The 144,179-nt window shown below is 37.5% G+C and overlaps 1 protein-coding gene across 1 annotated transcript; it reads left to right on the plus strand.

The window, feature by feature from the left end:
• Positions 1 to 43,992: 43,992 nt before the first annotated feature.
• Positions 43,993 to 119,540, plus strand: elfn1a (extracellular leucine-rich repeat and fibronectin type III domain containing 1a). Its single transcript, XM_005468814.4, has 3 exons — positions 43,993 to 44,591; positions 93,524 to 93,604; positions 113,621 to 119,540. Exon 3 carries the CDS (start codon positions 113,966 to 113,968, stop codon positions 116,336 to 116,338), a length of 2,373 nt encoding a protein of 790 aa, XP_005468871.1. The 5' UTR covers positions 43,993 to 44,591; positions 93,524 to 93,604; positions 113,621 to 113,965; the 3' UTR covers positions 116,339 to 119,540.
• Positions 119,541 to 144,179: the final 24,639 nt, after the last annotated feature.

Here is a 144,179-nt window from a genome sequence, read left to right on the forward strand (position 1 = left end):
TAAAAGCAGCAGAGGATGACTATAATCTGGGGGGATAGGAGCTGTACATTAATAATTAACGATTACATCACAGGCCAGAGTTTCTGGATTTGAAAGATCACTCTCAAATCAAAGCCAAAAAGAAAGAAAATCTCTGCCTGCAGCCTTATGATTGACCAGGGTCCCATCCACTTTCCATTTATATTTAACTTCTCAATAATAGCGGCTAATACACCAAGCAACTGACCAGACATATATGTAATAAAGCAAAAAAAGCACTTGACAAAACCATTTTTTGGGGCTACTGATTTATTCCTCACTTCCTAATCGAAGGCATCATTTGTATAGTTTGTTCTATGAAAGAAATTAGATTCAAATATTTTTCAAATGAAAAGAAATGGGAGTTTAATTCATTATAGACATTAAACCTTGTCACAGTGAGCTTCTTACTGTGTTCCAGAATTGCACACATGCAGCTATGACTGGAATGTCTTTCGGTCCCTAAATGTTTCTGGTTTCATGCTGTTCCCCACTCCTGAAATCATATCATGCACAGTTAAGACACAAGAAATTTACTTGAAAATGATTAGGAACTAGGAAAAGATTTCCAGGAAATGCTGCATACGGACTGATTCAAGCATCTTTGAAGTGCTAGTGTTCATGTGAAGTACACAAAATTTTGGTTGAAGTACTTCAGAAATTTGAAGCAAATGCTATAATCTCTCCTTCTCTACCTCCTTGTGATTGGCAGAGAGCAGTAAAGGAGACAGAGGGCAGATACTGTGCCTATACAGGTTCAAATCTGTAGCCGCCATTAATGCTTTGGAGGTAATACAAACTCAGCATGGTGAGGAAATTGTTTAATCAAACTGTGGTCTGAGTAGGGTATCTGTCTATTAACATGACATTCAGATGAAAATTTCTAACTCACGTAATATTTGTGGTCATAGGTTACTAATTAGACCTGTTAAAGGAACAGGTACCTAATATTACTTAGCTATCAATGGTACTATTTAAGTTTTAATGTGCTAAACTGATTTTTAATCTGCAGACAATCATAATGTATCACTATTTAAAATTTAAAATGAGTATAACAGATGTTTTTGTCTTTTGATAACTGTTTATACAATGAATGTATGCATAAAAAGACAAACGTCACACTCCCTGCTGTATAACTAAATGCTTTACAAAGTACAATGTCAATGGAACCTGCAAATAGTTTTCTTCCCATGATATGTGCAATACTTCATATTTACCTGTTTTAGCTGATTATATATATTTTAAAAAAATATTTACAAAAAAATATACCACATCACATACTAAAAACTAATCTACTGGTAATGTTACAATAAAATATTTACACCAGGAGAATGGCCCTAAAAAAGCTCATTCAACCATCTTGCCATAAAACTACTGCTAATATTTAATATTTAAAAACAACATAACATGAAAGATATATATAGATGTATCTTACTTTCACAGTTAGTTTGTTTTAATTTTAATTTTTGCATTTATGAACTAGCTTTGTGCCAGAAATGTTTATTTTAATAAAAAAAAAAATTGCTTTCTAAACAAATTATATATTAAATAGTCTTATTTCTGTTTCAAAAAGTGTTTGTGTGAACTACTTCATGAAATATCCATAATGAAAAGAAGGGTAGAATAAATCAGACCAGAGTGAAGGTGGGAACTTTGTGCAATATTAATATTTCCATCATGTTGAAAGTGAAACATCATCCTTTGGTTGAAAGTCACAAGGGGTTACATAACTGGTAACTGTTCAACACCATCAGATTCCTCAGTGTTCAGCTGTGCATGTATGCTCTACTTGTCCTTGTTAGATTACTCTTACAAACACACTCTCAAGTCTTCTGCATTTTTTTTGCAAATGTGTCTTTTTGGAAAGACCCTTCACCTTTTGAGCAAGAAAATGTGAATAATTAGCAGCAAAGAAGGCTTACTTTTAACAAACTGCTCTCATCTCAGGGGTGCTTAACATATTAAGTGCTTCACATTTTCTTTGTTCTCACACATTAAGGCGCTGCATAACGGTCTTCAGTCTTGTATTTGTGAACATTAATCATCACTAATGACCTTCATTAGTACTTAACTTATTCTATCTAAGTCCATGCATGTTTGCTGTGCCAGCTGAGAGCAGACTTGGCCAATTATGTATATATAATAGTTCATACAAGATGGAATTAATGTCACTGAAGTTGGGGATATTGATGGGTTTCAGCAAGACCTTCTAAATAGTTGAGCATATTTGGCTGATGAATTCATTAACGGTAATCAGTTTCAACTGGCTCTTGCCACGTGCATTGAAATGAAACAAAAAAGCCGCGTGCCCTTTAGTGGAGTTAAAATTTTCACGCAAATATATCACCTGATTAATTCAAATAACTTTGTTAATTTGTGCCACTGATTATCTGCCTGGTCTGTGATATAGCACCTCATTAGAACAGAATAGCCAGAAGGCATTCATAGCACCCCAGCTAAGAAATTAAATATTCTAAACAATTAATATTGATATACAGAGGTATGATGTAAGACAACATAATTAAATGTAGAGTTATTAAATATATACTGAAACACACTTCTCATCTAAAAAGATGAGGATGAGAAGAAAAATACAAGGTGATAATTTAATACTTCAGCTGAAGTACTAAAGTGCACTTTACTTTTGTGAAGGACGATGGAAAAACTGCAGAGGAGAAAGTATAAAAAGTATATCCTGTGTTATTTATTTATTTCTAAATTAATTAATTCATTTTAAACAAATGTTAATGAGGAAGAGTTATTTTTTCCCCAACGCCTCAGGAACTGGACTCAGTGGCATCTATTAGTTTGCTACACTGCTGCTTTTGTGGTCCATGGAGTAATACCCCCACACCTTCAAACTCCATTGAAGCCAAGAAACTCAAGGCCACCTAGAAAAGCACTAGGCACACACACACATACACATACACACTATTGTGTACATCTTCCAACTCACAACTGCAGTTAGAAAAAACAAGCTGCTTACAAGAATGTCATCCAGATTCTCCAAGTTCCCATCAAAGAAGCCAGAAGTCATGTGTAGAAAAAACGTGCCTGCTTTAGAATATAGTGGATAAAAATTGACTTATGGGAGTGAGTGATGTTTTCACTTCCACAAACTAATCTTCCACAAATAGTTGTGTAAGTGGTACTTTTGAATAAACAGAATAAACAGTGAAAATTAGTGGAGCTGAGTAAATACCTAAACATGAGCCCTTCCAAATTTGAATTAGTTAATGTACCTACATATTTTCAAAACTGTGAGTTTGTTTTTGTTAAAGCTATCATTAATTAATTGAAAGAATATTGTATTGCTGTTATTATAGCGTGCCCTCTTGTTAGAAACCAATACCCAGAAGGAAGGAAACATGCCTGAAACTCATCATGATTTGCAGATTTGCACATGTTTGAATGATGGAGCAGTGAATAGAACTTTTTTATAACCTTAGTGTCATTTTATATTCATAGTGCAGCCTCATATTTAATCTGCTTCCATTTTTGCTGTCCTCGATTTGGTTGAGACTGTTCTTATTAGTCTCCATTTTCTAAGCATCGGCTCAAAATACCCAAAGGCTATGTATAAATTGTTGTTATTTCTTGTTCTTTTCTGCAAATATTCTTTTAGAACCTCGACAATTATAGCAGTAGTGCTTTGATTTGTGTACACCTAAACAGCAGGCAAATCCAAAGCAGCTCATTTAATTTGGAGCAATACGAAGGCGACTACATATTTAATGACTTCGTCCTTAATTGAACATGCTGTGACATTTCCACTAAAGAGGTAGGAGCTTTAAAATGTGCTGAGGAGTAAAACTCTGAAAGGATAATTTGCTGTGATTAATTTACGCATCTTCTCACAAACAAACAGAAAGCAGAATTATACAAGTTAATGATTTGCATTATATGAGACAGTGTTGGCTGTAAGATCTCCCACACCCAAGTGTTGGAAGGGGTGGCGTTTCATGTTGGATCAAAACATACAAGATGTGCATATTTTACAGAGCTGAGCGTTGTCAACCATGCAGTGTTAAGAGGGGATTCGCATCCTAATAATCCTTGATGTGACAAAGCGATCCCATTTGTGAGTACACATACATCTTCTGCCCAGAGGTGCAGCTACCATGAGATGAGCCTCAAAACAATGAATGTATAAAACAAGACTTGTGGCGACTGTGAGAATGGGTGCTTTTAATTTTCCTCCCCAGATCAGTCTCTGAGCAGCACTGAATTTTTCAGTAGTCTATCAGTATTGCTGCCTAAGAGGAAGCCTGTCAAACAGAGCTCTGTTGTCTGTCATCTGTTCTTGTGTAAGATGGCAGAGCAACTGAGAAAGGTTTTGTCAGCAGACAAAGAAACCTTTTAATCACAGAAGGGGCCTCAAAAGACAGCCAGGGCAGCAGGTTCTAATTGTGTGGCTCTTCATCTAATATTCCTAAAGGTGGAAAACACTATGAACAGATTTTAGGCTGAGCCAGGGAAGTTAAATCTATAATCTACAGTCTCAAGTAGCTTTCTTCATCTCAGGGCAGACCTTGTTTTGGGAGTTGGTTTCAAGTTGTTTTTGACTTGTGTGTTTCACTGCTGCTTTGTGTCATTTCTTATGACTTCTTTCCTTTGTGATGAGAATAAGAATTGGGTCTGGAGTAGCTGGCTGGAACACAGTTAAAAAACAATATTAAAATTAAAAATATTTTTTTAAAAAAGAACAAAAATAGTCCTATTTCTTCTTCACTAAAAGGCATCTGTGTTTAAAAATTGAAAGGCCCTCAGCCTTTTACTAACCTTACGTTTGTGATTTCAATAGCAATAATTTGGCTGGTATTCAGTTTGTTGATGAATACCTGAGACCACTGGGTATTGTTTTTCATTCAGACATAATGGGCACAATATGTTACAGTGACATGGCAATGTCTTTGTAGACAGGCCATCTTAAATTCATTCATCAATCTGGGTCCTTGTGTTTGATGACTGGTTGGCATTTGGTGAAGACTGAGTGCAGGAATGGTGTCTGGTCTGTGATTCTGCTTTGGCATTATTTAGAACAGCAGAAGGCTCAAAGAGACATTGCACACACGTAAGAAAAGGTCACAGAGAAAAATGGAAAACAGCAGCAAATTGCCTCTCCAGCCCATTACTGGTCTTTCTTACCACAATATGTTACCCAGTTTGGCATGCTGGAGGGCCAATGTGAACTATTGGCTCTGACTTAGGACAAGAACAAGTTAATCTGGTCTGGGTGCTTCCCTCTAGTCAACACAATCTATTTTCTTGTTTATTTGACTTACTCAGGTGAAAAAGGAAAAGAAAAAAAAGGAAATTACCTCTTTTAGAATATTTGCAATGTTTAACTTTTGATTATATACTTACCTAAAACCAAGGTGTGAATATACTGATAATGACACTTTGAAGTGTGACATTTAATAATATGAGAAGACTAGTGAGCTGAATTTACTCCAGAAATCCCAAGGCTGTTTTTTCTTCCAGATAAGTTGTTCATTTGTTCCTGTTTGTTTATTTTTGCTTCGAAATAAATGAAAAAGTGTTATAAATGATTCACAAGAAATTGCAGTTGCTGAAGCTAATGTTCTTTTTCATTCATTCCTGAGGTTTGTGACTAACAGTTGTACATCTGGTCTCTGAATGAGGATGTCATATCGTCATGACAGATTGGATAAACCCACAGAGTTCATGAATGACTGTGGTACTGCAAATGATTTGAATTTCACATTCCTGAACTCTCATATTTATCAGAATGAAAAAAGCACTGTAATCAAAGACATTTGCATTTATGCAAAATATGTTTACTGTAGGGCACCGTTTTTGCTTCAACTGACCTGTTCATTGTTTCACTCTTACATAATATTGCTATTCTGTCTCAAAATTGCTCATTTGCATCTGTCCAGCCTGCACAAAGAGATGTAATCCTGACATGTTCTTGAGGTCTGGTCTCCCCATTATAATTGAAATTGGGATATACTCCATTTTATCAGTTTCCTTGCAAATTTAAATTACTGGCCTGTTGTAATCTATAACAACAGTTTCTTTCTATGAAAGTATTAGGATCCTGTGTTTTGTAGAACATTAGCTTTACAGTATGAAATGCAGCTTATGTGTAAGTTCAATGAGGAAAATCTATAATCGCTCATTTGCTTGCTTTCCTGGGTGCTCTACTGCTTGTCCGTTCTTTACATCACTACCACTTTCCCACACTGTCTATCCCAGTACTCACATCATTACTCTAGTAGCTTTCAGACTTTCCTGTTCTCCCTTTCAGACTACCATTCATGCAAACCACTTCCTCCTCATCTTCACTTCACCTGAATCATAGACTCAAGCCTCCAAGCCCCAGTCTTGATCTTCACCACCACCAGAATCTAGACTACTGGAAATTCTGTAGTGCTGAAAACAATTTGTTACTGTAAAATGTATCAAAGTGTGACACAAACCCACTTCTGTAAAAGTTGGGAAACTGTGTAAAAAATGTGATTACAAATTGTAATGTGGAACAATTTCAGAATGTTACTCCAAAGTTCACTGTGCCATCCACAAATACAGCTTAAAGCTCTATCATGCAAATAATTCAACTCAATTCAGCTTTATTTATATCACAACAACTGCTGATTCAAGGCTCTTGGTATTAGAAGGTAAAGACCCTACAATGATACAGAGAAAAAAGACAAAACCCCCAAAATCAGATGACCCTCTATGACCAAGCACTCTGGTGACAGTGGGAAGGAAAAACTCTTTTTTAACTGGAAGAAACCTCCAGCAAAACCAGACTTAGGGACTGTGACTGACCATCTGCTGTGACCACTTGGGGGTAAGGGAGGAAGGCAGGACAAAGACATGCTGTGGAAGAGAGCCAGAGATTCATAATAACTAATGATTAAATGCAGTGTGGTGTGTAAACACATAGAGAGTGAAAAAGGTGAGGGAAGAAGAAATACTCAGAGCATCATCTGAGCAGCCTAGGCCTATTGCAGCGCAACTAAGGAAGGATTCAAGATCACCTGAATCGGATCCAACCCGAATTATATACTTTGTTTTTAACCTAATATTAAAAATATAAAACGTGTTTGTCTCCGGAATTCTAATTTAAAATATTTGGTGCATCATGACACAAAAACATGGCAGAGATGATCAGGACAGTTCAGTAGCTAAAATCCTACATCAGACAAGAAAAGAACTTTTCTATGTTCTATTGTGAATAATTTTTAACATTAAAATTGTAACATCTTATATAGTATCCCAACGTTTTTGGAATTGGGATTATATTTTGATTGGAATATTACTTTAAGACACATTTGCCCACGGGATGGACCAGAAAGCTTAGTATTTATCTATTCAGGGACTACATTATATTTGATTAAATAAAAAGTGTGTGGGTTGCCTGATACTGTACATGTTGTTGGGTTGGGAGAGCTAAGTGATTTTTCACTCCCTTTGTAGAAAATTACATAAAAGGCTGCTACATCATATTCAGCTTTTTAAACTCACACCTGTTGCTGTTATGTGGGTCTGACAAGTTCAAACAACCTCTTTAAAATGTACCATTAAGAAGCATGGTCACGTCCTTGCAAGTACACATGTTAGGTTTTGTCAGTGTCCATTATATTCTCTCAAGCTCTATTTAAGTCATTTCTTTAATTTTAAAATAAGAAAAAAAAATAGATGTTACCACAGAAAATTCTGTTAATATGAGCTGCTGGATTTGAGGCACTGTATCTTAATAGGTAGGTTGATTTAGAACAAGTTTTACTCACTGCTATTACTGTCTACAGTAGGTGTTCTGAAACTTATAGTGACAGAGAAAATGAACATTTTAAATGTTTAATGGCCTGATAAGTTAGTTAACTATCTTTACTGCTCTTATTTTTCATGCATTCAAGTCCCAGTGAGTTCCCAGTCACGCAGACCTAGAGACCTGTCAGCGATCCCTTGACAACCTCCAGTCCATGGATAAAATTCCGTGTTCACTCATCAGTTGGTGACTGGCTGATGGAGCTTCCTGGCAGTGAAGTTGCTCTCTTTGGTGAAATTGGTCACAAAGACATGTAACATGTTGCAATTATATCTGCCTTGGAATTTCCCTGGTTGCCTGCAGATTATCACATTTGCCTGTTGTTTGCATGAAAAGTGCTGACTTGTCTGAGAACACTTTGAAGGCAAAGATTTTCAAATTCACTACTGCTCAGTCAGTTGTTGTTGAGTGTTTAAAGACAAGTTGGTTTCAGTGCAAACTACAGCTGATCGTGGCATTCTGCTACTGACCAAAACAAGAGGTTTTTGGTGCAGAACCCTCTTTGTGACCAGTTTCACACAGGCCAGCAACCCCCAGTAACTACTCACCAACTGGCTGGGAAACACACATTCTTCCTTAGTGGCTGAAGGATGCCAGGGAGGTTAGTGCCTGATGTCTAGGGCTGACTGACTGAGGCCTAAAGCTTTGTAACTTACAATTACTGAAATAGCGCACACTTACATGTTACGAATGTTGCAGTTCATGTTATGAATTGAACTGCATTTATTCTTTAGTAAACACTAACAAATGTGTTATCTGGAAAATCTTTCCAACAGCTTGATGTTAAGTTTCCTATATTGCTAAACTAAATCAGCAACATGTCCTGAGCCATTTAGAGTGAGTACACCGCTTATCATCACTTAAAACTGCATCTGAGAATCAATGCTGACATGTGTGTTTGAGTGTGGGGGGTGAGGGGGTAGTAGCTGATGAGGTTAGGGAGGTGTGTGGGTCTCTGTGGTATTTGCTTCAGTTTACAATCTGTTTGGAAAAGACTCACAGCACAGGCTCAAATGTTCAAGGCTGTGTTTTTTCGAGTGTATCCAGTGTCCAGGGCTCGTCAGGCATACAGCAAAAATCTGCCAGTTTAATGTGCTCACTGAACAGGAACATTGTGTTTGACTGCGGCTGTTCTTATCTGCCCCTTGGTAGTATCCTACTCACATTCTAATTTACTTTCCACTGAAAGGCATTTTTGTTATTAAATTATTCAAATGAAGACTGCCACAGTATATGAAATAAACTTAAAGAGAATGGGCTTAGATTCCACTTTAGGCAATAATGGCTGCTTGCCATTTTCCAAAAAGAGAATCATTTAAACCAATAACCCTCAAACCATGTAGGAGGGGAAAAGCAATAAAGCCTACTCTGTCATGTGGATACCACACAACAAGAAATGATCAATCAAAGTCCTCTATGAAGAACATTTCCCTCTAAGTATCACTGCCAGTTATATTAAGGTATAATTCTGTGATAATTTAATGCAATTCATGTTGCTTTAGATCATTTTTGTATATCGTCTTTGTTAAAAATATATAAAAAGGTAGAAATGTAGGTGGAATCAAAAGGGTGACCTACAGGGTTTAAGTTTATCATAAGAAACTAATTCACTATTTCATTAATCTGACCATAACAAATAACACATGGGAAACAAAGTCCACTACAGCCCCACTTTTTCAGGAGTGTGTTCACTGAAGTGAAGAGCATAGCAGCATTTTTCAGAGCTTTGTAGAAGACATGATTTCAAGCTGAATTTCCACAAGTAATCTTTCAAGAATTTATTAGCTTAAGCTTTGACACTACGAGGAGATATTTTGAGTGGAGTCTTACTTCCACTAGGGGTGGATTAACCATGTGTTGACAATAAATGTGATATTTATTTCATATCATAAATGACTGTGTAAATATTCTTTTTGCATGATTTAGTACAATTATGGTTACAGGCTCTGTTACTAGATCATTGCACTTTGTTTTCTGATTTAGTTAGAGGAAGAAGTTAGAGGTTAATCTCCCTGTTAGCATTTATGATATATTATGGTATTATATTTCAATAAATATCATTATTGTTAAGTTGTTTGACCATGGTAATTGTTTTCTGAAAATCTGATATCTTGGCATCCCTAACTTGGATGTTGTCAGGTACATCATTTGCAGAACTAGACTGATCCATTTAGTTTCAAGCCATATTAAATTGACTAGAAATGTCTGATGTTTGGATGGGACGGCTATGTTAATTTCACTCCTTTGTGGAAAATGACATGAAAGACCATCACATCATATTCACCTCGTTACATTTGTACCTGTTGCTTGCCATTTAGTGCTTCTGAAGTCCAACAGTGTAGAGAGCCAAAAACGTAAAAGAACAACAACAAAGCTGAAATCTGACAGGTCATTGCAACATCTGTGGTATGGCACACACACACACAAAGAAAAAGACTGACAAGAGTGATGATTGTGAAAAAGTAAACTTTTTTGAAATAGTTTAAATTACAGGAAAACTGCATTAGCAGGAAATTTCATTTAGTCAGCTAAAACTACGCAGAAAAACTAAGTCAAGCTATCTTGTAAGACAGTGATCAAATACACTACATAAACACCATATACCATTAAAAAATATCACATGAGGTACAAAGCAAAAGACAAAGAACTCTCCCTTCAAGACATGCCAGCCTAGGTAAGGGTATTGCACCAAGCAGCATTACTCATACGAGTGGCTTCTTCACTCTGTTCAGTCAAGCCGAGACTGAAGAAGTCACATGGATAAATGATGAAATGTTTCTCCCTCTGAAAAAACGACATCCAAATGAACAGAACAAACTTTCTGGCATATATATGTGTAAGTCATTACTCCCCAACAAGACCTTTCATACATTGCTGCACCTCCTTGTGGATGGTGAAGGACATGCATTTTCTTAACTAGATGTAAATAAATAAATAAATAAGTAAATATGTCACTTATTTTTCACAATGCACTATATCTCTTTTATTTTTCAAAAAGTCTTTGATAGTATCTGATTGATCTTCAATGGTTACCTAGGTTCAGTCAGTCCTGAGCACACGGTACACCTCACCTGCCAACACAGCAGCACAAGAAAATCTTTGAAAAGGTGAATTTTAGATTTCTCAATATCAGATGATCTGATACCCTTGCTTAGTCTATAAATATGGTTTCAGTGATAGATGATCAAGATATTTTATAAATCAGGCTTTCATATCAGCCAATGCTGAACTGCTGTCATACTGTTGTATGCCTGCTATCAGATCATCTCTGGCTTTGCTGGTAAGTAACAGTGTAGGTGGGTGTTATTCTAAAGAGCGGGTCCTTGCAGGTATTTTCTTTGCTTGCTGGCTTTACCAGTAAATAGCGGTCTCTGTTTTATCATCATTGTTTATTGTGTAATTCTGCCAGACACTATTGGTGTGTGTAGCTTGATCTCCGTGCATGTTTGATTATTATTTTTCCATTGAGAGATGTTATAATTTTAATTGAGTGGTTAGGTTATCATTAAGGACAACTAATGCACATTTTACAGCATATAACATTTATACATATTTTATTCATATGCATATTGAGAGTGCTACCCAGAACTCTCACACATGCTGTGCTCCCCAACACTGTTTCTATTATTTACATCCAAAGCCAATACATAATGCAAATGTGGGCATATTTTTTGATGTAATGCCGTGAGAAACAAGGGTCTGGAGTAAAACTGGGGTAGTGGATGGGTGTATGAGGCTGGAGTTCTCAGTCTCTTGATGTCTTCTAACATTTGGTAGCAATGAGCTGTTTTGCCATTTAACAAAAATGAAGAATAATTAATAATACAAAAAGATGCACCTGAATGCATTGTGAGACAGGGTATTACACCACAGTCTCCATTAATGTTCTGTGTTGCAGGAAAGTTTACGCACTCTGTCTCAAAAAAAATAAATAAAGAAAAATTAAAAAAAGGTGTTCAGCGTTACCATTAAACCAAATATTACCTATTAACAATCTCCTCTGAATACCTCCAACAAAATGGCTTTGGAATCACCAAATGGCAAATGGCAATAATTTCTGTAACTCATTTTTACAACACTTCATCCCCAGGAAGCTGTAGAAAAATGTTAACTTTGCTCCTGCTGAAAGTGACTTCAGGCCCTGAAGCACTTTAGCAATTAATTAGAGATTTCTAATGATGGAACCACAGTTATGAATAATCATGTCCCAAACCGCCAGAGTTAGCATAACCTTAAGGGAGCTCTACATGCAGGCTTATTGTAAGTATCATTCCTATTCATTTACTTTTTCCAGCCATTACATATTACCCTTTGCTATCTACCGTCTGATAAAATCTGTTTGCATTGGGCTGATCACAGCTCAAGTCAGACATTAAATAAACCAACAGTTTGTTATTATTACCCATTCCCTTTTTCGCATTGAGAGTTTAGTAATTTTATAGAATCTCTGAGTGTTTTTTTTCTATTAACATCACAGGAAGGATTACTGTTGTGGATTAGAAGCACTGAGTCATGTGTGGGTAGAACAGGTAAGCAGAAGCAGAAGTGTTGCTATGGTGTTGGATTTGAAAGTACTCTTTATGTTTCAAGATATCAGACTTGCGTGGGCAAAGTCTGTGCAGTTGTCATCCAGCCGACCTCCAAGCTCAAGTCACATTTCTCTGTGCAGCATTTGATCTCAAATACAATGATAGATGGATAAATCAGAACTGTGTTTGCAGCAATAAAGCTGTGAAAATGAGTCAAAAGCTTGTTTAAAGATACAGCAACATGGAAAAACATCAAATTATTAATACTTCTGCAAGATATTTGAAAGAAAAATAATAACTATAAAAAGTTGCATATGAAGACTGGAGCTGAAACACAAAAAGGAAAATGGCAAAACTAAAAGAGCCACATGTTAGCATTTGTAGAAAAACCAGCAGGTTTCTGCCTTCCAGCTGAAGGAACCTGTTTTAGAAACCTACATTGCCTCTCATTAAATGTTCATAATATAACTATGTCATCCAGTGCAATCATTAACTTTTCAATAGCCAATAGCCAAAACTCATTAAATTTTACTTCAGCTCTACATCTACTCTCCATTGGCAGTAAAACAACACACAAAAAATATAATTTCTGTGCTGACAGAATGATTTTGTTCTGTAAACAGTTGAGAAAAATCCCCCCCAAATCAGATATTTTCCTAAATATTTGCTTTACATAAATTCAAAACTGTAACTATTAAACACCATCTTTCTAAAGCAAAATGACAACTGAATGAGATTAAGAGTTACAAGAATACAGTATAAAAAATATAACATCAACTGTCCACAATATGCTGAACATGTCATCCTTTTGTATAGTTTTCAAATTCTGAAAGCATATCATTGCAGATAAAAATATCTTATCATATCCTGCAGACACTATCACCTGTGAAGAGAACAGCACAACCCCCATAGTTAAGCTCTGGCATGCAAAAGCAAAGCTCCAGTAGACAAACACACATTCCAAAAAAATAATAAAAAACCCACCACACAATGACTTCTACTTCCCTTGTTTTCTTCCTCAGACAGGCATCCCAGTAGGCTGAACATACTGGCTGATATACTGTACAGCATGTGTACAAAAAAGTCCCATCAGTGCAAAAAGTGATCCAGCTCAGTCACAAATTGTTTGCCCTCTCTGCCTCAACATTCTGTGTGCCAGCAAATAACATTTTTAAGAGGCAGTACCTGACAATGAACCCCCCCTCAGGTATCTGGAAACTGTTGTCTTCCCACATAATTCAACAATGCAAAATCTCTTTCAGTACAAGTGAAAAAAATATTCATGTGAGTAGCAAACCATAAACAGGCTATTTAATGATTTATACGAATAAATGGTAATATGTTTAATAACCAAGTATGGAAAAAAAGAGTGGAATATTTTTTTCTTTCTAATTCATCAATGCAGGCTTTTCATTGCAATCAATGTTGGAATGACTCTTAATGCAATTAGTGTAGGCTGCATAAATTGGACACAAGTTAGAATCAAGTCTTTGCTTCACTTTTGGTCAGGTTGGTTAAAAAAATATGAACAATTATGTCTGCAAATATGAAAGTGGTTACACGGCATCATAATACTGTAGTTTCCATCCAGTTCTAATTGATTTGCTGCTGCCAACATATATGATTAGACTTGATCTTCATTCTTCTCTTCCCCTGCATTGTGCTGCTTTTCTTTAAAGTGTGATAGTATCTTGACAGTGTCTAAGTTGGACTGATTTTGCCCTACCTTTTAGCTCCATTCACTGTCCACAGTCACCGCTTCACATATTTGTATGAAACACCAATTGTCCAGGGTCCTGTTGCTGTAAGATTTCCTCTAAAACCCAATTAGAATCTGACACCTCTCTTTGAATATAGCTTTATTATATCACCAAGTGACCTCCTGTAACAGGATTTCATTCACATAAGTACTATTTTGCTGTTATGTTTAGATATTTTGGCATTCTGATTATTTTACCAACATAAATTCAACATAAAGGATGGGCATAGCTTCCACATCTGAAGGCAGAAAGTCCTAAAACCTAAATTTTTCCTAATGACAATTTTCCTTGACAAAATGACCGCACTGCACATGATTCATGTTCTTACCTCAATTATTTATGGTCTCAATCGTTATAAAGTCCTATTTAATGCAACATGATATTCATTTTATAAATTATAGACCCTGACGGAGTAAAATTGAAGCTCAACTAAGATATGCGCCAGAGCTTAGCTACTCTACAAGTCCCTACATTACTGGTTTTTCAGTTAGATCTACCACTAACTCCTGACATGTGTTAAAAAATATAGATGGTGATGGCCAAAATAGTTAAATGGGCCTTCAAAAACCAGTGGGTGATGTTGTGGTTATAACCATTGACCGTTGCCAGTTTTCATTAGCAGAGGCATCTGAAACCAACAACAGTGCTGTTAAAAGCTATGAACTTCTGGTAAACCAGCTGCGCACATCACTGGGGCCCTGTGGTGTTATTTTAAGCATGAAAGCATCCTAATAAACTCTTAAGCACTCACAATGATTAGCTATTGCATAACTGTGCCAGGGTTAAAGCCCAGTTTTAATGTAGTTTGGGTATTACTAGGCTTCGGTCTTGGGCTGTATTCCAAAAGGACAATTTAGGAGAATTACTGGAGGCACTTCAAGATGTCAAGATACCCATTCCATCAATGAAACTTTAAGAAACATTGTGCTGCTGAAGAGAAATACATCTCTCACATGTGGCCTTTGCCAATTTGCCACATGCATATTTTAAATTAACTAACATACAACAGTAGAGCTGACTGACTGCCAGACCACTGCGTGTTGCTTTATTCTGTTTTTCTTTCTGATTAGAAAAAGAACTGTCCACTGTGTGGGCTGATGCACAGAAATTCATAACAACATAATAGCAGCAGCCTTTTGATTTCATTTGAGCACATTTATAAAGAGAACATTTTCACGTTAGGTAGAGGTGGGAAGAATTCATGGTATTCATATGGGTTACTACACTTACATATATACAGCATATTTTGCACATATGCTGTTTAACATCACTGCCATCACTATTATCTGCAGTCTCATTGGAAATCTAAAAAAAGGAAAAAATAAATATCAATAAAGCACTGTGAGCCCTTATGTGTTCCAGAGGATTTTTTGTTTTGTTGTTTATTAAAAATGAATTAAAGTGATGTTCACTTTCGCAGAAAGCCTTGGATACACCAGGCAATTAAATGCATTATCACTTCTGAAAGACTGATTTTTCAAGGTCCTGGCAGGTACTCTCCATGCTTCCATTGAGAAAAAAAATATGTAAAGGAAAAACAAAGTGGCATAAATGCTCAAATGGAGACTTTGAAAATGTTATTTATTTATTTTTTGTTATTATTTATTTTGCCTATTGCCAGCACTGTTCCACAGTACCATAAAAATATATGGAAACAGTTATTGTGTACATAATCACCGTCTTTTTGAGGAGTTTCGAACACTGACTGTGTAAGAAAAATGAATAAAAGCAACCAATGTGCGAGCCGTGCCAAGTAAAGTAGATCCATCCCTGCAAAAACAAACATAATATATTAAATATTACTATTTCAGATGCATAGTCTTTGCCAAAGTAATATACTAAACTTCAAACATCTACAAAAATTGAAAAGAGTAATCTTGGTGATAAACACAACTGCATGGAATTTTAATAGTTTTTCCTTTCATATGATCAGATGGTTGCACCATACCTGTAAGGTTGCTGGCTCTGTCTTATTCTTTATTTGTATCAGACTTTTGATGATATCCATCAAAGCCTCTAACTTTAATACAAAAAGATAATAATTTAGTTATTTTAAAGTTTGGTTACAGCTGGTGGCAGAGTATCCAACCAAAGGTCTGGTAAAGAGATGCAGCTGATATCTATTTTCTGGAGATATTTTGACAACTGATAAATATTTACTCATTTTTGAATCAGACCTTTTCAGGGGACCTTCAGCCTGCACGGTTTTTGTGAAGTGAGTGAGAAAAACTGACTCACAGCAGCTTAAATACTGTGAATCAGATATGCTATGATTACTTGAATTTTCAATACAAAATCTTTATGAATAAAATCCAAAGAACTTGCAAAAAGACGCATGCACTGCAATTCATTCATTGTATTTAAAAGTTCTTCTATATAGTTTCTCTATTCAATCTCTATTTGTGTCTAAATTTACAATTTAAATTCACTCTATGCATAGTACCTATGCTGGGAAATCACATATTCAAACACGCTGTAAATGACTATGAAAAAAAAAGTTTTGTCAGACAAACTTCAATCAAGTCCTCAGTCCAGATACATTTGAAAACAAACAAAACCCCCGGGCAAACCCACAGAGCTAAAGCTACAAGTTTAAAATTTAGTAAGCTGAGAAAGAAAGCAGTGACCAAAAACACAAACACCATAGATATAATAGCATATACAAACAGCAATGACTATACCCTAATAACAGAAAAAATGACTGGACACCCCTAATACCACATCCTCTACAGGGAAAGTTACAAAGTCAATATAATAAGAGAGGCACCTCAATATCAACTATATATATTTAATTTTGTGTAATATACTGGGATATTTATAATTAGAGTGATTTTGCTATATTTTGCTTTATTGCAACATATTGTATTATTTAGTTTAGTTTAGTTAGCTGTTGTTCTTACTGTCTTTTGATCACATAATTTTCTCTAGGATTAATAATTTATTCTGATTCCGATGATTCAGTACAAAAGTCACCATACCTGACCTCCATGCTAGGCTTCTGATTGTGTATTCGGTCCAAAAACGGGGTTATTATACAATTCATCAGCTTAGTTCTCTTGTTAAGTGTTAGGTACAGTAGGAGTGCTGGATTTGCTTGCATTAGTATTTTCTTTGTTTTCCACTGGGAAAGCCCAGCCTGACCTGCTGTACTCTCTGAATATTACGACCTTACCTGATGGACACTGCCTGAGCATAAATATTCAAACTCGGTGCCACCATCTGTGCTGCCACATTAGAAATAGCATTATCATTTTACAAAACAAAAGCTTTAATACCATACACTTGTAGAATTATAATACTCCTTTTCAGCCTCAGAACCACCATGGCATTTTTAAGAGTGCACAATTATTCAAATTCTAGACATGTTTTAAAAGCGCAATTTGCATAATGCAAAAAAGGTAGGGCAGGGATTTACAGAGGTGCATTATTACCAGTGACACTGAGGGTAAACAAATGAAAGCACCAAAAAATACAGATTTTTAACAAAATAAATGTTATATAATATTATATAATGCTAACAAAAATACAACAATGTTCCTTTCCATTTTCTTTGTGTTTTCATTTTAAACAATATTTCACTTTATATGAGTACTTATATGTTCATCACTGATTAGTTCTAATATGGTTATCCTAGCTTATTTCTTACGACTGCCACTGAATAAAATCCTCTGTAGAAAAACTGCATAACCCACCCCCCCCCAAAACAACTGTTTTTTAATTAAAGCCTGTTGCTTAGAAATGCTCAAGCCAGCCTCTAATCTCAAAGCAACATGATGTTGAGAACAAGGATAGATTATGTTCAGGTCAAAATTTAATTCTCTGCGAGGTTCCTATCAAAATCAAAGACCTGAACAATGGACGTCACTTCTTCATGTTGTCGAATTGGATTTTTTCCTCCTAAAATGTAAGGGAAAATGTTGTCTGATGTCTTTACTGAGTAGAGGATGTCAATGAAGCTTTTTATGTGAGCTGCTGTCTAACTGCTTTACTCTGGTCTACTCCATTTACTTAATAGTTTTCACCTTTTTAGTACAAGCTATTTTACCTTTTTACACAAAGTAAAAAGTTAACTTACTGTATCGGAAACTCCTGAAACCTGGAAGAAAACACCATAATGCAGAAGAACAGCATGTGAGAGAGAAATGTCTGCATTTAACAGCTGGTGAAATATTTAGTTTGGTAAATCCAACATTTAACTTTAGTTAAATATTTAGTTTAGAAAAACCTTAATTTGGGATTTACTGAAATATTTAACTTAGGGAACACTCTGCATGATTTCATTAAATATTCATTTTGGAAATGTAACATTTAGTTAAATATTTAGTTTAGGACCAACTTCTGTTACAGCAAAAGATGCATTTTTGCCTGTTTTTAAAACATGTTACAAAATATCATTGAGATGATATGATATGATATAAATATAATGTATTTATTCCACGTATTCTATCCATACAGTTCTTCAGCAGCCACAATATAAAGTTAAGGCTATTCAAAGATCATGACGTAGACATACCACATGTTTTCCTATGGATGAGATGTCATATTAAATATATTCCCCTCATGGAAACAGTTAACATTTAAATAAAATGGAGCTGATGAAATCTTACTTGATGAAATGTAGTTGTCCACATTTCACTGAACCAGCAGACCAGAAAACAAACAAAAAACAAATAGGTTATATCTGTAGAGTGGTTGAATTATAATTCACATATCCATTTTCTTAATTTTACTTAATTTAGGGTCCTAGGTGGGTTGGAACCTATCCCACCAATTAACCTATCATACATGCCTTTGGACAGTGTAAGGAAACCAGAGTCCCTGGAGAGAAACCACACATACACATATAAAGGCCCCAGCTGACCAGTAGATTTAAACCCAGGCTCTTCTTGCTGTGGAGTGCAACCACTCCACCACTCAGCTACCCTTTAAGTTCAAATTAAGAAGATAAAATTACAGACCTTACCTACATACATTATCTAAGAATATTACTTGAGTCTCAGTCTGGGAATACATCTAGTCTGCATACATCTAGTCTTATTTCACACGTTCTAGGTGGGCCGGTGGACATCCAGGCCAAAACTTCCTATTCCATCTGCAGGTCATTGTTACAAATATTATACACTTTAAAAAGCTAATGGAAAGTTAAATTGTTATCAGATGATACGCCATGATTTCAATATTGTTTTTCGTCTAATCCAATCTATCATTTGCTCTCAACACACACTTTTTACTTGCCTGGAACCAAAGTCTGCTGCTTAGACATGATTGGTCAGTGTAACTTAGATTAACAGATCAGAAATAGAAACCGGGAATCCTCTAGTGCCAACAGTGTTGTGCCTGGGCTATAGTTTATATGGGACACATGTACGAGTTGAAACTTAAATCAAATGTCTACTGGCTGTTGAATATCCAAAGAAGTTCTATGACACTGTTACAGTGATGAAGAAATTTACATAAGCATAAGTCAGATTCAAATAGATCAGCTGTAAATGTTGGATAAAATGGTCAATGAAACACCAGACTTCAACAGTTATATGAAATGCATTTCAAGGTGCAAATAAATTACACCATGCTGTCTATGGGGGCATCAAATCAGCAAACATTGCAGTAAACTGAAACCTGAACAGTTTTTTTTTTTTGGCTGAAAGTTGAAAGAAAAACCTTCAAAGAAACTGCCAGGCAGGAAGCAATTTCAAAGTTTCAAAAGCTAAGTGGAACTGAACCTTAAAAAAAACAGGGGTTTAAATATCCAGGAGCCAAATTTAACAGCTTGGGGTCTAAAATCCTAAAGACCTTATGATGGCATTGGAGAAGAGTTCATCAAGGTTGGCAGAACATGTGGTAGGAGAAAAGTGTGTTAGGGTGGTGGGGGTCAGTGGTTAGATCTGAAGATGACCTGAGATGCTGAACTGGGAAGCAGTGCCAGTGTTGTTTTCTAATTATCATTAGAAATACAAATACTGGTATTTATACACTGGAATACTAAATGTTAAAAAAGAAAGAACGAAATCCACAAGTCAGATGAGTTTTTGTTTTTCTCTAAGAAACACAGGAATGTATTGTATCTCCTTTATCCAGAATAAACAAGTCTATTGTTTTAAAAGACACCTTTCATTAACAGATAAGATTAAGTGGTGACGAGGTAGGCTAGGAAGCTTCAGGATCCACTTATAAAAACAAGGTCCAGATCAATCAACCAATCAATTGATATTCAATAAAGCTATTTTTTTTTCATTTAAACATCTGCTTACGAACAGACCTCCAGTTTTGTTTAACTGGTGATTTTAAATGAAACTGAAACGAGAAGGAAGAATGAAACTCTCACAAGAAGGACTCCACTGCTTGATAGCTAACAAAATCCTTCAAAAACATTGTCACTAAAGGTAATGAGCAGCTTCCTTTTCTAGTTCGAGGATTTTCTACTGTTTACTCACTGCAAAATGGAAACTAGCCCAATTCTTGTAGGAATAGTTTTATTTTTGGTGCGCCAATATTTCTCAACATTTATTTAAACCATGAGAACAGTTGCCCATAATTTTAACTCAGCAAGTTTATTTCAGCTGTACTAGTATATTATTTCAGACAAGCATTTGGGCTTTCAACATTGATATCTAGTAGCATCTCGTTTTTAATTCCTCTTGTTCTTTTGGCTGCTCTCATTAGGAGTCACCACAACAAATCATTTGTCTGTTTCTCAACCTGGCAAACTCCTCTGTCACACCCACCCTCTGCATGACCTCCTTCACAACATCGATGAATATTCTTTGTGGTTGTCCTCTGTTCCTCCTGCCTGGAAGCTCCAACAACTTTTATCCTCTGCACATGAGCAAACCATGTCAGCCTTGCCTCTCTAACTTTCTCAAAACTACTCATCCTCTGTTGTCCCTCTGATGTACTCATTTGTAATCCTGTCCATTATAGTCACTCCCAATGAAAATCTGAGCCTCTTCAGTGCTGCCATCTCCAGCTCGGCCTCCTGTTTTTTTGTCAGTGCCACTGTCTCCAAACCATACAACGTAAACCTTCCCTGTCACTCTATCCTGCCATCCTTCTGCCACAAATCACTCCTGACAGTCATCCACACCTACTCCACCCTGTACTCTCTTCTTTACCTCTCCTGTGCATCATCCACTGCTTTGAGTGGTTAACCCCAGGTATTTAACTTATCCACCTTCACTGCCTCCGCTCCCTGCAACTTCACTGTTACATCTGTCTCCCTCTCATTCACACGCATGTATTCTGTCTGTCTTCTACTGACTTTCATTTCTCTTTTCTCCACAGCATATCTCCACATCTCCAAGCTCTCTTCTACCTGCTACCTCCCTACTCTCACTATACATCACAATGTCATCTGCAAGCATCTTAGTCCATGGACACTCCTCCCTGACCTCATCTGTCAGGCTGTTCTGAGAAATCCCAGAGAAGGTGCTCAGAGTCAACACTGGTAAAATCCCACCCCCCACCTGTCACTCCTACTTCATCTCACCGCTTTCTTCATCATGCACCACCCTCACATACTTCTCTGCCGCTCCTGACTTCCTCAGAAAATACCACACTTCCTCTCATGGCACCCTATCATATACTTTCTCTAGATCCACAACGACACAGTGCAACTCCTTCTGACCTTCTCTATACTTCTCCATCAACACTCTCAAATCAAACATCGCCTCTGAAGTGCCCTTTACAGCATGAAGTCATACTGCTGCTCTTGGCTGTCACCACTCTTCTTTACCTAGCTTCAACAGCTCTGTCCCATATTTCATGGTATGGCTCATCAGCTTCATCCCAATAAGGACACTTCTTCTCCATTCCTCAGGCATCCTCCCACTCTCAAGGATTGTGTTAAACAGTCTGGTTGAAAAGTCCACTGTCCTCTTTTCCAGACATCTCCATACCTCCACAGGTATGTCATAAGTACCAACCATCTTTCCTCTCTTCATTGTCTTCATAGCTGCCCTCTCTTCCCCCTTACTACAACTACTTTCCCAGTCACTGCCAACATTTCCCTACCACCCAGAGCCTATCTCCGCTCCTTCCTGAAGTCTGTGCAACAACCTTCTTTCTTCAGCTTCCACCATTTAATCCTTGCCTTTTCCTGTTTCTAATGTATTACTAATAAAGAAATAGTTGGCTCATTCAGCAAATACACTTTTCTCCAATAGATCCCAACCAGGTGAGACAATGAGTCAAAACATACTCCTCCATCTATATAGGTTTTAAACAAGCAAGTCAACAAACAACCTCCAAAAGAGGAGAGCAAAATCTGTGAGTTCCCCCCTGCTTTGCATGGACAAAGCTGTCTGTATAAATATACTCTGTTCCTATAACACACATTTCTAGCTTCATGAAACTATTTGACATTCATTTATATGTTATAGTTATTCAGCCACACATGCACACAAAAGTGCGGCTAAGCCTCGCTCTTCTCTATGCTCCCATGCACTGAAAACCTTAGATAAGTGCTTTCAATAAACGACCTTGCACAAATAAATGTTCAAGACTGGAAGACTTGTTGGAGAGAATGTTCCTGCCCCTGAGCAGGAAAACAGGAGAGAGCCAAATCCAACAAGAGGCTAGTAGAAAAATATGAGATGTGTTTGTGTGAGGTTGTTTTCATGCTCGTTGATGGCAATCGATAAAAGCATCTCCAGAAGGACAAAGACACTGAACAATATGAATTAAAAAAACAAACAAAAAAGAAGATTCTATAAGACCGTAGAACGTCTTTATCTTCATATCATCTTTAAAATGCTTGTTTATGAAAGTAGCTTTTCATTAGTTTAGCTCTCTTTTTCCCGATTCAGCTTCAAAAGGTCATGCACAAACATCGAACTTTTTGTTTTCTTACTGAACATCCGATAAGAAATCTGCAGAATGAGTAGTGACAATCTCATTCTGACACGTGAAACATACTGAAAAATATGCTTATCGCTCTGTAACACAGGGTGAATATTAAATGAGCAGTTTATCTAAATGATGAAGTTAAATGACAACAATATTTTCCGACAGATAAAATTATCATTTCAAATGTCTCTCTATTCAGTAGCCCCCTCACCTTTACGACCTTTCCCATAAAGTGGAAATGTCCTCTGAATTTTAAATCTGCAATATAAAGATGCTTGTTGTGAAAAGGTCAGAAAGCCTCTTTCATTTAGCCTTTGAGACTTTCAGGGACTGTTATCATTACCAAACTTACATTCAGTCCAAACTACTACAGCCTCAACATGCTTTTGATGATGTTAAATTTCTGGGTGTCATTTTAAATATTCATTGAAACTTATGATCTGTTTTGAGTGCTATGAAAATGCCATCTGTGCAATTAAACTTTCATGATATAGGCTATTGATTTTAAAAAACTGGATATAAAACAGACCTGAGCCTTTGAAGAGCACAATCACATCCCATATTTTTCACTCCATCTGCTATGTTGATTTGCCAGCTTTTATACATTGGCTTTATTCGTTTTTTCTTGAATCATATGCATTTGCAATTCCAAACTTTTGCCAAAGTAATATCTTTCTTTAGCACAGAGTGGACAAGCAAGCTTATCTGTTGAGAGCCAATTTTCTTTTAGAACTCATTCACAAAAAAAGAAAAAAAAGAAAGAAGGGAAAAAACATCACTGCCAGCAGCAAATTTTACTAATAATGTAAATTTTGTGTCTAATTGGCAGCTCACCAGCTGTTTCTCATCAAAATAATGAGTCTGTTTTTCCTTTATGAGAAAATTATCTATCTTCTTTAGACACTGAAAGCTTGGCTTCAGTTTCTGTGTATTTCCACTGATGCAGTTTGCCCTGACTACACCACTACGCCCTGAGGTTTCCAGATCTGGCCTGAACTTGCCTATCATTGCCAGCAGCTAAAAAGGCGAGGGAGAGAAAGAGAAAGGGAGAGGGAGACAGAGAGAGACTTTAACTACCAGCAGGCAGCTCATTCACTGCTTAAGACTTACTGATTTATTTCCCGTCTTTGTTGGTTAAGACAACACAGAACCTTTCATAAGTCTTCCTGCTCATCTTCATCCTCCTTAATGGCTCACTGCACAGTTTGATTGTATGCAGATGAGGGAATCTGAGGAACTCTCTTTTTTTTGCACATGCATAACTGCAGGGTCTTAGATCTGCCACTTGAGTGTGACTTATTAATGATTTCTGGGACTTCAACCCTTGCATATGCACTGAGCAATATAAAAGGTTAATAGGTATTTTATTTTCACAGTCTGGAGAAAGGCTGGTCAGATTACAGTTATTGGTGGATATTAAACAAATGCATTTTAAGCAGTCAGCATAAGAAATTGAGTGGCAGCCATTCAGCAGGATGAGCATTGGATCAATAGAATGTCAAGAGAGAAACTACCTACAAGGACAAAAAAATAAATAAATAATCCAAGCAAAAACCAAACAAACAAACAAACAAACTGTCATTTAATGATCTAGATATAGAGCTAAATACTGAAAAAGAGCTCCCATTAAGATTTTTTAAGACAGGTATTGTGGAGAAGGACTCTACTTTAGTAATCATCCTTACCACTATTCACCATATTCCGATTAGTGCTAAATACAAAGTGGGAGAATATGACAAATTTCATTTTCTGCAATTTTCTTATTAAAGACACAGGGCAATTTGAAACGTGGACCTGATGATAGTCAGTGTATTACCTAGTACTTGAAATATTTTAACTTGGACTAGACTGAAGGGCTTACTGACCAACCAACTGACAGACTGGCATTCGTGATTGATGCCCATATTGGCAATGACTACGTAAGCAGGTAAAGAAAAGCTCAAACTATGGAGATTTAGAAACTCAATTACACAAGCATACATGCCTCCACAACATGCACAAAACAGTTTTGACACTTGCCACTGTACATAAACATTAGCGTGAAAACCATAGCACTCCAACTGAGTTTCATTGTGACGTTAGATATATTTCCAAGGCTCCACTTAGAGCATTTATGGGTCATTTTCTTCTACAGCACAAAATATATTGCTAAGTGATTGCATGCAATTATGTAGTATGAAAGATGTGATACTGAAGGTTCACAGCATGCAGTGTCATTGTTCCAGTATACAGTGTGTAGCTTGTTTTTCAGTACTACCTGCATATTGCTAATAAACTTCATGAAGAAAAAAGTACATATATATATATGCTAAGTGAATACCTCAGGCAGCAGAAATCCAAGATAGAGGAGCAAGGAACCACCATTGAAGGTATGTACCACCGGCAGATAGAGGAAGTGGCTGAACAATGCTGGACTGAAAGACAGCACAGAGGAACTAATCATGACCGCACAGGAACACGCTCTGAGCACAAAATCAGTAGAGGCTGGGGTCTATCACACCAGGCAAGACCCCAGGTGCAGGTTGTATAAAGATGCCCCTGAGGCAATCCAGCACATAACAGCAGGGTGTAAGATGCTAGCAGGCAGGGCATACATGGAACACCATAACCAAGTGGACTACATAGTATACAGAAACATCTGTGCCGAGAATGGCCTGGAAGTCATGAGGTCAAAAGAGGAGACACCTCCTAAGGTGCTTGAGAATGACAGAGCTGAGATCCTATGGGACTTCCAGATACAGACAGACAAAATGGTGGCGGCTAACCAACCAGACATAGTGGTGGTAGACAAGGAGAGGAAGATGGCTGTAGTGACCCAGCCTCTACCAGAGGCCTCAAGCTCCCAGGCCTCTGGTAGAGGACCCGAGGTTGAAGGATAGACCGCCACACGTCTTTCCATATATTTCCCAAATATACCCTTTTCGTATAACACACATTTTTAGCTTCATGAAACTATCTGACATTTATTTAAATGGTACAGTTAAAGCTGGAGAAAGAGCAATACTGGAATAGCATTGGGGAGATCTAAGAGCAGACCACAGCAACCTCCTTGAACAGGGTTCAGTAACCATCACAGTTACAGACATCCAAGAATCCAACGGTCTCCAGTATGAAGAGTTGGACAGCACCAGGCCCCGACATGATTCACACCTACTAGCTGAAGAAGCTGACTGCACTCCACAAGTGTCTGGCAGTACAAATGAACCAGTTCCTAGTCAACAAGAGACACCTAGAATAGCTGACCGAAGGCCGGAAAGTCCTAATCCCCAAGCATCCCTCTGAAAAGACCAATAATCTGCCTCAGGACCACATGGAGGCTCCTATCAGGCATCATAGCAGCACAGATGAACAGGCACATGGCTCAGTACATGAGCGGGACCCAGAAAGGAATTGGCAGAGGAGGACCCAACCAGAGGAGCGAAACACCAGATCTTGGTAGATGAGAAGTCGCCCAAGACTGCAAGACCAGACTGACTAACCTGTGCGCCGCCTGGTTGACTACAAGAAAGCCTACGACTCAATGGCCCACACCTGGATCCTGGAATGCCTAGAACTATACAAGATCAACAGGGACTTAAGAGACTTCATCATGAACTCAATGGGAACAACACCAAAGGCCAACTTCAAGCCAACATCCCAAGTCAGCATCAAGTGCGGTATCTACCAAGGAGATGCTCTATTCACACTGCTGTTCTGCATACGCATGAACCCCCTCAGTGAGGTTATCAATATGATGTATACCTTATATACCCCTGCTAGGTATACATCATATACCGTCTTGATCCGCAGATTGTGGTGTTGATCTTATTCTTCCCATTCAGCGGACTCCTCAGGACTTGCCCTACTCTCTGTAGGTATTTGGTAGTTGTGGCTTTCCTAGTGGCCCTTTTATGGTTCCCATTTGCCTGTGGGATTCCCAGGTACCTTTAGCTAACGTTGATTTTTGTGGTACACATTCCGGTAGTGTAGTCCCCTCACTTCTGACTGCCTTCCCTCTCTTTGTTACCATCTGACTACATTTCTCCAGTGCTGTAGATCATAGTGGTATGGATCAGTGAATCTGTCATGTGAAGCTATGTGGCAGGCAGGATTGGACCCAAATGCATGACTCATAAACGGAAGGTGAAACTAAAGGTGGCAGCTTTATTGCTGGGAAAAATTGTCAAAAATATAAACTCACAAAAAACAAACTAAACTTGAAAAATGGAAACTAGAAACAAGAACACTAGGGATAAGAAAACTCTAACACCATGAAATTAGAAATGCAGGGAGACACACACATGAGGTGGTACGACACGACAAAGGGCAAAGGCAAAGGCAAACATAGGGCTTAAATATACAGTGGAGTAAAGAGGGAATGGAAAACAGTGGGAGGGAGACAACTGGGATTAATTAGACATAACGAGACAAGGGAAGCAAAACTAGAAACACTGACATGAGACACAGACTTTCAAAGTAAAACAGGAAATATAACACAGAGATGCGGACCTGACACTGAGACAGAGAGAAGTGACTGACCGGGGAGACAGAGGGAACATGAAGCACAGAGACAAAGGGTAACCAAACGTGAAACACAGGGAGGATACAGAAACAGAAACTCCAAGCTTCTTTAACAATAATCAAGAATTAGAAGTCAAACACAAAACACTGGGTCACACCCAGGACCATGACAGAACCAATGTCTTATTCACTCTTGGCATATAGCTTAATGTCATCCACGTAGTGGAAGTGGCTAAGGATTGCTCTATTCCGTAGTTGGTATCCAAAACCATCCTGAGCCATGCTCATGTATGAAACTATGTGCCTGTTCATCATAGCCTGACAGGAGCTTTCATGTTGTACTGATGAAGGTTATTGGCCGGTAGTTGGATAGAATTGGTCCTTTGTCAGGATCCTTGGGGATCAAGACTTTCTGGTCTTCAGTTAGCCATTTGTGCTGCCAGACACTCATGACATGCAGTTAGGTTCTTTACCCAGTAAGTGTGAATCATATCAGGACCCGGTGCTGTCCAGCTCTTCATATTTGGCACTCTTTCTTGGATGTCTGCAATTGTGATGGTTACTGGAGCCTGTTCAGAGAAGTTGCTATGGTCTGCTCTTAGCTCCACTAGCCAAGTATGTACTCCTTTTGGTTTCTAACTAAGTTGTCCTTTTAATGTTATGATAATTTGACATTATTCTTGCATAATTACATAGCATTTGCAGTAAATTGTACACCATCTCTAAGAGGTAAGTCCTAACAGAAATGAGCAAACTGTCAATACAGCTGTCTTTTATATCTTATGAGTCACAGACTGGAATACAGTGTCTATATTTACATCATTGGGTTTTTAAAAAAATCATAACTGAATATATGTCAGTTAATGACACAAGTGAAGGAGAAAAGATGTGTACAATATGACAAAAGTTTTGCATTTACATCACATTAACAAGAACTCACGTCACAACTCATCAACACATGAAGGCAACCTTGACTAGAACTGCATAATCTCTCCTGCTTGGGCTATTCAAATTCTATTTACATGTACTGAATATTGAGTGTTGAATTCAAGGTGAACTCAACCTCAGTCCAGTCTTAATACACTGATATCTGTAATGCTTCTATTGAATGTTTCCACATTTCAATACTTGTTAATGAATTTTGAAAATTGACTTTTATCTACAGAACTGATAGAGAACTGTTTCTTGCAGTGCAAGTGATCATCATAATTAATTAATGTTTTGCTCAACTGCAAGATGCTGATGTTAGTTTTGATACATTACAATTCTACAGAATTTGCTAGAAGCAGTAAAGTTGTAACTTTATATATTTGTTCTCTTTTTGGAAAAGTTAATCCATCCCACATGCCCCAGTAGTTGACACACAGTAACGTCATAAATACTAATGCAAGCTGCAAACACATTTGCCAGGGGATGCAGCCAACAGTCTGTTTGGAATAATTGTCTTGGCTCTTTTTGTATAGTCAGTTAACTAAATAGCTGTATTTACCTCATATCAGGCCTTACTCAGAGATAATGTCAGTGGTGGTGAAAGTCAGGCTTGCTTTCATGGCACCAGCTTGTTGCCTCTCTGAAGATCCAAAGACATGGGACTAATCAACCACCGAGAAGGTACAAATAATGTTTGTCCTACTTATTAATTTTTTTTCTTTATAATTGATTTAGACAGAATGACAGTTTTACTGTTCACATATTTCTGTTGTTAAACAATGGAAAATACTAATATTGGAAGAATTTAACATTTGACACTCATACTACTGATACTATTGAAAGTATAGTGACAGATATTCAAGTGAAGCTGCCAGGAACTTGCTCATTCACACGCAGACTTTAGAAATCCTTTAATGAGAATTATGCATTTGGTGTGACATAACATAACCGAATTCTCTAAGGCGTCCTCTAAAACTTCCATTTGGACTTTAATTTAATGCCAAAGCTGTTATGGATTTGATGTTCAAAAACAATGAAAGAGGAATGAAAACTTGTAAGGTGACAGAGGAGACTGTATAATTGAAAACAAAATCATAGAGCCCCTGAAGAGACCATAGTAATTTGCATAATAATGAATACGCATCTGTTATTTTGTAGTCCCGTACATGCTGTTTAACTACACTAAGACTTTGAAATTGTTTGTTCCTGGGCTTTGAACCTCTTGCTGTACTGCTGATGACTTTGCGCCAAGCAAAATGACAGAAAAATAATGGAACACCATCTCTTTCACGTCAGAGTTCTCTGTAAATTCATTTGAACACATCTGTTCCCCTGGAGTGTCATCAAGTGATGCAGCTGTAAAATGTGGGAGCATCATCTGTTAATGGGGATGAGCACAAATGGCTAGCACAACCCATCAGCTACCATTTATTTAGAAATAAAATGGACTTATTTGTATACTCAGTCAGCTTTCTCTGCTCAGGGGACAACTGAAATGATATCCTAGCAGTGGAAACAATAAATTGGAAATGTACCTAAATGCTGAATAAAAAACAGTTATCTAATTTATCAATTAAAAAACTCACTTTGCCTGCCCATATGCCTGCCATTAGCAGTCTGTTATTCATCGTGTTGGCGAACAAGTGCTTTTTGCCCTTGACCTGAATGAAATATTCAACAGAGAGCTACATACACACACACACACACACACACACACACACACACACACACAAACTCACACAGACGCTGAACAAATGCAGGTGCTAGCTTAGGATGGGCAAAAAGCAGACATCTTCATCTCCAGTCATCGGAGTTGTCATTGCTCGGCTCCGACCCTCTCCAAGCTGCCTGACGCCTGCATCATTTTAATGGTTTGATTAGCTGGAGCCTCAGAGATATGAGGAAGGATTACTGTGACTGCATCTGTACCACTTGAATCTGGTGGTATCACAGTGTAACATAAGTGTGTGACTGAAGACCCTACAAAGTCAGAAATCTATTAATTTTTAATATTTTTTGTCTTCCCTGGTAATCCAAAGTGGAAAATAAAATTCCAGTTAAATATCTCACTTTAATCACAATTTAGCACATACATGTACAGTCATGGAAACAAGAACATTTTCACAGGAACCTCTTGTACGTCCCACAGTTCAGCAGTTTATAGAACCATTTTTACCAGCAATAACTTGAAGTAACTATTTTCTGTATGACTTCATCAGTTTCTCACGTCATTGTGGAGCAGTTTTGGCCCAATCATATTTACAGTATTGTTTCAATTCATTAAGGTTAGTTAAAATTCATTTATGCACAGCTCTCTCAGCATTTCCCTCAGCATTTCAACCAGGTCGAGGTACCTTAATTCTGTTCTTTTTCAGCCAGTCTCTTGTAAATTTGCTGGTGTACTTAGACTCAATTTCTTCTTGCTTGAGCCAATTTGGGCCAAGCTTTAGCTTTTGGATCGATGGCCTCACATCTGACTCTTGAATACTTTGGTATATAGAGGATCTCCTCCTCCTTGAGCTTTTATATAGGTGGTCACACTTGCTAATCATCAGGTAATCAGGTGCATTTTTAGCACTGCTTACCCTCTTAATTCCTATGGAATTCTCGGTGTTCATATTGTGTACCTGTGAAAGCTATTTTTCACAAGACTGCATTTGTGTGTATATACATATATAATACATGACTGTAAATACAGCTACTTTGAATTAAGGCTTACTAAGCTGTAAATGTATTTGCTCTTAGATGTTAGGCTTTTTAACAAATATACATATGCTGTATTAGTGCTAGAATGTGTAGTTTGAATCGATACATGCTCAGGCTTAATTCCCTCTCGCTATCCGCCAGTTACCTGTTCAATAACAAGGTTTATATAAAATGCCAAAAGGAATGTCTTTAAAATCTCCCTCACTAAATGTTGCATGGATAATGGCTACATTATTGATAATGAAATGTATGTGTAGCTGTGGTTTTTTGGGAGATATGATGTGTTAATTAAAGATTTCATTGCCTCAGGACAGAATGAGGCTAGCTGATTTCCTCCTGTTTCCAGTCTTTGTGTAAGCAACCCTAACTACCTGCTGGTTGCCACTTCATATGTTAACTACAGTTTTGAGAGTGGTGTCAGTCTTCTCTGACTCAAGAAAGCAAATGAGCATGTTTCCTTTTATGTTTACTTTTCATTTGTTATTATGTTTAATGCAGAAAGGTGCTTACATACGCGCCGAGCAAAATACAGTTTTATGTTGTCTTTGCTGAAAGAGCCAGTGGGCTTTTTTGGATGAATGAGTCCATATGCTGCATCCCTCACACATAAGAGCTGCAGGCCGGAAACAAGGCAGAAGCTGTTCTCAGTGGTCCTTACAACATGCTGTCTCTGTCTCTGGGGCTTTTGGGTTTGCATGTGTGAGACCAAACTCATACAGCCTTAAAATCCTTCCTCTGTTTCACATAAAATCCCCCATTTACTTAAGCTACTTTATCTCACTTTAACCTAAATGAATTTGTCCTAATCTGCCCCTAAAACTATAAGTTATAAAAAAAATATGAAAACAGAAGGAAACTTGTCCTAAGTCTTACTTTTGACAAATATGTAACCATTTGACTGTGATGTAACAATCTTTTTGCTGACAGCAGATTATTCATTAGATCATAATAGTAACACCAGCTGCTGCCCTTATACTTGCTGATTTGTGTGTATTTGACACCTTTGTAAGCACTGCATGTGGAAGTATTCATAACTCTTCCTGGCACACTGAATAGAGCAGAATTGGAGCATTTTTTAAAATGTACAGTAATAATTAAAATGCTGCTTTTGCATGCAGAAGAGATTTCATGATTTATTTCTCCTTCCTCATTTCAGGGACCCCCCTGGTGATGTACTCACTCGATTCAACGTGTTTTCCTCTGAGAGCAGCTCTTTTAGAAAGTGATGCGTGATTATCTCCGCTAGTCACAATTCTAATCAAAATAAAGTTCAGACGTACCGTGGCGCCAGCATTTTGGGAGAAGCACAGATGTTTCAGATGGTATGAATCAGGTGGTACTCTCATTCTGCTATGAACAAATGATGTGATTTGCAAAAAGGGAAGAAAAACCTTTAGAATTTTATTGGGAGTACAGTATAAGGCTTTTGAGTGCTTCTATAAGACTTTTAGTGGCAACATAGGAGTATTTGTCCAACTGCTGCAGTGTTTTGATACAGTTCAGTGCATTTTTGCAGGGCTTGAGAGACACCAACATAGCATTCATGTTAGAGCTAGCAGGCATATAGAGTAATCCAGAGTTAAACAGGTGGTCAGGCTTTAATGATATTAACACAGTGGAGCTGTTGTGTGGTAAACACACACACACACACTATCTTCTATTTGAAAGAAAACTTTGGGTGTATGGTAATGCAAAATAAAGTTTAAAGACTAGTTAACTTTATAGATTGACCTAAAGAAAGAGAGTGGGTGTGTTTAATTTTTTGGAGATCATATATCTATTATTGAAAGAACATCAGATCTCTTTAGATAAACACTTTATTAATTATAACTGAAAAATCATTCATGCTAACATCACAAATCAGTAACTGGAACTATCTAAACAGTCTGAGCTGCATAAGGCTCATGCATGGCTTCACTTTGTTCATAATTGTATTTCACTGTAAGCAGTCATATCATATTTGCTCAGGACAGAGAGAAAAAAACGTAGCTGGAGTTCTGGTGCAGGAAAACTCAGTATAATTATTTTACTGAATAATACATTGCTGATTTCTAAAACAAGTTTTGTGAGTTCTGTATTGCATTTTAATTAAGAAGCACCACAGGCCTGAAGACATCTGATTTCTTCAAATTAAAGCAAAGAGCTTTTTTTAAAATAGAGGCTGCACACGGAAATATGAAAATCTATTTCCCAAAAATCCCTCTAGTTTAAAAACTTGGGAACCCACAAGGAAGCAGCAAAAGTTAAAAAATGATCCCCCCCAGTACCCTGCTGGGATAATAAGCTGGCCAAAGAAGGTGATAGAAGCCCCTGAAAATACATGGAGGATTCACCCCAAGTCCAGAACCCTGAGACTGACACCCCTGAGAGTGTCAGTGCCACAGACCATGATGAGACAACAAACATCCACAAGTACATCAGGAAGATGGCCATGACTGACTGCATCCTCAGTGAATACCCCAGGCAGCAAAAACCCAAGAAAGGGGAGCAAGAGAAGGAACCACCACGGAAGGACAGGACCATGTACCATCGGCAGATACAGGAAGTGGCTGATATCCAGAAGTCCTACCAGTGGCTGGACAAAGCTGGACTGAAAGATAGCACAGAGGCACTAATCATGGTAGCACAGGAACAAGCTCTAAGTACAAAATCAGTAAATCCTGGGGTCTATCACACCAGGCAAGACCTCAGGTGCAGGCTGTGTAAAGATGACCCTGGGACAATCCAGCACATAACAGCAGAGTGTAAGATGCTAGCAGGCAGGACATACATGGAACGCCATAACTAAGTGGTCGGCATAGTATACAGAAACATCTGTGCCAAGTATGGCCTGGAAGTCCCGAGGTAAAAATGGGAAACCAGCTACGTTGCTCGCGAATGACCGATCTAAAATCCTGTGGGATTTCCAGATACAGGATACAGGAGCTTGAAGGATAAAAGATCTTCATAGATTAAAGATCTGTGTTCCATTACAGATAAAAGGGGCGAGAAGGGAATTTTTACAGTTCTCCACTTGCTTCAAGGACCTCTGGTCCTCTACCAGAGGCTTGGGAGCTTGAGGCCCTGCACAATATCTTTGCTGTTCCTAGGACTGTGATCTAAGGGAATTTACTATTTACTATTCGTGGTTCCCGTTTGTCTGTGCGATTCTCAGGTACTTGTAGCTGCCCTCAATGTCTGTAATATTGCCTTCTGGTAGTACAATCCCCTCAGTTCTGACTGTCTTCCCTCTCTTGGTTACCATCCAACTACACCTCTCTAGTCTGTATTGCTGTAGATTCTAGTGGAATGGATCAGTGAATCAATGTCTTGTTCACTCTTGGCACACAGCTTGATGTCATCCATGTAGCGGAGGTGGCTGATGATTGGCTGACGAAGCCTGAGTGTTTGTAAGATTAGCCTGCTGCAGTGGGGCTAACTAGTAATGAAGTTATGCATATCTGAATATATATAATGGTGAGATATTTTAACAGCATCCCTGTATTAATATTGTCATGCAATAATAATACAAGCAAAGTTAATACAAATAATGCTTTGTCTAATATGAGTTCATGAATAATTCTTCTTCTAATGACTGGTAATTAATATGTCAAGCTAATAAGCTTATGGGGGATTTTGTGCTTCATCAAAACCTTGGAAATTTCTGCTGAGACTGAAGCCGTATATGACAGTCAACTTAACAGAAATCTGAGTGTGCAGTTGTGTCAGTGTTCATGCATGCCTATGTGTGTGAGTCATGCTTTTATTGCTTTATAGCTACAATAACACCACCTGCAATAATAGCTGAGCATGTTCCTGCTGCGTGTGAGTGCACTTCACTTGCCCTCTTCTCACCTTAACAGAAGCAGTGGTGTTCAAAAGAATGAAGTGCTTTTAGCCCGAGTTTATCAAAACAATCCCTTTCTCTGCACCATCTGTCAGAAATCATGGGTCAGCTCATAACCTTTAACCTTGGGGTTTTTATTCAAGCATGGCAGCCTAGTAATGAAAAGTTTTAAAGGAACTGAAACAAGTATTTCCTCTAAACACTTTCCAACCTCCGCTGATCATACACTTCACAATCTGCTCTGCTTTTTTCATCGTTACGTGAGCTGGGGAATCATTTAGACAACACAGTGTAGGCGGATGTCCTTTTGTCAGTGTGCACAGCATCTGTGTGGGCTGCCTGCTGGGCTCAGCTCTCTTATGGATAGGGCACTGGAAAGCACAAGCTCCCAAGCTGCAGTCAGACAGATGCAGACTGGTGGGCGCCTTATTGCTAACTGCCTGCAGACAGATGCACCAGCACAGGGTACAATGTACCAACACTTAGTTGGAAATCACTGCAAGAGTAATGTGGGTATAATATACATGTGTGCCTCAGTCCACTTCCCTGGCCTCTGACCCACCATCAGTCTGTTTACATCCTATAAAATGAGTCAGATGTTGTGAATGAAAAAACAAGACTGTGTAGGATGAATGTTTTATCAGGATATATGCATATATTGTTGCCATAGCTGTTTTATCTGTTACCTGCTCTTGTATCATTCGGCCACATGTACAGCTGTGGAATGAAGCTTACATATGCTCATCACAGACATGAATTTCATGGTATTTTAGGTTTTTAATGATTTCTTTGGACTGTTCTTTTTTTTTTACCAGGGTGGAATGTTTGTACAGCATAAATCTTTAATGACTTAAAAGTTTCAACTTATTTAGGGTTTTATCTAATCCACACAGGTTCAGAAGTATGCATACTAGCCCAAATATATGCATACATCACCGCTAATATTTGCCTAAATGTCCCTTAACAACTTGCACCTTGGTCAGGCACTTTTGGCAGGCATTATAATGGCTAGATATTTGACCACTCTGCATGGCAGAATTTGTAGAGTTCATTTTTAATTGCTTGGTTTCCTGGCACTGAACTGGCTTTTAAACATAGTGCACAAATTTTTTATATGTTTGAGATTGGGTCTTTGGGTAGGCCATTACAGCAGCTTATTGTTAGCCTGCTTTATTCATTTCAAAACCACTTCTGATGTGTGCTTGCAATCGCTGTCCTGTTGGAACACCCAACTGTGTACAAGTTTCAATTATCTAGCTAAATTTGGAGATCATCCTCCTTCTTCATTATTTGAGCAATATATCAGCACCTCTGCTAGTAAAACAGTCGCAGAGCATGATGCTGTCACTACCATGCTTGACATTTGTTGTAGCGCCTTAGTTTATCTATCTGTCTGTCTCTCTCTATATATACATATCTTTTCTTTTGAGCCTCTATGTATAATGTATAATTTTAACATGGATGAGACAAAATCCAATGTAAATTATACTTAAGCAGCCAATTGTTGTTTTTTTAAAGTCATTCAATATGTATGCTGTACAATTATTCCACCCTCTGAAAATTATGATGACATCCATGCCCATGATGAGTGTATGTAAACATCAGACCACACCTATACTTCTACCAAAGCTGTAAATTCCCTCCATGCAAACCAAAAACGGAGTCTCTGGATGATCAGGATGAGAGTCTGTGTCATTTTTATTAAGAAAACTTCAGTCAGAAAAACTTCAGTCAGACAGTATGCATTTGTGAAGATACGAAGCCAAATGTCCACTATCCAAATCGTAAATAATCCATCCAAAATTTCCTGGTCCCAGATCCAGAATTGGATCAAATACAAAAAGTTAATCACTTCTAATCTGGGCCAAGCCTCACTTGTGGTGAAATTTTCTTGAAAATCTGTAAACAACTTTTTGAGTAATCCTCCTAAAAAACACCAAACAAACAATCAGACAAACTGTGCCAGTCATAAAACCATTTTGGCTGATGGAAAAATGAACTTGGGTTCATCATTGTTTTTGAAAAAATGCTACTATTTGTTTTATTTTTTTTAAATATCTGAGAAAGTTAAAATCAGTTTGGAAAAATACTGCAGCAAGATGTTGGAGTTCATACTGATTAATCGAACAAGCTGTAATACATTTCTGAACTTTGGCTTTGCTCAGAGGTGTATTTACTTCATGTTGGACGGAGCTTTGCTGTCTATGCCTCCCTGTTTTCAGTTTTTATGGAAAGCTGCTCACTGTAGCTTCATATTTATCATACAGATATGATTATCAGTCTTCCCAGCAGGTAAGTGAGCAAATATGCAGTATTTGTCAAAAGTCAAACAAATTCTTAAAAAACATTTTCAACAAGTTGTTTATTAAGATAAGACCTGACATGATGTGTTTTGCTGTTGTAGCTGTCAGCCTCTGAAATATCTCAGCATTTTTAAAAGCAAACATTAGCATTAAAAGGTAAAAAAATGTAAAAATAAAAAAAGGAAAAAAAAACAAAAAACCCAAAACAGGTTTTGATCAAATCCAGTCACAGCCATTCTGCAAGCTGATATTTACAGTATACAAATGAAATATTAATCTCATCTAATAAACAAATAGTTTCCTTGTACCTATATGGCTTAAACATGATGTTTCAGCTAACATTAGGAGGGTTATGTATATATATATATATATATATATATATATATATATATATATATATATATAACTATAGCTCACATAATTACCATTAAGAAATATCATAAAGAACCTGAATGGGCAGCACATCCTTCACGGTCGAGTGGTTTCCACTAAGCTCCATGCCTACTGCTATATTACATGTCTTTACTGTCTAGTTGAGATGTTTCTAAAGACATTTTATATGATGAAAGAAGGGATCAGTTCCACAAGATGAATAATTAACTAGTTATTTTTACCCCTTTAGGCCATGAAGCTGCTGCCAGTCTGTGTGCAGACAGGTGAGAGGATTGCTGACTGTATAAACGATGGCACTGAGTCAGAGGATCTCATGGTTTCACAGGCATCCAGCCAAGCTTGTTAATAAAAGGGCCTAGTAGGGTATTGTACTGAATTTAAAGTTTAAAATTTGAATAATTCAAATACACAGTTATACAGTTTACGTACACCCTTGCTGTTCTTATATATAAAATCACGATAAATATTATACGTGGTACAATCTAATTAAATATTTTTCATTACTCAGGTATTCGCGAAGCTGTCGGCATCAAAGACAAGAAGTGCTCACTGCCTGAATATTTGCTTTGTCAAATCATCATGACATTGAGGTTAAATCAATCTGTCAAAGAACTTCAAATTTCAAGTCATTGTACTTACTGACATTGGAGAAATTGAGCCTGCGAGGCTTAGCAACCCCTGAATCATGCATGTACTACAATTCTCTAAGGTGTGATGTGTGAAATATAGGTATGGTCCTATTTCACTTTTTGCCTCTAAGCTAATGGATGGAGGAGTGGTTGGTTAAAAAAAGTAAATGAAATAAGACCAGAGGAGGCACACAGGCACTTTGCCATTTTTAATTATATATGTTTTGCATTCCTGTCAAAATAACCCCACTGTGCTTTCCCTGAATATATACGCTGGTCACTATTTACGGATCTGGAGCTCCATTTCATTTAGTTGGAGGCTGGGCAGCCAATCCTAGACCTAAACCGAAGTAGCTGAGCTCTGAGAGCTGAAAGTACCCCCATCAGGTATTTTCAGCCTTTCTTCCATCTAAACCATAAATAAAACCTTGTTCATTTCAGAGTCACAGGGTGCAGGCTGCATGTCACAGCTGTCGGAATAGCCGTGTCTCTTTTGTAAGGCTTTTAGTGTAGGTGTAGTGTTTATCCCACTGGTCACGCTGAGGCAGCCACCATGGGGCCTCAGCCCTCCTCTCTGAGTGTTGGCTGAGTTTGCCCACGCTCTGCTCTCCACTGTGTGTTGTCTGCCTCTCCAAGTACCCAAGTTGTCAACTATCTTCGCAGGAAACATACAAGAGGAGGGGTGCCAAGAGGAGCCGTAATTCTCACTAAATTACAGACCAAGCATGACCCTCACTCATTTATTTTTTTCTAGCTCTTCTGGAAATTAGGAGGTAGGATATATCGTTGACTGCTCTATGATGAGTGCAGACACAGGCAAAGCAGAAAGACAATAAACATCCTTAAGGGTAATAACTTGGCTTAAGTAAAATTTCACTATCCCTTGAGAGCTGCCAATAAAAAGATAAGATCTCAAATTGGTCTCCTTGACTTAGTCGACAAGTGATTGATATTCTATCAGAACAGAAGACATCTCTAATGAGCTAAACCTAAACCTGTGGATCTGGATGAAGTGAAAATAAATCCTTTGCTCAGTGAGTCCATTTTCAAATCTGCAATGTAGAGCACATTGTAGAGTACAGTCAGTTGTTTGAGATGAGCAATCTCAATTTGTCTGCACTAACTAAATTAAAAAGAAAATGCAAATGGGACATTAGCTCAGGGCTTTGGTTCTGTGTCCTAACCTGGTCCCACTCAGTGCTCCACCTAGTGATTATGCAAATGATTCTTCAGCGTTAGTTTGCTTTTTGCAATTCTTTGGGCTACATTCCTATCCCCTCTTCCTAGTCTGATTTGACCTAGCCTTGCGAATAAATTTGCCTGCACACGATTGTAGCAGCCACTGCTTTAATATTCTGTGACACTTTGACATCGTTGTAAAATAATATCAATGGAAAAAACTACACTTTTTAAAGCTAAAACTCCAGGCAAGTTTATTTATGGTGTTATGACATTAAAGAAGACAAATTCATTCAGACCGCTGGTCAGACATAACAGGACATGAGAAGGCATCAACTAGACCTTAACTCAGGGTCAGGGTCGAGTGGGGTGTGCGTGTGTCTGTTTGTGTATGTGTGTGTGTGTGTGTGTGTTTGGGGGGTGGGGGTTGTTATTCCCTGCTATCACAGGGCATGAGAGGTGGAATACATTCTATCACAGGGCTAACACAGAGAGACAACCATTCTCACCTGTGTGCAATTTAGAATCGCCTATTAACTTAGCATGCATGTCTTTGGACTATGAGAGGACACCTGGAGAGACATACTCTCAACTCCATCTTGAATCTTGAATCTGGAATTCAAGTGATTTCTTCAGTCTTAAAGGTCAATGTTAGGTATTTGACCATGATCAGCTAACTTACTTCAGACACTTTAGTAGTAATGTTTGATCATTTTCTCTCTTTGTCTTTTCTTTCTGTATTTTTTGCCCATAAACCGAGGTGATAACAGAGAAACCTGCAGCGATAGCACAGACATATTAATGTCGTGCCACATTCATCCACTTCATTTTGATGCCTTTCAAAGATTCAGCACTCCATCTGTTTGCATGTTGCTTGGTGGACAGTAAAGGTTATGTAAGTAGAGCTTTTAAAAGGGAGCAAACATCTCTGAGTGCACCTTCCTATACCTCCCATATAACCTTATCATTGGTGAAGTAGCTGTAGATGTCATACCCACTGCTTAGCCAGTAAGATAGATCTCCTGCACTTCACTGACAGCAGATATTCCATTATATCAACCAGCAGTCACCGTCTCTTCCTCTGAATTATTACCAGCCCTGTCACTTGCCTCAGCACCAAATTGGCTTAGCCAGTAAATGAAAGATTTGAATAATACAGTTCACCTTTTTTTTTCTCCACTCTCACTGCCTGGACTTCATTTACCGACAATATAATCTTTTCATTTTCAGCATCTTTTTTAGATACATAAATAATTTCCTGCCCAGTCAAATACAAAACAAGTCCAACTGTCTGATAGTGAAAGTGCCAATGATTTAATTTAATATAAATTATGCTTTTTAACTTTACCAAATTTTTCATCTCAAGCACAGTAGAGTTGAGAACGGTAACAAGAATGATATCACTGTATTTCCTCAAATGCTAAAATTTCAGGTGCAGTTGTATTTTTGAAAAATCCAGTAGTACGTTTGCATTGTTGCATATTATTAAATACTATTATTTCATATGAATATCATTGGTTTTTAAATACTTTAGATATTTCATATTAAAATTGAAAACTGTATATGTTGAAGTCAAAAATGTACTTGTTGGTGCATACACTCACTAGCCACTTGATTAGGTACACCTTAGAAATAGCTAGAAGGACCCTTTTCCCTTCAGAACTACCTTATTTGTACATTCTTTGTGCCATAGATAAAATTACATATAATTATATAATGTCATATATTTCCCACACCATTACACTATCACCACCAGCTTGGGTGGATGCATGCTTTCATATTGTTCAAATTCTGACCCTACCACCTGTCACATCAGAAATTGAGACTCATCAGACCAGGCAACATTTTTTCCAGTTTTGGTAAACTGTAGCCTCTGTTTCCTCTTTGTAACTGCCAGAAGTGGCACTCAGTGTGCTCTTCTGCGCCTGTTGCCCATCTGCCTCAAGATTTGATGTGTTGTGTGTTCAAACATGCTTTTCTGCATACCTTGGTTATAACAAGTGGTTTGGTTATATAAATTACTGATGTCTTTCTACCAGCTCAAAGCAATCTGGCCATGCTCCTCTGATGCCAACAAGGCATTTTCACCCAGAGAACTGCCTCTCACTGGATATTTTCTCTTTTTCGGATTATTCTTTGTAAACCCTAGAGATTTACTGGAAAGTCCGAGGAAATCAGCATTTTCAAGTACTGACGTCAACAACGTCACAATCATGCAGCATTCAAATTCACTGAAATCACCTACCTTCTCCATTGTGATGGAGAAAGTAGGTGATGGAGAAGTTCAAACTGTATTCAGTTTGAACTTAAGCATGTCGTTTTGACCGTGTTTACATGCTTGAATGACTTGAGGTGCTGCTGTTTTTTGGGCCGATTAAATATTCCAATTAACAAGTAGCAGAACAGGCATACCTAATGGTTTGGCTAAAGAATGTGTATTGCAATATTCAGTTTGCTTAGCTGGACACTGATAGAACAGAAGCAGAATAAGTGCCAGTAATTAAAGAATGTAATAAAACGTATCTCAGAGGATATATAGACTGTCATACAGAGCATAATTCATTGTTGTGCTTCCTTGTATTGAAAAACCAGTCAACCTGAATATACAGTAATGTGCATCATCAGCCTAAAAACCTGTGAACCGGAAAATGCAGTCAAGTCATATGTATTACAACAAAAAGCGCTCAATATTTTCAATAAACCTATTGCCAGTTTTGATTATATAAAAAGTCTGTTGCACACAGTATGCATTTCTACTGAAACATATAAGAAAGGGAGACACTCAAACTCTGGCAGCCTTCATGTCAATAAATTCAATGCTGGTTTGACATGTTGCCATTTGGCTTTGAAATGAGAAACAGACTACCTAATACATACTTACAATCCACTAAATGATTAATGTGTGATGAACAAAGACAGATTCGTCCACTGGGAATCAAAGCTTATACAAGGATGACATGAAAGCATTCGTGCCCTCTAGGTAAATTCAACTGGGAAGGTTATGACATCCCATCAAGCCCACACTATTTGCTGCACTTGAGTCTTCGTGTTGTTGCTGAAATAAACACAACAAAGAGAAAACATAAAGACTTCATATAAAAACCACTGACTGAGGCGTTTCTGATGTACCCTAAGAATTTCTTTGCATGTAAGGCTTCAGAATTGAAGCAGAAACATTAGCATTTGGCAGCATTCACTTTACCTCCTCAAAAGAAGAATAAGACCTTTGGCTTCATCCTGCTCTTCTTTATTCTGCCAGCTGCTGTTCCTGATATCTTTAAACCTTTATTTTTCAATTTAGCGTGGTGTGCAGTGGCAGCACAGGCTCAAAGGCTACAGCGTCTGTATGGGGTCACATATCAGGCGCTCCTCAGGGTTGTGAAGATATTAGGGAGCATGATACAGTGTGTCTGTCATTCTCAGAGCTGCAGCTGCAGTGCTCTGACTTCCTGGGCCAGGCTGTCCATCTCCACATTTCACAGCTCCAACGTGACTGCTGCAATGAGACAAGGAATTGCAGCGTCTGTGCCAAGTCCTAACACAACCACTTGCTCCCTCTCAGAGAAGAGCATCTGCATCCTGGCTGCCACTTCCCGACTTGCTCGGGTCATCCCCCAGACTACGTCATTACAGAGGACATCAGGCTGCACTCTCCATAAATTAAATCTGGGACTGCATTTACACAGGGAGAGACAATCTGGGTTTAACCCTTGATGCACAGATGATGTTTTGCCATAGCTTTTCTAAGCAGGAAAATGTTATGCTTTAAGCTCTTTCTGCAGTTATTTCTTGTGAATGCCATCCTGTATCATATTGTGTGGACACCTGTCCATATGGTTTGGATTGTGTTGTGAAGGTTTTTATATTCAATAATCTATCAATGATATGTATTGATTTACTATCACAGGAGCCGAGGCCTGACCTCTTCACTGAAGTATGAGGCACCAATAGATTTCTTAGCTCCTCCTTCTGCTGCCTTCTTCTTATTAAAACTCCGAAATTCACAGACCTTCTACCAATCCCAGTGGGGTATTTTTCACTACTCTAAGGGAGCTCCGTAATGGTTTTCATTTGGATTAATGTGCCTGACTATTGACATGGGCCACGCCTGTAATCCCATGAATTTCAGAGGACATAGAGACCGAAAACACAAGAGGCGAAGGTGGATATTATTTGTTGTTACCAGGGGGAGTGTATTATACCTACCCAATAGCCTCACCCATAGCCGTATTCCCCGAATGCAAATTTTTAAAAGTATATTCACCAAGTATTATTAAATAGTCATGCTGATAACTTCCTTTGATTATTAAGCTCCCACGCCTGCTGTTTGGAGCAGTGGACCTTTGTGTGAGGAAGAAAATTGTCTCCCTTCAAGCAGTACCAAATTAAACATACCCCTAACCAGACTGTGAAATTGAGCAATTCAAAATCATTTCCAGCGCGTTGGTGCAGCCCATACTCAGAGGAAAAAAGTTTGCTCATAGATAGGACTGCCCAAGCTCTAAAGCCCAGGTGACGTAACTGACACTTTTCCCCCCGACTGTCTTCATTAAGTCGAACGATTCAGTTTTTACTTCACTTCAGTTTCCACTTCAGCCGCAGGAGTTGCCGTAAAACCTTCTAGGCATCTGTGTTGAACCGGCCACCATTTATAGCCTCGCGGTGACAAGCAATCTTATTATGAGATTTAAACTTTGCCTCGGCTAGATTGGAGGATCAACACGCGCTCCTTTCGCAGTTATTCTCCGCAGTTTCCCAACTGATAACATACCTACCCTGCCTACCTACACGGCTCCTTTTATTGTGGTTAAACGCTGGTGTCAGCTCTCGGTGTAATAGAGAGGAAAAAAAGAGAGAGGGAAAAAAAGCCAAACCAGGCTCCGGGTCTCTTCAGCATACATAAAGGCGAGCAATGAGAGGAGCTCAGCCTTGAATTAAATCACTCTCCGCTAAATGGATCTTTGAGACTCACCCTTGGCGCAGGCAGCTGCTGCTTTGCGCGTCTTCAAACCGAAACAGAAATCTGGATTTTTCTTTTTTATTATTTTCATTTTTGTACTATCTGCCAGAAACATCTCCCCTGTCTTTGAATATGTCTTGTGTTCGCGGTGAGATACAGTAAGCAGACAGCTTTGTATCGGGAAGAGGCTCTTGCTCTGCGATCGCTAAGCAGGTAAGCTGTTACACTGTTACACTGTTGCCCGATTTTGCACTTTAATTTCGCAGACTTTACAGAGCTCGCACTGCACTTGACACTTGTGTTTTCTATTAAAGAGCAGCGGTTTTAGTATTTGAGTTTTGTTCGGTTGTTGTGCACATGCCATGTAGATAACATAACTCATATTATTAAGTGAATACAGAGCTTTCAAAATGCACCGTTTAACTTGGAAAGCAGCACGCTACCGTCGGTGCATTTTGCATTTGCTTCTTTAAGATCTTAGCACACTGACGGGCACTGAAACGGGACATGAGGGCACTTTTTGGTCTGGGCTGCGATTTGTGTTGCGAATTACGGCAGCTGCATTAAGTTCCTTGTTTTCTTTCCTCTTCTTCTTCTCCTCTTTTGTAAGTTATTTTCTTCAGTAACTAAAAAAACGCAACCCACACACGCATTTGCTCTGCAAGCATTCAGTCTGCCACAGCTCGAGTCAAAGTAAAGTGGATACTTTGCAACTGTAAACCACCAGTAATACTGTCCGCTGGAGATGTCGCTTCAGCACCACGGACAGCTCCTCCACGACTCTACATAACCACTTTATTTCACACAAAGATACTGCTGTTACTTGACTTTAACTGGGAACACACTGCTGTAGAGAGGGCTAGCTGTTGCTTTGTCAAATGAACACATTAAGCTAACATATATATTGCGCATAGAAAACACACACACACACACACACACACACACACACACACACACACACACACATATGTGCTCTCTCCTGCACCTCTTCTGCTTCCTACATCTCCAGGCCAACACACCCTACACAAAAGTGACAAAATGACATCTAGTCTCAGTAATCTACACGTACAATTCACAAGCCACTATTAAGGGAGGTCATGACATGGTTAATGCAACTTAAAAGACCAATCTTAAATGATTAGTGCATTGCATGACCTGAACATACAGTACTATGTTGTTATTACACAGTCTGGTCCTTAGTGTAGCCCTGTTCAGTCTCACACAGATTAGCTGAGGATTTTGCTGCGTCTCTGCCATCTGTCTGGGAAATGCAATCTATATACTGCATTCTAGACGTGTTTATTTATTTGAATTGCCCAAGGCTTCATAGGGATTGATTTCTCTCTTTTAATTCAGCAAAGACCTAATTTTCAAATAAATTCAGCCAGCTCTGAAGTGTTTTGCACAAATAAGCATCTGTAGTCTGCGGAATAGTGGTTTGAAAATGCAGAAACGATGCCAGGTTTAATATAAACTACGCCTGCGGTCACACAACGACCAAAGAAATTAGAAGCTATAGATATGATTCTGTGGTTTTCCACTGTGGACGTAGGTGTAGGAATGCTGTATCATTCCTCTGCTGGTTAAACAAGGTGCTACAGTCCTAGTGGTATTTAGAGCCTGGGAAGCATTTAAGATATTAAGTTTAAACAATCTGTCCAATGCCACCAAAACTGCGGGCAATGTATTGATTGTCAATGTTTGCTCTCATTCCAATAATTTCATTAAGATGATCAGACCCAGCTTAGCCCTTACCATCAGTGTGAACAAGTGTCTTACTTCTTGAAGATTTTTTTCTATGGCAGGAGTTAGGAGTGTTTCAAAACATCTTAGTTTTGCTGCTGTTGCTAAAGCTATCTCTCGCATTAGCCTTCATATCTCTCTTTTCCTGTCCCCGTCTCCCTTATCTTGATTATGCAGCTGTATGATTGAGTCAGCTATTTTGTATGCAAGTTGCCTTAGCTTGGTTCTTTGTGGAGGAGAGAGAAAGAGAGAGATCGTGCTGAGGATACTGAGAGAGAATTACAGCTTCTCATGGCGATGAGGAGTAGAAAAGACCAGGCTGCCCTGTTCGATAAATTGCTGTTTGAGAGAGAGACAGATATCCTAGGGGGACAGTGGTTTTGGAAATGTGACCAACCTTTCTAAATGGAAATGGCAGTGCGCATTAGTTTCCCACAGCTCTGTACTGTAGATAGCATGAACTAACCATCCAAAAGTCTTTGTTACCAAGTTATCCTGATACAAAACAATTTCATTCATCTGAGAAAGACTGTGAAGCCAACTAGCACTGTACCCTGAATGCACACATAGGGATAGGTGACAAATTTCAGGAAAACTCTGAACCCTTGACCTTTACAGTAAGCGGATCCAGTGCCTTTATTATAACGTAGGGGGCATGCTGCTGGCATGGTAAGATGAAACATTTCTTTCATAGCCCTATTCACAAAGTTCAAGGGGTTACTGAGTAGTTTAATGAGTATAAATAATGAATCATGTATTATTGTCGACACATTCACCAATTTAGTTCCCATCTTTACACCCACGGAAGATTTTGGAAAGACACGTCAGACAGCGCTCTCATTAACTTTATTAAAAGACCAAATGAGGGGATGCTTTTTGAAAGAATGGTGTTTGCTTCCACTAGTAGAGTTGTAGTGAGTCAGAGAGTCAGTGCCAAGGTGCACTGGAGCCCTTTTTGCTTTACATGGTGATGTAACACCTTACTAAAACAATGTATTCTTTCCTATAATTTGTCCCCTTCTGTAAGTACAGTAGTAGTAGCGTTATAGACAATTGTACAAAAAGAAGAGTTTAAAAAAAGTCATTTTTTACTGCTATAGTCTCAGAAAATTCTTATCAATTTGAAACTTTTGCATTATATCATTGGCAGTTATGGCTTCTTGTGTGTTCTGATACTTTCTATGGCAATTTAGGGGCTAAAAGGACATAAAATGTTCTTTTTCCCTTTCCTTTATTGCTGATCCTGCTGATAGTCACGCTATTAAACTGGAAATGTGTCTGTCCCCTGTCTATATGTCTCAGCTTTAAATCCAAATAGTGCAATTTCCAAATAGAAAGATAGAGAAAAACGGCAAAACGTTTCATGTGCCGTGCATTTTTTTTTTTTCACACTGACGTCATGTTCTGAAAAAGTTACCCAGGCTTTGCCAACTGCATGTTCAGGCAGCGATGCTCTGGTTGTATGGTTAACAATGTGTAAAGTGTAATCAAAGGGGCCAGGCAGGGTTTGTAGACAAAGCTGTGAAACATATGGTTCAACAGCATGGCACATTTCAGTTCCACGGCTCTCCACAACCGTTAGGTTCAAACTGAAACTTCCTGTGCTGTGAGTAGTGTTTGCCATTTTCACAAGAGCTGTTGCACCACCTCAATCTGAAGTATCCCGTGTGACACTCAGCTATTTTATAAAAAGGAAGAATGGGCTTGTTTTCCTCTGTGGTGAAGAATGGCAGGATCATGAAATTAGTCACAGAGGGAAAACAAATGAAAGGAAGACAAAAACTGTGTTCAAAGTAATGAACAGGTAAAACCCCACATGCACAGTACAGTCATACTGGATCTAAAAAACAATTTCTGCATTTCTACATCTGACACTGTTATATTAACATTAAATCCTTGTAAATTTTGAGATGGTGCAGTTTAGTATATTTCTATTTGGTAATTGCATTTCTATATACAGAATTATTTTTCAGTGTTATTAGCCATTTTTATGTTAGATTCATATTGAAATCCACACTCAGGGATCAGTGTAGGTATCCAGTATTACTTACTTATATATATATATATATATATATATATATATATGTATATATATATATGGTGCGGTGACTCCCAAGCTAGGCAAGTGGCTCCAGCAGATCCCGGGAACAACATCGGAGATCTCTGTCCAGAAGAGCACAGTCCTGGGAACAGCTAAGATACTGCGCAGGACCCTCAAGCTCCTAGGCCTCTGGTAGAGGACCCGAGCTTGAAGGATAAACTGCCCGCAGGGGCGAGCTGGGTGTTTTATATATATATATATATATTTTTTTTTTTCCAGTGGCAAAACTTTTGAAAGGTTCATGATGGTGAAGGACAAGACCATAAATGACACTGTCAGAGCTATGCCTTAGGACAACAGACATTAAAAGGAAATTGTATTGACAGCAACTTAGCATTTGGGAAACGTTGGCAATTGGTTGAGGATTTTTCAGTGTCTAACGAAGGCTGTAACAAGCAGATAAGGGTGAAAATACAGAAAAAAAACTAAACAAACAAACAAAAAAAACCCTGCTGTCCCTTCAATTGCAGCTGCCCTTGGGCACCTTTTATTTAGCCAGTGCAAAACAAAGATGCACCTTTGTGGAGACAGTATCTCCTAGAAGTCATGCAAAACCATTAGCAAACTTCACCTTGAATCAGCACCTCATGAGTCATTAACTGCACATTCACAGAGCCGTGGCCCAGTCTCATCTCAGGAAAGAATGTATTTGAGTTTACTCAGGGGACGTTACTGAAAGTGGCAGCAATGGCCCTTTGGATTCCAGGCATGTTTCAAGGGAAAAAAAATATGGCAGGTTTAACCATTATCTCTCCTATCTCTTCAACCTTTTATTTTCTTATATGCTGATTACAGTTTAGCAGGAAATGAGATGACTGCTATTTATGGGGATTTTTACATATTCCCTGAAAAACCGATCAGCCCACGGCGCTAAGGATATGTAAATGAAAAGACAGCTGCATACAGGCAAGTAGGAATCAGTTACTGTACCACTGATAGATTGTGGGGATCAACCCAAAGATGTAGGGATTCACTTGAGGGTGTGAATGAGTTATAATTAATTTAGGCGTGCACTAAAATTAATCCATCAGAGAATGCCAGAAACATTTCAGTGTAGTTTCCTCAGCCACCTGCTGGCTGCCTTATGATAGACAAAACCTTTAGTAAACAAGCATCCTGAAATGGCAGAGTGAGGCAAATTGAACATTGCTGTTCACTTTCTGTCTTCTATGCAAAAGAATTAGATCCTAGGATGCAAAACAACGCATATCTGCAGGCACCTGCACTGCTTGAATATCCTGCACATGAGAGCCCGTTAAAAGCGGCACAACATTTCTGTTTGATTTCTAAATGCAGGATTTTGTATGTCAGAGGACATCGCTGATCACTGTCAATTAATGCTTTTTGTAACACCTTGTGACCTTTTATGTTGTAGATAAAGTGCAGGGAGACAGGTTGAGAAATGTTTAAACTTCCACTAAAGTAGAATTTGTAGACACATTGTACACAGACATAGAGGTATCTTTATATATGAGTGGCTGCTGTATCTCAGTGAGGTATGCTACATATTTCCTCTGTGCATTGTGTGCAACACAGCACAAACAAAGAGATTATACATGGCATAAAAATAACTTTATTAATGAAACAGAGTATGTTTTTCTTACTTTTAGACAAAAGGCACATGACAACACAATAATATATACTTTATAGATTTGCTTAGCTATATTTATTTTCAAAAAAGAATGGTAAAGGTAGCTTTGTTTTTTTTTTTTCCATTTCTTGATAATTCAATTTGTCCTAATGCCAGGAAAGAGTGAAAACAAAATATGATCTTGTTACTTTGCAAAAAGGCTTTTGTTTTTGTAATATAGCCTGGCAAAGAGTTGATAAATAAATAGGTGAATGTGACAGTTTAGTGCATATCAAAAACAAGACAAGGATAATATATTGCAGCTTAATGATGGAAAGGATGAATCATAGCACTGTTCTTTGTACAAACCAGCTGCAGATGCACTTGTTTAAACATGTGCTGCTCTTACCTGCTCAGTCAAAGCAAACTAATATGGATAAAATACCAAAGTTCATCAGACTGGGTGTAAATGTACCAACAGGTGTGAATTAACAATGGTGACATGATGGCATATTTTTCCTTTATGGGATGTAGCTGAACACCTGCAGTTGAAATGCTGTTGCAAAGTACAAGATGGATTAGAGTTTAACAACATCTTAAGAATCATAAAAATGACCGGTACTCCATTCACTGGCCATTATTTTAATGACAGACCAAAAAAGGTCCTTGTACGCTACTCCATTACACAGAAAGGGGCATACATGTACAAAGCACACACAAACATAATCTTTGTCACTGGAAAGTCAGGACACCAGTCACATTAATTGCTTCCTCGGGGAAATATAAAAAGCAAGGAGCTGCTCTGTAAAATCTAAGACTTTCTAAGACCACCGAATAAGAAAATATATTTAAGTTTGTGCGCAGTCAGTCAAATTGAAGCCATTTTATACTGCAGACTTGATTTCCTGTGATCTTCTTCAAGCCATACAACTTCTGTTTAGATAATTAAGTTCGATTTCTGTGCAGTTGCAAATAGTGCTCAAAGACGCCTCTGATTAGATCAGTGATTGGTAATGCAGCATGATTAGGGAGTTTGCAGTTTCCTATCAATTATGAAATTTAAACCAACACGCCTTTAAAGATGACAGATGCTCAGTGAATAAAGCCACTCCCACATGCTAACGTGAAAGCAAATGCTGTTCATCAAAAAGTGAGGAAATTCTTAAAAGTTTAATAGTTGCCAAAAGTCACATCATGATAATCAAAACATGGCCCTCCTCTCGATGAATGTTAAGCAACTCTGGTCTGAGCTTGTAAACAGCTTCAGTAGTACACTAATGATGCACTTGAGGTAATTAACCTGTTCAATGGCTTCTACGAGCATGAAACGCTAAATGTGTTGTCTCTTTTTTATTTACTTTTTTAATGTGGACAGCATTTAAATGTGCGGGCCTGGCTCATAAGTATGTTTTTTTTTATTTCAACACTCTTTAATAAAAACATTTAAGTTACCAGTTTATTCCAGCATATACCAGTATATAATGTTTATATTTTTCATTTTTTAAATTCTTTTGCTGATTGAATTACCACATTTTTTTCCAACCCAAGTAATGCAGTTAATTCCTAAGAACATGTCTATCTAAATACATAACAGCAAGGACCTCCTCATGCAGAATATGATAGCAAGGAAAATAAGGTGGGAGTAGTCATTTATAAGTGCTTCATTTTATCATAATAAATTAAAAACAAAACTACTCTAAAAGGAGCCTTTTGGATGCAGGCAGGTCAAAGAGAAAACTGTGCCTCCTTTACAGTTTCTGCAAACTATTGCAAACCTTCAGAAAAGTAATGTAAAAAGAGAATAGAGTTAAAAATAACACACGCAATTGTGCTCCAACTGTCCTTCACATTTCAAAAACAAACTGTGAAGGACCGGCGCTGCTGAGAATCAACTCATAATGTTGTATAATGTCTCCACTTTTTAACTGAAAGCGCCAGTGGTCGAGCTGTTTTCCCTCTGTACCCCCAATTGGCCCTGGCCAGCTGAACAAACATTTCTGTAAGTGAACAATTATCTGAAGTGAAGCCTAGAAGACAAGGAGCAATCAGGTGATCAGCCCAGGACTCATCTACACTTTGATGTTGTGTGAAGGTCATTCCTTATTCTTTCCCCAGCACTACAGCCAAACACACTGGCTGTAGTAGAAATGTCTGATGGATGATTTGAGCAAGTCAATTGCTTCCCATTGAGCCAACCCAGTAAAAGCCATGCTGGGGACATATTGCAATTCTTGTGAGTGCTTGATGAGTGATGGGCAACCCCCACAAACATCCAGCTGGCCCGGATAACAAGGTTATCTTGGTCACGATCAAACAGTGTTATAGGAATTCAAGGACTGTGACTGAACTTCTGACCTGCTAAAATTATTTCTAGTTATTTGGATAACTATTCTTACCACTTCCCTTAAAAGGTCACCGGAAGGGGAAATGTTAATATAAACAAAACAGAAAGCACATAATTTGAGTCACCTATGGCAACCGGCAGTCCTTAAAGGTTTACTGCAAACTAACAAGCACAATTCTCTGTCGTTTAAGAGCGTAGGGCAGATGGACCTCAGACTGATATTATATACACTTTAGAGAAAAATGTAACTTTACCTTGTCAGCCTCTCTCTACAAGACAAATCTAAAAGACATTTGTTTTCTTCTATCAATTTAGAACAAATAAGCTTTTATTGCACTTGCAGTAATAGAAGTACTGAGTTAACTCAAGCAATATTATGGTCACTTCATCGTAGTTTCCTCTGCTCAGGCAAGCAAGCAGTGAAACAGACACTTGTACACACTGAGGGGAGAAACAGAGCAACCACATGTAAGAGCAAAGATGAATAATAATTATGATTAGATAAATAAAATTAGGGAATCAGGTAATTAAATGCAGACCCCCTCGAATGGAGATTTCATTGGTGGGAGTGTAACTCTAACAGTGCAGTGGCTTTAAGGTATTGAATTTGCTTAATCGGAGTGAATAATCAAATAAACAACTATGAAATATGCATATATATAAAAATATTAATGTTCTTTATGTTTTCTTGAAGTTGCTATTTTCAACAAATTACACTCCCACTGCATTTACGTAACAACTGTGGTTACTTTATTTTGCATGGACAATTTACAGTGAATTTAAATACACCCGTATGTAGCTCTACCTTATTGAGCTACTAGATGCCATAAAAGTGTCATTAAAAATTAATGTATCAGTAGTTCTCATTTAGCTGGGTGCTGCTAATTTACTTAAGTAAAGGATCCGAACATTCACCTCTCCAGTGTTTTCCTGCAGATATACTATGAGAGATACACTGTGGCTTCCAAATTTAATTCTCATTCATAATGAAGAATAATTTCACAAAGTGATTGCAAGTGACAATTTCCACTTCCTGCCATAACAGGCTCTTGACTCAGTGTGCGGCTGTTGTAACAGAAGGCTTTTATCTCACAACAATCCCAGCATCTGTTTTTCTATTAAAATTCTGTATTCTTGCCTTTTCAAAGGTGGTAGAAAAAGAAAACTTAAACTTGTTACTTTTTATTTTCGGGACATTTAACAGGCATTTAACAAAGTACTATCTAAAAAAAAAAAAAACCATTGTTTAAGAGAAGCTGAGGTATTCACAAACCATCAGTCCCTAACTTTAGTTCAAAGGGACCAGTTAGTTTTCAGTATCACAAAGGATCTACAAAGACCAACTGCACCAAATGATAAGATGGCTGCTTTAAAGACCAGCTGGGAAGAGCAGGTTTTAAATAATAGGGCCACTGACTCATCAATAATTTCATCAACCATATGTCTAGCTTTTGCAATCTGTGAGTGACCTTGTTGGCTGTACTGTAGAGATCAAAGGTCAGTTCATGAGAAAAATAATTAAGCAAAATGTCTTTGATAGCTACTGATATGCAAAGTGTGCAATATCCCAGATTTCCTCAGATACAGCTACACCTACATCTGCACTTCAAATCCTTTAAGCACTTTTGTCTTGTACATACCATTCATGCTGCAGGCTTGGAAATAGTTTTGCTCACCTGAGCATGTGTCTTGTCATGATTCAAGAGTGCGATATGTTCCAAACAAGCTGTGCAATGTCACGGATCGCTTGGTTCCCTATTAGATCATGCAGTAATTCTTGACAGGCTTGAATAGAGTTAGTTCATTTTTAAACTGTAATCCTGTATAAATCTACAGATTGTCACTGAGAAAGTGAAGATAGGACACCGTTACCATAGAAACTGATTCCAAACTTGGAGCAAACATACTAGCATCTACTTATAAAAATGTGCCAGTATTCACACCATTAGCAGGCCACAGTGTACCATAACACTCATACTGGAGAGCATCGCCGCATACTTGACTTACTGTTCATTGACACTATCATAAGGTTTTAATGTGATGCAAATTATTCAAAGAGCCTGATTTCTACACAGTCATCTCAGTGAAGTCTTGAATAGGCCTTGGTGTAAGTGCTCTAAACAATGACTTCCATAAGGGACCTCAAAACATCTAACATTTTAAATTAATTAAGGCTCATACAGCTTTGTAAAGAATCCCATTTAATCACTTATGTTTTTATCTTTATGGCTAATTAAACAATGCAGTTGTTCTGCTTTACAGAGTAGATTGATTGCAAAGCAACAAATAGAGGCAGAACAGTGGGCTAACTGAACCAAGCCACATCAACGGACCAAAAAAAAAAAAAAAAAAATCTCTATATTCAGTGTGCCCAGAGCAATGAAGTCAGTGTTGTGCTGTGCCAAGATTTTAGAGTGCTGTTACCAAATACTACAGATCATGATTCAGATAGGATGCAAGACCTTTCTTGGCAGCTTCCTTGCTGCTTACAGCAGCAAATCAGAAACATATCAATATTTACCTGGATAACTGCCATGCTCAGAACTCAATTCTCTGAACAACAGCCAGATGAACAACATCTTGTGAATATAAGTTATTTCTCTCAACAGCTAATGAAATCACAGACAAATACCTTGGTAGCATGAACATTTTTGCAAACATACTTTTTTAATGATTATTATCTAGGTCGACAGCTGGCAAGAAAAGTGGTCCATCCCCAGCTGCAGAGCATCAATCTGACGCTCCACCTGTTGTCTTCTCACTCACGCCCTCCATTGCTCATTAAACAGTGCTGCCTTTCAGGCCGAATCAGCTCAGACTGGTGATCACCCACTGTGAGACTAGAACACAGAGAGAGAAAGGATCTGGGTGCCAGATTGTCAGACCTGTGAGGTGTTATTCCTCAAATAAATATGGAGATTATGTGTAAAGCCTGTGTGCCAATTATGCTTTCCCACTTCTTTAGCAAGATCATTTGGAATCTGTGTAAAGCTATGCACAATGAATAAAATGCACAGTTAGGGTCTATAGAGCATGACTGCAGGACATGCAGTTAAAATGAGCCTTTAGTCAACAGCAGTTGACATTAATAGACTGTGTTTCTGTACATCTTCTGTTGGTGTCTGAACAAGCCAATTCACCGGAGCAGTGAGTGTTTTATATGACTGTCCTTTATAGTAGGCTTGCATAATGTGAGCAGGGCTTCACCATTAAGGTGCTTCTCCATATGCAAATTTTAAAAAGATCCAGATTGAGCCCAAGCTCTGGGTTTAGGTCAGTCTGTCAACATGGAACACGTGAAGGAGCTGGGCAGACATCTTAACTGACCCAGCAAAATCTTTTATTGTGTGGTAGGACACTGAACAAGGGATTTTACCACACATTTGGGTATTGCTTATTCAAAAGTGTGCCATGTTTTTCTACTATTGCAGCCCTGAGACATGGTTAGTGGCTTGCCTAGGGTTAACTTTCAGACAAATGTATAACTGAAATATTTACCAAAGTCACAAAATATGTATTTAAGTTCTGTTCTCCATGTTCAAATCGTAGAAAAAAAATTAAATAAGAATGAAGAACTGTTATCATATATGTGATTTTTAAAAATTAAATAGCACTAACAATTTCAGCCAACTGGACTTTCAGAATCAGAATCGTGTTTATTGGCCAAGTATATGTGCAGACACATACAAGGAATTTGGTTCCGGTTGATGGAGGCTGTCAAGCACAGCAATGTAAATCACACGCACACAAACACACACACACACACACACACACACACACACACACACACACACACACACATATATAGATTACACATGCATACACATACATACACAAAGCTGTGTAAACCAACTATAAATAACCAATCTAAACTTATATGCATAGAATACAGAAATGAAGTGGAATGAATACTACAGTATCTTTTGATTGTTCTCATTTTAAAAAGTGACTTTATTGAATGTTTACACTAATCATTAACAAACAATCTTTTAACTTGTGCTAAGTTGGCTGGAGATAAAAATAGACCTAGATTCTGTTCTGAAAAATACAGCTAATGCAGATGTTCTTTAACACTGCATTCTTCCCTGTGGCCAGCAGGGGGAGACTGTAGTTGTAAAAAGAAGTATAAAAACTACGGAAAAATGACCTTTTGCTCACTTGACTTAAAACCTTAGTAAACACCTTCCTGATGAATTTGTAACCCCAATTGTTAGTTTGATGCCTTAACCAACAGAATATGATGTCACGTTTTTTAAAAGACCTAATTTAGTGTAAATTGCAATCAGTCAGGTTTTTCAGTCAGCTTAACCCTCGGTTGTGACATTTAGCTTCAAGAAAAAGAGGAAAAAGAGTGCAATGGGCAAAATGCTGAAGTCAAGGCTTCAATATGACTGATATGCCACCCATGACATACCAGTGGTGACTTCAAGATTGCTGTCTATTTCTTACAGTCTATAGTTAAGTGACACTTTAAATAAGAAATCCACTTATCAGCCCAGAGCTTAGACAACATGAGTAGTGGATTCAGATCCACAGTCAAGTCTTTGCACACATCTGCCAAATGCATTTATAGCTGGTAAAATTCAGCAATTCTGATCAAAAAACTCAAGCACACACTGTTGAATACAAATTATTATCATCAGCCATCTTTTGCTCGGTAATTTGCAGCAGATAAATAATAACAGTGGCGTTTGCTGGGTAGCAATTTCAGTAAAGTGATTTCTGCCTTTCCCTAAGATGTTTTCTATTTAGGAAGGTTTTCAGCTGACAGACTGAACAAAAAGACCATTTGTGTGTTGTAGCAGCACAGCAGAGAGTGTCGAGACAGTTTAAAGCTTCAACACAACATTTCTATAATTTTGTTTTCAATTCAAAATTTAACTTCACTGCTGCATTGATATGGCGATAACATATAGAATGAGCATAAAAATAAAAATGATGGTTTAAATAATTCAAGCTTTTTTGTTGTATTATTAGACAGGAATGCTGGGGGGAAAGGCACTGGAAAGAAACACAGCAAATGGCCCGGTTGCCCAAGACTCCCAAAAATACATCAAATTTGACAACTTTATTGAAACTTGTTAATACTACACATATTAATACATAGATAAGATATGTTCTTCCACACTTTAGGGATTTTATTTTGGTAATACTTGCTGGGTAAAACTATGACCTCCTTTGCTCTTCTTTAAAAACTCCTATTTGATTTCGTCAGTGTGCTTAGGATTGTTATTATGTTGGACTATTCCTCTACTGCAGAGCTTGTAGGGCCTCATCCGGTCATTCAGTAGTTTGGTATATCCACAAGCCTTCACGTCATCTACAGTATAAATATAATCTTCTCAGCGCCTTTTGTTCCTTTGCAGTCCATAATCATCACACTCCCTCCTCTGTCTGCTTCACTGTCCTGGCTAGGTTCATGCCAGCAACTCCAGACTCTGTTTAAGCAGAACAAATTTATCCTGATCTTATCTGAACAAGGAGTATACCCAATATTCAACTGGCTTCTTTTCTTGGATTGTTTTTTGGATGTTGTCCACAAAGGCAAACTCTATACAATGTCAGTTCACCGATTGTCCATTCATTGAACAAGAGGAGCATTGTCCATTGCTTTAATTTAGGAGGCAGTCATTGTGTCTGGGATTAGAGGTATGACTCATTCCATACCTCCTGATTACTGGTGAAACCTTTTTCAATTCCTTCTCCACTTCTTTTTCCATGTGTAGCCTTAATTTAGATAGACACAGCCTATAAGCCCAAAAGTGAATAACCTACCTTATGTCGGCAAAACTTTCTAAAGAGAACATGAATGTTTGCGTCAATGTTAGATAGAAACATAGAAAAAAGTGCATGTCTGAATCTGTGTATGAATGGGTGAATGAGATATGCTGTGTAAAGTGGTTTACTAAATTCGAGCATGGTACTGTAATAGGATGCCACTGAAATTTCTTCCCTTTCAAAGGAATTGGAAGCAATATGATTAAGATTTGGCAATATTTAGGAACCACACCAACTCAGTTCAGTACAATTCAGTTCCATTTATATAACATCACAGCAACAGTCCCCTCCAGGCACTTTATATTGTGAGGTAAAGACCCTACAAATAATTAAACTCACCATGTAAAGACAAATGTACAGAGTGGGGGTCACTGAGCGCTGGATGCACTGTGTGTGAAAGTCAGCAATGGTCTACTGACTCAACAACGAGTTCCAAACCTCCTCTGGCATTAATAGCACAGAAACTGTGTGTTGGAGGCTTCATGGCAGAGCGTGCCCTGTAGTTGTAATGTGTAGTAATGTGTAGTGGCCCAGTACTTTTTGTCACTATAGTGTACATAGTGTTCACAGGTCATTTCATAATTGTACATTACATTTGGTTCAGTGATCTTCAGTGATCACAGGTTTTCTAATCTGCATGTTAGTGGTTGGGGTTAAGAGTGAGGGGTGAGGGAGTGTGCTGGAGGGCAGTTTTCATTTGAAAATGTTTTTATTACCAAGAGGAAATATTGTGCATGTCAACTTTGCAAAGGTAATGCAATTCAGAATTATGTGAAATTTAAGCGATATTGTATAATGATTCCCAGATAGCCAATTGAGCTTTAGCTGAATTTTAAAACATGACAATGTAGTCCAAACGTATACAATTCAATTATATCAAATATATATCTCCCTGCTCCATGAAGTCACCACTCTTCAATATCCCCAGAGTGCTGGATGAACTTCAAAAATCAGTCTGAGAACAAAATCTTTCTAGAGTATTCTGTGTGTTTTATTCGAGGACAAGGCTTCCCTTGAGGGTCAGAGTGCCTATTAGCCCTGGGGGTGTGCCTGAACAGACTTCAATCCTATCTGCTGTGGGCACAGTCCCTCTGTCAACTCCTCAGTGTTGTGCCTCGAGTGTCTCCTCCAGGGAAGTTTTCAAAGAGGTACATCTGTTATGTCACAGTAATGTCAGTGATAACATGATGATCAGCTTGTGTTTCTTTTCTTTTTTTATCTTTGTAAATTATCAAAAGGATTTTGTCAGTTCATTTAGATCTACTAAATCAAACAGGCCACCTATAATAACCAGTGTAACTGTAACAATAATCAGAAGTCTTAATTTAAATCAATAACAAAATCAACTTTTCAAAATTGTTCACGCATATTTGTAATAACACCATTCATTTTGTGATAAATATACTCCTGGAAGTGTGTGTGAGACAACCCCCAAATTAGCATGTAATGCAAAAATTAGGTTTATTATAATTACATTAATCAGAGCATAAAAGAGGCTGAAATTTTAATTAATTTCAGCTTGATAGTCTGTTAAGATATGAGCCTGATTAAAAAAAAAGTAATCCATTTGACCAGCGTATAAACTCACATCAGAGGAAGCAGATATGTCCATGAGGAAAAAGTGCACACTGTAGTGAGCTCTGTACCTTCTTATTAAAGGTTCAGGCTGACGAACTATATCTTTTTCGGTCTAATCTGATTTACACAGCTAAATGCTTCTGTCTACAGTAGTGTCACTGTACTTTTAATTAAAAATGCCACGTCTTTTATTTTCTATAATTCTTGCTGTTGAAGGGTTTTCTGTATTTCCATTTCGCCATGACCTGATTACAAAGATACACGCTGCATCTGATTCTGACTGGAGACACTGAGCATAGCAACCTAGAGAACAGGTGAAGTAATCACTTCACACTGGCTTGTAATTATCAGAAAAATGTAAATAATCACTTTAATTTACACAGCTATTGCCTAATTAAGATTCTAATACCTTCTTAAGATATTACATAAGCAACAGTGCCATAATGAGAGCTATATACAATGTGTGCACCCCATAGCGAATAGGGCTACGTTGCAGAATAAAGTTCAAAGCATACTTATCTCTTTCCACATTAATTACCCCTCTGCATGCGAAATTGGCTTGAGGGAGTCGTGATGCATAGATCTTTTATGTGGACAATGTTCAAAGCAGGGACACTGCAGCTTCTATACAAAGATCATAGCATGTACTCATAGTTTAAAAACTTAAATATAAGTTACCGGCATGTATGTCAAAGCTTTTACAGTTTTTGTGGCTGAATGCATCGGTGACTGGAGGCCAAGAAACAGGAGCTGGGTTCTGCAGGCGATATTGGCTGACGTCCCTGCAGCTCGGACTGCAGCCAGCGTTTCAACTCAGGCAGGACCACAAAAGGCTGAAGGAACCCCTCATAAAAGAGCCCCATTTTGAACTTTCTGTTTTATTGATCGAGTGTGTTTTCTAAGTTTCCTGTGAAAATGAACTCCCTGACACTAAGTGACTTTGACCTTTTGTCCCATCTTTCATTAGAAGCTTTTATTTGTTTGTTTTGGTGTTTCTTTTCTTTTCTTAAGGTGCAAAAACTTGCAGTTTTATCAGAAATCTATTATAAATTATAACAGATGACAGAGAGTCTAAAAACACAGCAAGCTTAGTTATTTATTGTTTTTATTTATCTTTATCAGATATATCAGATATATATACATACATATCTCAGAAGAATTTTTAGTTCTCTTTTGTTGCTTTCTATTTTTCTATATAAAGCCTGCTGTCTGGTTCTGCTGTAACCTGAACTGCCCTGTCATGATTCATTTGCATTTATATGCATCACAAACCATGCAAGCACTAACCACATGGGGCTTCCTGGTGACCCAGTGTTGTAAGACGCATACTATGTAACCAAAATGTCCTCAGTCGGAATCTAGCTGAGGGGTCTTTGTCACATGTCATGTTGGTTCTTTCCCTTTCACTGGTATGTGTCATGGTCTACAGTGAACTGTCAAATAAATGGAAAACAACACAGAATAATACATCATACTAATTAAACAGGAGATTTAATTTAACATAGAAAAATAATGATGGTGATTTAGATCTTTTTTTTTTATTATTCTAATTTGAGTCTGCATGTGCAATAAGCATCGCTTGCCTCCAGTGTGTCTGATAATCCCACTGTATCCAGTAATTACTCTGTGTCAGGATGGAGATTTACATTTTGTAACTGCCACAGTACATATGAATGAGCTCAACTGCTTATATTAAGACAGACAGACAGCAATGGATGACATACAGTATTCAGTATGCAGAAAAAAACTGTAAAATATATAAGATAGATTTAACACCTGGATTTTTGCTTTTTCTGCTTTAAAGTCACAACTTATAAAATGAAAGGAGGGATTGCACTATCTGACTGTAAATATATGCTTTGTTTTTGTGAATAAGTACACACTGTAGTCTGTCGTAATGTTTATTTTTTCATGAGACTTGGAATTTATGCTCATAGTAAAATACAGTATATGCAGCATATTTTATGCTTGGCTCGCACTCTCAGCTCGGTGTTTTCGGTGAATGTCACTGTGCATGTGTGTGACCCACATTCAAAACAATACATTGTAGTTTCAGGATTATTCGGTGCCTCAAAGGAAACATTAAAGACTTTGCGAGTACACATTCACAAATATCTTAAAGTCTGCACATTTTCTTTCATCTTCTTTTGCTACTTTAGTGGCTGGGCTTTTGATGACCGCCAGCCGTGTTGGTTTTAGCAATAGACAAGGATGGGAAAACAGGCTCTTGTGCAATTACATAACAAGTCCTCTCGCAAAACTGGAGGGATGCCAATGGCAGCTTTGAGGGACCAGTTAGACATGAGTTCTCTTCTCTTTTTAATGTGCTCTGGATACAAAGCCATGTGTTATCACACTTCCCCTGCTAGCCTACATACACCCTCCTCCGTTTTTTGGCCTCTGGATTTGGTCTTTATATCCTGCAGTATCTGAGATTCTTCAAAACAACAACATTAGTTTAAATGGGCAAGTGGGAGGATTGCTCACCTTTGTATGCTGTTTTTATTGACTCAGACAGTTGAAAAGCACAGAGTGAGAAACTTGGGAGAGGAAGCAAGTGTCACATTATGTATTATGCAGTTTATGTTGGGAGACTCATTAATACTATGGCAGCGTAATATTGTATTGTACTGCTAAATAGGCCAAGATGATAATTTAGAAAGCACCAGATCAGACCAGAACAATGTTTATCAAAGGCAATTAGAAAAGGACAGCAGCTTTCAGATATTCATGTGAATGAATAGGAAAACAATTATATTATCCATCCATTTTCTTCTGCTTATTCAATTCAGGGTTGAGGGAGGTTAGGGGGCTAATTGAGGATCTCAGTTAACTTAACATGCATGTCTCTGAAGTGTGGAAGGAAGCTGTGGTACCCAGAGGAAACCCATGAAGCATCCAATCTCCACACACATGAACCCATGACCTTCTTGCTATGAGGGGACAGTGTTGACCACGCCACCTTGCCACCTGCAAAAATGATATTAATGTTACCTTAGTAACCTTACATGGTTGGCTGTGATCTTTGTGGAATTTTGCATGTTCTTCTTGTACCCGCTTGGTTTTCCTTCTGTTTGTCTGGTTTCCACCGACAGTCCAAAGGAATTCATGTCAGGCTGATTAAAATGCATGTCCCTACCCAGACCACCCACAACACTGAATTTGATAAGCAGTTAAGAAAATGGAAAGATGAATGAATGAATCAAGATGCCTTAATTATGATAATTCATTTTCTTTCTTTTTTTTCTTGCATGACATACACTTGTGATGAATGAGGCTTTTCTAACACTTAAAAAATTAAATAAGATTTAATCAGATTATGCAAACTCCAAAAGACCAATTTACTTACATGGGGGTAAATGCTGACTTATTGTAGTCTATATATTAGAAAAAACAAGAATTAACAGAAAACACTTTAATGTGCCAATTTGTCAAAAATGTAAAATCAATCAATCAATCAATCAAAATAAATATATACACAATACTGCACAAAAGACTTGAGTTTGAAAGAAACTATGCTGCCCATCTTAATTGTTCAGCACCACCTGGACTCTTCTCAGCAGGTTTTCTTGTAATTTCTTAAAGTAGTCTTCAGCAATAGTTCTTCAGGCTTCTTGAAGATGCGTTGCCAGGGATTTTTAGTCCAGATCTTGCCTGATTAGGCATACCTCAGCTTTTTCTTCCTGTTTCCCATCCTTAAGAATGGCTTCTTGCCAGTGACCCTGGGAAACTGTTATCTTCTGTATTTTTAATAGATTCAACTAAAGAAGCAGAAACAAATTTTTCAGAGTAACAAAGGGCCTAAAAATGGAATTTAAAATTGGCTCTTTCTTTGCTGGTTAAGTGTAGACATAACACTCGTTCATTCCTTGAGAAAAGATGCCTTTGGCAAGAAAAATGGTAACTGGACTGAAAATGGACAATGACCAGAGGAAAACTTTGAAATGCTATTAGCCTGAGGAACTATTGCTCAAGATCACTTTAAAAATTACAAGATGGCCTGACTCCTGGGAAACAAAATACAAAGAAATGAGGGATAGCTCAAGACTTTATTTGCCAATTGGCTAATAGTAATTCATCCATCACATTCATTCATCCATTCATCTTTGCTGTTGTACACTCAGCCACCTCCTCCAGCTCTTCTGGGGAGAACACACAGGTGTTGACAGTCCTTAAGGGGACATAATGTCTTCAGTATGTCCTGGATCTGGCTCGGGGTCTCCTCCTGGCAAGACATGCCCAAAACACTTTACCTGGGAGGTATCCAGGAGCTACCTGGGCAGATTCTCCAACAATCTCAACTGGTTCCTTTCAGTGTGGGGGAGTAGGGGCTCTTCTTTGAAGGCTCCCCAATGACCCCTTTAAGAAGACACCTTTCAGAGGAAGGTAATTTCTGCTGCTTAAAACTTGATCTCTGATTTTAAATTACAAAAGACTTCATTGTGTATTCACATCCCCAAATCTTAGCATTTCAGTACAGTTTATTGTGAAAAATAAAAACATATTGCATAGTTTATGACATGTCTGGATAGGAATTGTTGGTGACACTTCAGAGAAGAGAGGATCCAGACACCTGTGCTTGGCAAACATCCAGAATCCAAAATTTTAATATCAATTTGGAGGTCTTAAAATTGGAGGCAATGGAGGTAAACAAAATAAACAAGGAACAGCAAAAAGGCAAAGTCCAAAAACAGTTTGAAAAGCCAAAAGTACAGGTAGAACCTTACTTCATTAAACAGGATCACACAAGAGCAAAAGATCCAGGAAATGGCCACAAAGGTCATACAAAAAGAAAACAAACCTAGAAATGGCTGTAAAGCTTGACTGCAGCAACTAACAAGACAATCCAGCCACTGAATGAGGAGCAGCAGGGGGTTATACAGAGAGAGGAGACTGACTGAGGGATTGAATTCAGGTAGCGCACAAAAATAGAGAAAAAATAAGCAAAGCCAGGAATTACAATCAACCAGGATGCATTACAGTGGTTATTTTAAACATAAAGCAAATACATAAAGTAACACATAAGTGAATAACAAAACCATGACAAGGAACACCACTAAAAGTCTATATGAAAAAAAGAACGACTATCATGATACATAATAATATGCAGGTCTACTAAAAGTTTCTTCTTTTTTTAAACATCAGTAATTTGTTTTGAGAGCAATCCTGTTGTCACTGATGGATGGACAAATAACTACTGTGAATTTGAAGTTTTGCTTTTTGGTCACATTCATCATCATTAGGTGCCCTGACAAATTAGGTTTTAACTCTTATAAAATATCTGTTTATCTGGACATCTATTAGAACTGCCAAGCACTTTGATTGCTTATAGTGTCACAACCAAGGCCACACAAATGCCCTGCCAGTCCTGGAAGCTGTGAGCTCTCCCATGCACTACTCTGAATTACCTGTCAGCATCGATTACAGAGAGTCTGTGTGGATGGGATCTTGGATTTTCTCTCCCTCAGAATTAAGATAAGCTCCTGGCTGCCTGTTTGAGATGCCCCTTGTTGACCCACCTGTTGAGTGTGATGCGAGATGTGTGTTCCGCCACCGTGGCCATATTATCCTCCAGCCCCACACACATGCACTCACACCAGGCTGGCAGCACTCCCTGTCCTCATCTGTTCATTTCTCCCTATCGCCTATGTTGCTTGTCTCTCCTCTAACCTTTGTTTTCAGTCCTTGTTTTTGTTCTCTCTTCTCTAACCTCTCTTGCTAAGCTATCTGTCTGCTTTTATTCAACCTCATCTCTCTCGCCACACCTCGTTGACAGCAAATTCCAAAGAGAATGCCTCATTTCTGCTGTTATCCAAGCAGAAATGAGGCATTCTGTTCATTTGCTTTGGGAAATAGGAAATACATAAATTTAAATAGGCCATTTCCCAATAGTTAGGGTGCACAATACCATCTACTATGTATTAGGAATGCAACAAATGTCTTGATGTTTAAAGTGATACTCTAGGTTTGCCTTTAATGCATAAAATTATCTTCTCTTGACATTAAGTGCAAGGTTAGAACAATAGACTGTACATAAAAGATGGGCTTGTGGGCAAGAACAGTACCTTAAATCTGCACTGTCTCCAAGCACCAGCTGGGGGCAACACCCCTGATTTTAAATAGAGATCTTAATAGAACTAGGCAGCATGGTGGCACGGTGGTTAGCACTGTTGCTGCACAGCAAGAAGGTCCTGAGTTCAATTCCACCATCATGGGCCGGGGTCTTTCTGTGTGGAGTTTGCATGTTCTCCCCGTGTTTGCGTGGGTTCCTTCCGGGTACTCCGGCTTCCTCCCACCGTCCAAAGACATGCAGCTTGTGGGGATAGGTTAATTGGATAATCCAAATTGTCACTAGGTGTGAATGTGCGAGTGAATGTGAGTGTGACTGGTTGTCTGTCCCTGTGTGTTAGCCCTGCGACAGACTGGCGACCTGTCTAGGGTGTACCCCGCCTCTCGCCCGATGACAGCTGGGATAGGCTCCAGCGCCCCCCGTGACCCTGAAAAGGATAAGCGGAAGCGAATGGATGGATGGAAGTTTTTGAAAAAGTCCCCATCACATTACTTCCTCTTTTCCTCCTTATAGAGAAGCATTATAATCACTTTACCAGAGGTAAATAACAATGCTAACAGTGGTCAGAACAAGTCTGCACTAAACCTTTTTAAAATGGGTTAAAACATTTTAAACAATAATAATAAAAAAAATGTGCTGCAAATGTGTTTTCAATTAATACATGCATAATAGAGTTCTTATTCAGTAAGATTTCAGCTCAGAGCTGTCAAATATTTTTAGAGGACTTTGACCTGCTGACGTTTTGTTTCATTAATGTTATCAGGGGAAAAAGAAAGATTTAATGTCTCTATGTTTAATATACAAAAGAAAGTGACGGGCAGATAAGGTAATAGTAGCAGTGAAGAGAATATTCCTATTCTTAGCACAAGGATTGATTATTTTACTGTTAAAGGATGTAAAGCTCCTTGGGGTCTAGTTCGGACAAACTATTTATGAGTCATCTAAGTGTATTTCCTATTCATTATCAATGACGGCACTCTAGGCTGTGCATCAATATGACACAGCAGATAAGTATTGCTTCTATGGCTTTGAGAGTGACTTTTTCATTATCATGGATTCTGATTATTGTTTCTCAAACCCTATGAAAATGATATGTGACTTTGCAGTGTTCCTAAACCATCACAAAAGGCTTCATCAGGGGAGAGAAGCCAGCCCTTAAACGAACGCCTTCCATAATTTGCTAGCTTCAAGCCTAATGTTAGGTTGATGAGAGTCTCTTGGAAGGGAGTCTGAAATCTAATATAATTTCAGAAGAGGGCTGATTACACTCTAAATGGTGTGCAGACTTTCAATATGTTGGGTTAAGTAGATACCAGGAAAAAGTATTTTTAGGTTTCTTCAGATGGATTTCAATTTTACAAATACTGATAGGACTTTTCACTGCCAGGAGAAATAAGCAGTGACATTGTGTGGTTTCTAAAACTAAAAATACAATATCAGGAAGAACATGCTAGGTTCCAGTGCTGATGAATAAATAATATTTTCATCATTACTGTATGCAACATATAGTCATAATGATAATATATGCATTTAACCTATCTCCATAATGGTATGCGGACATCAAGTGATTCCAATATTTTATTCAGTGTGCCAATACTGTTAACAATTTTTTGAGCACTTAATAGTCGACCTACCGCAGAGCCAATTTGCATGTCATGTTATTGATGCAGAATTTACTTTTGATTTCCAGGCTTCAACAAAATCATGAAAACAGTATGTTTATGATGTTTATAATATGTTGATGAACTTAAACATGAAAAATAATTCAAACTTGACTCAGTTTGGGCCCAAACTAAGAAAAAAAAAGACTTTACCCATCAAATATAATAGAAAAACATCTCCCTGTTTGTTATTATTAGTATATGATTTAGAATTCCTAATGTTGTGATGTTATTGAAGTCAAAACAGGCTATAAGTGATGTGTTGCTCTTTTTATTACGACATTTTGATCTTTGCTCAAATCATGTTTTTTAAATGTGACTCATTTCCTGCTTTTATCAACTTTCCTCAAACACGGCAGGGTAATTGTGTGCACACCGTGCCATTTTGTTATTGTACTTACAGTAGCTAATCCCTTAGGTAATCCCATCGACTTCACTACAGCCACAACCTCCACGGTTGAGCTTTCCTGGACAGCTGTCATCTCCTTCTATTTAACTGTCAAACTGTTCAGACAAATGAGAGTTTATCAGCTAAGTATGACGTGTTCAGTAACTTTTTTATTAGATGTGGACGGCTGACTAACTGTTCTTTTATGAAGATGTGAAGACTTGTGAGGTGCGAAAATAACAGCCCTGTAATTGGATTCATTGGGAGATGATCATTGTCCCCATTAGTACCATTTGTGTACAGTGATGTAGGCTTAATCTTTCATTGCCTTTCATTGCCTCCTCCTCTCCCCTTGGAAATGAACAATTATCTTCTGTAAATTGATTTCTACCACACACCGAATTGCTCATCAAAGACATGCACATAAAAAAACACTCTGTCCAGCATCCCTTTTCTCTCACTTTGTGGTCATGCTGCACACCTGCAAGCACACCACACTTTATCTTTTCCTTTGTGCCAAAACACAACTAGGTCATGAGAAAATTCAAAACATATGATTCTTTTTATGTTTGCTTGCCTCTAATCCCCTTAATAATATTTGTCATGCTCGGTGTGCGCTCGCCATTTTTGAACTTAAGTAGGCTCAAGTGCTACTGGTGGAGAAGAACTCAGTAGCTATCGTTATCAGCTGATAGTCAACACCACCTTGGGCATATCCTATCCTGAGGTTGACACCATTGCTTTGTTGAGCTCACTGATCTAATGCGTCTAAGTTGTCCAGAATATGAGCCAACTGTACAGAGAGGATTTAATATCACAGATCCTGTGCAAAAGAAATCACCTAAATGCTCAACTAGAAAATCAGCTAGAACAGTGGTTTTTTTTATTTGTACATGTATCTGTAGTCTCTGACAGTCAGAGATAACAGTCAGAATAAGAAGTTATTAAGAATAAGAGGAGTTATTTCATAAAATTAATGCCATTCAAAGACATTTACAGCTGATTAACTAAGCACAAAAACAGGAAAACTGTTACCGTTAAAAACTATTGTGTTTCATGTATAAAAATACTTCCATTTTTACAGTCTATGTGACTATATACTGGCCAGGCACTGTCCTCACTGAGGGCTTGGGCAGCAGTCTAGTCAAGTTCATGTTTTTTCTTGTCTTAAGAAGTAAGATTTTTAAAAATGATCCAAAGAAAAAACGATTTTCCTATTTTGTCTCTGAATAATAGAAATGTATTTCTTTGATGTTAGTTACAAAACAAACCAGACACTTAAATTCTGTAGTAAATATCCCCGTGTCTTATAGGCTTGTGTAGAGGATTAGAGCAAAAAGCCAGAACAAAGCAGGGCTAAATCTCTGCATTGTTTTTTCATGATCTTGAACAGCTTGGGATTTCTTTACATGCAGAATGTACACAAACATTGTCCAAACTTGGAAAGAAAGCCAAGCATTATAATAAAGTACTACTACAATGGTTGCAGAGCCCCCATGGAGCGGTGTATAACACCTTTATATGCTGAGCTGGAGGCTGGAGGTATCGTGTAGGTGCATAAGCTTACCAGGTGTTGTTTAAGATGCAGTTTAGACCTCAGTCTCCTCTCTGCTGCTGCCTTCAGGCTGTCCAGCCTCAAATCTACAACACAGCCACTCTGTCTCTCTCTTCATTTATCCTGCCTGCCTCCACAATATCCACCACAGAGAGAGGAGCACTGACTGAGCCTGTTGAGAGGAAAAGGTTCCCTCATTTTTGTACGACTTCCACCTCCTCACAGTGAGTGATTTCTGTGTTTGCAACTTCTGTTGAGCAGCCTATTTCTTTTTTTCCTGGTTTATGTAGTGCACATTTTGAATTTTGCTCAGAAACGGCTAAATGTCTGATCTTGTTTAGGGAGGTAGAGCAAGTTGATAATGAATAACCGAAAGAGACTTACAAATAAGGATCACTGCAAATAAATAAATAAATAAATAGATGAAATGCAATTAAAAAAATAGTGTTTGTATTTTTGGTTTTAATCATTAAAGCAGGGTTGGGGAACTCCAGGCCTCAAGGGCCAGTGTCCTGCAGGTTTTAGTTTTCACCCCGGGTCAACACACCTGAATCACATGATTAGTTTACTACCAGGCCTCTGGAGAACTTCAAGACATGTTTAGCCGTTTAAATCAGCTGTGTTGGATCAAGGAAAAATGAGTTTAGTAGGATTTCACTAAACCAACTCATCTTTATGAGATATGTAATTTTATTTTTAAGTTTATTTTATTTAAAACACATTTGTATGAACATTTCTCATGCAACAGATCTGAAAACCATTAAGCTTAAGAATCTTTCTTCAAGAATACTTTTTGCTCTTGTTTAAAGTGACTGAAATGAGGCAAAGTTAAATACAGCAGCTTTCCCAGCAGTTTTCTACAGAAACACAACCACGTGCACTGTATGCAAAGACACTATAGTATTCTTGTTGAATGGCAAGCTACCATTCAACAGGAGGAAAAGCGGATCATCTACTAACCAGAAAGTCATTGGTTTGATCCCCAGCTCCTCCCATCTGCATGTCAAAGTGTCTTTGGGAAAAGTCCTGAACCCTGAGTCACCCCCAGTGCATCCACTGGGGTGTGAGTGTGTGAATGATAGGTAAGAACTGCTGTGGTACTGAAAACGATTTATGGGTTAATGAGGCTTGTATTTGAGTGCTCAAATAGAGTAACGTTATATAAGTACACTACCAGTCCATTTGCCATTTTTTTCTTATACGTAACTATGCTATAGTTTTACTGGTCCGGCCCACTTTAAAGCTAATTGAGCCGTACAATATGCAGCACTGTTTTAGCTCTCTGAAGCAGAAACACGATGTCACTGACAGCTTCAGCCACTGCGAGTGATACTCCAAAAATGTATTTGCATACCATTTTAAGCTATCATGTTACTGAACCATTCAAAGTCTTTTCTCTTGTTCAGAAGAGTGTAATTTTCAGTACATAGCAAAAAATGTTATCGTCTAATTTTAAAAGTGGATTCACTTTTCTTTGTACTACACGGGCAGATAATCTTTAGAACTAAATCTGTTTGGCTTAGTGACACTTGTAAGAATCTTTCATGGTTATTATTCATGCTATGTGAGTCTTACACTGAGCAGCACTGCTGTTCTGAATCTCTGAGGGAACATATGCCCTTTCATTTGTTGATTTGTAATTTTACAAGGCTTTCAACTTGCATATGTTAAGCCACAGCCTGTATACTGAGAAAACACGCTTGTCCTCTGATGCTTGTTTGGGTCCACGACAGCCTACAGAGTTGACAAGCACCTGAGAGATGTGCTGCACCTTCCTGAGCACTGAGGCATGACTCAATCACAACTCTAAGCACAGGACATCCCTACATGTCCTATCACCCCTCAGCTCCTTCTATATAGAGTGATGTATTTGTGTCAGTTGATAAAGGAAAAGTCAAGTGACATACACCAATCATTTGCTTCCTCACATGTCGGCAGTTCAATTGCCTAATGTAAAAAGAAAGATAGAAAGGACTAAAGTGTAGCTCAGTTTTCTTGGAAAAGAAGGCCTCTTCCTACAGATCAGCTGTTAAACTCACTGAACTGACAGTTGGTTCTTGTCTTCCTCAAAGAAGGTGTAGACTGCTTGGTGTGAAAATGTTCCATTTTTGAAACACTGTTTCTTGTACAATACTCCTCTGAGTATATCTCCTAACGGGTCTGGACAATGTTTTCGTATCTACTAGTTTATAGAGAAGGCTCAAGTGTTCTGACAATTTGTGAATGCACTACAGTCATTGAATACAATCCCAGATGGCACCATATCTGCCGTATAGGTGTGACTACACCTGTCGAATAAGCAAGTTTTTACAGTTTGTGAAATACTGCGAAAGGTGGGGTTTTTGTCACACCTGCCCTGACACTTCCAGCAAGACTGCATGAAGTAATTGCAGGAAATGTTACAAATGATGGTAACAAATGGTAAAGACGATTTTTGCATATTTTAGCATCACTTTAGCATATTAAATATGCTAAAGTGATGGACAGATAATTAATCAGCAACTTTTGAAAACAATGAAACGTTTTCCAAGCCAAATGCTAAACATTTCCTGGCTTCAGTCATTAGAATTATAACTGACAGTTATCTGCCTCTGTCAACCAGTCAAGTTGCACGTCCATTTGTTTGTCTGTCCTTCAACATTTTAACATTTTTGATGTTTACTTAGATTAATGGAAAACTCACCCAGGGTTCAAGATGACTGTGACTTCAGGTAATACTTTGTGTAGTATTTATGACAAAATGACATGCAAATGTCCAAAACTGTTATACGTTCAGGTCAAAGGTCAAGTATAGAGTGAAATCGTAATGTGTGTAATAAAGCCTTGTCTGGAAATTACTCTAGAACAGAAGACGATATTGAGATCGTATTTCACCTTTATTTGTTTCCTACCTGTTACGTCTTTGAAGTTTTCATTACACAAACGGTTGCAAAAGAAATCAAGTTTTTCATTATGCTTTTGACATTTTATGTGCCCAGAAAATAATGGGCCTGATCTTGTGAAAATTAGCACATTAAATAATAATGAAAATAATCAATTACTGCTTTACATTGATGTTGTGAAGCAATAGATTTTAAATTAGTAAATCAGCCCAACAGACAGATATAGAGAGTGCGGTTGTTTTTTTGTTTTACTGATGGAATCATATCCCTCTCTGTGGTGTGTATACAGTCCAAGGGTACAGAAATTAATGGGAGCCAAGGGGCTATTATTAAGCACTCATGATTAGCTTAGTTGGTAAATTTCAGGCTTATTTTCTGATTGCATGAATCGGACGTCATGAAATCAAAGCAACCACATGGGTTGCCATTAGAGATGCAAGATATTTGTGTAAGCAGGAAACCTGCTGGTTTTGACAGCACCTGTGGATCCATTGTTCTAAAGCATCTATTAAGTGCAAGGCTACTGAAAAGTGTGATTAAAAGTTGCCATGGTGATGAAAGTTACATATAGCAACTCTAGCTCTATAATCATGCTGGGCTGTTTAATGGGGCTCTCTGTCACCTATTTCTGAATCTCAGCTTTGTTAAATTTGCATATGCTCATTCAGGCAGGATGATTTAATTCGGCCCCTATGGGAGCTGCTTCAAAACCATACTGCGCTTAGGTTTTTGTGTTAAAGTGCTCCTAATTAGGTCTCTGTCCTGGCACTTACTCATCAACAAAATTATCTCTGAAGTTAGTCCAATGTTTAACTCTCACATAACAGGTCAGCAGAGATTGTCTGCCAATTCTCTTGATGAAATATGTTGTGTCTCAATGGCAAGTAACACTAGATAACTTCCTTACAAGTCTGATATGAGCAATCTAACAACAACCTTTGCTCATACAGCAGCTGATGAGTAACTGGATGCAACTTTCTACCTGTGAATTGGGAATCCAACTGTGTAGGACAACAGGCAGAAAAGACAATACACAATAATGATATCCATCTTAGCTTCTACAAATCCAAGCCAAATCTTATATATGCCACTTGTTGTACTGTATCTGGAATGAATTGGATATATAAAACCAGTTGTTAATATCTAACTCTCCTAATACATTTATTTCTAACACCTTAATGCATTTACACTGTGAAGCGCTCCTTCAGTGAATCAGCACACAAGCTTATGTAACTAAAACAATACAAGAATGTTTCCACTCAGGATAACTATCACATAAAAATAAATTTTCTGCTGCTTTGATCAACTTTCCTGGTAGCAAAGAACTTTCACTTTCATTTAAAGACACATTTTCTAAACCCACAAGTTCTTCTTTTAGAGTTTGTGTGCATTAGGTTATAACTCTTTCTCAGTGGAGGTTATGCCAGTTCTGCCCTTTGTCAAAGATGGAGTTCATAACTTTTATAGACAACATTTTTTTGGTGCAATCAAGAGGTGTAGGATGTCCGGTGTGGTGGGCTCCAGATTTTTTGCAGTTACTGTGCTGGAGTGCTGATCTCCAGCTTGCACTAGGACGGTTTGAAGCCAAGTGCGAAGTGATCTGGGTGAGCACTCGCCATGGTTCATGACGGGAAAAGGTGAATTTCCCCCACAAGTGGACGTCAAGACTGGGGGGAAGGATAGAGCAGGAAGAATGGAGCAGGGAGCATGATAGGCAGATTGGTGCACCATGTGCAGTGATGCACATATTGTACCGATCTGTTGTGGCGAAAAGAGATCTGAGCTGTCCATTTACTGGTTGATCTACTTTCCTGCCCACACGTACGGTCAGGAGCTGTGGGTAGTGACCGAAATAATATGATTGTGGATGCAAGCAGCTCAAAGCTTTTTCTAAAGAATATCTGGGGTAAAAGATTGTTTCTCTTGGCTTCTTTGGGAACGCCTCAGTATCCCCTGAGAAGAGATAGAGGAGGTGATGGGGGAGTTCTGGGCAGTTTTGCTTTGATGCAACCCTGACCATGATAAGCAATAAAAAGTGGATGGATGAATTAATGGTTGGAACTCTTTCTTGTTATGTTACCTTAACATGAGTTTTTGTTAGTTAGTTTGAGCTGTACAAAACAAAACCTGTATTAGTATGGCGATTTCCATAATCCTGGAAAAGTATATCACACGGATAATGAATCTGTAATAAAAGCTATAACAATCCTTCGTAACATAGCCTGTGTTTTTCAGTATTCCCAAAGTCTTCTGAATCAGATGGTTGTGGACATTTTTGCAAACATCTCTTCCCAGTAGAACGATGATGTAAGCACACAGGCTTTTAGCTTGCTGGTGTGCAGCCAGGTAGAATGACATATGGCAAGGAGGCATAGGCAATGTGCTGCAAATCACACTTAGGTGAACACAATCTCTGCCTTGACTTTCAGGTTTCATAAATAATGCAAAGGAAAACATTTGGATTTCCCAGGAGAGAAGACAAATACTTTTAAAACTCTACTTTTAAGTGCACTTGTTTAAAAAAGGAAGGGGATGAAGATATTCTTATCGACTGCAGCTACACGATAGTAGAAGACTAAGTCCAAGCATTTAGTAGAGTAGGCTGAAAATATCACGTTGCTTGTTTAACTTTGACCTCAAAAGTAAAGATCTATTTTAAAACTTGACATAAATCTTATCCAAGCTGGTCTCAAGGTTCAGCAGAGACAGATCAGTGGCTGGTTCAGTGACATTTGTCCAGGTGAGCGCAGTTCAAATAGATTAATGAAGAAACCTAAACTAATTGATCGTGATTTCAGTTTTTTTTTGTTTGTTTGTTTAATTGTATCTACATAGTTAATGTAAATATTAAGTTGTCTATTTTTAAACACTTTATACTCATAAATCAGGAGAAGTCAGCTGAGCTTCAGGTGATACAATAGTTTTATAAACAGTGTTAAAGATGTTTGTATTGGAAGTATTATCAAAAAAGAAGGATTTAGGTCCTAATCAGGACTATATAATTACCCTGTGATGTTTTATTTGTTCAATCAAGGGTTAAGCTTTCTTATTATATCAATGAGGCCTTAAATTTCAGAGTAATAAATAAAGTACAGAATTTAGAAAGACAATTAAAACAGAGATTCATGAAGAAATTCTGATAATGGTGTTTCTCAGGTGTTTCTCAGAGAGATGTCCCTGCTAAAGAGGATGGAACAGCTAAGTATGTGGATATGTGCTAAGGAGACACATTAAATAATAGATGTCTCAAATGCATTAAGTCTGACTTCATGGCGGACAGCAGACTTCAGAGGGCAGTGACACTGAAAGAACCTGAGTAAGACATGTGTAAGGTTACAAACACAGAGTGCACGGTGACAGTAGAGGTGACAAGATCACTATTCATTTAAATGAAAATACTGAGTTCTGATACACTGAAATCACACTTTTACTGTACACACTACTTTTTAAGACTGAGTTTTGTAATACGTATGTCATTTTAATAATATGCAATATTTTTAAAATTAAGACTAATGTATACTATGGTGAGGCAACCACTAACACAGTAGCACTGAAAACAAGTCATGAATAAATGAGAGCAGATGTGAAAAAGAGGGCAAAGACACAAAAGAGGAAAGACAGAGAGAGAGAAATAAAGCTTCTCTACCTCTCACAGCTTGTGGGCTTTTGTTCGATAGCTGGTGGCTGTGAAAAGATAAGGTTTACTAATGGGGTGTTCAGGAGAATGTTTCATTTATTATGATACTTTACTAATGCGACTGTGGAGTAATATCGAGCGGCGGCGCTATTCATGCAAGCCCTGAGAGGTTTACATTGTAGAGCCTGTTAGTGGTGCTTCCAAAACCGTTAACTCTGGCAGCCACAGCCCTGAGAGGCTCTTAGGAAGCTTTAGCATAGCACCTGGAAACATTACGTCCACGGGCGTGACATAGACGCTTTGTTCTTTTTCTCTGCATATATTTTCAGACTATATTACTAAAATATCTGCTTTACCTAACTTTACTTACTAGCATTAGAATGTCACCACACCCACTATGTGTAATGTTTATAAGAGCCTATTTGCACTTTCAGTGCTTTAAAAATTGCTGTTTTTTTTGTTGTTGTTTTTTAATTAAGACACTGGTTTTTCTGAGTTTCACACTTTGGCACTGGTGCTCATGAGAGGAGTGTCACTTCCAATTTTTCAAATGTGGACATTAATTCAGGACTGCTTTGCATTACGTTTTAATGCAAAATATCATTTTTCACTTGCGAAATAAATGTTGTGAAGCTGCATTTTTTTGGAGGAAGTTAGTGGTGCCATTTTTTTTGATTAATGCCACTACAAACTCTTTTGCCTCCTTATGTAGATTCTGTCCAGACCACTGTTTCTCCAGCACCTTCTGACAAAACTACAGTATTTGCTGCCCTTTGGTGAGAGCATATTGGTTTACACTCTAGCTAAAGATTAATCATTGGTCATGAAAAATTAGCAATATATCATGATGACACACACACACAGCCATAGATACACAAGGAACTCCAAGGAGATCACAAAACCAGTCACACACTGCTCCTGCTAGTACACATCAGGAATTTAACACTCAGAAATGCTGCTTCATTTCACTCGACTCTCATCAGGACAGTTTGGGTATTTTTTGATCATATTTGATTTACATCCGATCTATCTATGTTCTACTTCTAATCAATTCAGTGTTAAAGGTGTGCTGGAGCCTTTCCCAGCTGTCACTGGGCAAAAGGGAGGTCTATTGCAGGGCTAACACATGGCCAGTTTAAAATTGCCAATTAACCTAACCCATGCATGTCTTTGGACTATGGGTGGAAGGTGGTGAGTTCATGCAAGCTCCACAGAGAATGACTGCAGTCAGCTAGAGAATTCAAACCCAGAACCTTCTTGCTGTGAGGCAACAGTGCTAATCACTGCACTGGAGTGCTGCCAGATTGACCAGCTATCATAAAAAATAGCTACACATTTTTCTTAACACTATTACATGATTCAAATATGAATCATATATCCTACTCTCAGCATATGAACCCCACTGATTGCAACAAGAAAGTGATTTTAGGGGCTTTTAAACATGAAATGAAAACATGAAATTTAAGATGTGTTAATTTAAAACTCAAGGCCAAGATGGTAAAGATACTGCGCTGTATAGACATGTAATATGTAATACACATTAAGTATTAAATATGTAGTAGTTGGTATGTTGAAAGACTTCTAGATTCGCTCTTGGTTTGAGATGGTATTTGTTATTTTCAGTTACAATCTCTGAAATAAAAGCTTTCCAACTGTTGTTTTCTGGGATATTTCTATTTCAACATTTAATGCACCGAGCAAGCCACCATGCTCTCTACCTAGTTTTGATCTCAAGCCAAAAAGCAAATGAGAAAGAGCAGCATTGTTGCTGCAGTGCTTAGCATTGTGATATATTACCTCATCAGTGAACATTTCTCCTGGCTCTCTCCTGATACTTACGCATTGTATTCGACTTTATTATTTTGTCAAGTTACCATCTCTGATGTTGCTTGTGACAGAGTTTCTGTAGGAGCCATTAAGCAGCACAGATAGTTTATTATGAAGAAACCTTTAAATGCAATGAGATAGAAAATTATCCTTGTAAATAGGGTGGGTAATTTTATTTTATTTTTTTTTAAGAATTTGATAATATTAGATATTATGAGGTGGGGATGGGAAGCTACACTTTTTGCTCTTCTGACAGTTTAAAGATTATATATCACAGAACAGGCTGTGTCAAAATGGAAAGATCAGTAATTTTTAATTCCATAATATAAGGGAGATTAAAAATGAGGTATATCCTAGAAAGTATCTGAGACAATACAATAAAAACATGTGAAACTGAGATACAAAAGCCTACCACACAGCAGATAATCAACAAGAAGGAATGCATGCAGGCATTGGACAAGACCAACCCAGAGGTGCTCTGGAAGCAGAGAAAAAAAGTGAAGCTCAGGAACAGAGCCAGCACAAACAGATGTTGGAAAATGTACCAAAATCCAATAAAAACACAAAAAATTGCCAGAAAAGGTCAACTTAACCAAGTCATGGCTAATTTGTAAGAGGCCTGCATGCAAGATAACAAATTAAGATCAAAAAGACATTTAAAAGGAAGGCAAATGCATTAGCTAAAAAACCACAGTGCAACACAAATGCAGACAAAAGTCAAGAGCTTGACCAATTTGATCAAACTCTGGCCTCTGAGGTCACACATGGAAAGAATATAATATGTAGTTCAACAAGAGGGCTCAAAACAAGCAATCTACAAGGGAAACAATAGAATAGAAAGCACCACAAATAAGCTCAAAGACTATAAATTGCATCTTTCTGCTTTGATTCAGCTCTGACAAACTGCATCTGTAATAGGAAACAGCAAAGGAAGCAAATCAAACCTGGAAATGCAACTTAACGTACTTAACGTGCAGTTCTCTATTGATAACTAGAATCTTATTTTTTAGACTGACAGATGAACTAGCAAGTCTGACTGCTACTGAAAGCCAGTCTGAGATGCTATTGTTCTAAGTCAATTTGTGTCCAAGGTCAAAGTATGCTACAAAAAATCCCACTTCTGTTCCCCTTTCTTACTACCAATCAAGCCCTATTAGATCGTAAACCCTTTTGGGAGGGGAAACAAGATCAAGAAGAGATGAGAGAAGAATTGGAAAAGGGAGGGGAAATGGGTCTGCTTTTGTACTTCAGCATTAGTAATGAGACATTAGCCTTAGCATACATAGAGCCCCAAGATAACCCAAGTAACTAAACCTTTGATTGCAAATTATAGATGTCACAGTTTTATTCACTGTTTTAATACACTTAAAGATATTAAATATCAGAGAATTGAAAGTATACTATGATACCTAAAAATTAATTAGTTTTAGGGATGTCCTATAGTACGTTGTTAATGTATTCTTTCATTCTTTGTTGTTATCTTTTCTATTTTTTAAAACACAAAAACCAGTACATATTTTGTATAAAGAAAATGACCAAACGTGTTTTGGTCTTCTAACTCATCAACACACACAGTGGAACATTAGGCCAGTGCAAAATTCATTTGCCCTGTGATGCTTATAGTGTCCAGAATTAGAACAAGAATTAGTGAAACTGTAAAAAACGAAGACGAAAGATTAAATAGAAACTCTTTGTCATGCATAGATACAAACTTACTGAGAATCTTTAAAGTGAGATTGAACCTTAAGCTTTAGGTGCACATGCTGTAGGCCAATAATTTAGTTACTTTAACCATCATATCACAGTAGAATTTGTCTTCATTTTTGAGAGTAAATACTATGTCACTTTGTTAATTCTATAGTGACCTTTGAGTCAAATTTAAGATGTTTTTTCAAGCTATTTGAATTTAAATCCTTTTTACTTGAAGATTTTCAAACCAAGTTATTTACTTTATATTAGTGCTGACAGCTCTACTTTATATACATTATTCATTCAACGATTTCTTAATTTGAATATATTATAAAGACTGTGCTGTGACATTTGCTGTGTACTCAAGATATATAATGTCAATATTTAAAATGTCATAACAATATTGGAAATATAAATGTTTAATACAAAAATTATAATATCCAAAGAAAACTTTGATGTAATGTTTCTATACATTACCAAATTTAGCACCAAATCCATGGATCTTCTATGTAATTTTATGAATACAATGAACTGCAGATCGTATAAAATCAAGCACCTAATCATGCAGTCTGCCACTGCAAACATTTGGCTAACTCTAAAGAGGTCACTGAAATCCACTGTGGTACTGTCATCAAATGCCACTATTGGAACAAGTCAGGTCATGAAATTTCTTCTGTCCTATATATTTTACAGTCAGTTGTAATGTAGTATTATTACAAAATAGAAGCATTCAGTGGCAGAATAAGTAAAGAGCAGGGTTGACAAGTACTAAGGCACATGTGTAAAAGTCACCAATGTACTGCTGACTCAGTAAATGAAGAGTTCCAAACTTCTTCTGACATTAACATCAGCACATAAACTGTGTGCCAGGAGCTTTATGGCGTGGGTTTGCGTGGCCAAACAGTTTCTCTGTGCAAATTTTAGCTGACCCAGTGGTTTTTGCTAATATAGTGTATGCAGTAATACCTTAAAGGTATGCACAGTAAAAGCCCGGTAAGCCACCATTTAGTATTCTTCTTAGCACACGGTAACCAAGCTACATTTAAAAAGAATTTCAGCTAAATGAAGGACAAGCAATGACAAACCTAATGACTAACTTATGGAGAAAAAAAGGGACAAAGTGTTGGTTAGTTTGTTCAGTGATGTGCTGTATGCTATCTTTATGTTAGATCGTAAACTCTTTTTGGAAGGGAAACGAGAAGAGATGAGAGAATATCCATATGAGACACTGTTGATTTTAAAACAATTTCCATTAAGAAATGAGGTAATGCTCTATCAAAAGCATAAATCAATGATTTTTTAAAATTCACATTCTCCACTGCAATGCAGAAAACTGGTCAAATTCATCCCATATCATGATTGTTCATAATCAATACCAGGAAAGATAAACTACTATAATTATTTTAAAACATACATCGACCTGAACAACATTGACCTTCCGAGTTGCATGAAAATGAAAAATGATTGCTCTGAAATTTTAGCTTCATAAAGAATATGTTATATTATATGTTATATATGTTCATTGATCCACTTTTAGGCTTTTTTGTCACACACTGAAATCTGAGGCAATTTTTAACATGAGTATGTCAAAAACTATTAAAGATACATAGAAAAATATCTGAATTTTGCTGAGCATTACCTTTTTAAAATGTGAAACCTTCCACGCTCCTTGAATTGTGTAATTCAATGACATATCATTCAGAAATCTTCAGTGCAATTTAAAAGATTTTTTTAGTGTGCGCTCAAATATGGGACTTTGCACGAATGTTAGACTTTTTTCTTTTATTTAGTAAGCCCATCATCAGACATTTTTTGATGTATCTGATGTATCTGTTACAGATCCTGATTCATTTTGATGGTAAGAAAGAAAAGTGAAAATTTCAGGCTTTTTACTTTTTGCCACAGGCTTTAATTTGCAAAAAATGGTTTGACAGTGGGTAGACAGACTATTTTCAATATATATATATATATATATATACCTTGAAAAGTAAAATATATGATGCTAAGATTTCACAGGAATTATTATAAATATTCAAATTTTCTATCAAAACATTTTTATGGGATAGAATGGCCCAAAGTCTACAAGTGTTGATTAAGGAAACAGGAATTTGGAGGCACTGTTCTCATTTGTGCTGCCAACCTAAAATGCAGTAATATCATTAAGTTGATAAATTTCACATAGAGATAACTTTTACATTGATGTGTGGTCATATCTTCAATAAAATGGTTTTGCTCCTTGGCGGTACCCTGTAAATTGAACCATGAAATGTAACACCAGTTTCTGCGCAGGGCTTTTAAAGACAACAATACCTGTACATGCATGTTTCTCAAGTTACTTTCTACTCATTGTATTATAGATGATGTTCCTTCATTATCCCTTTTTAATTATTCAGATCATTTACAGGTGCAAATTACAGCAACTCATCTCTCATGTTGCAGTAAAAGTGAAGTGGACAAAATGTCTGTTTGATGTAATTTTCATAATTCAATTTAATTTTTCTACATTTTTTACATATTTTTGTTTGCATTTTTGAAATAGAAAGCGAACATTTTTAGGCAAGTTTGCTGAGTCATGACAATTCATCCTCACAGCCACTGATATTAGTGTCTTAGCGGCTACAGAGTAAAGGTAGTGCTTTGTACTGTGATTTATTGAGTGGCCCCACTGCAGAGGGAAGTGGAGGGAGAATAAAGTGCTCTCACCTGGAAAGTGAGGCTCACTTTGGTCAGAGAGATTTTTTTTTCCAGAGGCTTCACTGCTCACATTACTGTAAAAAGAGCCACCGAGGTCTGAATGATTCCATATTCATGAGTGGATTAATGAACAGTTGCAGGAATCGTGTCTGCGGCAGTAAATTAATTCTCAACATTTATCAGTGTTGAATATATGAATGGACAAGAACAAGTGTGCAGGAGGCTAAAGCGCTGACCACTTGCACTAAATAATGAACATAGAGGGAACGTTTGCATCTTTCTCCTGCATGTTCAGTTGAGTGCCTGGGATTTGACCCTGTAAACTGCTTGAATACACTCTTCTTCTTGGGTTTACAGATTTGTGCTATTGTAGGTTTCTGTGTTAACATATGTACAGTGCAGCCCATGAATCCAACACTTTCTCCTCTCTGTGCACGTTGAGTTTTAGAAGTTCATGTCCTAGATTTAACATATTTTATCACTCCCATACAGTAAAACCTTCAATATGAGTAGGTTATAGCATAAAAACAAACATGAATAAAAGGATTTTATGGCAGTCGGTCATCTTGACAACTACCACAAACAACTTGAGGGCCTTTTTTTTCAGGCTTTTGCATCTTCAGTCCTCTAAGTCTCCTCTGATCCCATCAATTAAACTGCAGGCCTCTCTTTATAGAGGGCTTATGGCTTTCGTCCTTTGCACAGACAAGGTTGCACAGAGCCTCCACATAACTTGACTGAGTCATTCACAGTAAATTGACATGAGTGTATCTTCTTTAAATTTTATTATATTGAATGTAATGTATGGTTACTATCAAAGAATATTAGCAATACATCAGTTTCATTAGGATTAAAACTCAAATACAATTTAAATGCTGGGATTAAACTAACTGGATTAAGCTGAATTTTACATTTTAGCACAATGTTAAGCATGTCTAGATCATAAAGTCAAGATATTTGCTTCCTTTGCTGTGTCTCAAATAATAACATTGCTAAGACATTTATAGGAAATATATCTGGAGCCACAGACAGGCTTCATAATGGTATTAATATTATTAATATTAATTTGATGTAAACACCTCAGTCCAAAGATCAGTCTTAGACAGGCCGCCATGCTCACCATACTATCCAAAATGTAATACAATTAAATTAAAAAAACAAACAAACAAAAAAGAAGGTTGGGTTGTGCCTTAACTTACCTTGTCAGGTACTAGTAAGTAAGTGGCAACGCTCCCGACTTGATCTTTCTGGAAAACCCTTCCAGTCAGTAAAAAGAATTTCACCATCAACTCAAGGAAAGTCTCTATGTGGTCTTCCCCACCCTACAAATCCTAAACCAACTCACACTCACATCTCATCTCATTTTCTGATGTAACTAATAAGGATGGGAATTGATAAGAATTCCAACTCCATAATTCCATTATCATTATCACTTATTGATTTGGGCTATTCTTATTTCTGTTAATGATAAGAGACAATAATGATTTGGGGCATCAAAAGCATGTCCCACCGGGAGGAGGCCCCGGGGCAGACCCAGGACACGCTGGAGAGATTATATCTCTCGGCTGGCCTGGGAACGCCTTGGTGTTCCCCCGGATAAGCTGGAGGAGGTGGCTGGGGAGAGGGAGGTCTGGGCTTCTCTGCTTAGGCTGCTGCCCCCGCGACCCGGCCTCGGATAAAGCGGATGAAGATGGATGGATGGATGGATGGATGGACTTATTGATTTGATTCTCATTGGGATCTTATTTGCTCTGCTTTGAGAGTCACCACCATTGCTAAGCAGTATACCGAAGAGATTAGACTCATGGAAATTGCATGCTGCGTGTTCAAATGTTTGTCCATGTGAGATGTATGTCCCTTCTTTGTTGTGATCAGTGTCACAGTCGTTAGTCAGAAACCTGTAATGTATTATGAAGATTACACAGAACACTTTTTTTAAGTAATGCATTACATCGCATTACTTTTTTTGAATCTCTATGAAATGACCTGAAATTCATTGTCTTATAATTGCCATTTAACAATATAAACCTCAGGCTGCAGTTCCACACACCAACACAAATCCCTCTCCCAATGAGGAAACACATATGATCTTTCTCTAAATATTTAGGTATGAACATAAACCTGAAAGCACAAAGCAAAGATGAAAACTAGCACAAAAGAAACCGCGATTGGTACAGTGATTTTACTTCAGAAACATGTGCGGGTAGAAATGGGGGCTGCAGCCTGACTGCTCATCACTATCTTTGTTACCTGTTGAAGATCAAGGTCTGGTTGCTGGGCTGGGGTTTATATTCACTCAGCTCACTTCACTCTCGGCTCTTTGCTAGCTTAGTGTTAGCATGTTGTATGTGCAGGTGCTTGCAAAGAGCCGAAGTTGTGTTACTAGCATAATGTAGCTGTTTCTGTCCTTGATGCAGTTTTTATTTTACCATCAAGCTTTTGTCCTTTTGTGGTATAAAAGTATTATTAATTTCTGAATCCACAATGTAGACTGCACCACTGTTTTCCGCCTCTGGCACGTGAATTAAAATCAACTGACTTTAGTGCGAATGCAAGAACTGATAAGTGGTATCGATAGGCAAGCAGACTAACGATTCCAAGAAATCAAAATACTTTGAACCGGTTCTCTACAAGAATTGGAAAGAACATAAATAATACATTTTGTTAGATTCACATACTAGTTCGAGTCTCCCAAACACATCAAAAAAATCATTTTTTTGTGGACAAACAGAGTCCTTAAGCAAGGAAATTGCGTGGCTGCATTATAGATCAGAAAAGCCATGGTATGCATTTACACTGTAAAAAGCCTTGTTTTTTAAAAAGTGACTCATCCATAATCGTGGGAGGTTGTGGCCAAACTACGCAAACATCTTTTTAAATCAGACCTATGTGTCCATTTTCTACTGATGATTCTACTGATTAACGCTTAGAGAAAACTGTGAGAAGCTTCACGGACATCCTTTGTAAACCAGTAAATCACAGTTTGAAATCAGGTTTAATGATGGCCCTGATAACAGGACTCAAATTAATGCTTAAGCTGCCCATTTGTTCTGGTGTTAAACTTGACTGAATTCTTGCTGTAGTGCAGGAGATGTCCTTCAGCTTTGCCTAGTAGAAGTGAAGGACAATGTGTCACTGCAACATCAATACTCCATTGCATCATATCTTTCCCGATGTCCTCAGTGTTTACTCATGGGAATTTTAGAGAGCGATTCACATGAAAAAACTTTTCTGCTGTCTTTGTCATAGATTATGACATAGTGGTTATGAAAGAATGCATAGATTCTCATGTTAGTATTTTGGACTGTTGTCTTTTAGAAATATTTACTTTTTCTACTGCTAAACAGGAATACCATACAGTAAATGCTTTACGTGACTCCAAGTGAACAATGCAGGATGACTCTTTTCTTTTTCTTAAAAGATCTTCTGTGCATTAGTCCGTTCTCAGTGTGCACATCTCTCTGTTCTTCTCAAACAAACCTAAGAATACCAAATGCCCTCTTTAGCTGGTCCTGCCCTGAAGAAAATCTGCTAAAAGCAATAAAAGCAACAGTGTAAGATCACATAGAGCCCCTGCTATACTTGTCATCCTTATCATTCTACCCCACTTATTCCAGATAATAACAAATTATTCGCCATGCCACTCAAGAAATCCTGCTTTGACCAAGAATAAAAGTCATCATGGTGCTTCACAAGATGTCCTTGATGAACAATCCTCGAGAGCAAAAACAGACATGGGAGTACATTAATGTCTTCATCACATGCATGTGTAAAGACCACTCTTCATCACACCACTCTGCCACTCTGTTATTCATTCATCACTATGCAGGGTTGCCCTGGAAGCACGGAAGAAGAAACTACGAGACAAAGATCAGACATTAAATGAATGACTTCTCCGGAAAAACAAAACAGCCCCAGAGTTTGTGCCACTTAATAGCTTTTCTGCTTTTGTACCCTAGGGTCCAGTCTGCGCACAGAGCACAGAAATGGCTTTAACAAAGATTATGAATGTACCTCTGACACCAAGTGTCAACAGTAGGGTGTCTTTCAATATGGCAAAGGTTAAGTGCACAGCTTGTTTAGGTTAAAGCAACGCAGGAGGTAGTGCACATATTTTAAAACAGTTTTATACAATATACAGTAATACAGACAAGAGGTACTCTATTACAAAATACTAAAAGTGAGGTTGAACTATTTAAAATCTTAAATTCCACTAAGCATTTTTCTATTACTCTACTGAAAGTTGTCTGTTCTCGACTGAGTTGTCAAACTATATGCAACAAGCTAGGATGGAGGATTTGAAATTCATACTTCCTCTCTAAATATCTCCTAAGTTTAGGGTCTCTGCCTGCCCACTCTTGCTTACTTCTTACTTTTGACACTCTGAAAGGCTGGGGCTAACTGATTTAACTGATATTAAATAATACATGGTTGAATAAATACTAAATACTGAACTGATTTTAGAATTACAAAGAGCTAATGCAGGGACAAAATTACTAGGTTAACCAGGGAAGCAAAATAAAGAGAGGGGAACATCCGGGGATCTTTTACTCGGCAGAATATTACCAGCTCCTCTTTTATAAAGAATATGCCTAAACCTAATAAATAAACACAAATTGCAAAGTTATTACCAAGATAAAACTATGTATTTAGTCTAACTTGCCTGTCTAAAAAATCTTCCTCAGTTAAATCTAAGGTTTTATGAGGATTTCAAATAGAAGTGTTTGAAAAATGATGTATACCCTTTCTGCCTCCGTGTAGGTAAGAAGCAGGCAGGCACAACTATTATAAGATCATTCCTCATCATCAGTGATCTTAGAGAAGCAATTGTTGCTGTCCATTATTCTGGGAAGGGTTATAAGGCTATTTCCAAACAATAAGATGAGAAAGATTATACATGACAGAAGATTTTTTTTTTTTTTTAAAGGAAGAGGTTTGCCACAAGAAAGCCTCATGGCAGCACAGCTTAGATTTCCAAAGTTGAATCCAAAGAACCCAAAAGCCACGGACCTGGACACCTTCCAGTCATTGAACCATCCAGGAACACTTTCTCTCTAGAGTCAGTGATCATACTGATCATACTAATTGGTTTTGTTTCAGAGGCATACATTTGTTTTCAAATTATTACCCCCAGTTTCTAGCCTGTTATTACAATACATAAATTTACAGCCATTAAATTAAATTAAAGGTATTATTACTCAGCTATAACCATTGTTGTTACACGATAACATTTGAATCTCATTTGGACATTTGGTGATTAAGTGGTAATCATGTTCATGTTGTACTTTACAGATTTTCTCAGTTGTCCAATTGACTATTTTTAGATCACAGTTACAGTTTTCAAAACAAAAAGAGAGTCCATTTGTTTTGCCCTTGAAAACTTTTTAGAATATTTAGACAGCTGTCTGCAGTTTAAACAAATATTAGTTTACGGTATATGGCTTTGTGAGCAAATCGGGTCATGTTTCTATTAGCTGCACAGTTTAACTATCCATAATACACCAGCAGATTTTAATTGTGTATGATTATTCTAAAATGGGGGGCTTGCTCAGATTAATATTTAAGGCTTCAGCTGCCTGGAAAAGATGCAAAAGAGGACAGATGTGGTCTAAATGCTGGTTCTTTCCCTGTTGCATTGCAAGGAGCAGCGTTAGATATGACGGTGGTGACATCTGAGGCCAAAGGAATAGAAGAAACAGAACAACTGCCATTACTGCCACATACAATTCCACTTTGTAGGCTTATGTTTAATTCCTCTTGTTTAGTTCTGTGAAGTGCTGTGTTAATTTTCTTTTTGTTGTTACTTTAGCTTCTGTACTGTATTATTTAAAGGCTGGCTGGATTATTTTTGTTCTCTCTCCATACATGCAAATGTACATGCTCTTTGTCTTTACAAAATAATAATGCTTGGAGCCTTTTGACTGGTACTTATAAAGCGCTTTTCTACTGTACCTGAGCACTCAAAGCACTTCATTCACACATTCATGCTTAAGTGCTTTCTATCTAACATTCAAACACATTCACACTCAAATGTATGCATCTTGCACAAGGATTTTAGGCATGCAGACTGGATCAGCCAAGGATTGAACCAGCATGTACTAATTATCAGATGAGCGGCTCTACCTGCTGAGCTCAGCCAACCCAACATTTGAAATCAGCATTTGATTAATGTTACTTTTGACACATAGAAGAGGTCAATTCTCTCTAGAAATGTTACAGTCTAGTGCACTGTCCAATATTAGCAAAAACATCTGGGACAATAATTTTTCAATTAAAAATGAGAAATGGCTTCTAAACTTGATCACTGGAGAAAGAAAATGTAAATTTTTTAATATTAAATATGCATAAACCCACCCTGGTTTACATATTGCCAAAGGACCTTTTGATTTTTGTCGCAATAATGCATTCACTGACACAAAAACAGACAGATTAATTAAAAGTTTTAGGATCTGAAGGGTTTCTTTTGTAGTGTTTTGCTGCATATATGAGCCCTTATGGGAAATGCATCTTCGGAGCTGACAACTTCAAAAATATTGCGAGAAATGCACCAAAGCATTTAAGAAAAACTGTAAGCAGCAAAGCCATGTTCTATTTTCTGTAAACCCATTACAACATCATTATAGTGGCTCTAGACAGCATGCCATGCTACTTTAATATTGAATGAGTGAGGGAACAGCACACCAACATCTTGCTTTCATGAAGCTATCAGGAAATCCATTCTGACTCCAAATGTGTTTTTTACTGTAGATAGGGGTTGAGGGCACAGTAAGTATGCCTGTCTATTTTTAGAAATGCAATTTCAAAGTTTTCTGTCTTCATACACATGCATATGGGCCAGTTTTTAAATGAAAGGATGCATTTCCGTGTGTGTGTGTGCGTGCTTTACATGTGTGTGTGTTTTTGCTTTGCTTAGGGCTTGTTTGTAGTTTGAACAGATAGTAAATACTTTCCTCTGTAGGGGAAACGAGCTGTGAAGCTTTCCACTTCTTTACCTTTAGGCTTAAATGGGACTTAGTAACTGAGATATAAAATCTAGAAATCACCTCCCAAGTATTACCAGACAATATGTAAATTTAATGACTTCACCCTCTAGTTCAGTTATTTCATGGTAGGTTGGAAAGCTTGGCTATAGTGTAATCACCTGAATTTAGATTTGCACACAGCCTCAGGTGATGGTTTCCTGCACCCATTTTTTTTTTTTTAGTCTCCACTTGCCCAACACCAACGCAGTCAGGAAGCTTAACTAAATGGACTCACAGTGCAGTGTTCATGAAACACCTCCTATCACACAGTCTCTTTCTACATCAGAGTGGAAGTTTTAAAGAGCAGCGATACTTTTAGCTAGTCTGCTTCTCACTGCAGGGCTGTTGCTTGTGACTGCATTGGGCTACAAAGATGGGTTGTGCTTTTGTACGCCCTCCTCCTCCACCCTACCTGCGATGCTTTTAAGAGCAACTAAATTATCTCAGCGCTCGCTGACTGACAGCTCTGGAAGTACATAACAGAAAAATGTATTTACCAGCATAACCTTGTCATCTTATCAAAATAAAAAAACGTCTTGATGTAATAAAAGGAAATGTGACTCATAGTAATCCCTGTGTACAGTTTTTGAAAAGCAAGACTCCTGTCACATCCGAACACCTCTCACAAGCTCAGAGTGAGATCTGGCCATTAGCCAGTGGTAGTAAATGTGTTATATTACAAGACAAAATAACCTTATCAGAACTGTCAGTCTATGCAGCTCGATTTTATAATCATGCACAATTAAGAACTTGAATTTTTTATAACATGGTCCATATTTTTAAGTTGAACTTCACAAAACTATTTCATTTTCATTCGTTTTAATGTATTTTCAAGTTGTATGCCATGCGTAGCTGTCTACAGCTGAAGGTACTAAGGTCAATACTTTTCTAAGGACATGTTCTCTAAATTGCAGATGGTTGTAGCTGCCACCTGATGCCCACAGGGTTCATCCAGGAATGGAACATTTGAGACGACTCTCTTGAGGCAGAGCAAGAGCTGAAATCATGTCTTTATGGAAACACTCTGGACTGGCCAGAGTAACAGCTACATGCAGTAAATTCAAACCAGTTTAATTTTCAGAGTTGCTCCACTGAAGGTGGACTCAAAAGTAAAACTAACATTTATAACTTTTTGATGCGGTCTTTTTATCAGAATTGTGAAAATGTGTATGAGAATATAAATGTTAAAATTAGGCCCATGCCACACAGGGCTAGTGACTGGTCAGCGAACATCTGGCAATTGGGTCACGAGTGAAAAATGGGTTAAGGTGAAACTGGTGAGCCTTTTGAGATGTCGGCTGAAGCAGAGAGGGACAACGTTTTACTTTGAAGGTCAATGGACTCCTTTTCTGCCACTTTTTCAAGTCTTACCACTGGCAGGAAGCGAGTGTTTGCGGACAAGTTTCTGTCTTCCATGCCAAATATGGGCAGCCATGGCAATCTGCTACTGACCAAATCACAAAGAGGTACTATCTTTCCAATCGAACACATTTTTCCCCAGTGACCAGAGGTTGCCAGTGTGTTATCAGGGAGTCACCAACTGCTCTTTAGGCTTCTGTGACTGAGCTGAATCAGACATCAAACACCCTACCACTTCTCCTATACAAAGCAAACCCCTAACCTAAACCAGCCGAGCGTTTCCAGACAAAAGAACCTGGAGGATTTCCTCTTGTGTGAATTTATTCTCTCACCAAGATCTTTGTCAGTGAGAGGTCACTGACAAACATGGAGCTGCTCATCAGGAAGCTTTTGTACACTTTGTAATCAGACTGTAAAACTAAATGTTAAAGAACATCTAGCAGCTTCCAGCCATTGTGGCCTGCTATGATTTAACAGTGAGATGAGCTGAGGTGGTGCTGATGATGGATTACAACTAACAGGGCTTACTGTTGCTGACATTAAGGGCTATGATACATTATGTCTGATTAATATATAAATCATAGAACTGAGTTCTTGATGTTCAAGGGGCATAGAGACATCACCCAGTTGGAGAATCTATAACAGTTTTCTGGGTCATTCCTTGTTATTTTATGTATTACAAATTCAGAAGATTTTTTTATTATCTCTCTACTGTCTCTTTCTTTAGTGCTAATGTGGAGACCTTTCTCTGCAAACCACTTAAGGCATTCATTTAGCTGCTACTGCACAGAAACAACAAGATTATTTGTATTTTTACAAAAGAAGAAGAGGGAAGCAGTTGTAACTTGACTTGTCATTTTTTCTTTATATATCAGACTGCAAGCAGTAGGAGAATCTCTCCGGGCATTAAAAAGTATTTTTATTTTACAGCTTTCACTTAAGGCAGTAATAGTACAAATAAAATGAAATTACACGAAACATCATTTATACACAATATTATACAGCACTCTTTTATTGTGACAAGTCTTTCTTTATGTCTTAAAAGCATACATCATTTCATGACTTTATTTTCATTGAAACTGTATGAGTCATCTCAGAAAAAGTTGACATGGAACAGAAACAAATGGCAATGATTTAAATTCTGAACAGTTGCGTCACGCTGTGGTCCATAGCAAGCTATTTTTGTCCTCATATCCATGTGTGCTCCTCTGCACGTCAGCAGCTGAGAAAAATCAGTCAGATCGGTGCCAATGCTCAACCTTCCAATGCTCTGGGTCAGCATCCTGGAGATGTGCCAGAAAATCCAGCTTCTCAAGACCATATGGGGTCTGCTTCTCCTCACCACCTCCGCACCTCCCCTCCTTCACCCCTACCTTCAGGGCTGCCACCTGACAAATCTTCAAATATATCTTCTTGCATAAAAAGCAAGAAAAAAAGTAAGGACAATAAGACTGTTTCTGTTCACAACAAGGAGGAATATTACTTAGCATCCCAACATTTAAGTTTAGATGGAAAAATGATTTTAACATTAATACATATATGATGAAAAGTTGACATTTGTGGCTTAATTTACTTTATTAAGTAACCTGATATCAATGCAATGGTTCAATCTTTGATATTAACAAAAATAAAAATGGAGGTTGGAGCTTTAAATGAAAACATCTAGATTTTTATTTTGCATTTGTTAAAAAATACAAGACTTTGTCATTTACAAAGACATGTAGGTGTCTTGTTGTAAAACTTTTTTAAACAATTCACTGCAGAAACAAAACAAAAACTTGTGAGGCCAGATACTGTGATGTAGGACTGAAGTTATTTGCATATCTTGTTCCTTGCCAGCTTCATGGCAGGTGCCAACACGACAAACTATCTTTATCAGATGCGCAAAACATTCATGAAGAATAATTATTGTCTTCCATATAATGAGCACCTCTTTGAACTGAATTCCCTCGCGGAGTGACATTCGGTGCATATCTAATTTGTGGTGATGAAGCCAGTGTGCGTGTGTGAATGTATTTTGAGAGCGAATTCTTGAGCTACCTGACTGTTAGAGCCCAGTGTAGGGAAAATGTTCCCTATTGGTTGAAAGATGGCAGCAGGGGCAGCTGCAGGACTGACCCTGCCAAGGACGGAGAGCTTCCCATGCCTGTTCAATGCCATAAAATGGGTCATTGAACAGCTAAATGGAGTCATTATGATGAGTAATTAAAAGAATACGGCTAAAGACTCCCAAATTCCCCTTTTCTCTTGGTTCCGCTGCTTTTTGTGTTGTCATGGGTCTTTGCTGAAAGGCAGCTGTCTTGGGCCACTTTAACTATCACCCCTTTCACTGGAATGCAAATAGCAGCCTCCGCCACTAATTGGATCACATTATCTATTGTCCTCTCATTGACTGAAAATCTAGCCATTTTGCCGTTTTCCATAACTGATTGTTGGAGATTTGATTTTTCCAGTGCTTTTCATTTGATCCAACATGTTATACACTCTGAATCACAAGAGATGAGAACAAAGAATTGTTTGCTTAGAGTAAAAAGAGTAACATGAATACTGAGTGTAATTGTAATTTGGAGTTTGCTTATGTAGATATTAATATTTATGTAAGTGGGAAAATTGCAGCCTTGCATTGCGAACAGAGAAACATACCAGCAAGGATGAGGCATGGACAAAGGATGAAGAAATTGTGTTTTCCTTCTGTTTTGATTATTGCGGCGAATACAAAGCGTGGCTCTCTTTTGAGTGCAAAGCTTCTCTTTCTCTTTATTTTAACTTCCAATAAAAATGCATGAATTTGTGCACAAGTAGCCTTCCCCTGGGCAATGTGTGTAGAATATTCTGTTTCGCTTTATAGGCCGTCATTAAGACGATGGGGGAGGGGGTGGAGGGTGATGTTTGATTAATTAGTGAGCCTAAGTTTGGCAAGACCGGAAACTGAAACAGAGGATTTCATTAGCTTGTGCTTGTTAGATAAGGTTAATGAGGTAGTTCCAATTCTTGACGAAAAGAAAATACATATATTCATGCAGCTGAATTCATTTTGGAGACTATAAGCCAAATGAAGGTGAACAAGCGGAGGGGGTGCTATTGTTGTTTTTTAATCGTGATTCATTGAGAATGGCATCCATGGATTCTATTAAGATGTTGACTTAAGGTTAAATGGTTGACATACTGACATAAAAAATCAATTTTTTGAACCTCTTTGTTGAAATTGAAATATTTACATGTTTCTCTTTCAATTATTGTTCCTCAGTGGACATCTGCGGACATCTGTATTGCTGGAGGACACCAGGGATGCTTTCCCTCGCTGAGGATTTCAACCTAGATTACAGTGGTAAGTGCAGGTGTTTGGTACAGTCTCACATAGCTTGAGTCAACTCGAGCGCTGCATGAGCAATCGCCCCCTAAGAGGATAACAGGCAATCCATCGCTAATCCACCGGTCAATATACATGACAAGAACAGTACAGTAGCAAAGACAAACTGCTCAGAGGACATGTCATTCTGAGAGTGGACAACTCTTTTACCATTTCACCATTTCAATTTTTTTTAATTAATTATCTTTTTTCAAAAGTATGGACCACAAATGTCCGTACTTGATTACACTCGCTCTTTCTGCCTTTCTGGCTATATATATATATATATATATATATATATATAGCACTTTGTTTGTAGCGGGCTGTCATAAAAGCACATGACTGGTCCATATCTGAAACTACAAAAAATGCAAATGTTAACACAGTTTAACAGGCTAACAGACATAAAATAGTATTTTTGCACCAACAATGAGATTTCAAAGACATATTAACTGAAAACTTGGCTTATATAATCATGCTGTGCAGTGCACCCAAAACCAGTTGAGACAGACGGCTGCACCTCGTTTGCCTGGCCTGGTTCTGGTGGAGGGATCTTCCTGTTAAAAGGGAGCAGGCTAAACAACAGCAACAGCTGGTTACAGCTTATAACCAGCTTACATATTAGCTCATAACCAGCTTATGACCAGCTAATTTTAGGCTTGAGTGTCCAAAAATCATTTCCCTCTGATAAACATTTTGATTACATTCTCACATCGTATGAGAGTTTATTCTCATTACTTAAGTTCAGAGTCAAACACTAGATCCACTTCAATTCAAGTTTCTCTATTGCCAATTTTTTTTCTATTTTTAAGTGAGGTGAAAACAGTGAATGTCTACAGCTGTAAGTCTGTAAACCATGGTAGAGGCTCTGTCAGGGTTTGGTGCTGGATTTTAGTCAGTGGTGTTGGGGATCTTGTCAAAATTCACTGAATTATGACCAGAGAAGTACCATCATATTTTGACCCACCATGAAATACCATCTGCATCAGCATGACAATGATCCCAAGAACACTGCCAATGCAGTTAAACACAAAATAGAAAAACACATAATAGAACACTGTAATTCATGGATTCGTATCCCCAATATGGACTTCAACATTACTGAGGCAATATGGGATGATCTTAACAGAGAACAGAAGGAAAGTCAGACAACTTTCAAAGAAGAGCTTTCAGATTACCTTCAAGCAGCCTGTAGAACTATTATTGAAGAATACTTGAAGAAGTTACAAGGAAACTAGCATAGCAATATCATAGGGAATATTGACTTTCAGGCTTGTTAGAGGTACACAAATTCTGTTTTGCTGTATAGTTTCAAGTATGTCTGCAGATGTGAAGGGTGGCTCAAAACTTTTGCATAGTACTGTATCCTATATTAACACTGCATTAAAATAAATACATTAAAATGTATTTATAGGGCCTTAAAGAAGGATCGTCAGTGGCCTTTTATACCTCAATGTCCACTTATCATGATGTTGCTGTTTTTTAATCATATACTCATTAATCTAGACAGACCGGCAGATACAAACACCTGCCAAAATACTGGCAACACTACTGGAAACAGCCTTTGTGATAGTTTCTAATTTCAGGTGTTTCAAGGCATGCATTTTGCTACTGACACACACACACACACACACACACACACACACCAGCCTGGTTGTTGCAGTGGATAATAATTTATCATCGCAAAAATGGGAATGAAAGTATCTACAGTCTGATAACAGTGATACTGTATCACACAATTGATTAGAGTTGTTTTACCTCATACTGTATGATCTTATGGTTTTCCCCTATTGGGACCTTTTCTTTTTACTTTGTTTATCATGATCCTACTGGAGAAGCATTTTTGCAACCTCACTTATGTTATACTGAATAGAAAGTCTTACTGGAGATGGTGATTTTCATGAAAAAACCCTCTTGCCAATAGATCACAGTATACGTTTCTGACCTTTTTAAAGATATAATTTTGCCTTCCATGATAATTCCCATTTGTTTATTTATGCTTTCTTGCTCTGATAAAACTGAAAAATAATGAAAAATTAGCACTCATTAAGTGGCCCTTCAAAAAAGAGATGCAGAATCATCAGTGACTCACTTCCTTGCAATATATTTTCATAACCTGCAGAACCTTTCAACTTAGCTGACTCACTAGTTACTCAGCTTGTCTGTCATGTAACAGAGAGTAGGAGGGAAGTGCCCTATGGGCCATGTTCACACAGTGACAATTTTCCTCTGACGTTGCAATGAGGGTGGGCAGATCAGGTGCTGTAATAATGCTTTACTGCTGTGGTCCAGTTGTATAAACGTGAAGGCTCTGACAGATTGTTACATCCATCTCAAAAGCATACTGTATTTGGTGCAAAAATTGTGTGAAAATACACAAAAATTGCATACACGGAAATATGAGCTCTACCGAGTCAATATGTAAGCATGTTCACTTACATATTGGCAGCTAAATTTGTACTAACATGTGTAAGAAGTTGCATTAATGCTGGTGTTCCAGCTATTTTGTAACACGCCTGTATGATTTAAAAAAGATTAAAAAAAACAAAAAGTAAATTAGATATTTAATTCAGTCCTTCAGACTATTTAAATGGATGAATTTAACATTTTTTTCACTTTCCACAATGCAAATTTCCAAATACTTTTGTGTCCCTGAACACAACCTTTCATCAGTCTAGTCTGGTACGCAATGATTAATGTCTATGTACATGAAATCAATATTTTCTATATTTAAAAGGCAAAAAAAAGTCTACATTAGGAGGCTGGATGGGTTGCTGTTGTAGCGTAACATTTTCCTAACAGTCATATATTATTGGCCTACTCTCCCAGTTTTCCATTTATTTCCATTCTTTTAAAGAATGGATGTAATTAATTATAAATATTTCATTTCATGAAATGTAGTCATTAACAACAACTTGGTTTGGTTTAATCCTAAAAACTACTGGCTTAGAAAAAGATCAGCATTTGGGTTAACAATGCAACAATGTCTTTAAAGCTTTGGTTTCTCAGTCACACTCGCCTGCTTTCTCAGGACAAAATATGAAATTCTAATACAATTTATGCTTCCTATTGAACTACATTGCTTAAAAATTCATGCTCATGTATCATAAAAAGATACATTGTTTTTCATGACTAATTTACGTTTTGAGCTGTACATTTGGGACATAATTGGTCCATTACTGTTAGCATGTTAGAAAACAATTAGTGCTGACGTTTTTTTAGTGATCGTTTAGTAACGATTTGTTATGAAAATTTGTATTAATATCACATCAGTTTCCTTTTAGTATATTGTACTGATTCCCTAGCCCCGACCCCTACCCCAAACAAGAGTAGAGTCAGGGGTCTAAGAGATAAAACAAATTGAAATCAGTAGTTGAAAAAACATTGAAATGAGTAAAATGTGTCTAAAATAAAATTATATGTATTTGTAATTTCACAATTAAAAATACATGAACAATACATGTGAATAATTGGCCTTCTTGGTGTATTCACAGGTGAGAAAAGGAATTTTTCTGAAAGTCATGACCTTAATTATGACCTCTTAATAGCATATAAATAATAATAATAATAATAATAGTAAACAAACATTATTTATAGACTGCTTTGATAGAAGTTTTAATGCAGAATGCTCAAATGATATATTTAAGGAAATTGTGAGACATATAAGTCACACTAGCATAAAAATACACACACATACACATATGTATACAAAAATAAAAATACTGATTGATACTGATTGATAAATAATAGCTATGGTACAAGTGATACGGGCACTATGAAGAAAATATTTTAGTTATTTGTAATAATTTCAAAGTATACCTAATAACTCTCCACAAATCAAACCCTAATAAACAAGACTATGCAAAATGAATAAATGAAGTAGATCAAATAATAATAATAATAATGACTCTGTAGAAAATTAGTGACCCATCAATAATAAAGCTTCCTTCAGTGTTAGAGATGTTTTCCTTGGCTTTTGTGTCATCAATTAGATGTGCTGCTGACAAGCCATTCATTGTATGAGGTAACACCTAAATAAATAGTGACTCTCATATTTTATCTACCAAAGAAATCATCTTTAGTGCTTTTGATGTAAAGCACTCCTTAAAACAGGTTTTTTGTTTTCAAAATGGGAGTGGATTTATGTCATTTTAATCAAAACCAGAATTTCAAAGGCAACGGGCCTTTAAGTGTCCTTTATCCTTTATATACATTCTTGTCAATCATACAAGGATAAACAGTTTTAACAGGCACCAAACATCAAATCCCGACATCAAGCATGCAGTGATCAATTGACTGACTTGGATTAAATCCCTGCTGCTTTTCAAGTGCAGCTAAAGAGATTTATTTATTTTCTTTACTTCTTTACCCATTGCTAGGGTATAAATTTTAAACCATATTATGCAAAGAGCATGGTAAGCTGATCTGCTCTTGTTATTTACTGCTATCCTAAAACAAATTTGGCAGCCATTGAAAAAAGGAGTGCAGCTATGCTTTAACCACTGTCAATAAAAGATGTGGGTCTGCTGAGTTTCAAGTGACAGATCTGTGAGTTCAGAGCTGGAGAGGGACCACAAAACTCCCAGTTTAATTATTTTATTCTTGAAAAGAACGTCTAGAGCAATATTGTTTTAGGGCACCCATATTTCCTCGATTCTGTAGAGACGTATGTGGTTTTACTTCACTGATTTGTGCTGGGTTTGTAGTGAGCACGAAAGAAAGAAACATCTAAATCACGCTGAGGGATAATCTTTCTTTTAAATTGATTGTAAAGCTCCTTTGCCTTTTCCTTAGGATTTTGTTTTACAGCTGCACCAACCTTTTCTAATAGTCATTTCTCAGAAATTCAACAGAAATTTAGTTTTATTGTGAAAATCAAAATCAAAATTGATACAAGATTCTGAATATCGAGTCTTCGATCACTGTCCTATCTAGACAGCTAGCCCTATCAGGTTGTATAGTGCCAGCTCCTCCATTAATCTGCATTCCTAATTGATGGTGCTAGAGAAGAGTTATTTGAATGGATTACCGTAAAGAGCATCATGGATTAGCTAGTGAGAGACATGGATCTTGAGGGAGTCTTAAATTAGTCACATGAAGTGATTATAAAACATCCATATGGTCGGCAATTATTGGGCTCCCTCCTTATCAAAGCAGTTTAACCCTTCTTGTAATTTCCTCAAAGCATTGATATCAGTTTGGCCTGTTAAACCTTATGTTGGCTGTGATGTGCACACTATGTTGTGATCAATGCCTAGAGGAAAGAAGTGCAACTGACCGTAAACATGGCTTTGGTTTATGTAGATGTCATTGATTACTTAGTTGCCGGGACATCAAGCTGGTAACACATACTGCAGCCAGTATATCAAACCAAAGTCTCTTTAAATCATTATGGTCTTTGAGGAAAGACTGATGCAACATGCTGTATTCTCTGAATATGACTGAACCATCCATATTTGAAAGATAAAAAGGCTTTTTTAGGCCTTTGATAACATTACTGGTGGGAATGACAGTGCTATAGCAGAATAAAAGAAAATCCCAAACTGCTGCATCCTCTGTGGTGCTGTTGCAATTCTCTATTGGTGCATTTCCCAGAAATTAACTCATCTGCTTGCCTTTCCCAGGCTGTCATCAGCCTTAATGTACTGCAGTTTTAGTAATCACTTCACTCACTTGATGATACCTCAGTACATTAATTTGTTGATGAGATATATCTATTAGAAATATTGCTTTACAATTTGCAACATTGAAATCGAAAATATACATGAGCCAATATCCTGTACACCTTCTACTACTTTTGTATATAGACTTCTGTAAAAAAATTAAAAACAAAAGTAAATTTTGAAAAATTTGAAAAGGGGTCGTTTCACTTCAAAATGCTTTGTAGCGAATGGGTCAGTTGCACCTTAAAATAATCAAATCCACTAAAAGTGCACACCTTCAGAAGACCAATGTTAAGAGATTGAAAAGAATCTTCAGCATGCATAGATAATTTGAAAAATGTAGAATGTGAGACTACAATCAGGAAAATTCCTGTAAAGAAGTAGTGGTGGTCTCAAAGGAACCAATATTGGCTGCTAAGCTACTTCTGAGGAGGGGGAACAAGGCCAAGTACACAGACAAGAATTTCACAGTGTGTGCCTGGAAAATAGTCCTATTTATGAGTCCAAGTTTGAGATTTATGGCAGTAACCAAGGGGTGACAAGCAAGAAAGATAATGATAATTCAATGTATCAAACCAACCCGCAACCACGATGGTGAGAATATTTAAGTCTGGGGGTGTTTTTCTCTCTGGAGCAGCACTACAGAGCTTTACTTTCAGGTTAGCATCTGAGTGAAGCATGCATACTGCAGCGTAACTACATGTTGTTAGATTTCACAGAAAACTCTCACTGAAGCAAAATGGAGACAAAGGAAATATTTATTCAAACCCTAGGCTTCTTATTCACACTGTCCAAAGACAACATTACATTGAATTCACCATAAAAGAGCAAAAACAAGCTGGAACAAATGCATGATTCCAAAATGGTGACAGCCCCAACAAACATACTTACAAGTCAACCATAAAGCCAATCAACACAGTGCTTGTTCTTATATTGTCATTTCCATTATTTTAATTAAACCTTCTATTTTGTTAATAAAGATGTGCACAGGAAACCAGTCTGTGACTTGGCAATGAGAAAAGCAATCATGGAGAAAATGAATAGAATTTAAAACATGGAAGCCCAGTTTTGACAGACAGCTGTCAGCCATTCATTACAGACTCCCTAATGATTTTTTTCCACACCGCTGATGAAATGCTTTGGCACCTTTCTCTGCATGACAGGGGACTTTTCCCATAATGACACCTCAGTTCTTCCATCTTATTACATGCCACTCATTTAGTGAGTCAACTGAAAACAAAACCCCCTGCCTGTATGGGAAATTTCAGTGATAAAACATAATGTAAGCAAGCTACAAAAAAGCTGTTTTTTGTTAATGAGTTTACTGCTTTTGAAACCCAGATTTAAGAGATGTAACTGAGTGGAGAAAGCGGGGATATGATGCTTGTTACATTGGTGTTTAATTAATGTTTCAAGAAATTTGCAACTATGCTTTATACTCGGTAAGTACTTTTGCTGAACAGGCCAGAGAGGATCTCGCTTTATAAAATTCCTAGAGCATCGCTTCTTTTCACATTTTTTAAAAGAGATGGAAATAAATTTGTTTTGTTTCAGCATCCTGTTTGCTCCTTTGTGTTTTACAATTTATTTGAGTCGGTGATTCATTTAATTTTCATTTGCTTTTTATTTACACTTTCACTTGGTGCTTAGGTGTTGACGCCAAAAACTACTTGGTTAGGTTTACAAAAAGGAAAGTGGTTTGGATTAAAATATGCCCCTTTGAAAAAGTAAGGCTGCATATTAAAGGAGAACTGACAGACTGTTCTTACAACCAGGTGGATTCTGTAGCATCCCCAAAGTAACCCATAAATATGACACGCCATTGGCTTTGGCAAAACTGCATTTAGCGATGCCCTGGGAAAGAGAACAGGTCACAGGTGGCTCTGGAGCTTCATGTTGCTCTTTTGCCCACATCTAGTGGCTCCCTGTGGTTTTTACAAGCAACTAGATATATGTATATTAACATAAAAAGCAACAGTTGTTGTACTTTTAATATTTTATTGGTATTTATCATCACTGTAAGTGGTTCTTTAAATTTTACAACTGTAGAAAAGTGCAGACTATACACTCAATACATTTGGCTGCTTTCCCCATTAAGTCTGGCTCCTTAGAAGGACTGTTAGCTTTCTAGCCTGACCAGTGATTTTAGATAGCTCCGTGGATCTGGTGACTTACTTGTATTTGTTTTTCACAGTGACAGTGACTGACACAGTGAAACTCAACCTTCAGTTTCTATGACAGATTAATCTGATTTCGATTTTGATATCAACACTGATGGGAGGTAGTTCTCCAGACATGACCCGGTGACCAAAAAGGAGATCATCAGTGGAAGAATGCTCACTCTCCCAGCTCTTAAAGTGATGCATCAGGTGACCATGAGCGCACTTCTTTCTTCTCAGGCATCACATTGCCAGATTTCTTCCATCCAGTAAGGCGTAGTTTCTGACTGACCTTTAACCAAACAATAAATAAATACATAGCAATGAAACACTAGTCCTTATGTACTAATAAAGGTTGCAAAGAAGTGTGATCTAGACCTTCAGCTTTGCTTTAATGTTACAAGGCTCCTGCCGTACTTGGATCTTGAAAAAAAAAGCATATTTATTTGACAGTTTGACAGTTTAAAGTCTATGATCATGACTAAAAGCAATCACTTCAACAGAGCACCATAAAAGCAGAGTGCCTGCATTGGTGAAATGATTAATCACATCACAAAACCATCTGTCTATGTCCACTGTGTAATGTGACTTGTCATGTGACCTTTCGACTCTGCTGAATGATAATTGCCTCTGTCTCTTTCCCTTAGTAGGTTATGACACAGATGACATTTGGTGACTGCACACCTCTGTATAAGTACTTTAAAAGAAGTATGCAAAATACAAAACAGATGAGGAGAGTCTGCAAGAGAGGCATTTATTGTAATTTGGAACATTTGTATTATCTATAGTGGTGACTGAGGCTGCTGTTAAAAACCTGACTGCAATGTCTCTCTAACTAGAGCAAGATCTGCCATAATGCCTATCACACAGGAGGCATGTGACACTGTTTGGCTGACAGCTATAGCATTACTATTGAAAGCCACTCACATTACATCACAACACACAGTTTTTTAACCTCTACTTTTTACTTATAAATTAAAATATTTTAACCTCATGAAGAAATAGTTCAAAATATAGCAAAGCAAATACTCCTCATTATGCATGTGCAAGTTAATTCAAATGGACATCAACAGTAAAAATGCAAATTATGCCACACTATCATTAGAGCATTTATTTGTTTATCATCCAAAATGTATGTTTGCTCTCTGTGGATTTATTCATTGCATCCTGCAAACTAACAGGGATAAAAGTCCTCCCAGCAGTGTAGCTGTCATCTCTTGTTGCGATCTCCTTCCAGTCTGCACCCGTGTTTTCTGTGGTGGACCAAAATGCCTTTCACTCCTTTGATAGCAGAGCACAAGCTCAGCGTTACATCCTCTGCCCCTTGTTGAGCCTGAGAGAGTTTGTCCTGTCAGAAACAATAACTTTCCTTTCAAGGCAGGGATCGTTTTATTTCTTAGAGTAGCGATCACACAAGGTGGTTGTTTCCATTTGCCACCCTGGTGTTCCTTTTCATTTCTGCAGTCATCGTAGATGTTTCAGTTCCTCCAAAAGTTAGATTTTGCTTGCATCCCTGCTACCACCAATTGATGTTGTTTCTTACCACCTTGTCCATCCGTAATGGACTTTTGTGTTCTGCAGAAAGAATTGAATATGAGAGTCTATGTAGTCATGATTTCAATCATATCAAGTAATAATCACTTTATCTTCCTGACCACTAACTACACAGTTCATTTGCATAACAGATTACAACATGTTCTCAATAAATCTGTTCTTTCTGATGCTCCTACTGGCTGTCGCTCAGCACCAGATGCTTAAGTGCAACAGCCATGAAGTGAATATTACATCTGGGCAGAGGCCTCAAAGCATCAGCTGAGTGATTGAATATTTGCTGTTGAAAAGTCAAATTTGCTGAAGAAGGTAAATTTGTTATAGTTTCCTGATACCAAAACTAACTCCCCACTATGTAGATTATTGAAGTCAAACTCGTCTTGCATTGTCTTTATGGAGCTAATCTGAAAGTGATAATGTCCTCTTCCTAAATGTGTCAGGTAGCCCACTGGGTCACACAGATATAAACATTCAGCACAGGGAATGACTGCTCTGGTTCACAACTTGTCAATCAGAGCACCAAGGCAGGTTGAGCTGTCACTCAGAAACACGGCGCCGCAGTCCAGTATAATTGAATTAGCTACTGTCTCTTCCTGAAGGTTAATTGGTGGGGAAACCTCTGCTGAGCATGGCAAGGCAATTGACAAAGATAAGAACTGCCGTCTTATCTGTCAGATTTTGTCAGCATATGTGAACTTTATCATTTCTGTAAACGTTAAAACTATAAAGAAGTTAACAAAAAGCAGGTAAATTGAATCCTCATAGATTGTAAATTTTCCATAACTTTGTGTCATGCTCAGAGCTGCACAGGAGCTCCTACTTTAGTTCAATATGTCATGAGTCAGCAGCTAGAGACATTGCTGACAGATGCTTTGGCTTGGAGGGCAGAATAACGTGGCAAGTTGATGGTCAGTTGATGGCCTGGAAAATTGCATTTAAACCTTTAGGTGTTATTCCAAGTTGTATCTTACTCTCAAACACAGAATTAAATTAAACTCTACTTCTCTCCTGTCCGTTTGATAAATGCTCTCTATAGTCCAGTTGCTTTTCCTCTGTTCAGCATGCATTCTGTAGAGCTGACCTGTTATGGTTTTATTATAGAATGGAATTTTTTATTCTGCGGCACAGAGATCACAGCACTTTAAGATGCTGAGGATAGTTGGACAGGATACAGTTTCTGCTTTTGTGTTTTCTGCCAACTGTTGTCCTAGGCTGCTTTAATTCTCCTGCAGGGTTTCACTGATGCATCTGTTTCCATCAACGCAGTGATTCCACGCCATTCTCCGTGGCTTATCATCTTTATAAGAGGTGTCACCCAAAGTGGAGCTTTTAGTTTGTAATGAGATTTTTTGCTCTCGTCTCAGCTTGAATCGTACTAGGTCATGAGCCTGCTGAAGGACTCTTGATACACTGAAGAACAATAGAGTGAGATATTGGGAATTTACAAGAGATGGCAGGGCAGTAAGTCATTTAAAGTTTTACAAAGTATGACACCTGTGTGGAATACCAAGTAGGAAGAGAGCTGAATGTAACTTTCAAATAGACCAAGAGGCAGTTAAAATTCAGGATGCCTGTGCATGTGTGTATCAGACCAACCTTTGCACTTGAGGCTTTAATTAACCAAAAAGGATCTGTTATTTGACATTTACCACTAATGTATCATCAGCATTAATTGAAATCAACCAATACTTCTGCAATACTAATTATTCCGATGCTAATTTGGAGCTAATTAGCAGGGGCCAGTACTAATTGGCAGCTATAAGATTTTATGGCTGTTTTTAATTTCAAGAAAACACAAACAATTCTGAGATGCTAAGACAGGAGACATGAATTGTGTTCATTCAGCTTTTTCTGGCTTTTTTTCCTCTTTCGTCTTCTTGGTTTTTATTTAAATCTTTTTTTTTCATTTTTTCATTATTTTTTTCACTCTCACTGTGTGACTGTAAGCTTTTTTTCTTTTTATTATTATAAGGTTATTACCTTACAATATAAAGCACCTTGAGGCAATTGTTGTTGTGATTTTGTGCACATAAATAAAACAGAATGTAATTGAATTGAATTTTAAATACCTATTAGAATAAGTCTTAGTTTTTATTGTTGTCATTCGGGCTTAATCAATGGAAGTAATACAATTTTACTATATTTCAGTTTGAGTTTTAACACATGCATAAGGAGAAACTAAATCTAAAATGTCCATACGCTGCATTTAGAAATAATAGTGCAAAACACAATGCAGGATACCGATGATTCTACCCATGGCAGCCTTGCTATACCTCAAACAATCTAAACTGAGCACATGCATATATAAATATGTTTTCTGTAAACAGATATCTGCATATAAATATTCAGGATATGTAGGCAAAGACAACATTTTAATTAAGAGCTTTCTGGTTTCCATTTTTAATCTTATTGCAGTTCAAGTAGTATTTAACAGTGATGTTTGAGCGAAAGAGTAAATGCAGTCTGGAAACCACTGGTGTGATAAAAATTTAGCTTTATATTCATCACTTAAACAATGACTGGCAAAGAGTCAAAGTTCCTACCAAGATAACAGAATAGTTTTACTGCTGCCTAGCCAGTAGGTTTCCAGATTGATGGGCACATAGATATCAACAAAAATGAAATGGTGCAATAATTTCCTATTGCAAAAGTCTTGATGAGATTGGTTTACTAGAGAGATGCAAGATAGCAGGTGAGATTTTGACTGTCAGCATTGTCTGACCAACAGATGGCAGCTAACCTTAGTGATAAGGGCTACTATTGTTGCTTGGCAACATCATTAGTTTCCCCAAGACTTATGATGTATAAGCCGTGAAAAAGCCGTGAAAAAGCCTTCCAACGATTGCAGTTGTCTAAAATTAAATTTTTTATGTCAAAGGACTTCGGTCTCCCCTTCTAGAACTGCCATTCTTATTGGCTAAAGTGAAAGTGCATTTGTGATTCTGATCATCAAAAGTGTCCCTATTAAATATAAAACATGTATGGTATTGTTAGAGCTATTCAGATGAGTCTGAAACACCACTCCAACACTGATAATATACACAATACATCTAATGTAAACTATGTGATTAAAAAAAATCTCAATTAACCAGGGAGGCCAAATAGAAAACACATCTACTCTTCTTAAATTACTCATTTTCATACTTAATAACTCTTACTAGTATATACTGGTAGTATTACAGATAAACGTTTGGCGTTTTTGTGCAAGTAAAAGAAAAATGTAATTGCCAGACAATGATGTCATAATATATATGCAGTGGTCCTCTAACGTGGTTCACCTTTCGCGGTCTCGTTGTTTCGCTGTTTGCTGTTTTCTTGGGTGCAATTTTGCATGCTTCTTTTTTTTTCTTAAAGCGCATTGTGTCAATGCGCTCATACATCTTTGATCACTAGCAGTGTGACTCTGAAGTGCTGTACTGTACGTTTGTAAGTTTTCTCCCCAACAAACACAACAATGTCGACGAAAAGTTTTGCACCCTCAAAGGCAACCGTGGGTGCCTTTGGTTTCATTCTATAATACTGGACTTATTTTTCTACAAAGGTTTGAACTTTAAGAGTGTTTAAACAAGAGAGAAAAGTGTGAAAGTGTTCGTGCCTGTCTGAGAAAAGTGTATAAAGTGTGTAGTGAGGGGTTTTACAGCCTTAAAACATCTACAATAATTATAAAAAATAAATTTGGCTACTTCGCGGATTTCACCTATCGCGGGTTATTTTTAGAATGTAAACATCCGTGATAAACGAGGGACCACTGTAGATATATATTATTTATCTATCTATTTATCAATAGATAGATAGATAGATAGATAGATAGATAGATAGATTCATGTTGTCATGAAATAAAAAAATCATATGATGCTTTTTATAAGATGTTGTAGGTGCATAAATGGTTTAAAAGGTTTAATTTAGCCAGGTAGTTTTTACCACCACTTTGATGATACAGAGGCTCAGAGACATGCAGACTGCAGCTGCTTCCTGCATTTAATATAAGTGACTGAGATGAGGTTACAGAGGTCAGCAAAGCAACCATTGCAGTGGGTACACTGGAGCCTTTAGATGTACCTTGGTAGTTTGGTTGCTAAACTCCTGATGGTCTTTTATTATCTTGGTCCAGCTATAGTGCTGTATCAGTTCAGTTTGCTTATCAAACATGGAATTTTTTCGCATTATCTTTTTTTTTCCGCCAAATGAGGTCATATGGAATTTTTAACAGTATTCAACAAAGACAGAATTATCAGCTCTTTTTTTCCAGGCAATAATCTCAAACTAATTAATGTATGAGTTAAATATCCTCTGATATAACCCAAAATATATATGCTCTCTCTGCGTCTAAGCAATTCAAAAGCCCAGTAAAATGTAATGGTTCCCTTCCCCAAGAGAAGTAGTTCCATTTTAATTCAATTGATTCTGCACTTGTGGTTTCCCGTTGCCACGTTTTTCAGTCCCACCAAGATGGTCCCTGCATTTTGAATAACATCAAATAAAAGGCAATCATTGGTATGGATGAGAAGGGCCCTCCGAGACTGGGGCACCTTCACCATGACAAAGCCCAAGATAGGAAACAAAAGGCGAAACAAGAACAAGTGGGGCCCACAAACTCTAAAACCAGATAATTTGATAGCATACTTTTGTAGAAACCTGGACACTGAATAGGAGAAGGTTTGTTTAGCATGCACAGGGGAATTGTTTGGACAGACGCAGTGACAAACAGAAGGGGACTGACAGACAGAGATAGCCAGAGTGGGTGGTGAGGTGTTTGTGGGTTTGCATACAATAAACTGTTTGTGGGGAGAGTGTTGCACTATTTTCAAGAATTGTTTTGTCCATGTGACTTTCAGACGCTTTTGTCAAAGTTTGCCTTGAAGCACTGGCTCTTGTGGAAGAGAAGCACTGCTTAGGCTCTATGTTAGAGATGACAACTCTCACAGAGTCTAAAGAGTCCAGCTAGAGTACCATTGCAGCTACAGCTACTTCAATCCACTCAACATTTTACCTGTTGTGGCATCTACCTGGATAACTTTACAGACACATTCCTTTTCTTAGATTTAGTTGTTTTATAGGCCACCAAAAATCACAGGCTAGGTCCCCATCTGCACATATGTACAGCAGCCTTTTTATTGTCATATTTTGTAACCTTTTTCATGAAAAAGGAGCCAACATTTACAGAGTAGAAGTGAGGAGGCAGCGAGCAACTGGAACAGAAATTTACAAAGCTGTGTTTGAATCATTCTTCAAAAGCAGGGTTTCAATAGGTTATCCACAGAAGAGGAAAAGAAAAAGAAAAGCTTTCATTACCCAGTGCATAAAGCCTAAATGGAAAAGAGACTGTGGAATGGCTGCCTGTGTCTGATAGGGGAATATACTCAGCTCTGATGCCTTGGGTGTTCTGGCCTGCTGCACTCAGGGCTAGCACTGGACCATACAGATTGCTGCCATTATGGAAAGTGGGTCTGTGGTGGCAAATAGACCTAAGCACTCACAAAGCAACGTACACTGCTGGAGGCCTTAGGCTCATTTGGAGATCTGAATATACAGTATGGAGTGATTTGCATGAAACTAAAGCTCAAAAAATTAATTTTAATGTAGCTTGCTTTGTTTATCCCTTAACAACTTGACACCTCAGGCTTTGATTTTATTGCCATATGTTTTGGATACATTGGGATACAAATAAGTAAAATATTATGCAATATTTAAATGCAAAATCCATGTTTTATTAACTAAAAGTTGCAGTATTAACTATCAGTGTAAGGCCATGGTTGTGTTTACCCTTACAAGGGGAACAAGCATGGCTCTAATTTGTGCACTGGTTTCAGTGGTGAGGCAGTGAATCATTTGGAGGCTCGTCTAATTGAGTAATGGCAGATAAACAAAACACAAGTAATGCATTCTAAAGGAAACTTAAAGCTAAACTTCAATTTAGAGTCTAAAATAATCTAACACCAATGCCATGCTGTGAGCCAGTTTAGGTCAAGCTTGGTCTAATTCTCAGGGCATCAAATATCACAATTTTTGACCAAGCCATTGGCATCTCTGAGATATATACAACATGCCCTTCAGCGCTGGTTTCTTGACACCCTGGGCAGAGAAAGCAAAGACCCAAAAAGTCCCCATGAGGTGGCAGGTATGATAACGTTGGCATAAAATCACACAAATGTCAACTAGGTGACAGAAGCTTATGCCCTGTGTGGGAGGGCTTGTTTTTATGCCTTGTTTTCTTTCCTTTTTTATGTCCACTTTCTTTTTTACCCACTCTTTGGTTAGGTTGATGCATGAAAAAACTTGGCCATTTTTACGAAAAGGTCATGAAGTAGGAGAAAATTACCTTTGCTGCACTGTTAACCCAGCATGCTAGAAAATCCTACCAAATAATACCCAGTGCATTCACCAAGCAGTCCTGACCAAGAGTCCGTATGTCACAAGTTGGTTCCTAGATCAGATGAGCTCCATGTCTGCCATAGTGGATCGAGGAATAAAAATACAGCCTTTCCTTAGAAAATCACCAGATATTCTGCAGAGCTGTATTTTTCATATTCATTTCATGGAACATTTGATTTGGAACCTCTTTCCTCCCAGGGGTTTTCAGAGTGTTCTTTTCTTCAATGCTCCTCTGCCACTGCTCTTTTGTCATCATGAAGGTGGTTTTGTAATGGCAGCCTTTGGCATTCTGTTCCAGTGTCCTCCACCACAGCATTTATTTCTGCTCTTTATCTGCACTTGAATAGCTGAGCAGTGCTTTTACTTGATTATCTTAGCCTCATTGCAGATAATTGCTTAGTACTGTGTGAACCAAGGAGAACTGTAATTGAAAACTGTTTCTCTGCACCTAAATTGCCCTTCATTTGTGTTGCAAAATGATGTCTTTTGTTGCATTTTTTAATAAAATTTAGGCCATTTGCTTTTAACTGGTTATAAGGACAGATTTGCGGACATAACTCGAAAGATCAATAAATAGAACTCAATTGTGAAACAGCATAAAATCCTCAAACAGCCTGACACTAAACAAAATATAATGAGAGGTAATTCAAAGCCCTGTTTCCATATATACAGTAAACATCTTGCTGTGCTCTCCATCTATCTACCACATTTGGTCGAGCGGTAATGTTGTGGAAATGCTGAACTGACAATGAACACATACTAGCTTTGTACCTGGCGACTTTATGAACTATAAAAGGAAAAACAGGCTAATGTGTACATTTAAAATTACATATAGTCTCATGCTCTAGGCCACCGATATCAAAGCCATTTTATTGTGTGGGCCACATGCTGCCCACTTTGATCTTAAGTCGGCCACAACTTTGAAACTTTCTCTCACTGTAAAGTTTAACCACAATTTTATTCCCTTGGATATATTAATATAAGGAAAATACATGCAGTTCCAATATTTTGTTTTAAGTTTTTAATAAATTTGCTAAATTACATTAGTAAGATTAGTTGTGGTAGCTTATTGCCCAAATCGGCTGTAATTATGAAGTAGAAACTATTTGTTAATTCACAGAACTGTGACCTGTTTTGAAGAAAAAAAAACATACATTTCTATATTAGATAGTGAAAAAACAAGATTTGCTTCTGTCATTTAATTGTTTATCAATTACTTAATTACTTTGGTGCAGTATGAATGGTTATGGAGGAGGCCTGTAGAAAATTTATGCCCCCCTTCACATTTTCCAAACTTGTCCAGTGGCCGGATTGGACTCCATGCCAAGATGATTCTAGTCCCCAGGCCTTATGTTTGAAACCTCCGTTCTAGACCAACTTAAATCAGTTTTAAATACATAAAGCCTTGGGTAACAGTACTAATGTCCGATGTCAGTTTATCAGTATGCTGTGTATTTCAATTTTTGAAATAATTCAGAGCTGGAACACATGAAAACATGCAGAAAAATCATTCTGTAATATATGAGATTGAATTGTGGAATTTCAACCACGGGCACTGTACAGTACTACACTCACCAGAACAAGAAGGTTTTGGCCAGTTCTGGTTACATCTGTGTGTTCTCCCTGTACTTGTGTCAGTTTCCTCCTGGTAGTCCAGCTCCCTCCCACAGACATCCATGTTAGGTTAATAGGTGATTCTAACTTGGCTATAGCTGTGGATGTGAGAGTGTGTGCTTGTCTTGTCTTCCTGTGATGGACAGGCAACCTGTCCAGAGTGTGCTTTTCCACTCACTCAAAGTCAGCTGGGATAGGCTGCAGCCCCTGTGCAAGTCTAAGTTTGATAAGCGTAAAGAAAATGGATGGATGAATGACGTTTCTTAACCTTAACCAGACCCAAGACAATGGGTGAAACATAAGACAAGATGTGCTTACTTTGTTAATATTTGATCCATCTTTCTCCATCACCGTGTTACATAACCCTACCACACAGTCCTCAGGAAAAAAGAATCTCCATCACCCACTCCAACTACTTGCATACTTACATACAGTAAAAACAAAGATTTTCCTTCCCATGAAAGACAAATATATATATATATATACTAAACATAATTTGGCAACACTTACATTCACACAAATTAACTCACAAAGCAAATTAGCAGCAAGTAAAAGTCATTACAAGCAGACAGTTATTCAATTGAGACATGAGGATGCACGCTAACTGAATGGTAAGCCATCATTTACACTCCTGCCATTATTATGACCTAAAGTATTTGCCTCAAAACAAATGGTTATTGATGCTCATCCTATTAAAAGACAAAAAGGCAACAGATGAGGGATTACAATTTAGTGTAGACAGGGGCACCATTGGGGAGGGCAGGAGGAGCACAGGCCAGCCGCCCAGGCATTTCCAAAACTGGAAATTATGTTTTTGGTGTGCCACCCCAAGATTTTTAGGTGCCCCCATTTTTTTAATGAAAAAATTCTGGAGGCACCCCTGAGTGTAGAAGCAGTTGTTTCCCCATCTCAGAACATGATAAGCAAAACTACAAATAGTGTGACTGTAATGTGATAAACCTACACAAAGGTCAAATGACAGCATGAATGGTCTTTAAATCCACAGTGGCAAGTGTGGTTTCAAGTTGAAGTATATTCTTTCTGCCATAAACTGTCACATCTACTCCAGTGTGGTGTGTAGAGCCATGTCCTCTAACACACAAAAGCACATTCTCACTCCAGGTGACCCTTAATTCCCCACAATAAGCCCACTTGAGAAGATTTTGTATTTTATATTTTGGTTGTAGTATCTGCATAATTAAAGTCCAGTTAGTTTTCTCACTGTTAACTACGCTATACAATAAAATGATATTGAAGTTTGGCGTAAATAATTAGAAAGGGTAGTAACTACATAATTAACTGTATTCTAACAATGAAAAGTGTTCAAATTAATATAGAAATTGCCCATTATAAGTTCGACTGATTAAACGGCATAAACAGTTGGCTTTAACAAGTAGACAGATGAAATCCTTTCTCTCACATTAGAACAGTTAATAAATTTGGTTTCCACAAAAACATCATTTAGACAGCAATTAGATACAAACATGCCCACACTGCAAGTTAAAATTGATCCAGGAAATTGTTTTAATGACATGCTATTATAGGTGATTGAGGTTTTCCCCACTACTGTATACCTGCGCAGCAGACATCTTTTTTTTTTATTTCTTTGTTAGCAGTAGGAAATCGACCCTTGAGCAATTAAACACTGTAATGGAGTCTGTAATACTGAGTTGTGATGTAACAGAATATGACTGTGCTCTGGAATGGAACTGAATGTATTACTACAATTTATTGCAAAGTTATAAGAGAAAATAATACACTCAGTATTTAATTATTTTTATTATTTTATCATTGAAAAGTTGAGTATATGAGCTATAAAACCCTCTTGGTATGTTTACCATATGTCAGGGTTTTGCAGGAACAGCACTACTATGTTAGCTAACAACTAGATCTTTGTGTACAATGACAATATAGGATCAAGTACTATTTTTAAACTTTACTTTTTAACTTTATTTTTTTTAAAATGACTCAAAATGTTCAGTAAAATCTCAAAAATCTAATAGAAGAATAAAGTTATCTTAACCCAAATTCTGGAATAAGATATGTTACCATAAGGTCTTCAGTAATGAAATAGTATCAACTGTACAAAGAGTAAAAACAGAATCAAAAGAGATATTACAAAGAAAAATGATGAGTCTGTATAAAAAGAAAAAACTTGCAGAATTAAAAGTGAGAGTTGCTGCTCACTTTCCCATTCCCTCACGCAAAAGATTTTAATTGAATTTTAACACTATGGTAATCACACCTGCTACATGATTTCCCTCTTTCCTCCCCCATAATCCAGCGCTCAGAAAGATTTTAATTTATTCATGAAGGTTTTCAGAGAGAAAAACTAAATACATGATGCAAATTGTCATTTTGCATGGTGCTGTATAATTGATTTAATGCAGCTTCTTAACATTGGCCTCCCTCAGTTGCATCTGACAGGCCTCAGGTTAATGGTGTGAAAACAGGGACACTGCTTCCCCCAACCTGTCAAGTGGTAATTGGTCAACAGTCTCCTTTAATAGCAGGCTGCCATAGGCAACAGCAAACACTTCTTAAATGGTGTACAAAATAATTGGTGAGGAATAAACAAGGAGGGCTTGAGTAAGTGTACTTAATGTCAACTGTGTGTCCCTTTCTGTATTTTACAGGTTATTCATCCATGCACACCAGAGAGGCACAGGATGCAGGAAACCGGCAGAAACAACAAGATGAGACCATTTAATGATGGTACCCACTAAGGAAAAAAGCACAAGCCAAGTTGAGGTGCTGGATGCTCTTTTAAGTGTTGCCACAAGTTCACTGCAGGCAAGCCTCAATCTGAAAGAAGATACTCAAGATTTTTCTAATTGATACATGGCGATAACATCCAGTATCACACATGTATCAATGAAGAGGAGGCAAATAAAAGGATTGTCCCTAGCCCTGAGATTAGCTGAACAGCTGTACTGAAACCGCAGCGGTATCACACCCCTTTGATTCTTTTGGCCCTGCACATGACTCTCAAAGAAGCACCAATGGCCTGCAGCTTAGGCATGGTGATGAGTGCCTTGTTTTGGTCTGTAGCCATTGTATATTTGACTCATATTGGCAGAGTCAGTGGAGACTGCTGGTTAATTGAGGGTGAAAAGGGCTTTGTATGGCTCGCAATTTGTAGTCAAAACCAGCCACCTTATGAGGCCATCCCACAGCATATCAACAGCACCATTGTGGACCTTCGTCTGAATGAAAACAAAATCAAAAGTATCCACTATTCTGCCCTTAGCCGCTTTGCCAACTTGACCTACCTGAACCTGACCAAGAATGAAATCTCCTACATAGAAGATGGGGCCTTTTCTGCTCAGTTTAACTTGCAAGTCCTTCAAATGGGCTTCAACAAGTTGCGGAACTTGACAGAGGGGATCCTCAGGGGTTTAGGAAAGCTGCAGTACCTCTACCTCCAGGCAAACCTGATTGAGACTGTGACACCTAATGCCTTTTGGGAATGCCCCAACTTAGAGAATATTGACCTCTCCATGAACCGAATCCAGCAGTTAGATGGGTCTACGTTTGCCAGTTTAACTAAACTCACCACCTGTGAGTTGTACACAAACCCCTTCAACTGCTCATGTGAATTACTTGGTTTTGTCAAATGGCTCTCAGTTTTCCCAAACAGGACAAATGAGCGAATGGTTTGCGACTCCCCACCCGGGGTCTCTGGTTATAGCTTACTGAGCCAGATTCCTAACAATCCAAACTATCGAAATGCACTGTACATGCTTACCAAAGTGTGTACTGATGAATATGTAACACCATTTATAACTGTGCCCATTGAGTCAACAACACTACCACCAGACTCAACACTTTGTGGAATGGAAGACTGTCCATCAGGCACAGAACCAGAAGATACTACCATCAGTACACCTGAAAATGATGTTCAGGGAACCCCTCTGATGACAGTGAAGCAAGTAACACACACAGGTGCTATCATCACAGTTCAGATTCCTCATCCCTATAAGAAGATGTACATCTTGGTTCTTTATAACAACAGTTTTTTCACAGACATTCAAAACCTGAAAGATATAAAAGAGGACATTGAATTAAAAAACCTTAAACCCCACACCAACTACACATATTGTGTTGCTTCAATACGCAATTCTCTTAGACACAACCATACATGTCTGACAGTCTCTACTGACCCTCAAAATGGAAAGGATGTAACTGTGAAAAAGCCGAGTGCTACTCACTACATTATGACAATTTTGGGCTGCCTATTCAGCATGGTTATATTTCTTGGAGTTGTGTACTATTGCTTGCGAAGAAAGCGCCAACAAGATGAAAAGCACAAAAAAGCAGGAAGTTTAAAGAAAAACATAATGGAACTTAAATATGGACAAGAGCTTGAGGGTGGGACTATATCTCGAATGTCGCAGAAGCAGTTGTTGGCGGGAGAGAGCATGGCACGTATGCCATACTTACCATCTGCAAGTGAAATGGAGCAATACAAATTTCAAGAGATAAGTGATACTCCTAAGATGATGAAAGGAAATTACATGGAGGTGCGAAGTGTGGATCACCATGACCGCCGGGAGTGTGATATGGGAATGGCTGGGAATAGTCAGGGATCAGTGGCAGAAATTTCCACAATTGCAAAAGAGGTGGATAAAGTCAATCAGATAATAAACAACTGCATAGATGCTTTAAAGTCAGAATCCACCTCTTTTCAAGGAGTGAAATCTGGAGCAGTATCCACTGCAGAGCCCCAGCTTGTACTAATATCAGAACACCCACAGAATAAATCTGGCCTTCTGTCTCCAGTGTATAAGGACAGCTACCATCACTCTCTGCAGAGACATCGGTCTTCTGATGTCTCTCCAAAGAGGCCCAGTACAGCCACAGGAGGACCCATGAGAAGCCCCAGGCCTTATCGCTCTGAATCCAAGTATATAGAGAAAACCTCCCCAACAGGAGAGACCATCCTCACTGTAACACCTGCTGCTGCCATCCTGAGGGCCGAGGCAGAAAAGATCCGTCAGTACAGCGCCCACCGACACTCCTATCCCGACGCTCAGATAGAGGAGCTCGAAGGACCTGACAGCCACAAGTCCTCCATGTTGGAGCCTCTCACTCACTCCCGCTCCAGAGACTTAGCATATTCGCAGATGTCCTCTCAGTACCACAATCTAAGCTATTCCTCCAGTCCTGAATACTACTGCAAACCTTCACATAGCATCTGGGAGCGTTTCAAACTCCATCGGAAACGGCATAAAGATGAGGAGTACATGGCTGCAGGGCATGCACTGCGTAAGAAAGTCCAGTTTGCAAAGGATGAGGACCTCCATGATATTTTAGACTACTGGAAAGGCGTATCATCCCAACATAAATCCTAACCTATCTAGTTTTTGTTTTTTTTAATGGACTACACATTGCAGAAATGACACAACCACCTCATCTGACAACTGAATCAGTGGATACTTCCATAATAGAATTAACTTCTCACTCACACGTACCACATTCTCTTTCGACTGTGAAGAAAATGAGGTTAAGATTCTTTCAATTTGTCTTATTATGTAAAGCATTCATGGGAAAAACTATATTGCAAATAAATAATATATATGTTACAATGGATAATAGGTTTTTTGGGTATCGCATGGCCAAGTCCTGTGACAGTGGATTTGCTGTTGTGTAATATGAAACTATTATATGAAGATATGTCTACTGAAACCTCAGTATTTTTTGAAGAACTGTTCAGACCCTCAATTTGAACTTTTTTTTCTTCCCTCCTTGCATATATTTAATTCAAAACTATGTACAGATATGACTTTCTATATTTGCAGTGTTTTCTGTGTAAATGGAAAAGTGTTAGTGGATGAATCAGGTTTAACAAATGGAGCGCTGATCATTTAGATTATCTTGTCTATAAAAAACCGCAAGCCCCACTTTAAACCCATGAGATCATTTATCATTTTATCATTATCAATGCCTGATTTCTGTTTGTTTTTTTGTTTGTTTGTTTTGCTTTGTTTCTATGAAGGCTTTTACATCTTTTACATGATTCAAATGGATTCAGTACCCTGAATCACACCATGCAGTATTCACTGGAAGGATCTTGAAAGACTTCAAAAGTGCAGTATATGTCATACTTCAGTGAAGGTCTCTTAGTTTCATGAACCACCATTTGTAACTTTAGTACCAAAGTCAAAAAAAAGAAAAAAAAAAGCTGAAATGTTTACAATATTTCTGCACGGCCTGGGGATCATAACATGCAGTGGGTCCATGAAGATTTTGCTTTTTCTATCTTATCAGTTACTTCTTCAAAAGAGAAACATTGGGAAATAATAGTATACACACAGGATGTGGTGTCCAAGCCTACTATTAATCACTAATATTTCAAAGGGAAGACGGCTGTACTTTGTTACCTGTCATTTAGGTACATGGACAGATGTTGTGCCCTGCAGGAGAGCCCGATGGATGAATGTAACAGATATGTATTTTGATCTGTCTATGGCAGCTTTTTATGTATATTTTCAAGGAAATATTTATTTAATGTTATAAACTACGGTGTTTTTGTTTTTCCTTTGCTTCAGTATTTCTTCCAGTGTATTATATTGCATAATGTCTGATCCAATAAATGGAGGAAAGTAGTTGGTTTTTCAGATGGGCCGTGTTGCTTGCTGAGAGGTTTCGTTTTATTTTTTATCTGCTAGGCTATTAAATCTTTTTGTATATTATGAAAGCTTCATACCAGGCAAATATCAACAAGCTAGAGTGAAATTTGAGAATGTGAAACTGAATCCTCTGACTTACTGGCTGTGAATTTGTATATTTTGAGTTTTTTTTAAATACATATAATACTTAACACTTTTTTCTTTCTAAGTTGTTTATATAAATCATTCCAAACAGGCTCATGATGATTCATCACATATTTATCAATAATTAGTTACTTCTCTCTTGCTCATTTTGAAGAAGTAGAGTGATGTAATGTATCATCAATGTAGGATTTGGGTTTATTAAAGAATTTGTGGTAACATTTTACATCATTTACTCTATAGTCATGATTTCAAAGTGTTCTCATTGCTCTCAATTTAAAAAAAACAAGGAAAACTGCTTATTCAAGTAGAGGCAGTTTTATTTTCATTTATCTCTTTGCAAGTGTTCACTCATCCAATGGATTGTTTTTCTTGCAAAATGCAAATTAATGTACATTTTCCATCCGTCCAGGTTTTATATGAAAATTAAAAGTCAGTTAATCGGAATAAAAACAGTTGATGGACAGTCTAGTATTGAAGACGCAGAAGAAGAAGAAAATGTAGTAAGATCAAGTAACTGAAAGAGTCATTAGTCAAACTTCAAATGACAAAAAAGCAATGTGGAAGGAATTTCCATTTATGTAAATATAACATCTTGATTTGCTTTTTGCATTATTCTGAGAAACATAAAGTCTCCTCATTGCTTCACACAGATCAGATCTGTTCACTTGACACATATTTGACACTAAGCCTGTCTCCACCACACTTGGTGCACTTTTTGTTTTCACTGATTTACAAACCTTCTTAGCCAAGCACAAAACCCTTTGCACTTAACAGATCAAATTACAACCAGTTGGTTATCTTTTTCTGGGTACGAATCCAACCCTATTGCAACAATCTGGGTTAGATAAAAGAGACTGTAGTCCTCAGATGGCTGATGACGCATCAGCTAAAATATGGTCAGAATTTTCCTCTGTGGGAGCAGGAAACACATTTCTTGTCAGGTTTCTCCTTGCTGCTGTTTCTAAAGAAACACCACATGCATTTCTTAGTAGTGTACAAATGCCAGCCCTTCAAATGCAAATGAATATTAAACAGTAGATGATCAATGAATTAAAACATGAAAGAATGGCAGACATATGCTGTTATGTATGAATTTTGTATTAAGGTGAGAATTGAGAGTCTACAATCTGACAATAGAGCTAAACTGAGGAAAGAAAATTGTCTGGCGAAAATTGTTTTCATCAGCTCTTTCTTTTCATCCAACACTGAGTGTGTAAGTGTAACTGCAGGCATTTATTACCCTATTTATATTTTTTCTGTCATAATTCTGTGTCCATCTCATCTAAGTGTGTCATGAAGCTGTTTTTATTCATTAATGTGAAATGAAGCATTCATGAGCCTGATGTGAATGTCTTATATAAGCACCTTGTAAAGTGTTAACTGGGTTGTCTGACTTAATACTTCAACCGCCTTAAGATTTTGGGATACTGTATGTGTACAAGAGTAAACTTCCATTTGTTTTATTTCCAATGTTGATACTGTTGTTGAGTCTCCATTTGTTATTTTTTATAAAAAGCATTTCAGTATCTCATGAGAGCTGTCAGATTTCTTGTTCATTTAGCTATTTAGCAACCTGTTTTTATACTGCATATTGTAGCACTTCTGTGTCTAATAAGAGTTTTAAGTGTTGAGAAAACCTTTAGAAAGATCAACAGTTGTTGTCCAAGTGCATCAAAACAAACAAGAGCACAAAATGTGTTTTTTTTATTTTATTTCTTAATACTATGTTATCTGCTTTCAGACAAAGTACTGTGAAAATAAAGTTAAGGGTGCACATGCAGTGTACACTCAGCATCTTTATTATAAGCTGTTATATCAGAATTGCTCCATGTAAGTATTGTACTATAAATTGATGCAACTGGCTTGTATAAGTAACCTAAGGGGTAACTGTTTGAAATTGGGTATAACTTCCCAATTAACTTGTGCTATAAGACATGGTTACCCAAGATTTCTTGCCATGATGACTAACTCTGTATACGTAAACTGCCTGATGCAGGTTATACTCATGATAATAGATCAGCTTGACCTACTGAACAATCGATTCAAACAGCATTACCGTTTCTTGAATATCCCGTGGACCTCAGTGTGCAGGTTGCCTCCCTGAATTTGGCTGCAGTAAATGCATACCTTTTAGCCTGGAATATATATTTGAATTCCCCATCCCCCTAATGCAATCGTATGATATTATTATTATTATTAATACTAATAATAATAATAATGACAATAATGATGACTATGAATAACAAGAATAACAAGAATACCTTTTATTTTAGGCAGATTTCAAAGCATTCAAAGTTACCTTACACACTCAAAAAATAATTCTTCAAGCTCAAATAAACATGAAGCCATCATTTTTGAATAAAATGCAACTGAACTATATGAAAACAAAGGTTTATTTATTCAAATAATCATACAACATCATTAATCAATGAAAATGTGCTTGATGTTATTAGATTGGTTAAAGTCAGCATTTGGGCATGTTTTCTTCTGTTTGAGTGGACAAAAGAGGAGGATTTATATGATCGTGAAAGACAGTCAATCTTACTACTTATCATATTACTTACTTATCATAGCATCATATAAAAACAAAAAAAAACTTCATTAAACAGGCAGGTTCAGGCAGGTTAGGGAAAATACTTCATTATCCAAAAAATATGAGTCTCTCCTCTTTGGTTCCTCTTTGACAGCATAAAGCGAAAAAACCCTCTTTCTGTTTTACCTGTTTACCACTTTCCCTGCCAGAGTAATATTTGAACTATAATTTTTTTAATCATTATTTTTATTGTATTTTTGTTCTATAAATATATATACATTTTAATTAAAAAGAAATATATACATATTTAACACTACCAAATGATGTGGAAACACTATTTGCTATAATATTTAATTATTAATATTATTAATTCAACAATTAAATGTTCTGTTGCTTAACAGTATGACCTTGCAGTATGACCAGCATATTTTTCCTGTGGATATTAAAGTGTAAATTTTTAAGCATATCAACAGATTTTTTTGTCACTCTATTCATACTCATGTTGCGGCACATTGTGACATCAAATACAGTGGAACCCCGACTTACGAATACCCCATTTATCGAAAAATTCAAGTTACGAAGGCACTTAACGGCAATATTTCTGCCCGTGTTACGGCAAAATGCCCGCTTAACGATATCCGCTGGCTCTGATTGGCTGAGCCCAGAAAGCCTACAATGCCCACAATGCCTTCCGAATCAAGTGACAACCCCTTGGCTTTCGTACTTGCGCGTCGCTGTTCCACTTGAACGACGTATTGTTGCTGCAGTTAGCGATTAGCCTATCGTTCACTCAAAGGCGCGATGGGTGCTTCGACTTTTTGCGACTTACGAAAGACCCTCGGGAACGAATTAATTTCGTAAGTCGGGGTTCCACTTGATGTTATAATGGGCATTTGGTGCAACCTGTAAACTTGCAGTTCCTGATGGCGAAACATCACATTTGCCAAAAATCACATGATCTCCTTTCATCTTGGTTATGCTTGTCTAACTAATATTGTCTGTAAATTTCTTTATCCAGCAGATATGTTTCTATGCTCACCTAGTCACACATTGTAATGTGATTAAGGTAATGAGGACACTAAGTACTGAGTGATGGATTCTATTTTCTAAACCCATGTTGCTGGTTATGTTTACATAATGTCGTCTTTCCAGGCCATTTTACACCCATCACACAGGGACAAAAGGAGAAGAAAAAACATTTAGTCTCAATAGACCAAAACATAATGTAGCTACTGTTGCAAAAACTCAGCCACTGCCGTGACGGCACAGTTTTCACTGTGAGAGACTGCAAAAGGCTTTTAAAACTTTACTTTCTCTTTCACAAAAAACAAAGCCTCACAAGTCAGAATCGTCATATTTCTTTTTTTTAATTTTGCTCATCCTATTTGTGCTTCCTGGAAAGCCAGTATAAGAATCAAAGGGAACAAGTTATGCTCATTTCCAACCCTGTGTTTGTTTCTTACTCTCAAGCAAATTAGGTTTGCATGATTTACAATTAAAAATAATGATTATATATCATATTCTGATCAAAGAGAAGCCCTTCAGTTCATCCTTTGTCTAAAGAAGTCACTTTGGCGCCATCACTTATTAGGTCTAGAGACCAGTGCCGAACACCCTGGTGACTGCTGGAAGCTATAGGGAAACATATATTCACTGACTGGTTTGCAATTTCATCCAGCAAGGATGAAATTGGTGAATGGAGAATGTTCACCCTTCAAGTAAAAGTTTTGACCTACCAGAAATATTTCAACACATATCAAAAGGCACAACTTTTACTTTGAAAGGGAACACACTCTGTTTCCTGTTTGTTCATATTTTAACTATTGCTTTGCAAGAAGTTTGTGAATGTTTGCAGACATCTTTCATACAAACCGCCTCTTTGTGAGCAATTTCACCTTCTGACAGCAAGCAACTACCTGCAACCGTTTTCGGTAAAGACCGATGGTTACTGGAAGTCACTGGCCTGTCTCTGAGCCTTTATGACTTGGGCCTTAGCCTAATTTTATTCTAACTGGCTGATTTTTTCATATGCTGATGTTATTATTTGAAATTGATAATGTTAGACATTCATTGGGAAAATTGCAAAACTGTTTTTTGATCGTCCACATTGTCTCATTTACCTCGCTTAGGTTTCCTATATTCCACAACATACTGAAATTGTCTTTATGTAATATCCACTAATTCCCCAAATATATAGCAACACTTTGATGTTTGCAGCCGAAAGAAGAAAATCAACAAGCTACCTGCCCTCGTATACTGTACACTACCTGGGAAGTGCTCATTACTACTTTCCTATAAAATGCACTGAACTTTAACAACAAAGCACTGACCGTATAGATGTACTTTGCTTGACTCACCTCAGCCATCAATAGCTTGTTTACAGTGCTGCTTTTTCTGCCTTTCTATTGGAGTTTGCTTGTTTGGCTTGCCTGGAGGGAAATGAAGGGGAGAGACTGCAGAAGGCTTCTTTGATTTGTTGTTGTTACTCACATCATTGAACAACAGAGGTTGGCAACAAGGCAGAAATTACACACAGACTCATAATTTCCCAGTTAATCTTGGTCTGCAGAAGCAATGACTTCTAGAAGTGGAAAGTTTTTTGAGCTGCACCAAAGTTGTTTGTTCATAGTGAGTCACTGATTAAAATTCAAATAGTATTAATAATGATAAAGTATCCTCGACAAAAATGCAGGAAATCTGACTCAGTGCAAAACATTTTTCCATCTCAACGAAGTCTCAAGGGTTTGCACGACTGTTTTCCCTGAAGAAAACATCATCTCTATCATTTCTGATGATACAAAACAATGATGACTTTAGTAAATTTCTGAAATCTCTGTGCTAAAAGCCAGCATTACCATATCATGATGCATTTTAATGTTTTACCATGTCAGTGGGCCAACATTTTCTCATTAACAGTGGAACACAAGTAATTGTCGGAACATGGCAGTCTGGGACAAAAGTGGAAGACTTATTTCCATGTAACAACCGCTGAATTGGCAGGCCAACATTGGCATCTTGATCAACACACTAAATGCGCAGTCAACAGTCTATCAAAATTAAATGATGCAGTGTGCTCACTGATATTTGGGTGAGTGTCGTATTTCGAAGACTCAGCTCCTCTAGCCGTACCTACTGAGCCTACAGGCTTGTATTTTAGATTAAAGCCAGATGATTCATAAAAATCCAAATTGCTGCTTCTTTAATAAATAACCCGCTAAGTGTTTGTAAGGTATGGGCTAATTATTTGATGAGTGGGTTTGGACACAGCGCAGACTGAAAGAGGAGCCATAGATATAATTCTTTGAAAAGTTGCAGTGCTCCAATGACAGAACTGAGAAATTATTCAAGCGTTTATGTTCATGTTAATCACTGATTTTTATCTCTGGAAGAGTAACATTGTAAAAACAAACAACAAAAAAAGAATCATTTACATTTGAACATGAGCCACAAAGAAGTTTAGTGATGAGACATGGCATATATCTGGACATAGAAGCATGCATTAATCTTGAACTATTTAAAGAGGGGAAGCAAAGTTCTTGAATTCTTGTCAAATTAATTGAATAACTGGATGTGGTTAATCAATTTAAAAGAATTAGCATTTACAGCAATCTCTACAAATGAGATAGGCACAAAGGTCAAAGCTCAGATAGTTAGAATAGTTAGCAGAGTGAGTTTGTTTAGAGCTGCTTTGAAAGCTGATGAATTGCACAGCAACATCCAGGTTTTGATGACCTGAAATGAAGCAACCAGGCTCTCACTCAAATAAACCTTTCATATAATTTTTTTTTACTGTGTATGGAAAAAAGCAGCAGTTGCAAAAAGTATATTTATTCAGGTTACACTGTACTTTTTTCTTGTTCTTTTTTTTCTTTACACTGTTTGACATGCTTTGTCACGGTATGCTTGTAAAGCATCAAAAAATGTCAGCAAAAAGTGAAGTCTGCTACAGATGTCACCGCTGAAGAACAGCATGTTCCACTTTTCCACTGGACAAAGAAACTATGAGACCTGTGACTGAACCAAAGCAAATCTTAAACATGACACTACCAAACATCTTAAAAATACCCTATGCTTAGGTAGTGGGAGGCAATGGATCAGGCCTAGTTTGCACTGTTTCAGCTCTCATCAGTAATAATGTGTCTGCACAGAAAAAAGTAGCCAGAGCTGAAAATAACACATTTTCTGGCAGAAATCCTGAAAACTGAATCATTGTTTCTTACCTCTCCTGCTATGTATGTCATGTATTTTATCAAGTTAGTGTAAGGATGCCCCTTGACTCTACACAAGTCTATTGTAATTTCTCATTTGCTGTATGTGCAGCAGGCAGGACTAAAGGTATTCTAAACAAAGCAGCTGGAGCTGCTCTGTTGGACAAAATTTATGTGATAACACCAATTTTAAATTACCCAAGAGTAAGTTATGCATTATGAAAATTACTTTAAAAAAGGCTTTAGAAAGGAGCAAAGATGATCACAAAAATCCATACAAAACCAAAAACATTCAAGGAGTGCTGACTGCTTTCATTACTGGTTAATGGATAATTATTTTCACTTTTAATCAATTAAGCCATCAAAAAAAATAATAATAATTATTGTTATAATATTTTTTTAATTTCCATATGCAATTTTTATCCTCCCATTGATAATTTCACACTTAGTTTAACTTGGTCCTTTCTTAAAGGGATCAGCTTCTCAGCTGTGAAACAGCCGACTAAATGGTGCTATTGGTGCTTTTGCAACCAACCAGAGGACTTCAATCAGGCTGTTCACTGTTAGCATTTTTACATGTACTACAGCTAAAGGATTATGCCTACTGTTCTGGCTTATTGCCCAAGAAAGAACATTATGAATGAATCTATCATGTTTTTACCAAAGGGTGTTGAAGGCTGTGATCTACGAGCACCTTCATTTTGATGGGCTGAAACTCTTCACTCTTGTTAAGGAGATTTATGCTGATAGATGACTCCAGAGCCAAATAGACCCCAAGACCTGCTCATTAATACACGGCACAGCAGCTCCAGACGAACGCTTCGGTGTTCACCGAGCGAATGAAGTGAATGATCTTTTAAATAAGCGTCGTGCAGAGACAGGTCACAAGGACCACCGGTCAACACTACTGGCAGAGAACAGGGACAGGAGAGTCTGAACGGCTGATTATGATATGAAAGTGAGAGGAAATCAAAGAGTTTTCACACACTAGGAAACATGAAACGTGTACCCACACAGGTCACATGACTTCTGTTCCCCAAACTTTTGCTTCCAGCAATAATGAGCCATCCTTTCTCTTCCCCTCATCTTCAGTCCTCCTCTTCTTTTTTTCTGTCAAACAAAGAGTCCTCTGATCATAGTGGAGTACACATGAGAGGAGGCTGAGTCAAAAAAAAAGAAAAGGAAAAAAAAATCAATGGTTCCATTCTTGTGGAAGATAAAAAGCTTTTAGATTGTAATTATCTCCCCCTTGTCTCTTTATGAATTTGCTTACTACTCAAATAAAAGGTGAGGACTTCCTTGAACACAGATACAATAGGCTGGATCATTACGCATCCTTTGACCTCATCTAAAATATCATGCTAATTATGTGACTGTATTAAAGACAGGAAATCTATTTAAACTATCTTGACTCTTGTTTTTAATCAACAGTCTTTATGCTTTGATTTTTTTTGTTTGTTTTTTGATTAGTGTTTTAATTTCATCATTAAATGTTAACAAAAGGTCATTGCAATCAAATTTACTACATTTTACTTTATAGTATTGGGTACCCAACAGTGTTGGGTACAACAGGCAGTTCATGGATTTAAAAATTCATAAAAAGTATGACATTGGTTACAGCCAGTCATCTCATCTTTCTTGAAGGGCACCGAAAGATGCGACTTTCGGTGCCGGCTCATAACGATGCTAAAAAGAGAGGCTGTCATGTTTAAAAAATGTCAAAATAATATTTGTTGAAAAGGTAGTGTATTCTGTACCTTTTGATTACTCTTAGAATAACAGACTCATTTACTTCTCCTTGGTTATCTTCAGCTACGATGCCACCTTTTTTGCTGCTGACTTTGTGCGTGTGTGTCAGAGATGGGTGAGAACCTTCATGAGAGTTTCATCTTGCTCATTTGGCTCACTCGCTGTGAAAAAATCACTTAGGTGACTTTTAATCTTACAGTGTCAGGGAAAACCCTGATATTAATCTGATGCACTCTGGGCTCTGTCTATCAAATGGCCACATGGTGAGTGTGACTGTGGAGCATGTTAATAAAAGTTTTGGAGGGGTTTGGTTCTTATTTAGCCCATTTCAGGCTACTACTGTATGTGTTTACTCTGCCTGTTCATAGTGTGATGAAAATATAATTCAGAGCCATTGACATGGGAAACATTTTACTTTAGCAGCACTTGTATGCTTGTATAAAGAGCAGGAATTATAATTTATTTCATCTGACAGGCACATTTCACCCTGTAGTCTTTATCAGGGCCACAAGCTACAAACCAGAATGCACTGGTTAAATATTAATGGTAAATGAACTGTCTTGTATAGTGCTTTCCTACTCTTTCGGAGCACTGAGTGCTTTCTATTTAACATTCAAATATTTTGGGGATAGTATCATACCCAAGGATATTTGACATGCAGACTGGAGGAGCCAGGGATCGAATCACCAACCTTCCGATCAGCAGATGAGCTGCCCTATCTCCTGAGCTAATATCAAAAATACTCCAAGACACTCTTCAGATATAAAATTTAAACACCTTCATCTTCATGACATGCTTATAGTTAAACAAAAACTCCAATGCATTTCAGCATATAGGCGTTAACCATTTAGAAATAAGAGTTCATGAACACACTGAATATTTTTTAGTGGCGTTTTACCAAGAAGGACCTTCCATAGAGTACAAATGAGGTTTTACAGTTAAAATGTTTTAGAGCAATCTCACTTTGAGAAGTGGAATCAACAAATGACTACGTCTGTACTACATCTGAGTTATCACTGCAATGATCCTCTAGGATCCTCTAGGTTTAGGGTCCAGTCACGTTTCCTGGGAGTCTGGCTGAAGATGGCTATGTGTAAGTTTATCCTGCAGAGTGGGAGGTCTCCTAAAAGTAATGGGATTCAAGGAAAATCTGGCTCATTGCATCATCACTCTCAATAATACCCTACTTCCTTTTAATTATCTGTTTAAATATTTACTATATAACTATTAAATAATGAACTCTAATTGTTTACTATGTGTCGTGACAAAGGCTGGTCTATCTTTTGTTTGTTTAGGAAGATTTTGTTGTAGTTTGCATGTTTGGCCTTAGCGTAGACTGTCTTTCACTTCACTTCAATTCAATTCAATTTGATTTATATAGCATCAAATAACAACAGCAGTTGCCTCAAGGTGCTTTATATTGTAAGGTAGAAAGTCTACGATAATACAGTGAAAACCTCAACAATCAAACGACCCCCTATGAGCAAGCACTTGGCAACAGTAAGAAGGAAAAACTCCATTTTAAAGGAAGAAACCTGTGGCAGAACCGCCCTCTGGGAGGGGCATCCATCTGCCACAATTTGGTTTATATCCGTATTCCTGAAAACATGAATCCATTTCCTCAGATTTTGCTTCAGACTTCTTTTCCTGGTTACACATTCTCCTCATGCATTGGAATTGATTGAAATGTTTCTGTCTGTTGGTTTTCTTAATATACATGTGTCTTTAAAAATTACAAGGTCTATTCTGTCATTACTATGCATAAATAGCTGAATACTGGGATTAATGTAATTAAAACACATTTCAAAAGCCTATAGCTCTGCCTATGATCCAAAACAAACCAAGAAAATATCATCAGTGTAGCGTTCCCACCAATCTGTATTTTTCTCCTGAGTAAAAACAAAGTCTTCTTCCTATTTACCCAGGTATAGGCCTGCATAAGAAAGACTATAAAGTTCTTTATGCTACAAGTGTTGCTGGAGCTTTAGCCTCTTTAGACTTTTTGTTCCTCTCTGCACACTTTGAAAGGTGAAGTTGTGCCACAGACCTCTGTGGTATTTTTGCCATCCAGACTCCTCAAAGAAAGTTTCCGACCTTACCAGAGATTGAGCCCTGGATGTTATTGCACCAATATGCTGTGTAAATGAAACATTTTCAGGGTTTTGTTTGTTTCTCTGTTTGTATATAATATTAAGTTGCAGCCCCTGTATGGCTTTGTGTTATTACAAATAATGTGTGTGGGTGCGCAGGGCCTTTAATAAAGTGTTTGTAATAACCATAACAACCATATAATTGTACTAACACATTACCCTGTGAAGGTACGCTCTGAAGATTTTGTTGTTTGTAACACTACCTGTTTCGTCTTTTGTCATTCACAAGGATGCACATGCACTTCATTTGTATTCCTGCCAATGATTAGCACTGCTGCCTCATAGCAAGAAGATTCTGGGTTTGAATGGAGCCTGGGGCTTGGTGTGTGGAGCTTGGGCGTTATCCCTGTGTCCTTGTGAGTTTCTCCTGGAACTCATATCCAGTAATTTGCTTCTATATTGGCCATAGGTATGAATGGTTACCCCTGTGACAGATTGGTGACTTGTCCAGGTGAACCAGCCTCTTTCCCTATGACCACAGTGATAGGCTCCGGGACCCCGATGACAATAAATTGGATAAGTTTAAGAAAATAGATGGAACCGTTTCACAACAAGTGGTGGTAAAATGTCAAAAAAAGTAAAAAACCAAAAAAAATAAAATAAATAAAAACAAAAGGGAGTGGTCTAGATAACAAATAACATGGCTGTATACAATGCAGATGTCTACACAATGATTTCAGTGTTTATCTGTAGTTTTTAATCTAAAATAAAATGCATTACCCCAATAAGAATAGCTACGTTTTTCTGGAAACAAAATATACCTTTAGATTTTTGTGAACACTGCACCTTCTTGAACAGCAATGTCACAAAATGTGAGATTTCTTTCTCCCATACTTGTTGGTGCTTTTCCAGCTGGGAATTCACCACAGCAATGTCCTCAGTGTGATGTCTTTTAATCTCAAAGCACTGCAATCACGTTTTTTTTTTTTCTTCTCCAGAGGACATGTTTCTGATTGCTGAGGCACTTATTATTTCCTGGATGAGGCTCTGATGCATACTGCAGTACTCTAAGCTGTTCAGCAATCATAAAGTCACTGGAAGGTGTCCCTGATTGGCCTGATAGTGACGTGATTTTTGAAAACATAAAGAAAAGTGAATAAAAAATAATTGGCTCACATCATTAACTTAATTCTAACAGTATTTTAAAAATCTATATAAATAAATAGCTTTAATACACAGCTTATATTAGCTAACTTTATTCTTTATACGATCTAAGTTGATCTGAATTCTGTTTTTTTAGTCTTTATATTACGTTTAACAGCATGTACTTCAAACAGCTAAGAATTTCTGATAAGACCATATTAAGATTTCTATAAATACATTTTCTCCTTTTAGGCAGAAACATTTCTTTATCATTCCAATTGTACTAAGTATTTACTCACACAGAGAAGGAAGGAAGTGCCATGATTCTCATAGGCAGGAGCTCAGTCAGCTCGCTGTCGCACTTTTTCCACAAATGCTGAACTCTTGTGTTCTTTTCTCTCTTCTTTGACATAAGAATCCAAACATTAAGCTGTAATAGAATAGCTTAGAACCATTAGGGGGGGAAACGATTAATATGAATGGAACATCTGCACGGAGACAACATGAAGGAGACTGACTTTTTAAATATGATGGATCACACATGGATTGAAATTTTCTGTTCATTTATTTTCAACACCAACAAAAGGGGGTCTAGAGCCAAGGTATAATAATAATAATAATAATAATAATAATAATAATAATAATAATAATAATAATAATAATAAACTGTGCCTTACTTTGCAGTAAGCTTTCAGAAATGCTCTTCCTCATACCTTCGTTGTAATGAGTGGTTATCTGAGTTATTGTTGCCTTCCTATCAGCTCAAAGCAGTCAGTCTATTATCCTCTGACCTCTGGCATCAAGGGAACTTCTGCTCTCTGGATGGTTTCTCATCAGACCATTCTCTGTAAGTCTAGAAATGGTTGTGTGGGAAAACAGATAGTAGATTATCAGCTTTTGAAAAGACCAACCTTTATTATCCATTCTGATCTTCAGTTTGAACTTCAGCAGTTGGAACAGTTTTGATCAGCTCTACATGCCTAAATGCATTGAGTTGTTGCCATGTGATTGATTGATTAGATAGGTGTGTTAATAAGCAGCTGAATAGGTGTACCTAATAGAGTGGCAGGTGAGCGTGCATCATAAGTTTTGTAGATGTAAATTAGATGCTATTGCCATGAAATTACAACAATACAGTGCTTTTGTAAGAGGTTTTAGATGCATACATGCTACAAATGTGTTATTTTAGCCTGTAATTAAGTAGCTGCTACACAGCATGATGACATTGTAATATCTGACATAGATAATAATCTATATAATCAGAAGCTTAATTGTGTGGCAAACTTGCTTTGTCAGCTCCTGATCATAGGAATTTGCAGACTGCCATAGATTATGTATTCTGATTTTTTTCAAAGTTGTGTGCAAATTATTATTTTATATCTCTCTGCAGTGTTTTTGGAGGTGTTTGTATCTGTTTTACTCTTCATAGGAATCCCTTTGTGATCAGGGCCAGCCAATCAGATTGTATGAGGGCCCATTGCCCCTGCTTGTGCTTCCATTCAATCCTTTGGGTACTTTGAACAAACTTCACACGAATAACAAATACTGACTTCATACTGTGACTAAATACTGTGTATGAAAGGCCACCATGAAAAAAAAATCACTTGGCCTTCAAGCCATTGCTCTTTGTAGGATTTTTTTGACAAAAGAATGTGCTTTGTCACTGCAACAGAATCTAGTTTTGAAGGATAAAGTGTACAAAAAAAAGAAAAGCTAGTGATAATTTGGACTCAACCTCCTCTGCATTCTACTTAGCAGCAACACTCATGCTGAATAGAGAATAAGGTGCATCAGACCAGGGAATGGTGTGTTAGTATGTACTGTGACTAAAATAAAGCTTTGTTCTGCGTTTTTCATCTCTGGCATGCATATCTGAATTCTAAGATTATAGCTTCTGTAGGTGGTTGTGAATGAGGCCCAGTTTCTAACTGGTAATAAAGCTTAAAAAATACATATTTTGAAATAATAGAAATAAAAGCAAGTATTGAGCACTTATGGATTGTTTTTTAAATGTGTTGCACAATGAATGATGGAATTTGCCAGGTTGTACAGTAAGGGAATTTATTTTATTTCATCTGTCTTGAGGTTCTTTTGAATGTTTTGTCAGTGATCTGTTTTCCTCCCACAGCCCAAAGACTTGCAGGTCAGGTGAAAGAAACTCTAAATTGCCTGTAGCTGTGAATGTGAGTGTGAAGGTGCTTGTCTGTCTTTATATGTTAGCACTGTTATAGTCTGGGGACATCTGTAGCAGTGTACCACCTCTTACCGATTGCTTACTGGGATATAGTCAGGCCCCGTCTGAACCTGAGAAGAATGAGAGTTGGATGGGAGATGTGGACCATCCAGAAAACACCCATACATGCTTAAGCTGCAAAGATGCAACTTCACACTAATAAATTCAAAAGGCATTTTATAGCGACTGTAGTTTCACGAATAGAGTCCTAAGAATCTTTATTAGATCTCAGTAGAAGCTTTTGCGACACTGAAAATACGTAGTAATGACCTTGGACTTCATAAGTGAAAACATCAAAGCAGTAGCAAAGTGGTATTTTAAATTAAGCTCAGTTACAGAGTTCAAAGACAGATAAAGAATCTGCTCAAAAAGACACAAATGGAAAAATATACATGTTAATAGCCCCACCTTCTCTCAGCAACATTCTGCAGCTTTGAGTTTACATGTGTGGGCATGTTTATAGACAGGAAGGAACACTCACTGTAATATGCCACAAATTTAAGGACAACCTTGAAACTTGATAGGAGCTCTTGCAATGGTTTTATTGTTAAAATCTGCCAGTTCTATTTGTGATGGTATTTCTTCAAGAACCAGCTGTTTTGTTTGGGAAAATGTTAAAACTGTTAACGCTGTAATGATAAAGTCCTATTAACTGTATTGTACTATTCTTATTGGTAGCTGCAGGCTAAGACTACCTGATGCTAACATCTCACTCAAATCTCTGTAAAGCTATGCAGTACAATATTGAATCACTGCTTCAGTGCCTTTTTCAATAAAGACATTTTAACATGTTGAGGTGAAAAATGTACTTGTGTAAATAATAAAATTAATGAAGGCTGAACTCCATTTAACTGCTCAGGTTTAAGGGTTGAAGTATTTTTCATGGTGGATGATGGTCACTCTCAACTTTACTCATTCACTATTCACTGAATGAACATTCAGTTTAGTCTCTAGAGTACAGTGTGTAGAGATTTTGGACTCCTAATCATCAGCAACAACAACAGGTGCAGAGTTGCTCTATGTTTTGTTTTGGGTTTTTTTGCATCTTTAAAATGTTAGGGGCAAACATGGCAACTATAATTAGGCACTGAAATGACACCAATTTGATACCAGTACAGTGCATTTACAAGTTATAATTGCCCAAAAACTAAGCATAAGGAAAATGTATGTTCTCATCACCTAATAATATTATTAGATATTCAGCTTCATAGCATTTCCAGTTCAGGTTTCGTGGTATTGTGCATGCTGTCTCACTGCCATACTGGGACAATCAAATTACATCATTAATAATGTAGTATTATATGTGCAGGATAAAATTAACTGTACTCCACTATCACCTCTTCTCAAATCAAACTGGGCTAAAGGTTTAAAAAACTTGAGTGACTGGTTCCTGCTTTAATTTTTCACTCTGTTTTTAGGACTACTGCAAGTAGGCTGTCTCAATGAGAGGGTAAGTGTCCATTTGTACTGGAATATATTCACTTCATTACTGTGAAGTAGTGCACACAAGCTACTCAAGTACTGACTGGTCTTGATTTACTCTGAAATGTGTTGGCTCAGAAGTAGTTGGAAATCTGTCCAGCAGGTCGGTGGGACATGTGCAGAAAGGATGATCAAGTGTGGAAAAAAACTCTGTTAATCCTGTTTATTCCTTTCTGTGCTGAAAAAAAGGCTGGATTTTCCAATCAAATTTATTCATTCTGACCTTTCCTCTATTCCTCCCACCCCAAATCTTCACTGTGATATCTAGCATTTCTTTGCATTGTTAATAATGACAAGATTAGATTTCATGGACACAATAATGCAGTTGTGTAAACGGAATGATTAATAGTAATCTGAAAATTAATTTCTAACAATTTTTAAAATTGATTAATCATGCATGGCATTCATTGATTTAAAAAAAGACAAACTAAATTGCCTGCTGGTTCCAGCATATTGGCAGGCTTGAGACAACTTTACAGGCTGCTTGAAAAAACAAAAACTCCTCATCTGCTATAACTTCCTCAGCTGTGTTATCAATAAAGGAAATATTTTTGTTTAATTCAGTAATTTAAGTATTTCTAGCCACAAAACTGAATCTCCTGATCATGTTTGTGGTGCATATTTTATATAGTGTATGGTTCCTGCCTGCTTTCAACTACCAAATTAAGACAAGAAAAGCCCAAAAAATAATCAAAAGGGAAAAGGAACATTAGCTGGAGTTCTGAGATTATTCCTGTCTTGGCTTTAATATCCTTTATCAGGGCTAACAGTGCTGCCTCTGGGGTCTATTAGCAGATCTTTAAATTGAAAACTTATATTAAAGTAAAGCCAGTGTTGTTTTAGTGATTATCAATCTTGTGTATGCCAAGTGACAATTGTCTTTATCCCGGCCTTAATAGCTACTCTATTTCAAAATAAACTTAGTTAAAGGTAATGCCCTTTTACAACAACAATCAATAAAGCAATCTGAAACTCTGTAATTGTACCCAATGGTCTGACACAGTGTCCCTCAGCCAGTGCCTCCTGTGCTCCTATTAGTGTTCTCCTGGTCAGTTCTGGGCACAGACTCAGTCTTTGTGCATATTTAAACTCAAAATCCTTCACAGCTGCTGCACTCAAGACAGCACATCATCAGTTTCAGGTCGACAACTTTTTCGATGACCTGCTTTGACTATAAAGAGGCACTTAAATGTAAAATCAAATGTAGTTTCCTGTGGTGAATGTGTCCTTTTGTGACCATTTGTGCATATTTGTGAATATTTTCACAAATATTTTTTACATTGCAAACTACTGAAAATGCAAAATATTAAGTATGCATTATAATATTATGCATGAATTAAAGCCATATTCACATGAATATCACTGCAGCTGCAAACTACCAGTATGTCTGATCTGCTGGTTGTTTCCATTATGCCTCTAATCCTACAATTTCTACAGATGTATTAAAAGCAGTGCACAGATCTGGGAGATCAATAAACTTAACTTCTGATTAAAACTGCTGCAGGTGTTTGTTGAAGTGAAAGATGTGAAAGACGATCTACACTTAATCTGTTATTTTAAACAGAAATTTACAAAGTACATTACAAATGAGGGTGTCTCTTGGATTCTTTGCCCATACTGTGATTCACAAAGAGATATGCTTATTAAAAATTTAAATTAGAAGCAGTGCATACATCGCCAGTAGTCACCAGAGTCAAAGCCACTGTTTTCCCCACTGAGGACCTCTTAAAAGATGAAACATTGTACAGGATACTTGTTCTGAAATGTGTGCTTTGTTGTGCTATATGTAACATGCTTTAGTCTTTATCGCAACCCTCCTAATATTTTATTTTAGTAACATGTCCTTCCAAGATCATAATAATACAATGTTCAGCTTTAAATGACCCCAATGTGTCCTGCTTTAAATTACATAAGAAGAAAATCATCCTGAAATCAAACACTGTCACACAAAAGGAAATATTTTTTACCTACTCTGTTCATTCTGACAGATATCCAGACTCTACATGGCACAAAAGGCAGTTAAAACACAAAAGTACTTCACCCTTCACTCCAGCTGTGATCAAGAGGGAAGACTGGAGTCTGTAGAAAATGAGAGGAACCCCTAAACTCCACTCAAAGTTGTAAAATTTTCTCCAGTTCAACACAGATCAAAATACACATATTTTATTTCACGACTGTTTATAGTAATTGCTAGAAATAATTATTATGGGGGACAGTAGCTAGTTTTTACGCTGACAAGCACAATTATATGAAGTTTAAAACCATTAAGCAGAGTTCCAGATCAAATGCTGCCCTGCATTTAAACAAGATGCATTGCAGAGTGCATCGTGACTTCAACAAGTGATATATCTAAGCACAGCCCTGGCCGGTACACTGGTAGTGGTAATTAACAATAACACTGAGAGTTGGGACCTCTGCAGTTATCGATCCATTGTATTAAAGTTAGGTCTTCAAAAACACGACCAATTTACTGTTAATTCACTGTTTCAGGTCGCCACATCAGTCACTAAGGAGCTTCGATTCTGACATCTTTGTCACGTCTGTCAGCTCTCTGAACAGAATAGTTTCATATTTTGGCTCCTGGCAGCAGTCTTTATATAAAAAAAAAAAAGTGTAGGTGGACTGAAGAGCACAATGTGGTGATTATGTGCTGCTCTTACAATGTTCCAGCTTATTTATGGATGGGAGGACAGACAGAAAGACAGACAGACTGCAAAAAAATCAAGGAATCCAATCTTTCATCATCTAATCCACTGATTTTTTTTCTTCGTTAGCAGGTAAAACGCAGAGCGAAATAGAAATAGAGCAGTCAAGCTCTTTTTGTGTTCATACTGGAATACTGCAAGTAACTACGGCTAAATCCAAATTATATAAACATTTAAATGCACTGAGTAGGCACTGGGAGATATTAGGTAAGTACATCTAAGATCAAAGCCTCTGGTGCAGAGAATAGAACCAAAATATCTGTGGAGGAAAGAAAGCCATTTCTCTTCTTTGAGATGAGCAATAGGCTCAATAACTCTGGCATTATTCTTCTAAGTCTCACTGCTTGGGCCGTGCTGTTAGTTTTCTCCCCTCCTCCTTGCTTTTGCTTAGTGCCTGCTCTATATGGTTGCAGCTTTTGTGGCTTTTGTTTGTTTTGTGTTTGGGTGTGACACCTCCTTCAGATTGCATCAGCCAATACACCTGGTCCTCATTGCCTCTGCCAAATTGCCTGTTCTTCCTCATTCCTCATCCCATCAGCAAACGGCATTTAGATCCCAGTTTTTCAGTCATTGTTCACAAGATTGCTCACTCTACTTGGCTAGCAGATTCTCTCGGGCTTCCTAGGTCTGCATCTGTGCTTCAGGTTCCTACTCTTCCTCTCCGCCTCCAACTCTGCTTCAACCAAGCTTGCCTCATCAGCCACGCCAGCTCTTCTCACTCGTCACAGAGCTGCACGCAGCAAGCTTCTCATCCTCTTAGTCACCCTACCACCAATAGCACTGCAGTTAGCTTCGTATTATTATGCTGTAAACCTTGTTAAAGTACTTTTCTTAGCCTAAATCTGCTTTTGGGTCTCAAGTTCTCATTGGTCATAACAATAGGATCACACAATTTTAGATCTAATAAATTTAATCACTTTTGCACCATGGGTGCAATAAATTCTTGATTCAGAATGACTTGAGGGATGTTTAATTTCAGATAAGAGGATATAGCTTTTACAAAGTGGGTCTTATCATTATTCTGTATTAATGTGCTGCTGTAATGTGAGCATGCTGTCAAGTCATCAGGCTCCACAGGATTAAGTAACTAAGTAACACTAAATTCACTGAATTTATTCAGGTGAGTATACTGAGCATAGGTAGATTCAACACAGGTAATTTGTCACGTGTCAAGTTGGGTAGCAAATTACACTGCTCCCAACAATTACACTCTTATTAATAGAAGGTAAGTGCTAATTTCAAGCCCTGGTAGGCACCAATATACAGACTCTCACTGCTTCAAAATAAGCTCCAACAATCCACGTTTATTTTCACAGTTGTTTAATCTTGTGTTACTTGTGGTCATGGTGCAGCAGTGGCAATGGTTGACATTTTTTAATGCTTCTGCGGGGGTAGTAAGACTAATGCTCAACTGCAAACTTTCCCAGTGTCTTGTTAGCTGGTTTGATAAGATCTCTTTCAACAAATTCTGGCCTCTGCACTTTCTGACTTAACTGCAAAATAACCAGTTTCATAGATTTGATCTGACTTGACACATGAAGGAAAGATCCAGCAAATTAGATGACTCAAGTATATAAACCAAGGACATATGGTGTATTAGAGCTGTTTTTACAAATGTTACGTCCTAACATCATCCACACCAGAATCCAAATGATAAATCGTTATCACTGTGATGAATAAAAGAAATGATGGCCCACTCGATATCTAAGTAAATATACTAATAACAAATACACAAAAACATAGAACACAGATTTTAAATTTGAATATTGTGTCAAACAAACTAATGATTAAAAGGACGTACACAATACATATTTTTGCTTGTATAATTACGACATAACAAACAACTTTTATTTTCTGGGCACTATGTGACTGGAGTATGTATATATCCCAATAAAAGTCAATAAGTATTTCATTGCAAATGAGAATGAGATTAAAATGAAATGTTCTCATTTAACTTCCCTTGGCTCTGATCTACATATACAGCTGGAAATCGCACAGCAAGTTTCCTAACAAGATGGACAATGCACTAATGTGATTATAACGCAAGGCCATTAAACAAAGAGAAGCACATCAGTGAAACAGTGCAGTTCCTCTTTGGTAAAAATGTTTCTTGCGAGAGATACTGACGCTTAGTGTTCTTTCATAGATGTATTATCTAAGACTCAAATTAGAAAACAAAAGCTAAAAGAAGTATTGTTTAAAGGAGAGAGATTTTTTTTCCCCTCTCTGTGACACCCACGGATTATTTTAAAGATTTGGAGCTGTTATTTGTCTAAAATGAACTCATTGAGGCAGGGGACAGTTCACACTCTTACAGACTCTTTGAATTCTTCTTCACTTTCTCTTTGCTGATGCTTCTCACATCTCCCTTGTGCTCTTGTTGCGTGATTTAAACAACCAGGATAATAAAAGACTCGAAATTAGATTGTGGAATAAATCACAGCAGTGGCAAATGGGCTGTGACCAAGACTTGAAACAAAAACAAATATCTGTGTTAAGGTACAGCAGATTTTTCCTGTGCGAAATAAACAGCTCAAACATGTGTGGTAAAATTATAACCCTGCAAAACTAAATCTGATGTAATCTTTTCATTTTTCATTATAAAGGCAGGTTCTGAAAATTTAACCTAAGAGAGAGGAAAAAACTGAAGTCAGGGAAAATTACAAGGCTGCCTGTCTTTAACTGTGCTGACGACCTAAGGTCATCACATTAGAGCGACTAGACATAACAAAATAGACAAGGACTCACTCAACTCAAAAAGTATGGAAATTGGCTTATTTTTCTTAAATGTGCTGATTTATTAAAGTATAGATGGAAGTTGTCCCCATAATTTGTTTGATCGAGCTGACTTAGTGTAAGGTCACATTTTCCAGACAAGTGACCTCGCGAATCTGAACGTCTGTACTCAACAAGAGTTGATCATTTTTAAAAATCCTCCATGTTTATGTTTATCACGGTCTAATATGTGGCCCAAGAGCCAAAAATAGGCTGGCCACAGGATCCAATACATCCCACTATTGCCAAGTGGGAAATTTGCAGAGACGTCATTAAAATTTTATCAATAAAATGAAGTGCTATTCCAGCTGTGAGGAAAACCTCATTACTATACAAGAAAAAATTATAAGAATTTAATTGTTTGGGTGATAAAATTTTGAAATTATGTTGTTTCTATCAAAAACCTAACATCTGTGCTTTGTAGTTCCTTTGTGATATAAAAATTGTAATGTACAACTAACAGAAGCTGATTGGAAACATTAGACATCTTGCTTAATTGTTCTTATTTCTCTTGAGAGCCTTATTTCAGGCTCTTAATCATCTGTTTTGTATTCATTAAATGTGAACATTTTTAGATTGTACATTTGTACAGTAAAGGGGGCTCTTATACTTACTATTAAGCAATCATTATACTAGTGAGCCTACTTGAGATCAAACTACAGGGAATTTAAAACCCCTGGTTCAGAGGCAAATGTGAAAATAACTATTTACAAATATGATTTTGAGTTAAGTACAGGAATCAAATGTAAACTACAGGAGCCGAAATTAACCAGCAAGTCACATAGAAGCATATTTACATATAAGAGGTGGTCTTGGCAGCATCTAACCAATCTAAATGGGACGTTTTGCAGGCTATATGACTTTTCTTCCACAGAAAATCATCCCTATAGATATATATACGTATATATATATCTATATATAGATATATAGATATATAGATATATGTATACCAGTAAATTGTAACACTGTTGTAAAAAGGACAAGAGATGAATGTTGCAGCAAATCATTAATCTGGCGATTTAGTGCACAGAGTGGTAAAATAAACATTTTAATTCCAGTTAATTATTTGATCTCTCTGTGGTGCTGTTTATTTCTAAGGTGACTGCTGCACATTAGAGCTGTGAAACTGTAAACTAGATCCAGTTACACATTCAAGGTTACTACCCAATTAAAGAAGACGTGGAAATGTCTTTACTTTCTGGATCCAAGTGAAATTAATTTGATTCATTGAAGAAGTATTCTTGGTGTGTGTTCTGTGTTCAAGTATCTGTAATTCCAGCAGTATAAAAGAGAATTAGATGAAGATTAGACTCAAGTATAACAACATTTTACACAGTTTAATTTTATCCACATTTTATAGACAAAGCAACATTCAGTGGTTTTGGTAAGGTACGCCTAGCTAACTAGCTACACATGTAAAACATATAAAACATACTCCCCCTGCAGAAAATCTATGTTGCACTTAAGCTGTGAATAAAAGAATCAGTGAAAATGTGGCACTTTCAGATTATTTTAAACTGAAACTCTGAGCATAACTTGTTCCCAACATCTTTAGTTTTTATTTACATTTCCCATAGAAATGTTTTATCCTCACTTGTAAAATCAGCTGCACTACTGCCAATACATTCATCTATGTTAGCTGCCAATATCACCCATTTAATGTGAATGAACAGGGGAAAAACCCTGGGTTAAGCTAGAGTATTGATAACCAGCTTTGTGTGACCTCTACTGCAAAGTTAGGGTAACTAAATCCAGATAACTGGAAGAAACGAGTTCACAAACATTCTGTTGTACTTAGCTATGCAGAGATTTACATGTTTTTGCAGGTAGGGTTGGAGGCTACAGTTCTTTTATAAATTTTGCTGTCTAGGTTGTTTCTTCTGTAATCTTTTGGCAGCTGAGGCTTTGTTCTTTATAATTCTGATTGTATGTTTGTCTTGAATCCCTCCACAAGTCTACATTATGTTTTTTATATAATCCTTTTATTTCAGTGTTCACAGCGTCCCTAACTGCAGTGGCAAAACTACCTCCCCAAACCTGAAATGGGGTAGCCAGCTTACTTCATTGTTGCACTCACCACTCCTTTGGGTGAACAAAGTGCCTTCTGTTAGAGCCAAATATTTAAAATTTTCATTCTTCAATTCAGAGGACTTGCTTCAATTTTTCCACACACGGGTTTTTGTGTTTTCATGCATAGCTGAGTCACTTGGCTTCAGTGAGCTGTAAGGGTGTACCAGGGTCCTACTGGTTTCTGCCAGTCCCGAGCTGATGTTGCTGCTGGGCATTTTCGAATGGAAGTCAGCTTGATCTGTCTTTAGTCTGCTGTGCTTGGTTTTCTTGGCCAGCTACTCGGTTTGCAGTCCTCAACCATGTCCTTTCCTTTGTGCTTCTGTAGAAGAGCCAATATCTGGCAACACCTGTCTGCTGCGAATTTTCTGCCTGACAGACCTGGCTGATGCATGATGACCAGCATGTGTCTTGTTGCTGTGTTCACTGTTGCCATGGGATAAAAAATTTTGATGAAACAAGTTTCTTTAACATCACATTTAACTTTGGTGTGTTTTTTCCCACAATATGAAAAAAGAATAAACATGTTTTTGGTTTTCTGGTTAATTATGCTTTGGATTTTTCATCTGGAAAGTGGACTGTCTTACATAAAGGTATGACACTGGCATATTTCATAGTTTGCAGTAGTTCATTGGAAATATCATACATTATATTATATATTATAGCCTAGTATATTCAAATACTTATACATACTTATGCAGAAGGTGTAAAAATAAATGTCAAGGGTGAGTTTTTTGTGTGATCTGAATTGTATAAAGCTTTTGCACAGCACTGAATGTATTTTTGAACACATAAAACAACTCTTCTTCACTTTCTTTGCACTTAAATATGGGGTTAAAAGTACTATAATTTTGCAGCGTGTGATATTTCAGAAAATGGGGATTATCGGTGAAATGTACTTAAATGACTAAATCTGTTTCCTTTAGTGCTATTTACTATTTCACTTCATTATGGTCGGAATATGTTTTGTGTTTTATCACAGACTGTCTAATGTCAATGTCTCTAAAATCCTGTGGAAGAAATGATGATTTTCATCCTAAATAACTGCCTCCTACAGACTTCATTAGCATGAGTTTTTCTGCATTACCTGTCTTGTTAAACTATGTTTTCTTTTCTTATTTACACATCTTGATCTTTACCCATCTTGATTAAAAATTAAAACAATAACTGAAATATTAAATATAGCTAAGCAATTCATCAGTGACGGCATGATTAAATAAATGTATATGAAAAAGCGTAGGAGTGTGCACAGGTGACAATAACCTGAGTAACACTGGTTTCAACCCTCGACAATAACTGGCAGACAGCAGTAATTTCTCTCACTGAAATGACAGCTTTAGTGGCACTACTTACTCATGCTGTCAGCTCTAGGCTGTAAACCTGACTGACTAGATGGAAGGAGTGACAATCAAGACCTTCCAACAAAAAGGTGTAAAAGCCACACAATGTTAGTTCTCAGTCTAATTTTCATTAAAATTGTGAATATATTATTCTGTAGCCTACATAAAACAGTTTAATCGTTATACTGCACTCATAAAATTATTCAGTTGTTTAACATCAACCACGTAATGTAATAAATTGTTACATTGTTGCTCACAGTGTCCCAATAAAAGTAAACAGTATGATATTAATAAAGAGCTGGGAAGGTATTGTCAAGTGCTAGTGCTATGTTACAATTTGAACCCCCACAGCCACGGTGCCTGGAATTAAAAAATAAATTCAAAAAATAAAAATTAGCACAAGTTTCTTCAGCTACCAAAGTGCCCTTGAGCAAAGTATTACCACCACTATTGGCTTCAGTAGAGCTGCTAATTGGTCTAAAATTGACTCGGAACATAATGGTTCATTTGGGCAGCTCCCAGGTGTTCATGTTACTGTGTGAATATTAAGCTTGCTGATTAACGAACGAGCACACAGGCTCAGACTTCTCACTTTTTTAATTTACACAACAGTTATATAAAGATTCATCCAAACATCCGATCAGCTGATATTTGCCTTGTTGACTGCCGTCGATTTGTCGGCAAATAAGATGACATTTCCTCATGGAAGTGGCTGATGCTTAAGTGTTGTGTCCAATCGCATGTTGGCTGTACTTATATCGCAGATCCAGTTTTATATATTTCTATGAATAAATTTGTGCTCAATCAAAAATAGAGTGATTATTTTATTTGGGAAAAAAATGTTTAGATGCAAAACATGCATCAAACATTGATTTCTGCCATGTGACATCAGACTAAGGGCCACAGGCTAACACTACAGAAAAGACATTTTTCATTTCTTGGGACCTTTAAGCAATCAGAGTTACACAGGTGTCATTTCATGTCTGCCAATACAATTATGTTTACTATCTGAACATTCACATTGCATTTAAGTACAATGCCTCTCAGGAAATTACCACTCTAGGTTGTTTCAACATCACACAGCTGCCCCACTATTTTGTGCATTGACCTTTTCAGTCCTCATGAAACCCATTTATATTATAGTCCCTCAAGCACAGTGGCATTAATTCATGCTGAAACTCTATTCTAAGCTAAGGATTTGAACTCGATTGCACTTACTGCAACCCTCTCACCTTTGTTGGTTTTGACTTTCAACAACAGATCAGCCAAGCACCTGAAGCCTGAAGCCTATTTAGTTCACCGTCTTCCTGCAGCAGCTGACTGGGTTAAGGTGGCCATTGTAGCCACTCTCCTGAAACACCTGCACTTTCTGCAGAGTGGAACGTGTCACTGTGACAAAATGCCAAATGTCAGCATCCATGTGACATTCATATAACATCAAAAGTGTCAGTTTCTATGTACTCAGTACCATTGATCTAATAAGCCTTGTGAACTTTAGGTGTAGTCTTCTTATAATTATTTGAAAAACAAACAGCACAGGCTGGCAAGACTGCATTCATTACCATGCTGAAGAAGATTAATGGGTTCAGCCATGATGTACCCCAACTCAGAAAACAAAGCAACACAAGAGCACAGCGTGAATATACATAACTTTGACAAAGCTCTTCATAATGATCTTAAGTCCCTTATGAACAGATTGGGCTGTCACAAAGTAATTTCTATCATAGGACATCTGTAATGTTAATGGCCAATTCACATGAGATAAGATCTCTAATCAGTCTCTGAAATTACAGGGATGGGAGTCTCTGCACCATTTACAGAGGTGTCTGGTCTATTTATGCACAGCACTGACATCAAAGGACTTCTCATGTAGAGTCGAAGCACAATGATGCAAATCAGAAACATCATAACAGGCCGCACTTGACAATCAATTTTAATTTTTTATTTTTTTTTTAATTTAAATTTTAAAAATGAAAACAGTGAGGAGCAATAACAATGTTTAACCTGAGTACGATGGTGTCTTGCACAAAAGACATGGAGGATAGTGTTTATTAATCAGATTGGTACTTATTAATCAGGTGTCTTGACATCGAA

This window comes from Oreochromis niloticus, linkage group LG4 (assembly GCF_001858045.2).
Source record: "Oreochromis niloticus isolate F11D_XX linkage group LG4, O_niloticus_UMD_NMBU, whole genome shotgun sequence".
Taxonomy (NCBI): domain Eukaryota; kingdom Metazoa; phylum Chordata; class Actinopteri; order Cichliformes; family Cichlidae; genus Oreochromis; species Oreochromis niloticus.

Coding starts and splice junctions, on each gene's coding strand:
- elfn1a (XM_005468814.4), top strand. CDS start 113,966: ATGACTCTCAAAGAAGCACCAATGGCCTGCAGCTTAGGCATGGTGATG.